At 37.0% G+C, this 144,179-nt stretch overlaps 5 protein-coding genes across 15 annotated transcripts; 3 read left to right on the top strand and 2 right to left on the bottom strand.

Annotated features, from left to right (window-relative positions):
* Window positions 1-6,054: 6,054 nt before the first annotated feature.
* LOC149820199 (phosphatidylinositol 4-kinase gamma 4-like) lies at window positions 6,055-8,777 on the top strand. The gene is made up of 2 exons (XM_089983068.1): window positions 6,055-7,570; window positions 7,989-8,777. The coding sequence occupies exons 1-2, from the start codon at window positions 6,200-6,202 to the stop codon at window positions 8,376-8,378; spliced, it is 1,761 nt and encodes a 586-aa protein (XP_089839194.1). The 5' UTR covers window positions 6,055-6,199; the 3' UTR covers window positions 8,379-8,777.
* Window positions 8,778-12,913: 4,136 nt separating this feature from the next.
* LOC149820198 (nucleoside diphosphate kinase 3-like) lies at window positions 12,914-28,070 on the bottom strand. Its single transcript, XM_089982388.1, has 7 exons — window positions 27,878-28,070; window positions 25,102-25,239; window positions 18,213-18,250; window positions 18,077-18,127; window positions 15,136-15,303; window positions 14,501-14,613; window positions 12,914-13,324 (listed from the first exon to the last, which is right to left on the bottom strand). The coding sequence occupies exons 1-7, from the start codon at window positions 27,957-27,959 to the stop codon at window positions 13,201-13,203; spliced, it is 714 nt and encodes a 237-aa protein (XP_089838514.1). The 5' UTR covers window positions 27,960-28,070; the 3' UTR covers window positions 12,914-13,200.
* An 18,462-nt stretch (window positions 28,071-46,532) lies between these two features.
* On the bottom strand, window positions 46,533-80,723 carry LOC149820197 (uncharacterized). Of its 7 annotated transcripts, XR_016426439.1 has the most exons (10): window positions 80,627-80,722; window positions 74,210-74,413; window positions 73,954-74,093; window positions 73,746-73,857; window positions 73,586-73,668; window positions 61,954-62,017; window positions 61,732-61,846; window positions 52,849-53,003; window positions 47,295-47,426; window positions 46,533-47,183 (listed from the first exon to the last, which is right to left on the bottom strand). XR_016426439.1 is itself a non-coding variant. In XM_089982386.1 (9 exons), exons 2-9 carry the CDS (start codon window positions 74,210-74,212, stop codon window positions 47,346-47,348), a joined length of 741 nt encoding a protein of 246 aa, XP_089838512.1. In that variant the 5' UTR covers window positions 74,213-74,413; window positions 80,627-80,723; the 3' UTR covers window positions 46,533-47,345. The 7 variants fall into 7 exon arrangements, 6 of the variants coding, with proteins under 6 accessions (XP_089838512.1, XP_089838511.1, XP_089838513.1 ...); XM_089982386.1 differs by having other exon boundaries at window positions 46,533-47,426; window positions 73,746-73,845; window positions 80,627-80,723; XM_089982385.1 differs by having other exon boundaries at window positions 46,533-47,426.
* A 23,712-nt stretch (window positions 80,724-104,435) lies between these two features.
* Window positions 104,436-123,913, top strand: LOC149820196 (histone-lysine N-methyltransferase ATX4-like). 3 transcript variants are annotated; one of them, XM_089982664.1, is made up of 23 exons: window positions 104,436-105,799; window positions 105,900-105,955; window positions 106,115-106,331; window positions 107,897-108,022; window positions 108,131-108,199; window positions 108,306-108,374; window positions 108,504-108,586; window positions 108,693-108,785; window positions 114,534-114,669; window positions 116,396-116,513; window positions 116,624-116,723; window positions 116,851-116,975; window positions 117,225-117,370; window positions 117,504-117,608; window positions 118,291-118,355; window positions 118,428-118,632; window positions 119,095-119,181; window positions 119,292-119,348; window positions 119,427-119,516; window positions 119,807-119,893; window positions 121,056-121,130; window positions 121,378-121,478; window positions 123,537-123,913. In XM_089982664.1, the coding sequence occupies exons 1-23, from the start codon at window positions 104,858-104,860 to the stop codon at window positions 123,622-123,624; spliced, it is 3,240 nt and encodes a 1,079-aa protein (XP_089838790.1). In that variant the 5' UTR covers window positions 104,436-104,857; the 3' UTR covers window positions 123,625-123,913. The 3 variants fall into 3 exon arrangements, with proteins under 3 accessions (XP_089838790.1, XP_089838791.1, XP_089838789.1); XM_089982665.1 differs by having other exon boundaries at window positions 108,495-108,586; window positions 116,396-116,501; XM_089982663.1 differs by having other exon boundaries at window positions 108,495-108,586.
* Window positions 123,914-131,034: 7,121 nt separating this feature from the next.
* On the top strand, window positions 131,035-138,422 carry LOC149820195 (putative plastid-lipid-associated protein 14, chloroplastic). 3 transcript variants are annotated; one of them, XM_089982661.1, is made up of 14 exons: window positions 131,035-131,185; window positions 132,784-133,144; window positions 133,293-133,336; window positions 133,410-133,488; window positions 133,583-133,699; window positions 133,834-134,016; window positions 134,313-134,399; window positions 135,109-135,215; window positions 135,356-135,443; window positions 135,517-135,597; window positions 135,721-135,797; window positions 136,608-136,743; window positions 137,458-137,520; window positions 137,606-138,422. In XM_089982661.1, exons 2-14 carry the CDS (start codon window positions 132,797-132,799, stop codon window positions 138,230-138,232), a joined length of 2,037 nt encoding a protein of 678 aa, XP_089838787.1. In that variant the 5' UTR covers window positions 131,035-131,185; window positions 132,784-132,796; the 3' UTR covers window positions 138,233-138,422. The 3 variants fall into 3 exon arrangements, with proteins under 3 accessions (XP_089838787.1, XP_089838788.1, XP_089838786.1); XM_089982662.1 differs by lacking the exon at window positions 131,035-131,185 and having other exon boundaries at window positions 132,555-133,144; window positions 137,628-137,968; XM_089982660.1 differs by lacking the exon at window positions 131,035-131,185 and having other exon boundaries at window positions 132,557-133,144.
* The last annotated feature ends 5,757 nt before the right edge of the window (window positions 138,423-144,179 follow it).

The following is a 144,179-nucleotide window of genomic DNA, read 5'->3' as shown; positions in this document are numbered from 1 at the left end:
ATCATTCATATTACATCTAATTATTCATGTTGTCTCATTTGACCTAGAAAAGTTTACAAGTTAATCCTACAACAAAAAAAAAATCTACAATCTTTATCAATTTTATCCAAATTGGGGTTTTCACAATGCACAAATCATTATCATAGCTTTTGTAGGAAGTGTCATTTTGAGTCGATCTTTTAAAAAAAATTGTCCTTGTATATTTTGTCTTGTTTTATTTTGTCTTGAGACTAATAGTTGGTCATCGGCAAGACCTTTCAATTTGTACGGTTATTCATTATGTTGGGGAGACCCTCATATGAAACAAGGTTCCTTCTTTGTCTTGAGACTGATGATTGGTTGTCGACAAGACCCTCCAACCTTAAATGGGTAATCATTAAGCCATTGAGTGAGTAACGTCTAGAAATGAATTTTATCAGCATAATCGCTTTTTGCCAAGAATAAAAATGTCAACTTCAAGCAAGCTAATGTCAAGTACCTTCTATATTATTTTCTCAAAAAGTTGATCTTTCATATGTCATAAAATTTGTTCTAAGGACTTTTTTTGTGATCGTCTTCACCCAAATTGGTCAAATCAAGGCATTTTGGTATGCATCTTATGCATCATCCTATTATGTCATATGTATTTTTCTGCATATTACTAACAAGTTTTCTTATATCTGACCCAGTTGTTGGGAACCCAATTGTCCCATGACCCATTAGAAAAAGCCTACCAAGACATATTTTAGGATTACCTTATAGATAGATAGACATTAGGTTCTTAGGTTGTCCCATGGATTGATGGAGCAATCAGAAACCCATTTGACGAGTGCGTAAACCATCTTAAACCCAATATTTTCTTAAAGACACATTTATGAAACTAGCACCATCCACTCCATTTTTAAAAGCTCAAAAAAATGTCTATCTTTTTATGCTTTTTGCCCTAAAAAACTTGTTTTTGTTTGTCTTTTTTAAAAAGAAGACTTCAACTTTGTCAAAATCATCAATCATATTTTTGTCTGATTTGTGACAAAAAAGTACTTGTTTCATCTTTATCTAACCTCGTTCAACAAGACTTTTCTCTCACAACACCGAGTTCAAAGAAAAACCCTCATGTGAAACAAGGTATTAGCTTAGCCAGTAGTCAAACATCGTTTGACCACACCTCTCTGCCTATATAGATAAGCATCAAAGAATCCCTTGTGTTAAACTATGTACATGCCTTTAGTCATCACCTTGTATTGATAAGTCGTTTATGTCTTTGTCTTTGTCTTTGTCTTTGTCTTTGTCAAAAATCTTTCTTTTCAAAATAATTTATGGGGGGCAACTTTTAGCTCTTTTTAAAGCTTAGGTGTCTATTTCATTGTTATCGACCAAGCTTTGCATGCTTGACCATAAAGATAGGCATTATGTAGATACCAAATTTTAAACCAAAATATTTTTATGTACCAAAATCTAGTGTTTTTGACCTATTTCAAGGTTATTCTAAATTTAACTCTAGTTTTGCATCTAAAACGGTATCCTCATGATTTTTATCCAAAAGACTAATTAAACTAGAGGATCTTAGCTTTTTAACAAGCTAAAAATCAATTCAATATGACATCAAAATAAAAATTATGACCAAAACAAGGTGACTTATTTAGTAAAAAACTTATTTTTCAAGTAAGATCCACTTTGAGAGATTTTTGACCTATAAAATGATTAAATTTAATTTTTTACTCAAAATACGAATTAAAGTTGAGAATGTTAGCTTTCAAACTCACAAAAAATCACCTCAAACCAACATTAGAGAAAGACGTTATTGCCGAAGCAAGTTAACCAGTCAAGCTTATTTTGGCCAATTCAATAACGACAATCATGATTGTCGTTATTGGACCATGGATTGTTGTTAAAGGAGCAATAATAACATAAAGAATTGTTGTTAAATCTCTTTGATTTCGGGATTGTTGTTATAACTTTTTATGTGTCGTTATTGGACCTTTAACGATACAAAGAAGTGTCGTTGGCTCTAAAAATATGTGTCATTAGCATTTTTTTGTCAACAATCTTTTCTGAGGGTCACCGATTACAAAAATAATGTGTTTTGGGTCTTAAATAAGCAATTTGGCCTTACAAAACCTATTTCTCACTTAAATTTACTTATTAAACATTATTAAATTGAGATTATATCCACTAATCTCCTTCCAAGATCAACTCTCAATCCTTAATTTAAATTTCAACCATAGATCTCTCTTTGGATCTCAGATACATGGAAAACGTATCCAGATCAACTGAAAAACCTATAAATAGGTGATCTCCCCTCATAGAAACGATCTAGATTTTTCTTCTTAGCATTGTCAATTTGCTGAAATCCCTACATGACCTAACTTAGCCGACCTAGCCTAGTCCTAGCCCATATTGGACCTAATCTAAGACCCAGATCTCAAACTTACACCAATATCGAGCTCACGCCAAGCTAAAGTGTTGCTCGTGCTTTCACGCTCATTGAACGTAGAAAGGGCTACCTAAGCTTGAGGTGAATTTGATTGTATTATATTTATTATTTCTTTATTGTATGAATTTTATTAAGTTTGAATTTTTTAACGAATATTATATTGTTTGTGTTTTGTATTTTTCTTGAGTTTTGGTGGTTTTTACCAGTAAACTTCCTTTTTCTACGAATTCGTGTTAGAAGTATGCCCATATTCGCAATGCAACTCCAACAACAACAGTCTCCAGTCCCTAATCTGGTTGATCCCTGCTCAATGGAGGAGGAAAGGCCTGAGGTCTTGAAGAATAGTTCTCATAATCTTCTCAAATTCAAATTGAGATCTCAGATCTATTTTTTATTACAATTTTCGATAGAAGACCTCTATTTTTAGTTTTTAAAAATTCAGGATCCATAGTTTGACATGGTGAATTTATTATAAATCAACTGTTGGGTCATTTCTGATGAAAAATAATATGTGTTTTTGATGCTTGAATATTTATGAAGATTATGAGCTGTCAATTTTAAAGCTTTAAGAAATCTTATTTATGCATCATAATTAGATGAGTCAAGAGTTGGTCCTTATAAAACCAAGCATGTAGATCACATGCATAAGTCTATAAAAGTCATGGTTCACATGTAGTTCTCATATTCTAGTGAATATATATATATATATAGAGAGAGAGAGAGAAAAATCACATTAGTAGAATAATAAAAATACCTAACATCTTAGGACATGTCAAAAAATTGTTATTTAATACTATTATTGACAATTCTATTAAAGTAACAACCTTTAAAAGCATTGTTGACAACTAATGAAACTAACATTATGTAAGATTCGAAATCTGACCCTAGTGGAACTCGCGACCAGGGAAAACAAAACTTGGAGACTTGGATATAAAAAAAAAGAATCATGTTATGTGATGTTGATATTAAATGCAGGTACTATTATATTGGCGTCAAAGAAGCCGAAAAAAAGAAGCATGCCAAAGAACCAAAAAAACTGTTTACAAGTCAGATTCCAACAATCTAAAAGCTGGTTCTTACTAAAGAAAGCCTATAGATCACATCTACGGTATTAGAGGTGAGAAAAAATACTTAAAAAACTATGATTTTTGAATGGGCCAAACGAGACCTAACAAAATAGAGGGTATAAGGAAAGCATATCACATCTACCGTGTTAGACATGAGACTAACTAAACCTAAAAAAAAGAGAGCCTAAGAAATGCATAATGAAGTTAATATCTATCAGCTCGCATATATATATATATATATATATATATATATATATATATATATATATATATATATATATATATATATATATATATATATATATATATTAGGGGTAAAATGGTCAAGCGTGTTTTAAGGCAAAAGCGTGTGGACCCGTTCCGTATTATTAATTAAAAGAAGAAATTAAAGAAAAAACAAAGATATCTATATTTTGAAAGTTCCGATATCTCTGGAAGTTTGAAAATTCAAACGTCTAGAAGTGGTTTTCCGGAGAAAGGAGACAGGTCGATTCTGACGTTAAGAATGACGTACTTCTTACGGGCAGTGCATTTAGTTTATCTGTAAATGGCGATAATACCCTACTTCCTTTTTGTAAATTACTGAAGTATATGTTAAGAATGACAGACAGGTCATTGGTGCTCGAATTGATAACACATTCATGCGAAAACAACATTATTATAAGAATTGAGGCATGGGATTGAAACGGCCGGAGTCAGGGCTCTAATGAATTTGACATAAATGATCTAGCTTAATTGGATCTGAAGTTGGATTGGAACATAGATGAAAAAATCCATTACTAAACTCATTGAATATGCCGTTCAATTGCTATTTGATCTTAAACCTAAACTAAGCCTGTTTAGGTATCAAAATAATATCATAAATACAAGATTATGCATCCTTTTTTTTTTTTGGGCATGACACTTAAGCACACTCCTCATATTGCCATATTAACGCACCAAAGAGGTAGTTCTATCGGATCAGATATCGATTTGTTTCATCCTCGAATTAGACTGATATATTAATAAGATAGTATATGTCTCAAGCCGATTTTTCAGAATAAGATATATGCAGTGTGGAGTTCTACTGAGTGAAAAATGCATCTAAGAATGCACGGTATGTGTTCGCTTGATCGGTGATGTACGATAGTAGCACGGTATGAGATAAGCATTGATATCATCGTTAGTGCATCATTGTTTGGCAGTACAAACATAGAGCATTGTTCGGTTAAACAATATTAGTGGATCAGAGGATGTTGTCTTTAGAGAATTGGTTAAGAACTTTTCAGTTTGCAAGATTGTCTCACACGTAGCGGTTGGATGCACGGGGTGCGTGTGGGTTATGGCTAATTCCTCTAAAGATCATATTAGATGATTCCAACTGAGTATGGTGACTCAGGACTAGGCGAGTGAATGCCTAAGCATCGATGAATGAGTCTGGGTGGTGCTTTTTGTTATGGTGTTCAATTATTAAACAGACTTCGAATTGAGAGCCGTAAGATTTTATTTTTTTTAATGATGAGGTTTTGCTATATCATGCTTATAAAACTGCAATATGTTTTATGACACGCAAGCCTATGGTAAAATTTGTGCTTTATTGAAAACAAGACAATTATATACTAAGTGACATGAACTACATAATATATATATTTGAATGTGCTTTTCTAAGCAGCATTTAGCATGTGAAACCATTAGTAAGTGGCTTTTGATCGTTAGGTTGGTGATATTGAGCAGCTTAGCGCATCACTAGTTTGCGAAATCATTTTATGCTAGTAACAAAACGATAAAAATAAGCGAGAAACTGTACATCATGGTAATTTAAAAAATGCCAGCAAGGCCAATTGGGTAATCTCGCCCAACATGCGATTTTCTCCCGTTAAGTTTAAGGGTCGTTAGTCATGTATGGGGTGTCTACAAGTAACCACCATTCTGGGACCGCGGCGTCCGTTCCACAGAATAACTCGGCGAAAAGTACGGCTTTGTGGATGATAATCTCGGAAGTTCCTGGAAATTCCTCGGTGGAGGATCCCTCCCCCTCTTTCTATATCTCCATCCCTCTCTTTCCACGGGCCCTCTTCTCCTTTTTGGGCTCCGCCCTCTAGTCCCTTTCCTCTTCGATTCTTGCATGCTGAGAATCCAATCGTTCGTCTTCATTTCTTCCCGTCTGTGCGTCTTTTCCCTTCCTTCTTCTGCGTCTGAAAAACTCCTTAAATTCGGGTTTTCTGGCGTTTTCTCCCTTGGGTTTGCTTGATTTGATCAAGAGTCGGGCGTCTAATTCGGAGTTTCTTTGTGGGTAGTGATTTTTTTCCGCCGCTTGTCATACGAGACGCATTGCATTTTGGGGCATTTCCCTAGTCTTTGGATTAGGGTTCTGTCCCATCGTCGTTCTAGGGCAAGATTTCTTCTTTATCCCTTTCTTTTAGAAGGATTGTGGGTCAATCATTTGATGGTTTGTGGTGTGGTTCATCCATCGAGGGTAAAGATCGCTTCTTTTCCTTCCAATTGAAGGGAAAAGGAGTCTCTTTAATCCTTGATGGGAAAATAGTGTTCCCATTTCGACTGTGTTTGTAAGTGTTGTAGGGAAATTTTTGAATCTTTCTGACTCTTCTTTTGAAGGAGGAGCTGGTTCTTGATACTTTGGATTCAATGGAGTCGTAGGGGCTTGTTCGTCGGGGCAGCTGCCTCGTTCGGGTTATGTAAATACAATTTAGGGGGTTTGATTGTTTTCTGTGTCGTGAAGATGTCGACTGCTGCTGCCGTTCTGAGCCGCGTCGGCGAGGATCTAATGTGTTTCACCGGCGGGAGGAGCCTACCGCGGCCGGACGAATCGATCCTCATCTACCTTACCATTGCGGGTTCTGTAATTCCGATGCGCGTGTTGGAGTCAGATTCAATCGCCTTGGTGAAGCTGAAGATCCAGACGTTCAAGGGATTTCTGAAGAACAAGCAGATGTTAGTTCATCGAGGAAGAGAGCTCGCGAGGAACGATTGCTTGATCAAGGATTACGGCGTGTCGGACGGCAATGTGCTTCATCTGATCATTCGCTTATCCGATCTTCAGGCAATCACGGTCAAGACCGCCTGCGGAAAGGAACTCGAATTCCAGGTCGAACGGTACAGAAACATAGGGTACCTCAAGCAGCAGATCGCCCGGAAGGGGAAGGGTTTTGTCGGTCTTAAAGATCAGCTGCTCGTCTGTAATGGAGAGAAGCTGGATGATCTTAGCCTTGTCTATGATATTTGTCAAGATGCGGAGGCTGTGATTCACTTGATTGTTCGGAAGAACGTCAAGATCAGTGGGAAACCGGTGGAGAAAGACTATGAATTGTCGATCATTGCGTCGATTTTGTGTGAGAAACCGTTAGATGAAGAGAGGGATGAGCAGGATTGGAGCTACAAGTCAGAGTTTCAGGCCATAACCAGGAAACCACTTGAGAGAGATTACTGTTTGGAACCTGTGATCGTGAGCCCCGCGGTAGGATTAGGCAGCGTGCTAAAGAATCTAATTGATTCCGCTGTCGCGGGAATGGCGAATGGTTTCTCGCCGATTAGGTCCTCTGAGGGTACAGGCGGTGCTTATTTCATGCGTGATTCCTCCGGGAGAAGGTACGCCGCGGTGTTCAAGCCCATCGATGAGGAACCTAAGGCTGTGAACAATCCGAGGGGGCTGCCAATATCTTTGGATGGAGAGGGGTTGAAGAGAGGGACCAGAGTTGGTGAAGGTGCTTACAGGGAAGTTGCAGCCTACATTCTGGATCATCCCAAGGGTGGGAGGCGGCAGTTTTTTGACAATGCAATAGGCTTTTCTGGTGTCCCTCCGACGATGATGGTCAGGTGCTTGCACGGCGGGTTTAACCACCCCGACGGGTACGATGGGTGTGCGAAGAACGTCAAGGTTGGGTCTCTGCAGATGTTTGTGAAGAACTATGGGAGCTGCGAAGACATGGGCCCTGGAGCTTTTCCAGTTCAAGAGGTTCATAAGATCTCTGTATTGGATATGAGGTTGGCGAATGCAGATAGGCATGCTGGAAACATTTTGATCAGCAAAGAAGGGGATGAAGGGAGAACCGTTCTGATTCCTATAGACCATGGTTACTGCCTGCCCGAAAATGTGCGTGTAATCTTTCTTTTACTCTCATTGTTTCGATTATATGGTTGTGAGTTTGCTGCATTTGTTTCTTTTCTATTTGGTTTTCTAAATAGAGTGCTATTGAATTCAATAGCTCAAGATTTTAATCTCTGAAACTGCAGAATTCTTGTTTTTTGCCATCATTTCTTTTGAATGCTATTGCTGGGTGGAAAACAAATAGAACATGTATTGAATTCATAGCTCAAGATTTTGATCTGTGAAACTGCAGAACTCTTATTTTTACCATCATTTCTTTTGAATGTTAATGTGGGATTTCTTTTGCATAGAACTGATTATAATTATCCCTGCAATTAGAAAATTGAATTGACGAATATATGTGACAATCTTTACTGCCCATACTAAATGTGGTTTTTCATTCAATTCATATTTGCTGCTGCAGTTTGAAGATTGCACATTTGACTGGCTTTACTGGCCGCAAGCTCGCCAACCATTCAGTGCTGAAACTGTTGAATACATTTTGTCGATGGATGCTGAGCTAGACATAGCGCTTCTGAAATTTCATGGCTGGGAATTGTCACTCGACTGCTCCCGTACCCTTCGAATCTCTACCATGCTTCTCAAGAAAGGCGCGCAGCGAGGCATGTCCCCATTCGCAATAGGAAGCCTCATGTGCCGGGAAACACTGAACAGGGAGTCGGTCATTGAGGAGATCATGCATGAAGCACAAGAAGGCATGCTCCCGGGCATGAGCGAGCCCGCATTCTTGGATGATGTTTCCCTGATCATCGATCGTCGCCTCGATGAGCTCATTGCAGAAAAAAGGATTTGATTTTCTCTCTCCTAATACCGGAGGAGAAGCTAAGTACCACGAAGCTTATTTTTGTATATGCATATACACGTGTATATATGTATGTACCTATAACATATATATGTATATAAGTATGCATACACATCCGTATTTGTATGCATAAGTGTGCATATATACTACTAGAACTGGCCCCCCTCTGTCGTGTTTATAAGTCTTTGCAACCATAAGGAGGTGAGAGGTTGTTTACAGACTTCAGACTGCAGCTTTGTTTTTGAGTTTCTGTTCTTTTGTATGCTCTGAAAATGTATTGAGATGTTCAACTGACTGTCACTAAAACATGTGACTTGCTTTTACCAATTCATTTTTAGCCTTCTGAGACAGTAAGGCTGCTAAAATAATATGTATGTTTTATTAGTACAAGCGTCTGACTATTTTGAGCTTGAAGCTTCATCTAGATATTAGTACTCGTTCTTTCAAAAAGATATTAGTACTCGTTCTGTTTGGTTTGGAGGAAAGGCATGTTGTGTGTATGGTTGGATGTGGCTATTCACCTCGGATGAGTGCCTACACGTGGAAATGGATTTTTGTGCTTATTCTATGTTAGGTTTCATGCTTATATCCATGTCTTGTGAGTTGCGAACAAGGTTGCCACGAAGAAAAATGGATACGAGAAATGAGACTCTAAACTTCACCTGAAACGAGCGGTGATATATATATATATATATATATATATATATATATATATATATATATATATAGAGAGAGAGAGAGAGAGAGAGAGAGAGAGAGACAGTAATGGGTCTGTGCTAAACTAATTTGGTGCTAAACAGCGTGCTAAATGGGTTTTTTTGGGCTTTTTCATTTTATTTTTAAATTCTGACCGTACAGATGTGATTTATGTCTATGTACTTGATTTTAGAGGGATCAGCTCTTGAAGCGTTTGATTCCAACACATTGGTGGGTTTTTATAAAAAATGAACGGTCCAATATCTTTGTAAATTTTTTAGGCTCCAAACATTTTTTTTCATCGAAAACACATGATCCAGGTGTGAATTTTTAGTAAATTGACCATGCCCAACACATTTATTGGGCCGGAACCCCATAAAAAGCACAGGAGATGCCCCAAAAACCCATTAGCATGCGGTTTAGCACGGACCCTTATGTGTGCAGCTACTAGTGCAACCCTTAGGTGTTCATCATGCAAGTGATGGATGCTCAGCATCTTTTCCCCGGAAAAATGTTGTTTCAGCATTAATCCACACAAAAAAAGACATTTACCGGTGATCGCCACAAAAGCCCTAGGGATGTGAGGGATATTTTTAAAAAGATGCTTTAGCAGCAGTCGAAAACTGTCGCATATATTTTTTGCACGATTACTTGTTGAAACAACATTTTTTTGTGTGGATTTCGCTGAGCGTGCATTGCACTCGAGGTTGTGCTCCTATTGATTGCACACCTCGAGGTTGTGCTCCTATTGATTGTGCACCTACGCATCACTATATATATGAGAACTAAAAATATGAGTATTTTTAACACTTTTTTGGCAAATCCAACCATGTGGATATGCTTGGTATGGTGAATTTGCTAGGAATCAACCATTGGATCATGTATTTTCGATGAAAAAATGTGATTTTTTAATGCTTGAATATTTATAAAGATAATGAGCCATTGATTTTAAAACCTTAAAAAAATCGTGTTTTTGCATTGAAATGTGATGATTCAAGAGCAAGCTCTTATAAATCCAAGCATGTAGATTACATCCCTAGAGTTGAAAAGGACAAAAAGTCCATGAAAATAATGATTCACAATTAGTTCTCATATTCTAGTGATTATATATATATCATGCTTAATCGTGCTGACTGTCCATTGCGTGCATCGATGGACGTTCAATGCACACAAAAAATTACATCAAAAAACGGTAAACAATGTCAAAACACGCAACCGCCACTAAAGGGTCACAAGGATGCACGTAGCATTAAAAATTTGTAATATTGCACTCATCCTTGGGACCTTTAGCAGCGCTTCAAAAGCTCTAGAAGTAATCATTAATCCAATCAACATTTGGGTCCATAAAGAAAACACAGACCCAGGCAACTTCAGTAGGGTATAACTTGGTCATCTCATATAGGAATTTGACGAGTTTTATGTTGTTGAAAGGCTTATTTTGAGGGCTAAGTGGCTAATTATCATAGATCAATTGATGCCATTTTTGGAGATATTCAAGTTCATTTAGTTGATTGAATAGACCAATCAAAGTTTTACATATGATGTATAGTAAAGTTTTATTGTAGTTGAGAAGAGTTTAAGGATAATTCAAAAAGAAAATTGATGTAGTCAACAAGTTCTGATATGGACTAATGCAATTTGAATATGAAACTGACCTAATTAGGTAAGAATTATTCATTGTAAATAGTGTAACACTTGTGATTTTTTTTTAATATTAAATGAATAAAGAGTTATTTTCATGTTGAATATATGTATATAATTTTTAATTAAATTATATTCGGATATCAAATAGTTTTTAATAATAGATTTTGGATATGTTAAATATGAATTTAAACCTTAGTATCTGGATCTAATATGGGCTTGAAATAAAATTATAATTTTAAATTGTTAATTTAATTAGTAAATTTGGATATAATTAATGACAATTGGATCCAATCACATTTGGGTTGAACCCTAGGTGAGCCCCAATTAAACTCATTTGCCTAGGTGACAATATAATTAATTTAGTTTAATAAGAAGAGTCTAGAGGGTGGGACGTCCCTACCTTTCTACCAAGTGAGACTCTCTCTTCCTATCCACACATTTTTGGGATATAGAGAGAGAAACTCATTTTCATTAAAATAAGAGAGGGAGAGGGCCCATAAAAAAATGACCCCCTCTCATCTCTTTACTATTCTCATCATAACTCTCATATCTCTCTCTTCTCTCTCCTGTTTTCTCCATAACCCTCTTCTCTCTCAAGCCTTCATCTTCTTCCCTATTCACACTTTATGCATCCATTAGATCATTCACATGAAAGTAGTGAAGCTTTGCATCGACTATATGACAATTTTTTGTTTTACACAATTTCAGATAAGAACCTTCAACTTGTGCATGTCTACGTAGTACAAAAAGTGCATCCACATACTGGAATAAAGGTGATATCAATCATAGTCATGAGATTAAATCGATATCTGGTGTTTTTGGAGGTTTATAGGACCTCAAATCGCTATTTTACCAAAAATGCTTTTTGAAAAACCTTATTTCTTGATCGTAGATTGTAAAAAATATGATTTATATTTATAAATTATGTTGATATATTTAATGTGATCAACATGTTTAAATCATATTAAAATTGATATTTATTGTGTTTAATCAAATAAAATCCAAAAAAAATAAAACCTTAAATTTGAAAAATCGGTTTTGAGAATTTTAGGTTTCTTTTTTAAAATTAGGTTAAACATTATTTGTTATTATGATTCATGTTGATATGCATGTATTGAATAATCTGACCTATATTTATATGTGATTTATGATGATTGAAATTAAATATCATAAATAAAATTATATTGGTTAGGGTTTATAGGAGTCTTTTTTGAAAAATATGATTTATATGATTCTATTTGTGATATGTTTGCTTAATTCATGTTTTGATTTTTATGGTCTCGAACATTTTTCAAAAACTTTATCGCACGCTCAAACGGCTTGACAAAAAATTCTTAAATTTTAGAGGGATGCATCACACTCATTGAAACAGTCCTAAAAATTTTTTTGGCTATATTTGAGTTTCAAATAAGAAGTTACAATCTCCAGAAGTCAAAATAAGATTTTTGTCCTCTCGAACATCTTGTATTTCAACAATACTGTTTTTCCAATTATATTTCTCTAAATATGTTTCAGATTAAAAATTTGTGTATTAAATTACATATTAAAAAATTTTAATAAAAAAAATAATACACAAATTCGTTAAAATCACAAAAGTTGACCCAGAAACATGAAATTTTTTTAGCCTTCTTGCACATCTAATAACCTGAATAAACTGTGGTCCATGAATTTTAATTCACAACTCTAAGAAGTGTGTACATGATCTCTATAAGAAATTGTTTCAACATATCTTTTAAAAATAATTTCTTGGTTATGTAAATATAGGTCTTCTTCAAAAGAACCAGATAGGACAGCTTCAGCTTAAGAGTAGAAAAATTAATCTCAGTAAAATAATTACTTATAAGTGATCCGAACTTAAATTGAGACATGATTTATAACTATGCTTATCTAATACATATGCACATCTACTTTTAAATTTTCATATGTTTCCTCACTGTAATTTGATCAAAACAAAATTTATACCGCCTAATAAAATTTGGTCTTTGTAATTCCGAGTTAAAACTCTTGTACTCATGTTGTCTAGGTTCAGAAAGTGGACCACTTGAAATATAGTTTAGTTATAAAACTAAACCAAATGAAAATATGCATGGTTGAATATTTCTCAGTTTGCCGCAACGGCTTTTACTCAAGACAACTTAAGACTAAGTTCAAACAAGTAAAAATATGAAGAAAAAAAGGTAGGTAAATTTTGATCATCATGCCTTAATGTTTTCGGCCATAAACCTCTTTGCTCAAATCTTATTGTGTTTTACATTATACTGAATAAGCAGAGTCAAAAATACTTTAAAATATCAAAAAGGCATGTTATTACATCAAAACCTTGATTTATTAGTGATGAAGGCTTCTTAACACTAGACCTTCCTTTCCTCAACGGTAACCAGCTTTGCTGGCCGGAGAACATGAACTCACCAAGGCTCTGGATAAATGGTGCTACTAATAACAATTATAATGATTTAAAGAGGAAATCTGCCACTCAGTTGCTGCCATAGACCCATTTATCTGCATTACTGGTATAACTAACAAGTTCCTCTGGCTTGAACCAAAGGTTGATCTCATCCTTTGCGGTCTCTGGGCCATCGCTTCCATGAATGATGTTCCTGTTGACCAAATTTGTAAAGAATCATAAACATTCAAAAGCAAAAAAACAGAGACGGAAAAACCAAGCAAAACTGTAGAATAGAATAGTTCTGAATGTTTGTACTTTGGGATCAAACTAATGGAACCTTCTCCCTGGAACACGTAGACCAGAATTAGTTGTCTAGCTTCTAAAATGTCAAATGCCATCTACGGATGAAGGTAACATTCAGATCACAAAAGTGGATTTCCAGATATTCCTGCCACTGCTTTCACACGCACAAAGCAATGCCAGCCAAGGGCACAGAACATGAAGCACTAGTGCTTAAATGCAAGCAGACCCATTTCATGCTGGGTCCCACCCTGTGATTTGGTCATTTAGGCCAGAAAAAGTACAAGCCTTACGGCCCAAGACTGTAGCCAAGTTAGCCCAGTAAGCCAAATTGACCTACTTCCTGGAAGCAAACAAATATCCAAAGTCTCCAACCCTAGCTACTGTCTAACGGAAGCACACATTGCTCACCAATGTTCCATCCATAATCACAAATCTCATTCTCGGGATTTAATATGCATGGGAAAATCTTGGAATATTTTAGAAACATTGGTTTTCTCAGAAAAAAAAATCCGTTATATAATTTTTTTAAAATTTATTAAACCACTAAACACAAAAAAGAGTGGGTGGCATTGACAAGCTGAGAATCACAGGAGGGAGAGAGAGAGAGAGAGACCCTTGTGTTATTATCTTATTATAAAAAAAGAACTCCTCACCACATCCATTGAAGTCATTGCCCTTTTTTCCTGAATATTATTGTTAAAAGTTCCTTGTGTTCTAAAATCTTTGCAATGAGAATGTGACAATATCATGATAAATTTAGTTTTGATGATATTTTAAAAAATACTGTGTTTAAAACACTTTTTCTTGTTTAGGTCATTTTAGCCAATATTTGTGACTATGGTTCTAAGTCTAACTCAAGACAAGGGAACTAAACCAAACATGGACCAGCTCTGAGTTGAAGTAGCAGGAACTAGGACACCCAGCTTGCACCTTAATCAGGGTTAAGGAAGAATTTAAGCAGTGCAACCCCTACAAACCGAAGACCCATCCATGTCCCACTTCACCCCAACAAATTCACGAGATAGAACAACTGGCCTCAAAGGTGTTTAAATAAACAGAGATTTTAATTTGTTCAGAAACATACCGTCCAACAACAACAGCAAGGTCACCTCTAATTGTTCCAGGCTCCGATTTCTGGGGATCAGTGGCTCCAATAAGCTTCCGGCCATACTTTATAACTCCTTCCCCTTCCCAAACCTACAGGAACAAATATAAGCCTATTGAAAAGATAAAATTGATGGAAAGTATGTCATCAGCATTTGAAGTAAAAATTCAGGCAGTGACATGACTACAATTTTCAACCTAGCTTAATAATAGCCCATCTGCTTGATGGAAAAACAAATTAAATCTTCCCTGAAAAAGCAAAATGAAAAAAAGTAGAAAAATAAAGAACTGGGGATCACATTAAATTTCCAAAAGTGGCAAAACAATATTTCCAAAAGGATGCAAGAATTGATTACAATGATATTTCACAGGGAAATCATGTGATTTAGAGTCCCCAGTCACCATGACAATTACATCCCATACAAAGGCTTGGATATCATATAAGAAAGTCGACCATATCCCACTTTTCTGGATAACCACATACATCCAAAGTCCGAAAGACACCCATGGAGCACCAAGAAAGGCCATACCCAGCTCAAAACAACACAGATTACTCCATTTGGAAATTTTAACCTAAAACACTAATAAAAAAAGAAAATTATGATTGTGACTAACCATGGCAAGCACTGGACCTGAGCTGAGGAAATTGCATAGCCCGTTGAAGAAAGGCCTCTCCTTGAGATCATGGTAATGTTTTTCAGCAAAATCCTTTGTTGGAATCACCAGTTTAATGGCCACAAGTTTGAACCCTTTGCGCTCAAAACGGTCAATGATTTCTGCAATCTAAACAAACGAATCTGAATTAAAGCTTGATTGGTTAAGACAAGAAGATCAATAGACCAAAATAGAAGCTTTCTTTTAATTTAGTTGTAAAAAGGCTGCTGCTAAAACCCATAGCCATTAACAGGTGGTAACAAGTTCACCAAATATTTTTGCCCCTCAAACACCATGGTGAATCTTTAAGCTAATCGCTACCTTCAATGCTATGTCACAGGGATTCGTCCAACAGGGTGCCGCACCCGTGTCGACGCGACACGACTCGGGTGCGGGTGCGGCATTCGGTGCAGTCAAGCCGACCCTGGGTGCGGTCAATGCACCCAAGGTCATAAATGTCCAAATCTGGACTCAAAAAAAAATACTGTTAAAAATTAGTGTTACTGCTGTTAACTGTTATATATATATATATATATATATATATATATATATATATATATATATATATATATATATATATATATACACCCTCCCACACCTCCGCACCCAAAGTTTTTTTAAAGTGCCGCACCGCCACACCCGCACCTATGTGACATAGCTTCAATGGCATTCAATAATTGATTGTCACCAGGGGCATTTTCATTATTCAAACTAGAATGTATTAAGCAGTGTTGGTACTGTAATTATTGCATCACTGTATTCATTATGTGGTTCGTCCCTTTTATGGTATGTTGTAATTTGGTGAAGTTTAAAAGATCATTTGTAATTACCCTGATTAAGGTCATTATAATCCAACTATAAAAATAACACTCACAGTCCTATTCCTCACTATTGAGTATACAAGGTAGAAAGGTTGAATCTCCTTTCTTTCCTTTCATTTTTAAGGCAATAGAAAAGAAGTATTAGAATAAACCGAAAAATATGTACACATAACAACATCCCAAGAACGTTAATATAGTCTGGTTTTCCAAAGAGAAAATAACCAACACAACAAGAAGTGAAATTTTCACATACAAACACAAGATTTATCTGATGTTAACATTAAGCATTTCAATCTCATTTTGTTTCTCATTGCTGTAAGAGGTCCTCCACAAGGATTTTCATTAAATAAACATTAGAATATTTCCTCCATTACCAAAGAACTTCTAAGAACCTCTTTATGTTTTATAGAACTATTTGTTACCTTAGTGGTAACTATTGATGAATTAAACCCTTATTGAATTTTAAAGTCATACTGTCATATTAACAACATCCCACTAAAATCCATGGACATTAACAACATCCATATGAAGAAAGAACTAGCAAAAATAATCCATTTTTACCTAAGAAAAAAATTTGAGTTAGACCAGGGACTTAGATCTATAACAAATTTCTCCATTTGCAATGAAACTTGAACGGCATGAGGGGGAGGATTTCTTAAGTTAAATCACAAAATAGCCTTCAAAAGATTAGGTAAAATTGCCTTTTGATGACCAAAGAACCTTGTCCCAACAATATATATAGTAACCCAATCGTCCATTGCTATCGGATAAATGTCCGCCCCTGATCACGCACGGATCAGTGGCAGGCATTTTTTTAAGTGAAAACAACAATTAGCAGCGGTCGCGACCGCCACTAATTCTCGTTTTTTTCGAATGAATGATGCACGTTCGACGCACGCCCAGCATTAAGGCTGTCCACTCTTACGGATTGACCTATATATATATATATATATATATATATATATATATATATATATATATATATATATATATATATAAGGTGGTAGCCGCTAACCACCATGTTAACCGGGCTTTCGAAGGGTTGCGACTACCACTAATTCTTGTTTTTCCGAATGCTTGATGCACGTTCGACGCACGTCCAGCATTAAGGCCGTCCACTCTTACGGGTTGACCTATATATATATATATATATATATATATATATATATATATATATATATATATATATATATATATATATATATATATATATATATATATATATATAAGGTGGTAACCGCTAACCACCATGTTAACCGGGTTTTCGAAGGTTTTTCCCCATGTATGACTTAATCTGACCATACAGGTGTTCAGCACAGTCGATTTACTAGGAAACAGCACTTGGATCATGTTTTTTCGATGAAAAACATGATTTTTTAAGACTTGAATATTTAGGAAAATCTTAGACAATCGATTTTTTAAACCCTATAAAAACCTACCTGAATATCGGAATCGGATGATCCAAGAGTCGATTCCTATATAATCAATCATGTAGAATGCATCTGTATGGTTAGATTTAAGGAAAACATGGAAAAAACATTTAAAAGCCTGGTTAGCACTGTGATTAGCTAGAAAAGTTACCACCTCTCTCTCTCTCTCTCTCTCTCTCTCTCTCTCTCTCTCTCTCTCTCTCTCTCTCTCTCTATATATATATATATATATATATATATATATATATATATATATATATATATATATATATAGTGTGTGTGTGTGTGTGTGTGATTACATAAGACATGGCAAATTAGAAAACCGTTATTGTGGATAATAACCAATCATACAAGTGCCAAACCCTACAGCCTTTGTGAACTTAAAAGAAAATCAATTAGCTTTCAATGGAGCTCCCACCAAATGTTTCGAGGCATAAACCAAAAAGGCAAAGATAGGCCAGTTCCTAATATCTGTCAAGAGTTATAACAGGAATGTGTGCAACCAAAGGCGAGGCCTAATTTGTGTGAACAGCCAAAGCCCAAATAGAATAAAAGATGTCAAAATGAAAAATAATATGAACTGATCAAAGTTTTCAAAAGGACTGATGCATAAAAGCAACCGATAGAAGTTAAAATGACTATTGACTTTACCAGGCCTCTTTGCACTCCATCTGGCTTGATGGCAATAAAAGTGTGCTCCATCTGCAATATAGTATATCATAAAAGTTATATAGGCAGAAGGAAGACATTTAGCAATAAGTACTCCAGAAACACAAGGATGAAGTACCTCTGCAGCTTGTGCAGGCCGATCTTGAAGCATGTATGCTGGAGAAGTAAAGAAATAAAAGAATAAATCAGGTTACAGTCATGAAATGGAGAGAGAAAACAAAATGGATCCTGAATGTTTAATAATTAATATATAAAGAGTGCAACAATGTGATATACTGGAAAATTTACCAGTTATATCAAATTGGATCCTGAAATGTTTCTCATATAAAGAGTGCAATAATATGATTACTGGAGAATTTACAAGCCACATCAATTGTTATGTTTTAACTTCTAAATGGATCCCAATTCCAAAACAATGACAATGTGCATCAATTGTTACCAAGGAGTAAAGCAAATAAGCTTGTGGTTGAATTTGATCCATGCGCCAAATCCAAATCAGATGCATCAGCATCAAGTCAACAAGCGCACGCACAAAAAAGTAAGCCATGTTGACAAGATGATGTCACAAAGGAAATGGAGAAGAAGAGGCACCCCAGGCGAAGCTGAATAAGTCAAAAACATAAGTGGATCTAGCCCTGGCTCATCCCCATAGAGGCACTCCTCCCAACTCATATAGTCAGCTAATACACTAACCACCTTAGCAATGCAATCAAGGAAAACATCTCTAATAAATAATCATATAATTCTTCTTTACTCAATATAGAGGACCCAAGAAAAGAAAAAATGTCGAGCACAATGACCACTTTGGAAAAGCTACTGACCTTCATAGTCATCATCAACACCAGCCAAACCTGCGTTACACTGTACACACAAATGCACTACATTGACATGAGATGGGAATGTGCCTTCTACAAACCTCTTTAAACTGTATCATAACCACTGATCTATATATGTTTTCACCGAAACATAACTCCTTTTCTAAATATTACTGACTGCATAGGGCCACTAATCATAAATGTGAGAACTAGAGGCAGTAAGCCCATAACCATATCAGCAAACTGGTACAGTTGCATACATCTGAAGAAAGAGCCTGCAGTGCCACTAAATGCTCAGTCTTTCAAGATCCCATATCAGAATCTCAGATCCTGCCATTACAGTGTCTTATCCATAATCACCATGCTTGTCTGTTGCCTATCTCAGCATGCTGGGATGAGTGATGGGTCCTAGGTAGGGGTGTCAATGGGTCGGGTTTACCCGGAGCCACCCGAACCAAACCCTATAGGGTCCGGGTATGGCGAAAAATAAGAAGACCCGATTAAGACCCGGGCTCGGACCCGAAGGTCCAATTAATACATGGACCCGGGTATAATATGTGAAATTTTATACCAGACCCGGACCCGACCTGAGTTCTGATTAAGACCCCCAAATTTTCAATGTAAAAATGATAAAAAAAATATTACTTTACCGGGTATGGTCCGGGTATGGTTCATGTATATGGTTTCTCTTATAGTAGACCCGGGTCTGGACCCGATACCATACAGGAAAATCTGGTCCAAGTTTAGTTCCACCTGGGTCCGAATCAAACCTGACCCGTTGACACCCCTAGTCATAGGTAGGGGTGTCAACGGGTCTGTTTTACCTGGACCCGACCCAGACCGAACCTTATAGGGTCCAAGTATGGTGACAAATAAGAAGACCCAATTAAGATCCAGGTCCGGACCCAAAGGTCCAATTAATACATGGACCCGGGTATAGTTTGTGAAATTTTACACCAGACCTGGGACAGATCCGAGTTTTGATTAAGACCCACAATTTTTCAATGTAAAAATGATAAAAAAATATTATTTTACCGGGTATGGTCCGAGTCTGGTTCATGTAGTTTTTATCGGGTCCGGGTATGGTTTCTTATAGTAAACCCAATTAGACCCGAGTTCGGACCTGATACCATACCCGAAAATCTGGTCAACGTCTGGTTCCACCTGGGTCTGAACCAAACCCGACCCATTGACATCGGTCACATCCCAAAGCAAAGCAGAGAGAACCCAGTTAATGTGGGCTTGACTATTCACTCAAAACTCTCATAAACCTTCACAACTACAAGAATTTATCCTTTCTCTAAGCACTTCTAGAATGGGAGATTCTAATCAGAGTTACCGAAAGTTTCTTAGATAGGTAGGAAGCTCACTTCGGAAGCACGATACTCCTCTCATCCGAAACTTGATGAAAACCTTGATTCCCCCACGCTTCTCCTATGCTTTTCATATGCTTCATCTATTCTTCTTATATGTTCTCTTAACTTTTCTTGTTTAGTATGTGTTTTCTATCACTCTTTTCACTCACTTCCATGTGTTTTCTCTAAATTGGTAGTCATCATTTTTAGATTTTGCTAAAAATTTAATTCTTACACTAAAAAACATGAAATTTAATATTTGTCACTTTTATTTTAGTTTTTATTTGTGTTTCATTTTGATTCCCATTCAATTCTTATATTCTTTTTTTATTCCCCGCTTCCCGTTTCCTATACATTTTAAAATGCATCACTTCTCACTTCCGCTTCCTGTATCGTTTTCTGCTTCTGTTTCCTAGTCTGGCAACCTCGATTCTGATACCGTTGAGAAATAGACAAAAATAATGCAATCAGCCCAATTCAAATGAGAAAAAGCACAAAAAGATACAAGCAAATGGGGGCTTCACCCATTTACCCAATCAAATTTCAACATCTACACAAAACAATCCTAAAATAGTCTTTAGCATGTTATAAGGTCTTGGAACCTCCAGCATAGACATTCCATACACCAGATCAATGCTCCAAATCAATCCGAAATTGCATCTAGTGACATGACCATTTACATTATATGTTTGTTGAAGGACCTATGTCACACGAACACTCCATATGGGGTGTCGTACCTGTGTCGACACGGCAAGACACGGGTACCGCACGGCATGTGGGTACACCGTGGGTTGCGTCCATGTAAGTGTTGGGTCGGGCAAAAAAAATGGATGATGTTTGACCTGTGGTCAAAGGGGTGAGACTATTTTGGTCCCCCATCACCACGATAACCCCCCCTCTCTCTCTCGTCTCCCTCCCCCCTCTCCCCGATGACCTGGTACTCTCTCTCTCTCTCTCTCTCTCTCTCTCTCTCTCTCTCTCTCTCTCTCTCTCTCTCTCTCTCTCTCTCTCCGGTTTACCCGCCTCTCTCATTTTTTGTTTTGGGCATTGACCTAGGTTGGGGGAATCGAAAGAGAGAGAGAGAGAGGGTACACCAAACGTACCGGGAGAGAGAGAGAGAGGTATGGGGTCCTCCACCTCCTTCGTGTGTGTGTGTGTGTAGAGAGAGAGAGAGAGGTGGTAAGCAATTTTACTTTACCCCTTCTTTTTCTTTTACACCCTTTTATGTTTTAAAAAATTTCATTTTACCCCTTTTTTTCTTTTACAATTAAAATACACACACATTATATATATATATATAGCCATGTCCCCGTACCCACATTTTTCGAACATGGCATATCATACCCTCCGTACTCACACACATGCGACATAGAAGCCACCTGTTCCTGTTTTCCTTATCCGAGGCATTAGATTTATGCTTGTTATCAGCTCACATTTTAGACCAGAATTTCCCATTTGACCCTTTTCCTTTTTATCATCAACATGCTCCATTGATATTAATGCAATAGATTCTTCTAAAGCTTCAATGAGCATAGACAACTATGTTGAATGAATGTGAGTATAGCTGTACGACACCACTTGGGCACAGTAGGTAGGAAAGGGCAGTTTTCACTATAAAAAAATAGTTCTTTTTTTGACAGGTGGGTATGCATGTGCATATGCATATACATTTGAAATATATACATATGAAGCATATATAAAAATATAAAAACATGTATATGTATGTATGTATGGCAGCACTCAGAAATACCCAGCATCAACACCTTGAAGTACTTGTATCCACACAGGTATGCTGGGCATTTTGAATTTACCTATTTTACATATAAATTTGGCAAAAGATCATCTTATAAATATTTAACAACTATTTTAAAAACTTATGGCAATAAAAAACTCGCATAGTCATTCAAAATGAGGGATCAAAAACAGTAACTTTTCTCTTATTCAAGAGAGATCAGCTTTTTTTCAATAAAGAAATCAAGTCTACCTATGAAATAAGAAATCAGTGCACACAAGACAGCAGATTTTATGAGCAAGATAAGAAATAGATTTCAATGAAACATCATTGTTTTTGCACAGTGGGAATGTTGGTGTTCACGAACTTGTGAGAACAAGAACAGCAGACTAGCGACATGGACATCAAACAAAATTGATATATGAATGAGACTCGGAACCATTTGCATAGCTAAATACAAGTTGAGAGTCCACATAAAATCCTCACAAAGTCACCTTGTCTAAATTTCTAACGAGAGAAGGACTCAAATAGATTAAAATTTAAGAAGTCCACAGTTTCAAGTCAAGATGCAGGTTATCCAGGTTTAGAACTGATTCAGTACAAGTCACAGAGAATTGACCAGCCTCTAGACACAGATGTTCTTTAAGTTCATCCGAGTCACATAAGCCTAGAGCATTCATTGTAAATAAACAACCAAGTGCAAATGTAATATCAAGAAAGGATCAGAAAGAAGGTATTATCAACGTGGAAAACTTGATGGCAGAAAGAAATGAAAATAGTGGGTGAAGGGATTGCTGTAGGGGAAAGTCTAGGCTAGCAGTCACAACTAAAACAGTAGCCCCCGCCTTTTCTTTCCAGCCCATACATATGCATTCATAGCTTGTGTGGAAGAGGTTGCGAGAGCCTCCATGCAATACTTGAGCAAGGGCAGGGGCCCTCTTCCACCCTCCTCCGCACTTAATTCAATCACTACCATCATAGTTTGCCAGCTCAAACCTTTTACTTTAAAGTCATCATGTCCTTTCATCCATTATAAAGATATAAAAGAATTAAAAATGAAAGGCTACAAAAAAAAAGATGTCAAAAAATTAACAGTTAAAACACCAAAATTCACATGCAAAAGATCAAGAAGAATTGCTTTTACACAAAGAATGCACCAGTTTCAAGATGCATCAAGCAGAACTCAAGTACCAACTGATGCCAATAAGATTAGCATGAATAAAGAACTTCAATCAGCAAGAGGATAACAACATGAAGAAGATGCTTAAGTGGCTTCAATTAGCCCATTATCTTTGAAAATCAAAACACATAAATAAGTCATATATCCCACATTCTATGTAGTCAAAAGCGCTAGTCGGTAGACCCCTTAAAAGACTAGTCGAGGACTAGGTGAGACTAGTCGGACTAGTCGATACCCCACTTAAAATATAAAAAAGTGTGCAAAATATACATAAAAATATGTTTAATTCTTTTACTAATAAGATGTTTTCATTACACAAGTACAAAATTACACATGCTTTCAGAAAATATATTAATATACATATATATAATTGTACACACACATAAATATATATATATATATATCAATTATTCGTAACATATTCAGTATAATCAACAAAATATGCTTTCAACCTTTCACAGAAGCACAATAACACATACATATATAAATAACATATTACACAATTCATAATACTAAACATACTTTCAGGCTTTTATAAAAAAATCATCAGAAACAAAGTAACATGCACATATATAAAAAATATAATCAATTAAAATTAATTGTACATGCTTTCAATGTTTTACAGAAAAAAACCCAAAAGAAAAGTAGCACACACATAATTGCACATGCTTTCAATGTTTCACAGAAAAAATCCCAAAAGCAAAGTAGCACACACAAACACACATATATATATAATAACTAAGCATGTTTTCATGATTTCACAAAACAAATCACACAAACACATGCACATATATATAATTATATAAATACAAAAAATAACCAAATATATATAGGAATAATAAATGACTAAACTGCCCTCATGCCTAGGCAGAGGCAGCTTAGTCACCATCTAGGTGCCTAGTCCGCAAAATTGGTATCTTTTAAGGTACCCACCTAGGAATTGCAAAGCCTAGGTGTTTTACTTGCGCCTACACCGACTAGGCAGACTAGTCGGGGCTTTTGACTACATAGCCCACATTTCATGCAGAAATTAAGAGCATAAAATGGCCAATAAAAGATGATCCTTTGATTCTCAAGATCAGATTATCCAATTCACTGGCTCACCCAACATGGTAAGCATTACTCTTGAAATAATTTTCAACTGAAGACAAAAATAATTCCTGAAAATGCAGGAATAAAGGCCAAAATAAGCCAGCATTATTTATGGTACACCAAAAATATGCAGACCAATGATACTCAACATGACCTTTATGGCTTCACCCCATAAACTGGACATAGAAGACAAAGACGATTCTTTGATTTTGAAGATCAGATTATCCAATTCACTGGCTCACCCAACATGGTCAAGCATTACTCTTGAACTAATTTGTAACTGAAGACATAAAAATAATGCCTGAAAATGCAGGATAAAGGCCAAACTAAGGCAGAATCATTGTACATCAAAAATGTGCAGGCCAATGATACACGACATGACCTTCACGGCTTCACCCCATAAACTCAACATAGAAGACAAAGATGATCACTCGGGCAGTCAGGATGAGTTAACCACAATAAACTAAATCTTTAAAATGGGAACGCTAACTGTCCTGGGCATGCCAGAGCATCAACTAGTCACACAACTCGATCCAAGTTCCTTACAACAAACATTCTCAACATTGTCAATGTCCTGAATCTTGAATCAATACTAAAAAACTAAAATATACAATTACTGCTCCAGGATTTTCAATGAGGATATAAATTTGACATGCATTCTTCTTTAAATTTTATTAATGTCAAAGATTTAGAAGAAAAGTTCATGTAACTCCCAGTGATTCAGATAAAGCACCTCAGAGGAAAAGGGGACAGAAATAAATAAATAAAGACAAAATTAGTTTTTCTTTTCTTTGGTTTCTGTTAGCACATGATACAGGAAATTTATACAAAACCTGTTATAGGAAGAAGTAGGGCTCCAGAAACCCATCCCCTTGAGGTACTCCTGGCTTCTGATTGCTGATAACTCGAAGCCAGAGTAGATATCCTTCCTCTAAAACAAGTAGCAGTTGCTACTGCTACTGCCCGCCCTTCTGCAAGCCAGAAACAACAGAAAATAACTAATCAGCACAGGCACAACTCTCATAACTTTACCTGTACATTAACAGCAGAAAGTGCAACAGTCAATGCAACGATGCATGGCCAGGAAGTCACATGTTCACTAGGGACAACAATGGAAGCAGCAGAAACATACGGGGAGGAGCGAGGGAGACCAATATGAACACTTAGGTAAACAAGACATTCTATTGTTTGGGAGGTCACAGGATTACCATAGTACATACCAAAAACAAGAAGATGAATATTGTAAAAGAACGTATACAAGAAAATAGGTTTTCAAAATTGATCTGGTTCAAAGCAGTTGAAAGCAATACTCAGAAAAGGGAAGTTCCAAACAGGTCAAAAACAAGGATCAAAAACATAGCAAATCATTCAACAGCAGAGGCAAGAAAGATGACTATAGAACCCAGTCAGCATACTACAACCATAAAGAAGCCCTGAAAAAGAACTAAATAACTAGCAGAATATATAATGGATGAAATGGTTGAAGAATCATGTGACGTTACATTAAACCAACCACGCTCTGCCTGCGTGCCCCCCACCAATGATCCTCAACTTCACAAACCCGAAGCCCGCACCCCCAACCCCGCTACTGCCAACAGACAAAGAGTCTTCCAAGAGGGATTGAACAAGATTCACATCTAAAAAAAGATGAAGCAGAAGAAATAAGCAAAACCCTAGGAGCATGTGATGAAGGACAAACCGCATCATAACCTGACTACAAAATCACGATTTGGGTCTCATAGAACTTCCCTGGAAATGGGTAAGATCTATGCCTGATCCAGCTAGTTACGTGCTCTAACCAAGTCCTAAAGTTACATCCATGTGGTCCGATGAAGGTCCATATCCAGATCCACCGCTACAGGGATCTACTACAAACAAGGCACGTAATACCATCTTTTATCTAATTGACTCTCTTTTAACTGAATATATGGATAAGGGGTATAAAGGTGAAAAGCCCCATCCGTTTTCCAACGGCAATTCAAGGGATTCATTCTATTCTGACATTGATCAGAAGAGGTGGCAAATCCCCAAGTTTTCTACTCCAAGAAATTGGTTTTGTAGGAGAAAACATACGGTTCTTCCCCTCATTGTTTTTGTTTTTTTGATAGGCAAGCTGGGGTTAGGCAGACCCCACCAGTTATATAACTGCACCATTGGGTTTTGAACTTGAAACGTCCCAATACAAGGTGACGTGCACTAACAACGCCTACCAAACAAGCGGAGCCCCCCGTTGGTTGCTTCCCCTCGTTGTTGCATCACATTGTTACTTGAAATTCGTCTACTCTGAAGATCCTCTTCAACTTAGAAGTAGTTGTTGATTACTTATTTTGCAACGACAATGTTAGACTCCTTGCTTCTATTCTATGAAGCACTCTTGATTTCCTTAACTTCTTAAGCTCCCTTTCTTCTTTTCTTCTCTTTTCTTTTCTAAATCTTCCCCTCACCGTCTCAAGGCAACACTTCGGAACAGCTAAATTTGAGCACAGAATATGCAAACAATAGTTGCAGGGCAACACAAATAGGCATAAAAATGGTCCACAATAAGGGAACCGAGAAACAATAACATTTAACGGAAAATGAAGCATCATCTGCATAATTCATAATTTTAACAATCTTGCTGCGTTGACAAAAGCAAAATGGCCAAGCTATCACAATATGTAAAGGTCCACACACCCAAATGAACAGTGTTCCCCTTGAAACACCAAAAAAAAGCATATGAGAACAATAGAAACAATGACAAAACAAAAGCAGGTACTGCAACGATGCAATAAGGACAATATAAACAAAGGAAGAAACAAACAACGAAGCAACGTTGCACTTAGGCTACAATTGAATCCATGTAGGAAATAGTTCACTAGGAACATCAAGAAAAGGGCAAACGACCGAAGATTTCCACATATCAACAATAGTAAGCCTTTGAAACACCTTTGCATAGGAAAAAGATATAAACTAGCGGAACACGCATTTATGTCACTCGAAGAGCAAAAGGGGAGCACGATCTCGGTTCTCGTTTGCCGTAGTGGAAAAGCAAAACTTTATGAAATAAAGCAATGCTTCAATACTTTCAAGAACCAAAAGAAATCTTATAAAATGGGAAACTGCAGAGAGCATTGATTCGATTTATAAAGATAAAAAGAACCGTTGGATTTATGCCGTAAGTCCAATACGATTATAATAACCTAAGAAACAAATATTTTAATCTATCAGGCATTTTTTTAAGAAAAACACGAGATACGGTCCAACGGGTCCAGGCAACACATGAGGCTATGAAAAAAAAACGCAAAGTACAAGCAAAACTCCAACAAAACACCAAAACGAATACTACGTGATTTCGAAAACAAAGACATCGAGCACAAAATCCAAAGAGGCGTTCAAAATTCAGCGAAAAGCCAAAAACTTAAACGCGATATCCTTTTGATCCCGTACCGGCCATCCTATTTACAGAAAAAGGCAATAACTAAAGAAGAAAAAGCGAAAGAATAGAACAGTTTCAGTAAGAAAAGAATACGTCTATTTGAACCCCCATCCTGTTCGCTCAAACATCAATAGCAAAGATAAATAAGGCGATTTCTAGGTCGAAATTTTGCAAAAACAAAGGTTCAAACTCACCGGAGGAGAGGATCGAGCTCCGGGAGGCAGAAAGAAGCGTCCTCACTCTCCTTGAAGCGGCTCTGTAGATCTGCGAACTCATTCTCCTCCTCCGATCCCGAGACGAAACTAAGCTTAACCAAAAATAGAGCCAAAGCAGAGAGCGAGAAGGGGAGCTGCACTCTACCGTCTCTCAGAAATACGATTCCAGAGGATTGAGAGAGGTCGGAAAAGGTATTTATAGTAACAGTGAGGGAGCCAGAGAAGATGTGGTGGTTAGGGCTCCAGCGTACTCAGAGATTTCCAGCAGGTGAATTTTAAAAAGCTACCCTTCGAATGTGTAAAATTTTTCAATAACACCCCCATCGCATGCAAACGGTTCGGATCAGTTTTCTTAAACCGATCTGATCGGAAGTCACGTCAACGATGGGAGAAGAATATTTCAATTCGGACAAGGACTTGGATGAACGGATCCCTTATAGGGTCTGGATCTGATTCGGATCGTGAATTCAGGTTTGCAGAACTTGTCCGTTCAAATCTGGTGCAGGACTCGCTTGTTCATGCAATTGGATCTGCAAGCGGGTTGCAAACAAATGGTAATATGCTGTTTGGATATCCAAAGTCCAAACTGAACCCCCGAGAGACTGCTTCTCTCTTTCCTTTACCTCTGGCTCTCCTTTAAGGGAAGGGTTAGAGCGGACCCACTAGGCTTTACATCCTTCTTTTCGTGCTCTGCAGAGCTTTTCCCCATAATTTTTTTATAATTAGTTAAATAAATAATTAAAGATATATCATAATTTTCAAGCATTGTATTTATTTAATCTATTGAAAAGCTAATAAAAATCATCAGCTCGAGCGAACGAGAGGTATCAAAGAATTTAAAACTTGAAATTTAAGTTTGCAACTTGGAATTAATTTAGACTTTGATTTTGGATCTGGATTAAAAAAGATTTGAAATCCATTATCTAGGGTAAGTGGATCCAGTATCTAGATCTTGATCAAAATCCATTAGAGAAAAAAGATTGGATTTTGGTATTTGGATATGGATCTTAAGAGAATCCAAAATCCACATTAGATATGCATATGGTTTGGGTCTGATTTGATCCAACGTGGATCCAAGATCCCATAAGAGATATAAATTAAGGTTTTTAAGAGTAGATAGTATAGTTATTTGATAGATTACTTAAGAAATAATAAACTGTATTAATAGATTTATTTCTAAAACTAATCTAAGATATTAGTGAGACAAAACTTAGCCAAATGATAAAGCATTAAAGAAACAACCCAATAATGAAAATAGTGGGTGGCCCCTCCTTAGTGAGCCTCACCTAAATTAAAAGGAGGTACACGTTTTGGGGAGTTTTGATTAGAGGAAGAGAAAAGGGTGACTCAACCCTCTCAAATCTCTAAAAACATTAAAAGAAAATAAATAATAATAATGATAATGATAATAAAATATAATATAATATACGACTTAAATAGAGTAACTTGAAAAGAGAAGAGACGACATGTGATGGCCTCCTTCCATCCCCCACTCCTCTCCCTTTGGTGAGAGCCCCCATTCATGAAGAAGTTACAAGTGAGAGGGTGGGACCTGCAGTGTTAAAAGGAAAAAAAATTTGTGATTTTGTCTTGCAATCAAGGTAGCTTTTCTTTGATTTGTCATACGTGCATATAGGGGTGGCAATCGGTGCGGGTTGGCGGGTCGGCATACCTCAACACGAATCCGACCCGTTTATTAAACGGGTCGGTTGTGGCAAACATGAACCCGACCCATTTATTAAACGGGCGGTTAACCAGTTTAATAAACGGGTCGGGTCGGGTAAACGGGTTGGCGGGTCGGGTTTGGGTAAACGGGTTGACCCACTTGCCTAACCCATTTATTAAACGGGTTAGCCGGGTTGACGGGTTGGCATACCCCTAACACAAACCCGACCCGTTTAATAAACGGGTTAGGCGGGTCAACCCGTTTATGACATGAACCTGTTTAAGCCAAACCCGAACCCGGCTAAGAAGCGGGTTGGCGGGTCGTGTCAGATTTTGCCACCCCTAGGTGCATAGATATAGGATGCATGTACGATAATCTATTTCATGCTAGAGATGTGTTGATTGTACATGTGAGATTAGAAAAAACATAGAAGAAGAAAAATAGATTTTTATGTTTTTAAAAGTGTACATTTTTTTTTTCAATGCCTGGCTATGCTGCATTTTTGTATATTCATTAACATGCAATGGGTCTGTGGGGTATGCATTTTGTAATGGTTTTGTATATAAAATTTGACTTTTGTATTCTGTGATTTATATTTTGTTCTGTTAAATATGAGTCGTGCTCTCGGTTAAAGTGTGATCTGCATGTATGTTAAATCTGATGCTCTGTCATGTATGTTAAATTTAATATGCACTGTCATAGTTTGGTAAATATTGGAGTTCAAATTTTTGTTTCTGCATTTAAAAAAAAAAAATTAACATGGGTTCTGAGTTTTAAGGACTGTCCCTGTTTGACCAGTGCTTGCCGACCCCGATCAGCAAGCAACAAGGCATGACAGGGCATCCTGCACCCTGCCGAGCATTGTGACTGCATCCAGTATTCCCAGTTGGGGTCTGCTCGACCCCCAGCCCGATTGTTTCCTTGGGGTGCATTGCAGGGCTCTGCATCCTATTGTATGTGGTGGTGCCCAGCAGCCAACACACCCATGTAGGTGCAGCAGGCTGGGGTCAACCCGACCCCAGCTTGATTTGTTTTCAGATCGGGCAATCAGCTGGGTGCATCACCCTGTTGGTGCACCACGGCCATCTCAAGTAAATGGTTGCGGACTGCCAGAGGTATGCCACATTTCATCTGCAATTCAATATATATATATATATATATATATATATATATATATATATATATATATATATATATATATATATATATATATACAAATGTGAAAAAAAAAATAAGGGAAAGGAATAGGTGTAACCGGTAGTGTATTATTGAAAAAAATGTTACAAGTTGGACGGGTGCGCGATAGGATTGAAAGTGGGCTATCACAGTACAGTCAATATATATGTGCAAAATACACACACATATATATCATTTATTTAAGTTGTAAGATTCTTGTGGAAAAATCATAATTGGTTTTATAAATGATAAAGTTATTGTATATGGCTAATAATTAGACCATGTGATTCCACCGTGATTTTTAAAGTTCTTGCAATAGTTGTACGCAAGTACACGAGTTTTAAATACGGTCTATAAGCATGAATATCTAACCTTTTATGATGTTGGGGTGTACATTCGATCACCTAAGTACATTGTGTTAATTATGAGCGTGTAATTGGATTTACACACATTCTGACAAAATCTGAAGTGGTAAAGTATACTAGCATGATGATGGCACATGTGACATGATGTAATGACTGATGTATGTAGGGGTTGCAAAATGATTTACCGGCATTACTATAGAAATGGAACAGGTAATAGTTTTCCTGATATATGAACAAATGAATGTGGAAACACCAGATGTGTGCATTGTAGGGGCGGGTGATCGAAAATCTTATGATATTTTAAATTAAAATCATAGATGCTTGTGCATTGTAGGGGCCTTTGAATTTGTAATTGATTAAGTAATGTTTAAGTTGTATGTCAAGATAATTAACTAATTAAGAAATAATAAAATAATGTAAATATTAGTTCTCTTGTGGCTTACAAGAAAGAGTAAGTAGTACATTAAGCTCCGTAAGATATTGTTAAGCACGAACAGAAATTGGGAATAACTATCATTGATGCCGCAGGATGACTGAAATGAAATTCTGATATATCAAGTTGAGGGTATTGAGATTTCTCTCTCGATAAATTATCATCTCTCACCCAGAATCGAAAAATAAGTGCAAGGCCAGGGTAATAAGATACAATTTGATTGAATATACTCCTTGGTCGTGCCTTTAATCTGAATATTGTCGATGTTGTACCCACAAAGTATTGTGAAAGAGAAACAAAAATATATTGTGCATATAATGAAATTTCCCATGCATCATCTAAAAACGAAAATGTAAACAAAGAAATTGTAAGTTACTCATACCTAAGGTGGATGTTTCTTTTGCACTGGTAAGTCATGTATAAATTGAATGATCAAGCACGAGTGAACTTGTTGCATATGATATTGAAGTGTTGTATGACAATTATTTATATGTGCACAGATAATCATTTATTTACTTTATATACATGAAAACATTGTTGCTTTATGTATGTATGTCTCTATGCATGTATGATTTATCATTGTATTCCTACTAGGATTGTGGATATTAACCCCCTACAATATGAAAAATCTTCCCATGAACACTTATTGAGTGAAAGAAGTGTGGAGATTTTCATTAGTGTATAAAGGTAAGCCCAAGTCGCATCATATGCCGCTTGAGTGGCCAAACTATTTGCCTTGAATAGATGTCTTAAATGATATTGATATTTAGCATTGAAAGTTAGGCATGAATACTTTGCCTTGTAAATGATCTCATCGCATCTCCACTACCCACAACTACCAAATCTTATCGGTTAAGGGGATGTTCTTCTCCTTCTTCTTCACATTTTGCAGCAATTACTTCCTCTTTATTCTTAGTATCTGGGACAATTAATTCATTTTGGTTCTCACTATCCAAAATAATTAATTTTTCTTTGTATTTAGAGTCTGGTATGTGTATGTCATTTTTCAACAATTGTGGTTATTGTGCTGCTTGTACCGGTGGACCATCATTATTTCCTTATTCTTCTTATTCTGAATATAAAATAATTAGTGTCTCTAAGCCCCTCATTAGCATCTATTTCTAATATATGCTGGAAGGTGAGGTGAGGGACACTTCATTGCCATGTGGTGTTTAAAAGAAATGATGCCATCTATAAAGCAGACACCACAATAGTCGTACTTTAAAAAATTTACTTCTATATATTTGCAATATTTTCTCAATGGATCTTCATGTCCCCACATCTTTATATCTATTAACAAAATCAAGAAATAGTTAATAATAAAATTACAATTCTCATAAATGCAAAATCACGTTTGTCCATGTGTTTGTAAGTTGAAATTGTAAAGGCAGAAAGAAAAAGAAAAAGATTTACCTCTATGTGTTTGTAAGCATATCATAAATGATAAATGTAAAATCATGTTTATCCAAAAGTAAATCATTCACCATCACAAAAATAACTACGTGTAAGCATACAGGCAAGTAACTCTAGTGGGTTCTAGGTTATATAGATATTTTGTTGAATAATAAGCACAAAATGAAGTTTCACTCTAGTGGGTTCAAATCCCGCCCTCTACAACCTTATTTTACTTATTTTTTTAAATAAATAAATTCAGCGCGAGCCTGAACTCAAGTAGAGTTTATACACAAAGCATTCAAGCTTGGCATCACCTACCCAATTGGTAACTGCTGGTCTTGATGATAAACAAAATTTACATCAATATGACCCTTTATAAAACTACAATTTACATGCAAAATGACCCTTTATAAATCTATAATCATGTTGAATATTAAATTGTTGTCATATGACTTTAATTTTTTGCTTGTATTGATCTCTTTAGCTAGCTGAGGGTCGAAGTCTCATTGGATTGATGCTCATGTAATGACTTCACTTAATTAATAAATTGATTTTACCTTCTATCATGAAACTTGATGTTTTATATTGATGGATTTTTTTTTAATTGACGAAGAACCCTCATAAAACAAGAACAACCCTGGGTTATTATAATTGATGAAGAATCCACAACTCACAACTCACAACTACAACTAGGTTCAATGAGTTATTTGGCAGAGTTATGCACTTCCCTTTGGTAATCATAACAAGTATGCTTTATTTTCTATTGAACTTGTGTATTTTGATGTTTTAGAGTCTTCCAATTATGTCAATGTTGAAATATAGATATAAGTTGCCTTTATAGATAACTAAAATAGATACACTTGTTCTTTTTCTTAAAAATAAAAGATCAAGTTTTACCTACATAATTTTAAACAGTTTAAAACTTATGTTGAGACTCAGTTTCTCACAAAATTCTTGCTCTTCATAATGATAGTGGTATAGAGTACAACTTTAATGACTTAATTGAATACTTGCATGAACATGGTAATATATCGATAGTTGACTTGTCTTAGTACACGAATTCAAAATAATGTGTCTAAAAGGAAACATACAAATAATGTAAAAACAAGCTTGACCATAATATTTGAGACTAATTTGTATACGTTATTAATAGAATATTTTGTTAGTCTTAGAGGGAGATTAGTCTTAGAAGGAGAAACCCCCTACTTGTTCCGCTTTCAATCCCCAAAGTTAGTACTACCATTTCTAGATGTGTTTTGTTTCATGAAGATAATTATAAGGATTGCATCCATAACCATACTCCAGAAGAAGATTTAAAAAAAAGATAAGAATGTTAGAGGTTTTCAATTCTCCTTGAGTTATAAACATTGTGGAACTTAATATGCAAGAAAGTAGCTCTACATCATCTAAAGTATCATTGTCCATAAAGACACAATAGCCAAGCAACTCCATCGTAGAGACTTCCAAGGCGTTCCTCCATAATTCACTGTCCACCTAATAGATGGGTTTTGTATAAGCCTTTTTTATATCATTCCAAACTTATGTGGCAGAGTTGGAGTGTCACCGAAAACCAATGCCATTTAATGAAGCTTGTCAAAATTAAAAACTATTGTCAAGAGAATGACAACTCTTTATAGATGTGATATTATTAGTTTGTCACAAGAAAAAAATATAGTGGGTAGGGGTGGACATTGAGCGGGGTGCCATTGGGTTCTTGGGTACCTGACCCACCAAAAGTCAGTTGAGGGTTGGCATTTGATGACCCTACTCAAAAAGAATCGAGATGAGCCTGGCATGATATATTTATTATCAAGTCAGGCTGGGACACCAATGCAAGCCCGAGTTCGGTTTTATAGTTAGATAAAATATTAAAAATATATTTTGTCATATGTCACATCAAACCCAACCATTTTTTTTTTTGGAATGAGTGTAAATTCATTAATCAGAAAAGACGATGAGAAATCATCTTAGGATGGAAGAGATACATCATAAAACATAAGACAATTTTTTATGGATGACCTGCAATACAAGAACCCATCCGTGAGATATCTTGGCTCCTGTAAAGCCCCAAAAATCATGAGACTTTTTTAATATTTTTAAAATTAACATCAAAAATCATTTGCTAAAAAGATCGATTAAAAAGATTGGGTGGGTTATAGATCTATTAAACCTGAATTAAATTGAATCTATTAACTTAGTTCAGTCTCATAAATTTAAATTAGCATTAAAGTCTATAAAATATCCAAAATAATAAATTAATATTTATTTCAAAAATGTAAGGAAAGAAAAAGGTTTGGCTCTTGACCCACCGTAACATCCCGCCATCGCAAGACATCCTCAATCTGTATCTGCATGTAATTTTCCGAGTTCAATAGAAGATACTAAACCAACATAAGTAAACTTGAACCAATATGCATGATATATGCCCTATTTAGTTATAAATAGTTAATTAAGCAAATAATTAATTTGAATATGCTTTAAATCACAACTACACCACACGAATAGATTCAATCATGAAATAGTTCTATGCATAATCATAATTGCATAACATGAATGACTTTAGAAACAATTACTTTCATGACATGCATAATTCAATGTCAATATTACTTTCATGCCATGCATGCTAATTGTACATATTTATACTCATTTGTGCATTCAATTATAGGCATTGAACATTATTTGCATCATGTATCCATACATCTCTACATGCCACACACACTTTGATGCACATGCATTGAAAATTCACCACACACATTTATTCAGTTGATGTCATACTTAGTAAGCTTTAAAACAGGCGTGCTTGTTTACGCAACACTACATATTACAAATGCATGTTAACTTATCACTCAAAACTAAGCATTAACATTGGAAGTTCATACTTTGCATAACTTAACCAGATCTTCTTTGATTCAAAACCTGGTTAAGCAAGATTCGCCCCACTGTTACAGCAATCACCATGTTGTACACAGGTTGAGATATGATCTTGCCTTACTATCATAAATGCACAGGTTTATCAACTTTCATATGTCGCAAACCATTTGTAAAAACTCCTCATAACAAAAGAGTTACGAATGTTTTACCCGATAGAAGTCAGTTGCCAACTTGCATAGGGCATAACCAACAAGATGCATACAACCAACCATGTAATATATATATTTCCAGTTCATATGCAACCACCCTAGCAATCACTGTAGGGTCATGGTTCATAGCTGGGCTGCATCCCCACATTCAGCAAGACTGCAGCCCACTGCAATCCAACCAAGGTGCAGGGGTGCACCTTGCTGTCACCAGGTCCAGTTGGCAGACTGGGGAAGACTTACCCCAGTCTGCTATAGGACATAGGCCACACAACAATTCTAATTGTTGTGTTTCTAGGGCTGGCACGGTCTGTGCCACCAAAGTGTGGCAGGGCTGGGCACTAGCATGCCCAACCGGCATACTCAATTTTTTTTTGTTGAAATAATATCATATATTGGCCAACTGGAGCTTTCGAAATGATATTTACCCATAAATTGCATCATATGAAGAAAAATCCACAAGCTGCTCAGATGAAAGCAGTTTATCCAAGGGCATGAGCATTCATCAATAATTGCTAACAAGACCTTTACATAACCTTCCACACAGCAATAGGTTGTCTCCTTCATCATGAGTGTATCAATCAAGAACAACTTGTCTAAGAAAACATTTGGACAAATAGCCAGATCAACTTAAGGAAGCCCTCAATAACTCTAAAAACTAATACTTGCAGTCAGGCAAAGGATGCTATGATTGCATAAATGGAACTATCATCTATTTGCCACCTTTGAAGGAGAGAAAACATGGAAAAGGATAAAAGAAAAGGCATCACAATCAGATAACGGTAGAACTCCTCAACATCCCAATGAGAACTTCCCTTAATGTTTTCACATTTCAAGTTTCAAGTAATAAAAAGGACTACACTTTTCTGCTTGAAACCAAATGTGGATTTTCCACAAGGTTACTGAATCAACATCCCATGCATCCTTGTGTTATAGCTGATAGCTTCTCAGTAACATCTTGCCGCCAAATTTGATACACCTCTAACCTTTTCATAAAAGTGTCTAATCAAAAGAGAGCAATCAGAAAATTTGAATAAAATAAACCTAACCCATGTTTACCAAATTGTCATGGACCATGTTTTTTTTGTCCGGACACAGAATCTGGATCGCAACCCAAAGGCCTATTTGCCAAGTCAAAAAAAAATCTGGTACCTAGCTACACTAAACTGTCAATATGACATACAAACTCACTAAAGAGAAAATTTACAAATAGCATACAACTGCCAATATTGAGGTTTGAGAAAAATGGAAATTTCTTCTGGTCTGTAAGAACCTATGAAACAAACATCATCCTTTCTTTTCTTATTAATATGAAATGCATGGAGAAAGAAAAATTCATCTAGAAAGCGCTTGATTCTAAATGCTATCTACAAATAAGTATACAAAAATTTTGTACAAGCAAGACAGGATTTTGCATTATCATTTCATCACATACAAAAAATGTTTACTAAAACCATGAACAGAAGCCATCTGATCTCCGACACTTTTGCATCATCAGTTAAAACAAGAGAAACCGGAAGCAAAATGGCGTTAGATCCAGGAAAAAACTGTCACACTTTCAGGTCAAGGGGATCTATGAACATCAGTTTTGAGCAAATCACTATGACAAACACTCAACTCTAGTTAGTCATAGCAGATTTGTGATCATTAAAATGGAAATGAAAATCAGAAAGAAGCAAATAAATCACGAAGCAAAAATCCAGAGGCCAACTAGAACTGTACATGGGGAAAACACATTTTTTCACTGAAATCAATGTTTTTTTTTTCAATCTGATTTCGATGCTCATCAGATCTAAGTTCCAGTTATATTAGGATTGATATACGGGTTCCAAAAACATTTCATACTTGAAGTATGCTTGTGCTTTCAGTTCCTAGTCTACAAGTATCAGGTTAGAACCCCTACCTCGATCATCAAAACTGTGGACACTGAATGCATCGTAGGTATGAGCTGAACGTCACCTCATCCAAACCATGGTTGTTTTTTTCCTCATCAAGACATAACCTCTCATGTCTCAGCCCTCCAAAAGAAAGAATTGAAAGAGTAAACAAATGGCAAGGGAAATAGAAGAAGGGAGTCAAATAGGGCAGGGGGGGAATCTTAAGAGGGGCTTAATTGGCCTTCCAACCATTTTGGTAAGTTCATTTCTAAGTTTCCTTTATTTTTTCTGTTTCTACTTTGATTTTTCCTTTTTTTTGTTAAAGTGATCCACTCCCAAAATTGTATGGGAGGGGTTTGGGAAAGCCAATAGTTTCTCATTTAATTTCCTCTCAAGATGAGTCTCTTAAATTATGCCATCCCCTTAGGATCCCTAATTAGGTATTTAATTATGACCCTAGCTCAAATTAATTAATTAAATAAATTTCTCAAATGTGTCAAGTGGGTGGGGCATCCCACCTTATGGTCTAAACTTTTTAAAATAAACAATATTTGACACTAATTAGCTTGCATCATAATTTTGAAAGCTGACTAAATATCTTGATTTTTAATTAGGGTGGAATCCTAAGTGGTTTAGAAACTTAGAAGGTAGGAAAATTTTCAAATCCAAATTACTTAAATTCAAATTCAATTTAAATTTGAATGCAATTGGAACTTCATTCTAAATTAAATTCCAAAGTCCATTAACAAATATTTGAAATCCAATATTAGAATGCTCGAGCTCTATTATTAAAATATCTATGATTCATTATCAGTGATCCATTATCAGACTGTTTATGAACTTAGAAATGTCAATTGGATCAGATATCATCTAACATCTAACCCGGATCTTACCTATCCAAAATAAAGGATTTCTTATTTTCTCAATTTAAATCCCTAATCTAGGTTTCCTATTTGATCTTGTATCAAGATTGGATCCAATTCAATTTGAATTAGACATATATTTGTATCCAATTCTCAAGTTGATTTTAAACCTATTTGAGATCCAAATCTAATTCTAATATAAAAATTCAATTACTAATAAGAATTTAGACCATATTTATGATATAATTTCATTTTATTTGATTTAATAATTGTCAAAAATCTGCCAGTATTATAACTCTAGCATAATGGAAGACATTGGAGCGGATCGCATAAAGCACATTGTTAGGATCCGATTTCATGCCCTTAAAAACTCGGACTATTCCTTTCTTTCCAGATTCACCACCAAGTATTTAATAACCAGCTCCATAACCAACTCCATTTCTTGGAATGTTTTATAAAAGTTGGACCCAAAATCTGCTCCATGATACATGTGAATTGGTTTTAACTATAAGACAGGATGTTGTCATGTTGCATGGAACAAGAATTGAAAAAATGGGTAGATATAGATGTTCAACGGTTTCAAAATCACATTCACATAGGCAACATCTATTTACAATATGGATGCCCCATTTCTAGAGAATTGACATGGCTTGTAACGCCCCAAAATTTTTAACTCTTAAAAAAATACATGAAAATTACAATTTTTCTTTAATCTTTCAAATCATCAACGGAAACCTTGTTAACTTGGGTTCAAAACCTTATGTAGGTTACTGATTGATCAATCACAACTATTGAACTCAAAATGGATAACATTTCTCAAAAAAAAAACATTACATAAGTTAGAGTAATGACAATAATGTTTTTTTTTCAAAATTCAATGTCAGAAAAAAGAAAATGATCGGCTCTCGACATCGCCTCAACATCCCGCATCCACTCCGATCAACTACTCAGTACCTAAAATGTTTTTAGTAGGAGGTCAAAACAACCCCCAAGCCCCCAACAGTAATACAATAACTTAACATTCATACATAAAAATAGGTAGGTATGAACAACATATTTTTCAATAATCAGTGCAAGTATTTTAATAAATCAAACTTACTTATTAACATTCAATCTATGCATGACTTACCAATGCAAACGAAACATTTATAAGTAACTTAAAATTCTTTTTTTTTATTATTCTTCTTTAGATGATGCATATTATGTTTCACTATATATGCACAATACATTTTCGTTCATCTTTTACAATACTCTATGAGTACGACAGAGATACATCCCAGATTAGAGGCACGACTCAGGAGTATATTCAATCAATTTGTATCTTATTACTCAGGCCTTACATATCCTCTCTAATCCTTGGTGAGGGTGAGACTATCGAGAAAGAAACCCCAACACCCTTGAACCTGATATATCAGTTTTTTCGATAAATTTCACTACCGCTCCACGACATTAGTGGTAGTTATCTTCTCTCTACGTGACTAAAGAAGCAATCTTTTGTGCTTTACAATATCCCATGGAGCCAATTGTACTATTTACTCTTTAGTTTGTGACCAGTTTTATAGTTATCTATCACTTATTTGAGGCACTTGACATATATGAATTTGATCGACCTTAGGCGGGGCCATGAGCCACATGTCTATGTTCGAACATTCAATTAATTTTAGAATATGCATCATTTTATCATTCAACATGCATGCATTATACATTACATCAGGTCATCCACCGGCGGTAGTGGGCCCATAAACCGCTGTTAAGTGCAAAAGAGCTTTAAACGAAGGGCCTGATAATGGAATTGAGATTGAGAAGTCCCCCACATGTTGCACACAACCCCACCAATCCCAACGCCACAGAACCACAATACCACCGGCGGTACCCATCGATGGTTTATATATACTCAAAGTTACGGTCCCTCCAAATGGAATTAGTCCAAGAAGAATCGATATATTGAAGCTTTGATTCCACAATAGCCAATAAATCAACGCCTGTGTCAAATCCCAAGTTGGCAAGGAATCGTTTCTTATCAGTGGAGTTGAGCCCCCTCGATTTCCAATGTGGTTGTAAAAGCTGGGTGAGTGCGTTTAACAGGATAGGCTCTCGAGGGCAGACCCAACTTGGCATTGGATGTAATTGAGAGGGACCAAAGGGTAGAGAGGGGTCGAATGGGGGAGACGTGGGATGAAGATTATAAAATCGAGGAGAAAAAATATGAGGAAGACGTCAAGAGAAGGGGAGGGCAAGGAAGTTGAGGGGGGAGTGAGAAGGTTGGAAAGACGATAAGGGAGGTGGGAAAAGAGAGGGAAAACATGGGAAAAGGGGATGAGAATATGAGAGGTAAAAGTCAAAGTGAATTTAGAATGATCCCCAAAAAATAAGGATACAGGAGGGGGAGGTTTCAAGTTGGGGGGTCAACCTTGTTAAATCCATCGAGTCCACCATACGAGATAGCATTAAAGCACTCTCATAAGGACGTGACCAACCCAAATTTCGGGGAAAAAAAAAAAAGAGGCTGAAAGACATTGCAACATACAGCTGCTCTCTCTCTCTCTCTCTTCAATGGTCCCTCAATTGGAGAAGCTTGGGAACACCAGATGAGAAGTCGAAGGAGGTGGTGGGCTTGGTGGCATTGGTCTGCGGTTTGCATAGGGTCGAAGATGCCGATGGTGGTGTGCAGAATGAATACCCTTTCGCTCTCTTGTGTTGGCAGGATAAGGGGTCAGCGGCCCCTTCCTGGCAGCGATCTATCTCTGAAAAGGGGTGAGCACCTTCTTTTCAGCAACACACATCTCTCTCTTGTGTGGAATGATCAAAGTTATATTCTTCTTTAATAGTTCATATAATGGTTGACTTATATTTTAATTGGATATTAAGAATGCTTTCTTGCATGAGGACTTGAAAAAAAAGCTGTATACATGAAGCATCTGTCCAAACACTCTGAGATAAAAAAATAAACTATAAGGTTTAAGAAAGCATTATATATAGTAGCAAACAAGCTTTGAGGACATGGTGCCTCTAATAAAGTTATCGGTTCACTTGACTTCATTAAAAGCCAATGTAACTTTTATTTGTGCATGCAAACTCCACACAGATTACAATCATACTTGTGTATGCTAATTATCACAAAAAGTAATATGACATGAATCAAATGGTTAAAGAACACCTTGCATAAAAAAAATTATATGATGAATTTGGGCTTTCTAATATGTTTCTTGAGAATTCAAGTTGATCAACATGATAATGCTTGGTTTTGTGACAAGGTAAACATGCAATAGATATCCTAAGTAGATATTGTAAACCCCTCAATTATAAATATAAATCATTCAGAAGATTTTGGAGTTTTGTTGAGGCACTTTATATCTAACCGTTATCAAACCAGACCTAGTCTATTTAGTTAATCAAATATTTCAATACATGCATAACCCAAAATTGAGTCACATGGAAGCTGCCAAAAGAATAATAAGTTATATTAAAAGTAGCTTCAGCCGGCCTAAATGGCATGAAATGCATCCTTTAATGGTTGGAATTATTGAAGTGTTGTGAATACACACTTTGTATCCTCGTTGCATTGTAAAATACAAGAACTATTTTTTACTACAAATATTGAAATGTTGTGGCCACAACCCACAGCTACTGATTTCATTCATCATGGAAAGATAAAAACACTTTGTTATATAGAAAATTAAGCATCAAGAGATACTACTCAGATTCATTTGAGAAGACCAAGTGGTAGATATATTTGTAAAATCCTTGTCAATATTTAGACATTGGTTATCGAATAACAAACTGTCCATGGTTCTAACCGGGGGGGGGGGGGGGGGGGGGGGTAGAGCGAGAAATTTAAGTTAGGGTGGGCACAAATGCATATTAACTTGGGAATCGGCTTGTCTACTAGTAACTTGTGACTCAGACGGATCAACTCGGTGATTCGTCCGACTGCATTTAGTCATTTATTAACAAAAAATCAAATTACCAAATAGCTAAACTAGTGTCTTTAAATATAGATTAGATACCGTCTAAATCTATTTTAACTTGGATTTTGCTTTCAACATTCATAAATTCATTCACATATTTTAGCATGCCCATCAAATATTCAAACATGTAACTTTATAATTTGTCCATTAATTCATTTAAAGTTAAAACATAAACTTATATCATTCAAATACAAACATAAATTTATTCAAACACATTTTAACCTGCCCATCAAACATTCAAACATGTAACTTTAATTTGCCTATCAATTTATTAAAAAATATAAATCTATTCTTTACTCATAAATTTCTTTAAACATTCAAAGTTCAAACACAAATATAAATTCCTTTTAATATTTAAATACAAATGTAAATCCATTGAAATACATTTTAACCTACCCATCAAATATTCAAACATGTAATTTTATTATCTGCCTATCAATTCATTCAAAATTATAAATTTATTTCATACTCATAAATTCTTTCAAACATTCAAAATTCAAACACAAACTTATATCATTCAAACACAAAGTCATTTATTCAAATACAGTACCTTCCATGAATAATGCAGTGTGACTAAGCTCAAGTTTCAATCTTGAAATACGTTCACCCTGATCCATACAACCCAGGTCGCAGGGAGGGCAGAGCCGAAGAGAGAGAGAGAGATTAGGAAAACTTGGAAAGTGAAAGGGAAGGGGCGCTAGGCTTACATTTATGTGGGTAGTGCCCACCCTGATCCATACATCCTTAGAGGGTTTCAGCCCTTCGCTGAACGTGCCTCCACCTCTGGTTCTAGCCCATATACAATTTAAAGAAGAGTATTAAGAATATGGTTGAATTCATATAAATGTATTCTTGATTGATTGTATGATGTTCATTGTAATATTGGGTTGTAATGTTTCTCTACTTATTTAGTCCAGCATTATTAGATATAAGGGCATGGTGGTATTTTAAGTTAGAATGAACACTTTGTACATTATGAAGTATTCTGAGTAATTAATTTTATGCCAAAATTGCTTAAAAATAAAAAATTTAGAAAAGTTTTTATGGAAAAGTGAGCCCCACGCTACAAGTTGAACGTCTTTCCTCTCTAATTATCGATGGATCGACTTTAACTGAACTTTATTTTTTTTTATTGGCTTTCTTTGTGTACTCTACTCATGTCCTCTTACATCTTTTTGCACTCAACTGAAAAGAGAGAGCTATTGAGAAAATAGAGAAAATGCACAAAATATGAAATATGTTCGTTAAATCCACTTTAAATGACAGAAAATAAAATAAATGAGAAAGGAAAAGATGTTCACCTTGAGTTTAGGTTACCTGGCTAGCTCAGTGAGTTTGGTATAGTCCTTTCAGGGCTGGGGCTTTAGAGGGCTTGGTCTGAAAAAATGAACACAATAATTTTAAGCTATACTTAAAATAAGGAGTTGGTCTGGCATGTTGAGGGTACCTAGTTTAAGTCTAATTCACTCTTTAGCAACACTCACACTCATGTCCTAGATGGCTAATCTAAGTTTTTAAAATGGGTCATGGGTTTAATGGTTCTAGATCTAATGGGAGTTTAGGTCAAAATATTCAGATCCAAAGGTTATGCAGCAGCCTGAATCTAATTGTCCAATGGATTAAGATGACAAAATGTGATCAGTTGTTCAAATTGCTCAAGGGCTAAGATTTCTTGTAAGGCAAACCAAGAAGACTAAAGAAAGAGCTTTTGGGAAGGTCAGTGGCATAAAATTTGAGGTTTTGAAAGGTGTGATTTCATCCTTCCCTTTGTGGTTCCAAACTAAATAACAAGTTCAAGACAACTTACTTTGTTTTCACCATATCTCACAATTTATAAGTGCAATTTATGTGATTTTGTTTTATTTAAAAAGATAACAAATTTCTCTTTTATGCTTGAAAAAAATGCTCAAAATGAACCCCACCTAAAAATCAAAGTATTTCTTATATAGGCCTGCTTGTTTAAGTTCTCTCTTTTCCAAATCAACTGATTTTGATTTTATTTGAAAGTTAAGACTTTCCAAACTTCAAAACTGATGCCTTGAGGATCAATCACAATCCAAGACAACTTTTTTCTTTTTTGGACTCAAAACATCCTATTTGAGGAATTCGATTTGAGATCCAATTTATCCAAAATCCAATGAGTTGAAATTGAAGTATCTACAGGTATGCAAAGGTATTTCTTGCTTGTAATATAAAATGTTAAGGGACATCCATCCCAATCCCTTTTTTAGGGCTGTTCTAAAATAATTCTTCTCTATGTTTTCTTGCTGTTTTTTGCTAAAGTATTCAAGTGAAGCAGAACATCCATGGATTCACACATAGGATTTTGTACTTATATAGAATTGGCCCCTGATACTATAGAAGGCTGAACTAGCTACCTTGTTTGTATAAGATTCACAAATAGCAGCAAAGGCTATGTGAGAGTTGCAGAGGCTTCAAATCTGGTGTTGTACCAAGGTCATGAACATCAATTGTTTGCTGCTATTGTTGTTATTGTCACATGTGAGTTTCACATGACCAAGTTCATGGATTGCAATGTTTCTGCGGATGCTATACATTTGGGCTTTGAATTAGAAGGTGAAATAACTATAACTAGACAAAACAGCCGGTCCTCGCGATCAGGGGCGGTTCAAGAGAAGTTGACGTCCTAGGCATATTTCATTTGAGAACCATATTTCTCCATATTTTTTTTCATTGGAGGCCCTCAGCATGTGAAATGTAAGCTTTATATATATAATTTATTTATTTATTTATTTGAGGCCCTAGGTGGTGGCCTCAAATCTCAAAGAGGCCAGCCGGCCCTGATCACAATCAGGGTTACTGAAAGAAAAGCCAACATGATTGACATACTCTAAAAGGGTAAATTTAAAAGTGTGACCTTCACCAGATATTTGTGGGTTCAAACCTGTATTCAAACTGTTATTGCTGCTGGATCTGAACCTATCTAACATGTTGACACCCAAATATGTTTGTTAACTGTCTAAGCCCAAATATACTGGTTAACTATCTGACCCAGAATGGGTTAGATTCAGTTTTATATATTGGTTTGAGTTTAAATCTATATCCAGTTCTCATTGAATTTAGTTAGAAAATGAGACCTTGTGATATGGGTCTACCAAGAAAAGGTTATACCTATTGATATTTGTATAAAAAAAGGTCAAGTTACCCTAAAATACTTATCTTGGATCTAACCCACATTTGCCCAAAGCTTGTGCAAAAAAATTTAATATGGGTAGAAACAAGAGATCTATTGCAAATCTGTTTCAATCAGTTCTAAGTTCTTAAAATACAAGGGCAAGACCAACAGACTCTGAGTAGTTGGTAGGAGCTTTCAGTGTACATCTCCTTGTGGTGGGACGTTACAGGTTCAAAGCCCGGTGGTATGTTGAATAGTAACTGGTGGGGGTCAGACCAACCCCAGCTTGCCTTTCTAAAAAACATACAAAGGCAAGAGTACCTAAATTCATAACATTTAAGAAGAACGATACATTTTTAGAAGGGTAAACACATCTTTTTAATGAATAAAGGTAAAACATGTGTATTAGAATAGTTTAAATTGTTTCCAAACATATAGAGGTTAACTTAAGGTCTTTTTCGTCCATTGTCAGGAAAAGGTAGGTCATGTCAAGAATTCAAGGATAGGTGGTACCTAACATGAAATTTCAGGTAAAAGGTGGGACTGCATCAAAAAATTTCCCAAAGAGGTGCTTCTTTAGTTACAGAGAAGGAGAACCCCGTTTTTTGTCTTTCTAAAAGTTAAAAAAAAAAGAGTAAAAGACATTGAAACCATCAAAATTAATAAAAGACAAGAAAACGGAAAAACTACTCCAGCCATTCTGCATAAACTGTGTGACGAGGATAGTTTTTACAAAAATAAAAAGTGGCAAACAATAGAAGAAATTACACTCAACCCCTAACAATGACCTTTGTCTTTTTCAAAATGTTACAACTAAACAAATTTTTTGCTCCACCATTGCCCTTGATTCTTTGTAAGTACAGATTTTCCACTGGTATAGCAAGCTTTACCCAAATTTGCTCCTGTACTGCAATTTCTGAGTTTGATGCAAGATGTGGCTCAAAGTTGTTGCTGCCACATCTATAACTGGATGCCAAGCAAGATATTACCAAGTCCCTCGACTTGAAATGTTCAAGTACAAATGCATCATGGTGCAAGGAAAATGCTCTGCAACCTGTCAGCTACCAGTAGTAATCTTGTGCTTAACACGGCTAAAGCACATTCTTATTTTTAGCTCCATGTGTCCCATTTATTACAGAAATAAGAATTGCAACAGGCTGTATTATCATCCATCTCAACTGTTGATGGAGTTGGATCGTTTATTGCCACTATCGGTAAACTTGGGCCCAAGACTCGCAGGATAAAGCTGGTAGTGGGGAACACGATCCTGACCCTGCCTTTGTGTTTCTACCACCAATCTTGTTTTCAGATGCATCATCAATTCCCACCCTGTAGTTCTCCATCATAGTGAAGCAAATAAGAAGCTAAAGTCTATTGATATCCAGAGGAAGCAGAATTTTAAGGCATATGTGTTGCAAAAGAATGAGATGTTAATCATACATGATAAATAATGTACACTATTCGGTTATGTACAAAGAGTTAAGAGTTTGACTATGATTTGCTCGAGTCTTGTAGGGTATCATTGGGATCAATTTCACACTCAAGCCTCATGGCAGTCAACCATGCATCCACCTGAAAAAAAATAAAAAAAGAACAATAGAATGTATCTTAGTCATGTTTATAGTTCAACATTCAAATTAGACCTGAGCAAGGGTCAATAATTTTTTCTTATGGAAGAAGCAAAGAGAGCAAAATATAAAGTGAACCCCAGCGGTTTCTCTATGTACTATAAAAAAAAAAGATTTTGTTCATAAGGAATCTATATTATAATGTTGGATTTTGCCATTAATTAATGAAATAACAAAAATTGACTCATTACTCCTATACACGACATACTTGGTACGTTGTTCCAAAGCAGTTCAGCTGATTCACGCACCAAAGCCAACAGGGACTTTTATCTCTTCATTGGGATAAGCATAATTAAAAGAACACTAAAAATTACTAAGGAATAGTCTTGCAAAGCACTTATTAGGGCACAGAGTATATTGGTGAGTTACAATACATAATTATTTTCCTTTTTATGATTCTTGCAATTATATTAAAATTTGTTAATGATGGATATATTGTTTTTACCTTGTGAGTTGTTTGTGTGTTTTCCCATGGTCCATAAGTGATCACTATCGTATTGATATCTCATTGTAGCTTTTGTGATATTTCTTTGAGATATTGTTGGTTTCATTAGTTAGTTTTCTAAGCATGTGTTTTTGAAAGATTTTCATTGTTATCTCTTAAAATTGGTTCATAAGTGACTTTTTTAGTTGTATGGTTAATATTGCTTCTAAAATAAAGTTGATCAATGTGTATTTGACTTTTCTTAAATCTTTATTGAGTGATTGAAATCATTTCTCATCTTTCGTTGTGTAAAAAATGATTTGTGATTTATACTTCTTTGTGAGTTATTCCTTCATAGTATTGATAATGTTGATAATTTATGCTTGTTATATATTAATATGACTTTTGAGATAGATACATGTGAACATTATTTTCATAAATGATTAAAGTGATTAATGATTATCGTATTTGAAATTAATGATTTTTCAAAAATAATTCTTACTTTAAATGATTTTGAAAATTGTTAAATTGACTTACTAAATATTTTGTATACATTGTATGTTTGTGTGATTGGCCATCCTCTCTTCATCATATATAACTAATATAATTATCCTTTGAAATCTTTTTATGATATATATATAGATAGATATATATAGTAGGATGTTTTGTTAGCTCTATTTATAGGGGTTTTTCAAGAATTGATGATATTAAAGATCTCCTATATAATGGAGCATATAATTAAACACTCTTTAAAGAATCACCAAATGAAAGAACTTGATGAAGTTTATGGAGACATTTTATGTAACGAGTTTCTTCTTTTGTAATTTCAAACTTATAGTGAGTCAATGTAAGTTTGAAGGGGGTGTTAAGATGGATGTATTCTTTTGTGTATATATATATCAAGGTTGTAAGTATTGTATCATTACCCATATCAGTCAAGCCCAAAGTAACACCATCGTATCATAATTTTTTAATAAAAAAAAATAAATTCCAAAAGAATCTAATAAAATAGCATAAATTCTAAAAAATTATATCACATAAAACAATGATGAATTATACAAAATACAACCATAAAACCACCTATGAAGTCAACTACATAATTTAAATTAATAACAAACCATGCAACTGATAACTGACAATGTAAATAAAAGACAACTACATAATTTAAATTTTAAACACAATTAAAGTCTTAAATTTAACCAACTAACTAACAATATTAAATTCACATCCAAGTCATACTAAAATGTCATAAATCATAACTAAACTAGTAAGAGTTCATGATAATTAAAAACATTACATTTAACCAACGTCTTACATGTCAATCTTCATTTCTAAAGTTCTAAACTATAAAGATCCTAAAACTAAACCATCTTCTAGAGCCTATTTGCCAATCACTAGGACAATATTTCCTCAGTTCTACATCCAACTGCCGCTCGATGATCTCTTTATGTTGAGCCATTTTTTTGGCAAGTGGGTCATCACTATCTTCAGAATCTGGAACAATGGTTGAAAGTCCTTCATCTTTGCATTTTTGCAAAATTCTTCTTTAAATTTCTTTTAGTTTAGAAATAACATCAGCACAAAAAGTTGCAGGAATAAATGGAGAATCACATAAATGTATATTTTGATCTTGACATGCAATATGTTGCTTAAATATGTGAAGTCCACCTATAATAATAGCATCACAAAATAAACATCTCAAATTCAATGGTAATCCTTGTCATGGTAAATCATCAATATTTTTGTAGTATTGCCATGCAGGATGACGACATCGAAGGATCTAAAATAAAACATAACCAATTAAAAAATTCAATAAGAAGCAATGAATAAGAAGCATCAGACACACCTTTCCCCCAAAACACTCAATAAGAAGCAAAGAATAGGGATTTTGTACCTTAACCCATTTCCTTGAGTGAAAAAATAGTGAAAATTCACTTTTACTTGATAAAATTACAAAATCCCTCTCCTTTGCCCACGAATCGGCCCCCAAATAAATCTCACAGAACCTCGAGTTTGTGGGTTCCCTTCTAACGGACTCAAGTGTGCATTGTATCGCAAAACACAAAAGTAACGATACGCATCGTACGATACTTACAACTACGATATATATATATATATATATATATATATATATATATATATATATATATATATATATATATATATATATATATATGTTGTATATAATATATATATTATAGTCAACTTAAGTTGACTTTTTATAGCTGTTAGAGAGAGTCCAACGGCCAGATTTCTAGCCGTTAGACCCTCTCCAACAGCTAGAAAGGGATCTCTCATTTTCTCTCTTCTCTACTCTCTTCTCTATAAATATGTGGTGTGTATATGCGTAAGAGTTGAGAGAGTGATAAGTAGTTTTAGGGTTGAGTGTGTATGTAGTAAGGCTCTTTGTAATTATATATATATTTTTTATTATTTGAATTCATTCTTAATAAAATTATTCATTTTATAATTCTTTTATTCCATTGTTACTTCTACGGTGAGTGTATATTCAAATACATTGTATTTTTTGGTTCTTGATATCCATTTCTGAGTGCATTGAGATTCATGCCATTTTCATGACACTTGATAGTGGTGTTCAAGACATGGCATTTTGAGACCTGTTAGGGGCAGGACCTCCATTGCCAGGAAAATTTTTAATATCTAGAATGCAAACGTTAGATAAGGAATAGTCTTTCCAAACCCTGCACCAAGTTTTGGCTCAAATCATCACTGGAAACATATCAAGATGCAATCAAATTTGTTATGCATATAATTTACATGTTGGTTTGGATTCATCACAATCAGTAATGGATCAGGTATTTGAGGACATTGCAAGATGCTTGGGGTTGCAGATGTTTGAGACATTTTCAAAAATATAATTTCCAAAATTTTAGATGCTAAAGGCAATTTTACGAAATTCAAAGTTTGTTATGGGGTGAAACTCCATTGTTAAGCAAATTTCTCTACTAAGAAAGGCAACCATTAAATAGGAAACAACCTATACGTGCCTTCTATGAAGTTTTCTCAAATCAACACCAAAAACCATTGAGATATGGCCATCATATTTTATACCCAAAAATGATGGATTATATCATCTGCATGTACATTTGAATCCAATCACCTATGTCACATGGGTGCGGGTGCGGCGATGTGGCACTTTAAAAAAATTGGGTGCGGGAGGGCAAATATATATATATATATATATATATATATATATATATATATATATATATATATATATATATAAAATTAAGTTTTAACAGTTAGCAACAGTAACACTAATGAAATAAAAAACTATGCTTTCTTTTTTAATTGGTGTGTGTGTGTGTGTCACAAATATTACCCACATTTTGAAAATATTGCGATAAATTAGTGATATTTTCAAATGACAATATTATAACAAAAAATACTATTTATTATTTTTAAAATATTATCTATTTCTTGTTAAATTAATTCAGTCCAAAGCATGTTGCTTTGTGAGTAAGCAATTATAAACATATCTACAGGTTTGGATTAAGCTTTAAAACACATGTAAATAAGAGTTTTAAAGGAATCCGATATATATATATATATATATATATATATATATATATATATATATATATATATATATATATACATGAGAACTGAACATATTAGGCCTCATTTCTTGTTTTGCCCCATTCGGACCCATAGTTTTAAAGTGTCTTATGATAGATCTAAACCATTAGATGTGTTTAGCATGCTCTATTTAGTGAGAATCGATTCTTGGATCATGATTTTTTGATGAAAAAATATGTTTTTATGAGCAAAAAAAACTGATACCTTCGTACTTCATAGCCATTGTTTTTTATTCTTGAATCACCGGAAAAACCTGTATACAAGTCAGATTCCGGTGATCCAAAAGCCAGTTCCCACTAAACAAAAACTATATATCACATCTATGGTGTTGAATGTGAGAAAAAATACCAAAAAAATGTGATTTTGAGCTGAGAACAAGAAAGCGGGCAGAACCAGCGTATTACGGGGAGAGAGAGATTGAGAGAGAGAAAGATTGAAGGAGAGAATGCATACCGGACTTCGGTGGTAGCTCGAGGTCATCACTGGCGTCGGGGTCGGGAGGATTAGGGCAAAAAAAAATTGCCCTAATCCTCCTCTCAGCCCATTTCATCAGGCTTTTTTTTAAAGTCCAAAATTTGGACATTTATGATCCTGGGTGCATTGACCACACCCAGGGTCGGGTTGACCGCACCTGCGTCACATCGACGTGGGTGCGGCACCTGGTTGGCCGAATCCCTGTGACATAGCCAATCACATTTCAATGAGGATGGATCACATGTTTGCTCTAAGGATGTCAACACATGCTGGGGGTTGCAGGTGCTTGAGACACTTTCCAAAAAAGATGGTCATCAAAATATAATTTTAAATGCCAAGTGCTTCCAAAAGTGACAAACACCTGGATACTTGAAAGACTTTGTAAATTGCTTTGGGAAGAAACCTGCCTCTATTTTGTGATCATCTCACAGTGGACACTTGTATTATTAGCGTTGGATCACATAGTGAACACTTTTATTATTAGCATTGCAAACATGGAGTTTTAAGGTCCACAGTGTTTAGTAGATTACCAGTATCACATCAGGATTTTAGTTTATTCTTAGGAGGCATCAAACTAGTTTATGATATTCTGCTTACTTGGCTTTAAGCAAATATGTCATTAAGCAAAATGAGACATTGCTGAAACAACTCACTATTTCATCTCATTCTATGGCATATCAATGATACAACATGATAATAGGGCCCTTAATGAGGGCATGGTAAAAGATGCTCAGTCAATTACTTTTGAGCACACTTTGATCTGATAAACTTACATGTCAACATCACACGTTTAGTTTAGAGAAGAAACATGCCAAGAGTTAAATTTAAAAAAAAGGTCATCCTGTATACGCCATAAAGAATGCCATACCTGTACTTTGGAAGGACTGGAGCACTCATACCGAAGCCCATGACGAGTCAGGATAGAAAATGAGTATCTGGTTTCATTATCTTCATGTACAAAACTTGGTAGAGAACCAACTTCAACAATTTCTGTCAAAAGAATGGAGTCTTGAGGACTCAAGTCTGCATTTAGACAAATATCTTATAATTAGGGAGATAAAAGCAGTGTATATTAAAGTGACATGTAACGAGGAAGTACAAACACAACATCAGCTTAAACCTAACTGATTGAAGAGACTATTATTTTTTGTTCTTCACTTTGAAACACCATATATTGCATTTGTAAGAAATATCAAAAGCGTAGGAAAATGGGCATATTAATGGGAATAAACAAATACAGTAAATACATCTTTATATGTACTGGAAAATCAAAATATCAACTCAACAAATCAGACCCCATTACAGGTAAGTACATCATCAAGGGTACTAGGAATTAAAACATTAAACATCAATTCAACAGATCAGACCCTAAGCATACAAATTCACCAGGGAGATGGGTTAACAGGTAAAACAGACAGCCTTAGCCTAGGGATACATGTTTTTTTGGGAAAAGAGCCTAAGGACATAATGAGTGAAACTATGATGTTAGTTTTCAAACTGTCATGATAGACTAGGTTTTGTGTGCCACAATTAGAAAATAAAGCCCGTAGAAAAAAATTACATCTGCATGATCCATACGAGTTGAGAAGACTTCCTGATATTGTCCATGTAGAATAATCTTGATTTAGGCAAGCCATTACAATAAAGGAAAGGTAATCGCCCTTATGGGTGAAAGAAAAACAATGCTAAAAAGATGAGTCTCGAAATATCATATGCAGGTCATTAGGAACCCAAGCTTTATTGATCTACAACAATGAAGAAACTGGATGTATTGGAAATGGGAACATATTGATCCCATCAATATTAAGTATAACACAGAAAGCAAGTGATTGAAAATTATTCTACAATGTAATCAAAATGTACTCAAACCAAGTTAAAGTTAAAACAAGCATATAAAACTCTAGAATTCCTAAGACTGCCATTGAAACTGACTTGAGAGCCTCTTTTTTTCTTTTTTCCAACTTAGCATGTTACCATCAAATAGGTATAAAACCTATGTCACAGGGACTCGGCAAAGCAGGTGCCGCACCCGCGTCGACGCGACGCGATGCGGGTGCACGTGCGTGTGCAGCACCGGGTGTGGTCAACACGACCCTGGGTGCGGTCAATGCACCCAGGGTTGTTTTCGTCCACATTTTGGGCGTTAAAAAAATGATGAAAAGGAGTGATTAGGGCAAATTTTTTTTTGCCCAAATCACTCCTCTCCTCTCCTCTCCTCTCCTCTCCTCTCCTCTCCCGTGCAGCCCTCTCCACCCGACGCCACCTCCGAAGCTCCTCCTCTCCCTCGTCGCAGGTACGTCCCTCTCGCTCTCTGCTTGTGTCGGCAGGGGAGGGGCCAAGCCCCCCCCTGCGCTCTCTCTTGCTCTCATTGGGTCGGTAGGGGAGGGGTCGGGCCCCCCCTGCGCCCTCTCTTTCTCTCGTTGGGTCGGCAGGGGAGGGGTTGAGCCCCCCCTGTGCCCTCTCTTGCTCTTGTTGGGTCGGCAGGGGAGGGGTCGAGCCCCCCCCCCCCCCCCTGCGCCCTCTCTTGCTCTTGTTGGGTCAGCAGGGGAGGGGTTGAGCCCCCCTTGCTCCCTTTGTTTTCAGCAGGGGAGGGGTCGAGCCCCCCCTGCTCCCTTTGTTTTCAGCAGGGGAGGGGCCCAGCCCCCCCTCTCGCTCTCTTGTTGGGTCGGCAAGGGAGGGGCTGAGCCCCCCTTGCTCCCTCTGTTTTCAGCAGGGGACGGGCCGAGCCCCTCCTGCTCCCTATAATTGATTTAAAATTTTGAATGCGTTTTTTTGTGTTTTCAGGATAAAAATGACATATAAAGGGAAAGGACTTGCGTCATCCTCATCCCAACATGTGAGTTATGCTGCTAGTTTTGTTGATAGTTGCAGTGAGATTGATGATGTGGGGCCACTATGGGTACATGTAGATAAACTTGTAAAAACTGAAGAAGAAGGTGGTGGAAACAAGAGATTTCGATGCAAGCTCTACGAAAGAGATTTTGTTGGGTCTTACACAAGAGTGAAGGCTCATTTGTTGAAGATACCAGGACATGGCATTTCAGCTTGCAGAAAAGTTGATGAGGCAATGCGAAGACAATACAAGAAAATACAAGAAGAATATGAGAAGAGAAAGGCAATGGCTGATTCTTGTGCAGTTAGTGTGCCATTTGCAAGCCACCAAGAAGATGCTGAAAAAAAAAAGAAAAGTCAATGTAGGAGGTAGAGGAACGATACAAGCATCATTCAATACATATGGAAGAGAAGAATTGGATAGAAAAGTTGGGAGATATTTTTATTCAGGTTCACTCTCATTTAATGCGGCTAGAAATCCTTATTGGAAGGATTTAGTAACATCCTTGGCAAATTGTAATTTCAGTAGTTATGTGCCTCCAAGTTCAGAAAAAATACGAACCACACTTCTTGCAGAAGAGAGGGCAAATGTGGAGAGGTTGCTGGAGATTAAAAAATATTCATGGGAGCAAAATGGAGTTTCTATTGTGTCTGATGGATGGACAGGTATTCAAAGGCGTCCATTAATCAATTTCATTGTTTGTTCGCTTAGTGACCCAATATTCTTGAAAGCAGTTGATGCATCTGGGGAATATAAAAATGCAGAGTATTTGAAGAGATTGTTTATAGAAGTGATAAAAGAAGTGAGTGATCAGAAAGTGGTACAAATCATTACAGACAACGCTACAGTTTGTAAAAGTGCAGCGTTGAGTTTGGAGAGTGAGTACCCTCATATTTTTTGGACTCCATGTGTAGCACACAGCCTAAATCTAGCTCTAAAGAGAATCTGCAACCCCAAAGAAGAAGAAAATTCACAAGAATATGCTTTATGTTTATGGATTGAAGATTTAGAAAGAAATGTCAAAAGCATTAGGAATTTTGTTGTTAACCACCATCGTGCTAATGCTATATATTTAATAGGCATTCTAACTTGAAATTGTTGAAGGTCGCTGAAACACGTTTTGCGCCCATCATTGTGACGATGAAGAGGATTAAAAGAGTGAAGAATGCTTTGATTAACATGGTGACTGGTGAAAATTGGACATTCTATCGTGTTGATGATGATATCAAGGCTCAAGAAATTAAAAAATTCATTATTGATAATGAGTTTTGGGACAGAGTGGTATACTTCCTTTAATTTACGCAACCTATTTGGGAAATGTTAAGAGAAGTTGATAAGGATGAGCCCATGCTTCACAGAGTTTATGAAATGTGGGATAATATGAATGAAAAAATACAAGTTATAGTTTTCAAGCATGAAGAAAAAAAAATCCTGCATTAGATGATTCTGATTTTTTTAATCATATTCATTCAATTTTAGTCAGAAGATAGGATAAGAGCAACACTCATTTGCATTGCATGACACATTCTCTTAATCCAAAATATTATGCAAATAAGTGGCGGGCTGGTGGTATTGGTCGTGTCCCTCCAAATTCAGACTCAGAGCTATCAAGACATAGAAATATGTGTATGACAAGACTTTTTCCAGAAGCATATCTTCTAGATCAAGTCACACAAGAGTTTGAAAAATTTTCATCTTCGAGATTATATGGACCGGCATTATTCACGAGAGAAGAAGATAATATAGATCCTATCACATGGTGGTCAACATTTAGATCAGAAGCACCTCTTCTCCAACGTCTTGCATTAAGATTGCTATCGCAGCCTGCTAGTTCATCTTATTGTGAAAGAAATTGGAGCACATATTCTCAAATCCACAACATGAAAAAAAACAAACTCACCAGAAAGCGTGCAGAGGATTTAGTATATGTTCATTCAAATCTTTGATTACTTTCGCGAAGCAATGACGAATACAGGTACTAATTTGTTTTCTTAGTTATTTGATTATTTCTTAGTTTTCATTTAAATATACTTGTATTGTATTTAACATTTTCAAATTGGGTTTGTAACGCAGACAAGAAACATCCAAATTTTGAGATGTAAACCCAGAAGAGTGTGACTTCGAGGGAGAGCATGATTTCAACATAACAAACATGGATTTAGCTGAGCCCAGTATTCCTTCTAATGATGCATTTGATGATGAAGAAGAAAATTATTAACATCCATTACTTCATCAGGGTATACTTTGGTATGTAATTTAGTTCTTTTATGCTTTACTTATTTGATTGATATTTAGGTTGATTTATGTAATTGCTTTACTTATTTGATTGATAATTTGATATTTAGGTTGATATACTGCATGCATGATGAATGATATTATGACAATGTTAATTGTTAAATGTTAAACTGTTAAAACTTCAAAATTATATATATATATATTTACATTTTTGCCCCTACCGCACCCCCCGCACCCAGATTTTTTGGAAGTGTCGCATCCCCGCACCCGCACCCGCACCCATGTGACAGTATAAAACCCATATAATATTCCAGAAACACCACCAGTACTATGAAATATACCCAAATATAAAAAAAACACGAAATGAAAGTAACCTTGTGGGTTCCAATCATGATCTTGGGAGCAGAATCTGGCTAATGAGTAAAAAGTTATGAATAGCAGAGAAAATGCACACGCGCACACACATAAAGGGACCAATATTGAAGCATATTCTAAGAACTTAAGAATATTTTTTCTTAGTCAAAGATTTGAAGATCTTGAAGATTTTTGAAATGATATACAACATATAAAATTTTTAAAAAGAAGAAAAAAATGAATTAAAAAGAATTTATTTAAGTCTTTAATTTTTATGATAATAATTATATATGGTAAAATCTATGGATAGTTTCTAAGAGCATGATACAATAACTTTAGTATCATTTATGACTATGATATATACGTACATATATTCCTACATACATATGTGCATGTATGTATGTATGTACGTCTATGTCACACGGACTCGGCTAGGGAAGTGCCGCACCCGACACGGGTGCGGCTTCGGACTCGGCCCGGACTTGGTCAACGCCGAGTCGGACTCGGTCAACGAGTCAAGGCCGAGTCCGTCCACATTTTGGACTCGGTCAACTTTGACCGAGTCCAAAAATGTCCATTTTTAAGACAAAAAACAAAAAAAAATCATTTTTTATATATCTTTTTTTTATAACCAGACTGTGCAACTGCAACTGCACAGTCTGTGTGACTGTGCACAGTCTGCACAGTCACAGACTGCATTGCACAGACTGTGTGCACAGTCTGTGTGACTGTTTCACAACTTATGTAAAAATATGTATAAAACAATATAAAAGGTAACCCAACCATTTGAGGTAGCTAAATAAATGTTTTTCCAGTTTAAAAAAATACTAGTTTCACAAGTATTAGAAAAGCTAGCTTAAGAACTACCATAAAGAAATGGGAGTGCCAAATTGAAACTTTCGAAAAAATTAAGGTCATAGTTTTGGCTACTTAATTTACTGCAGACTTGAAGTTTACTATTACAAGTCAATTTAAATTATATCTGAAAAATGATAATATCCTTTTATCTTATATAGTTCTGGCTACTTAATTTTAATTGTTTACTAGAATTATATATATATATATAGCCAAGTCCCCGTGTCCAAAATTTTTGAAATTGCGCCGCACCCGTGTCGCACCCGCACCCGCACCCATGTGACATAGATGTACATATACATAAGCATCATAGTTGGTCTCAGCTATATCGTGACAAGGCAATTTCTTGAGAGATTGTAGGATTTTCAAGAAATATCTGAAAATCTTGGCAATAAAAAAATGTTAATGTTTTGCAAAAACATAATGAAAAGGTCAACTTTTCCAAAATCGAAAACAAAAAATTTAAAAGCATACATAGAATATCCAAAATACAAGAATATTGACTATGTAGTAATAACATCATGATATTTTTTTAAAAAAAATTATGTGTGTGTAGGTACAAATGCAAATATATAATTTATGAAAAAAACCCAACTTTTCATCTATAGATTCTTGTATTTTCCTAATGTTGTTCAAATACCTGCCTAAGCTACAAAAAAAATTATTGCCTTTCATAAGGAAAAAAAAGTCACGTTCTTTCATTAATTAAATAAATGTGAAGGACCTTTCTCTCAATTTATTTGACTAAATCATGTTCAGCATGACCAGGCATGTGTTTGTGACAAAAAAATGAAAAACCCAGGAGGTTAAATGCAATACTAAAATTTTGGGGAATTTTCGGTATAGGTGATAAGCTGGGTGTTTTTTTGTAATTCACCCGACCCACCTGAAACCCCCCCAACACACACATCTATGAGATTATATATATATATATAGGGAAACTGGAATATGTTTACCAACCAAATATGTTTGCTGGTATGAATTGAGTTTTTCATAGGTTTTTCTGCAAATCTAACCCTGCAGATGCATTCGGCGTGGTACATTTGCAAGGAATTGATTGTTGGATCATCATAATGGGATCAAAAAATGCAATCTTTTATGCTTAAATATTTATGAAAATTCTAAGCCATTGATTTTCAACCCTTAAAAGATCCTTCTTATACATCGTAATTGGATGATCCAAGAATCTGTTTCTATAAAACAAGCATCTAGATCACATCCGTACGGTGAAATTTTTGGAAAAAAGTAAAAAAAACTATGAAAATCTTGGTTCATACCATTAAACATATTTGGTTGGTAAACATATTTTAGTTACCCTATATATAGCCACTAGAATATGAGAACTACCGTGTGAATTGGGGATTTCCAACACTTTTTTTGCAAATCCAACCATGTAGATGTGTTTGGCATGGTGAATTTGCTAGGAATGAACTAATGGATCGTGTATTTTCGATGAAAAAATATGATTTTTGGATGCTTGAGCATTTATGAAGATTATGAGCCATTGATTTTTAAACTTTAAAAAACCTTGTTTATTCATCATAATTGGATGATTCAAGAGATGATCCTTATAAAACCAAGCATGTAGATCACATCCATATGGTTAGATTTAAGAGAAAAGAAAAGAAAAATCCATGAAAATCGTGGATCACATGATAGTTCTCATATTCTAGTGACTCTCTCTCTCTCTCTCTCTCTCTCTCTCTCTCTCTCTCTCTCTCTCTCTCTCTCTCTCTCTCTCTCTCTCTCTCTCTCTCTATATATATATATATATATATATATATATATACACACACATAGCATGATATTTGCATCATATTAAAGGAATGGCATCCTTCTTCTAAAAAAATAACAATTTTTGTTGCAACTGTTATTGTGAATATTTTTAATTTATATATGTTCTATTAAGTACACTATAGATCATATATATATATATATATATATATATACTTCACAAACTTCAATTTTTTTTTGTTTTTTTGTTGGAACTGACTTCATGGATGTGATCTACATCCCCTTTGGCGATACAAAAATCAACGAGTATAAAAGCTCTGATTTTTTTCAACTCAAGAAAACATGTTTTTCATCAAGAAACATGATCCAAGGGTTGATTCCCACTAAATAGGCCATGCTGGACACATCTACGTGGTTAGGTTGAGTCAAAACAACTTGGATCACACTATTCCAACTAGATTGTAGGTACAATCGACTGTATTAAATATATATCCTACATACATATGCATTCCTGACAATTTTTGGAAGTGTGGTGTTGCTTATATGAATTGTCACCAAGAATGGTATTTTCAGCATATTTATCAAAATCACATCAAAGACTCATTAGATTGCTAAACTGAAGTAATAAACTCACCATGTACTTGACATGCAACTGCATAATTACCTTTCATGCTGGCCATTAGTATAAGAAAAAACCGTGGTATCTCAAAACTTGTTTAGAGGGAAGAAGTTTAAACATGTCGGCTTGATGTTATACTATCATTAACCAAGGGGTTTTGGTTTCAAATCTAATCTAGAGCTTATCTTAATCATATAAAAAGGGGACAATGAAAAAATTTTCAAATTTTAACTTCAATGAGGTGCACATCAATAAAGTTAACATAAAGAAAGTATACTTTCTGGGGTAATCCAAAGTAGGGAAGACAAGAGCTTGCACTCAAATCCCCCAGTTTAAGGGTGTTAAAGCCAAACCTGTTCTAGGAGCCCAACTTTGCTGGCTACAATTTGTCTAACGTGACAAATAGCAAACTATTTTGTAATAAAGAAGAAAAAATACCAATAAAATGAATAGAGGTGCACACTCATCTAGACTTGAAAGCTTGTTCCTGTCCACTCAGGAAGTTGAAATGCTCTATGTTAGGAACAATCTTGGACCCCACATTCATGGGAGCAGGGGAAATGTATACATTAGATCCAGCTTGGTGTTGTATGAAAACATAGAGGTTTATTCATTGGTTAACAGATTTGTTATATAAAAGGCCACATAATTTTGGAAAAAATGTTCATTGACTTTGATTCTAGCTATGATTATGAAATGTATACTTTAAAGAAATGAAAACTAAGAAAGCGGCTTCAAATAAAAGGACTACAAGAGAAATTCTTCAAGAAATCTCTCCTTAACTGCCAAGATGGAAAGATCAAAGAACAGTATGTAAAGAAGGATGAGGGAAGACGAGTTTCAGTCTAGCTAGAAACTATTTATAATAAAATTTTGGTACTTATTGCTAGTTTTTTTTGTAAAAATTCTGATTGACCATTACTATGTATTGTAATATCACATCAAAAAAGGAACTCCCTAACATAGTACTCCTAAACATTGGATGTATTCATCAATTCTTGGTCAGAAACATAAGAAACCATTTCCATTTGTTTCTCTGAATCAGTGGCTTACATATCCTTGGTTTCATCAACATCCTCTACTCAAACATATGGAAGCGAGGATCGCATTAAGATCCTTACCTGCTGAATGTAAGTATAAAAAGATGCATGACCCATGAAGGACAACAAAGCGTTGAAGCCAGTCATCTACATCAGCATCATCTACAGGTGGCTCCCAAGGCAGAGCCGTCCATCTCTGTAAATATATATTCAAAAGTAAGAGTTATTTTCATGGCCAGTATCCACTTCTATGAAACAAAAAATAACCAACTTCATATGTGCAAGGTTGACAACAGAACTTACAGTTCTGATATACAAATAGCCGGCAAGCTGTGCAGATTTTAGTATCTCATCAACATGTTCCAACCTGTCACATAAAAAGAAAAAAAAATCAGATACCAATATCCATCTCGATGCTTGCATTTATTGACTAAACACCAGAACTCTAATTTCTTATATTTAGCAAGATTATCTCATCCTCGTTTGACTGTTACAAGTGTGATGCATACTGGGTTATGAAAGTGGCATTGAAGCGACAAGAAAATTTGCAAGACAAATAGCCATTGGAAACTCTCACCAAGCAAATAGCATCATGGATGAGGATGATGGTAAAATACTGATAATAATAATAAAAGTTAGGTTCAGTAAGAAGGAAAACAAACAGAAGATATCAGGTGTCAAAGTACTAAAACCATTGGATGATTTCAATTGAAGATCAAGTTATTCTAAGGCAGAATGAGAAAAGAAAACGTGCAACTTCGCAACTCACATGAGTTAAGAGTTAACAGCAAAGCATGTGTATGATAAAATAAAGAGATAAAAAAGGCAAACATAACTGATAACCCTAAAGAACATGGCAAAAACAAGCAGGCAGTATAGGCGGCTACAAGCATGGGTAAGAGCATACTTGGATTTAGTCCCCAAATTTTGTAAATGCTCACCAAGATACACGGTTGTTTCCATTACATAATATGGCAATTCAAGGGGAGAACTACGGTGCAAAAACTGACTTCATTAAATGATATGGAAAAAGAGAATTCTTTTGGGGAAGATATAAAAAAGTGAATCTAGGAAACCAAAAATAATTTGGTAATTTGAAGTCATTGACTTCTGTTCTATTTTTTAGGGTTGAAAAAGGCCTTTTTAAGAGTTTTTGGTTATTTTCAACCAAAAGCTTTAAGTTCTAACATCATGTGACTTCTCTTAGGCTCTGTTTGAGAGCGGAAATGTGAGGGGAGATGGATATTAGCAAATCCCACCTGCCCAAGCTGCTAGAGTTAGAATCATGGATTTGGGAGATAGGGATGGTGCAATGAAACAAGCGGAAATACAATAAACCCAATAAGGTTCAACAAGAATACAAAAGTTCACAAGCACTAATCCACCAATGGATAATACAATCAAAAAATGAGAATGAACTCAATAGCACAATGTTAAAAAGTGTACACATAAATGTAATTATATATAATATAATGTAATATAATATAATATATTTTATTTTATTTTTTTCCTTTTTCTTTTTCTTCATTTTTTGTATTTTTTTTGTCTAGTTCAATTTGCACTAGACTCAAAACTAGTCAAGACTTAACTAGTTATTGACTAGTTTTGATAGCCCTTGGAGCTAGTCCAACGGCTACAATTAGAGCCATTGGACTAGCTCCAATGACTCCCAAGAGTTCTCCAAAAGCTCCTCTCTCTCTCTCATTGTGTATAAATAAGGGTGACTCTCCTCTCCTTGTAACTATGCTTTTTAAGCATTTTATGAGAATGAAACAAATATTATTATTCTCTTTTGAGTTCTTTCATTTATACCCTTTTGTGGGTTATGGTTGAAGTGTCTTTAATAGACATCTATTACAAGCTTTTGTGCTTTCGTGAAAGATCCTCATTTCCTTATATGGTATCAGAGCTTGGAAACTTCTGATCTTGGAGATTTGCCACCTCATTTTCTGTGTCACTCTAGAAAAAGTTGTTTTATCTCCTTATTCGTGATTTAAGTGTTTTTTTTGCCAGCATAGTTGAAGAAAGAAGTCGTTTGGGGAATCGTTGACTATATAAAGATTATAATTGTGCTCTTGCTCTTTCCTCCTCTTCTCATATTTTTTTTCTTTTTCTTTTTTTCTCTCATCATCTCTCTTTTTTCTTCGCCCTTGTAAGAATGGATGACAATGATAAAGTCACCATCATGCCCGTAAAACTAAATGATATCAATTATGTGATGTGGGCTTCAATTATAAAGCATCACGTTTAGGGAAAAGGGTTGTGGGAAATAGTAGATGGTTATAATTTGGAACCAAATTTAATTATCACAAAAATTGAAAATGAGAAAGAGGTACCCCTCACGGTCTCATGAAAAGAGAGAAAAATAAGGCATTAGCCACCTATGAGAAAAAATGGAAAGAATGGAGGATGCGGCATACCAAGATCATGTCTTAGCTAATTAATAGCGTAGACATCAAGAAATGCTCTAGTCTTGCCAAATTCGAGCATGCTGTTGAGAATAGGTGGTTTTTAGGTTAAGTTGTTCCTTATTAGAGGTTTTCTGAAATACTTTTTTCATAAGGTCTTAGTTGTAATTTCTTTGTTTTGCCTCTCTCTATTTAATATAGAGAGAAGCCCTAATGAGGATTAAGTTTTCTGTTTTCTTTGCACAGCCGTCTCTCTCTCTCTCTCTCTCTCTCTCTCTCTCTCTCTCTCTCTCTCTCTCTCAGGTTCATCTTCTACATGGTATCAGAGCCACAGCCGATCGTGGGAACGTGATCGACTGTGAAGTGGGAGCGTGATCGAGATATCGACTGTGACGTGGGTGTGATCGTGCTCTACCAGATCTCAGTCGATTCATGGAGGCTTTCATGATCATGATCAAACTTCGATCACGCTGAGTAATGATCTAATCAGGTCAGCACTTTAAATATTTTTTTTGGCATTCTGCTGGTCGTGGATGCCTACTGTGGGTGTCGTATCATCTGCTGTGGGTGTCGTATCATCTGCTGGGTGTGGATGCCTGCTGTGGGGGTCGTATCTCCTCGTGCTCGTCGTGGATGCCTGTTGTGGGTGTCGTATCTCCTTGTTTTCTTTTGTTTTCTCTCCTCGTGACTACCTACGCTGTTGGGAGTTTGCTGCGACCTGGTGGTGCCGAGTCTTCCTGCTGCTATGACGAGTTGTGTGTTGGTTCATAAGGTGTCGAAGGATATTCCTGATGGGTGGAAATAACAGAATTTTTTTTCTGTTGTCGTGAGTGCTGAATTCTCGTCGAGGTGTGTTCCTGCTGTTTGGGAGCAACAGAATTTATTTTTTTTTTGTGGCCGTAAGTGTTGAGTTCTTGCAGAAGCTGATTTTGTGTGATATTTACTGGATGTCATGTCGTATATGTTGGAGAACAGCAAGTTTTGGTTAACAGTGTGTCTTGCGACTGCATTTTATCATGTGTGGTGATGTGTTTGGGTGCAGCAAGGATCGGAATTTCTGTGGTAACTACAGCAACTGAATTTTTTTTTAACTCCCTGTTGTGTCGAGTGTTGAAGTTACTCTTCTGTCATGGAAAATAGCAAATGTGATTTCATGCTGGATTGATCTTTATGTTGTGGAACAGCAGGAGTGGTTTCCTGCTGAGTTGAAGAAATTTTTTTTAAACACTTGTTGTTCAAGTGAGTTTTTTTTTGGTATGGCTGAAACGTCGAAAGGTGATTCCAAAATGGAACATATTGGGGAGTATAAGGCGTTTGCCAACCCCTTCTCGTATGGCTCTTCTGTTAGGTTGAATGAAACCAACTATGCCAGGTGGTCCAGAACTTTTATGATGTCGGTATCTGGACATCGTCGAAAACATATTTTGTTGGAAGGCGAACCCATTGAGAAATTGGGAAAATATGTTACTTGGGATGAAGATAATGACATAGTTATGTCATGGATCATGAACAGTGTCGAACCCCATATTGCAGATGGATTGATCTACTATAATACAGCCAAACTAATGTGGGACAATCTTCGTGATACATACTCACAAGAAACGAATGTGAGTCGTGTCCTACAAGTCGAACAGGAAATATATAACTTGCAACAGGGAGATCAGACCTTGGCCCAGTACTATGCCTCTGTCAAAGCTGCGTTTGAAAGACTTAATGCTCACCGGCCTTTGTGTTGCTCGAAACAAAAGGATCATCAAGAACAAACCATGGTTGCTCGTTTTCTTACAGGTCTCTCTTCAGATTTTTCGGTTGCAAAAGTTCAAATGTTGACTGGTTCAGATGTTCCCACTCTTGCTGACGCTTACAATCGTTTGAGTAGACTTGCGATATCTCTGCCACAATCTCAGCCTATGACTCAGACATCTGCTCTTGTTGCCCCATCTAGTTATGGCCGTGGAAATATTCAGAATATCAGAGGACGAGGACGTGGACGTGGTATGGGAGGCAGAGGAAAGCTTCAATGTACATTCTGTGGAAAATCTGGTCATTTAGAAGATCGTTGTTGGGATAAGCATGGTCGGCCACTCTCTTCTGCATCAAAGTCATATAATCCTAAAGCTCATGTTACTACTATTGAGGCAACTAATGCACAAGATAATATCACTGCAAATGAAAATAATATCACTCTTAGTCGTGCGGAATATGATGAGTTGATTGCTCTCCGACCTTTGAGTTCCAGTTCTCCTGTAGCTGGTATTGCCTATTCAACCGGGAATCATCTCCATCCGAATGATAGTAAGTGGGTTATTGACTCTGGTGCATCCAGACATTTGTGTGGAAATTCTCGTGTTTTTTCAGATCTAAAGGTCATTAAGGCTCAACTTGGAGTCTCATTAGCCGATGGGAGCTCCTCCCCGGTTGTTGGTCAGGGAAATATTTCTATATCCTCCTCATTACAATTGAAAAATGCACTTCATGCTCCAAACTTTCCTCAAAGTTTACTTTCTGTTAGTTGCCTTATAAAAGAACAAAATTGTAGAGTAATATTTGATCCAATGGGTTGTCATTTTCAGGATTTGCTGACGGGGAAGAAGATTGGTGGAGGCTATGAAGAAAATGGAATTTACTACCTACATCATCCAATGGGTTCTGTTCATGCTGCATTGGACCATTCATTCAGCCCTGTTCAGTGGCATCGTCGTCTTGGTCATCCTTCACTGTCAAAGCTTCGGTCGGTCTTTCCTCAGATTCCTTCCACCATATCATTTCAGTGTGAAGCATGTCAGTTGGGCAAGCATCATCGAAGTTCGTTCCCTTTGAGTCAGAGTCAGTCGAGTAATAAAGTTTTTGAATTTCTTCATGCAGATGTATGGGGTCCTAGTAAGATTCCTACTAGGACTCAGTGTCGGTATTATCTTGTTATTGTTAATGATTTCTCTAAGTTATCATGGGTATTTTTAATAAAAGAACGATCTGATGTTCCAAGTCTTATCAAATCCCTAATTCTTGAAATAAAAACTCAGTTTGAATCTAGTGTCAAGATTGTTCACACTGATAATGCTCTTGAGTTTAAATCAAAAGATCTGTTACAATTTTACCAAGATCATGGCATCCAACCCCAAACTTCTTGTGCCTATACATCTCAACAAAATGGGGTGGCTGAGCGAAAACATCGGCACCTCCTTGATGTTGCAAGGACCATTATGATTCAATCCAATGTTCCTGCGTCATACTGGGGTGATGCGATTAGCACTGCTTGCTATCTGATCAACCGCATGCCTTCGTCTTCTGTGGGTGATCAAATTCCATTACATATCCTAAAACCTAATGCCCCACTTTTTTCTTTCTCACCAAAAATATTTGGATGTGTCTGTTTTGTTCATAAACTTGGCCCTGACCGTGATAAATTAGCAGCTCAAGCTACAAAATGCATATTTATTGGTTATCCGAAAAATCAGAAGGGCTATCGATGTTATGATCCTATTTCTCGCCGAGAGTATGTCAGTGCAGACGTATCTTTCCTGGAATCCTCTCCATATTACTCTAGTTCCGGTTCTCCGCTACAGGTTGATCCAGCTGAGTCTTTTTCATTACCTATACCTCCTTTTCCTTTGGAATCTGTGCCCTCCTTACCGAACCAAACTTCATCCTCTTCCAGATTTAATAATCCTCCATTGGTATATGTGCGTAGAGCTCCACTTCCGCAAGAGCCTTCATCTTCTTCTTCTCCTGAGGTAAGTTCTACTGACAATAGTGTTCTTCAGGATGATGATAACAGGCCTATTGCTCTACGAAAAGGGACAAGACAATGCACCTTATATCCCATAGCTCATTTTGTCTCCCATGCCAGAATTGGACATAAGATGAAGTCTTTTATTTCAGCCTTGTCTGCTGAAACCATTCCTCTGAACTATCAGCAGGCAGCACTTGATAATCGCTGGAAGATGGCTATGCAAGAAGAAATGAAGGCTTTGGTATCTCAGCATACTTGGGATCTAGTTGATTCCCCAGCAGATGCTGACATTGTTGGTTGTAAATGGGTATATACAATAAAGTACAAATCCGATGGTTCTATTGAAAGGTACAAGGCCAGATTAGTCGCGAAAGGATATACCCAGACATATGGAATTGACTTCTTTGAAACGTTTTCTCCTGTTGCACGGATGGGTACCATCCGTCTTGTTCTCTCAGTAGCTGTTCAGCATGGCTGGAACTTGTGTCAATTAGATGTGAAAAATGCATTTCTTTATGGGGATCTCTCCGAGACCGTTTACATGCAACAACCTCCAGGTTTTGAGGTTGAGGGGGAGTGTCATAAGGTGTGCAAATTGAGAAAGGCGATTTATGGCTTGAAACAAAGTCCTCGTGCATGGTTTCAAAAGTTGTTTGAAGTGATGTCAAGCTTTGGTTTTAACAGATCAGCAGCAAATCATACTCTTTTTATAAAGAAAACTAGCTCTGGCATCGTTGTTATGGTAGTATATGTGGATGACATCATTCTTACAGGAGATGATGTGAAAGCTATTGAAGCCACAAAAGCTCATCTTCACAAACACTTTGTTACAAAAGACCTTGGTTCACTCAGGTATTTTCTGGGCATAGAAGTTGCTAGAAGCCGTGAAGGGATGGTTCTGTCTCAACGGAAGTATGTTCTTGACTTATTAAAGGAAACAGGCATGTTGGAAGCTAAACCAGCAAATATTCCCATGGACCATAAAGTTCAGTTGGTTGAAGAAGGGTCAAAACCTGTTGATAGCAAACGCTATCGCTCCCTAGTAGGGAAGTTACTATATGTAACTGTGACCAGACCAGATATTGCTTTAGCAGTAAGCAAAGTTAGCCAGTTCATGGACAAACCAACTGAGGTACACTGGAATGCAGCCATAATGATTCTCAGATATCTAAAATCCTCTCTTGGAAAGGGGTTATTGTTCAAGAAAGGTGGAACTCTGGAGATAGTAGCTTATTCTGATGCTGACTATGCTGGATCTGTAGTAGATAGAAAGTCTACCACAGGATTCTGTGTGTTTCTGGGAGACAACTTGATTTCATGGAGAAGTAAGAAACAAAATGTGGTTTCCAGGTCGAGTGCAGAATCAGAATATCGGGCTATGGCCCAAACAACTGCTGAATTGATATGGGTTCGCACTGTTCTTAATGATCTCCAGGTGAAGGTTTCCTCTCCAATGACCATGATGTGTGATAACAAAGCGGCAACATATATAGCAAACAATCCTGTCTTTCATGAGAGAACAAAGCACATTGAGGTTGATTGTCACTATGTAAGAGATATGATTCAAGCTGGTCATATCACTACAAAATACCTAAAGTCTGAAGACCAAGTTGCAGATATGTTTACAAAGCCTCTTGCTAGGCCTAATTTTTCCAGATGCTGTGACAAGCTGAGCATGATAGATATCTATGCTCCAGCTTGAGGGGGAGTGTTGAGAATAGGTGGTTTTTAGGTTAAGTTGTTCCTTATTAGAGGTTTTCTGAAATACTTTTTTCATAAGGTCTTAGTTGTAATTTCTTTGTTTTGCCTCTCTCTATTTAATATAGAGAGAAGCCCTAATGAGGATTAAGTTTTCTGTTTTCTTTGCACAGCCGTCTCTCTCTCTCTCTCTCTCTCTCTCTCTCTCTCAGGTTCGGTTCATCTTCTACACATGCCAATAAGGCTTGGGAGTATCTTAGAAATATGTATTTCCTTAAAGTCATTGCACGTGTGCAATTTGCAAGATAAGGTTCGAACTTTGACTCAAAAGGACAAAAGTTCAAACTTCGCCAGTCAGGGAAACTGATTGGGGAAGGTCATAGAGAAGAATGACTCTACTATATGGATTTTTTGGAATTACCCAAGAATGCCTTTTGATATAATGTTCAGAAATTGGATTTGGATCTATGGCACAAAAGACTTGGCTATCCTCATATATCCAAAATCAAACACTTTTTAAATTTAAGAAAATTTTGCTTGTAAAGATTGTATTCTTGGTCAAATGAAGAGATTATCATTTCATGATAGAACTTTTGTTTCATCCAAACCACTTAAGTTAATACATTTGGATGTTTGGGGTCCCGCACCGATCATATCAAAAGGCGAATATGCACATTATGTATTTTTTGTTGATGACTTCTCTAGGCATATTTGGATCTACTTCCTTAAACATAAATCCGAGGTCTTTTTGCATTTTCAAACATTTCACAAAATGGTTAAAAATAAATTTCAGAATGATATTTTCATTTTTCGCACCGATTCAGGGAGAAAATTTTTGTCAAAAGAATGTAAATATTATCTCAATTTACATGGCATTACACATCAAAGATCTTGTCCACACACACCACAACAAAATGGTTTGGCTGAACGAAAACACCGACACATTATGGAAACCACTAGGACTTTATTGATAGCAAACCAAATACCAAAAAAGTTTTGGGCTGAAACAATCCTAACAACTACCTATCTCATTAAATGAATGTCATCTTCTTCTTTGAAAAATAACTCAAATTGAAAAACTTGTCAAATTATTTCTTGATTACTCCAGATTAAGATTTTTTTATGCAAATGTTTTATCTTCACCAACAAAAATGATAAACTCTTCTCTTGTGCCTTCTTAGGTTATGCAGATAATCAAAAAGGCTATAGGTGTTTTGATTTTAAAAATAAAAAATTATATGTATCAAGAAATGTATCATTCTTGGAAAAAGAAAGTTTCTTTTATTTTGAAAAGACCAAGAAAGTAACCAAATATTCTTTTTTGATAGATTTGACTTCAAAATCTGATGGATGTAACTATGAACATGACCTAGACGATAGTCAAGGTATTATTGATTCTAAACATAATGTTATTAATGAAGAGTAAACTCATAGGGACACTAGTTTGCAATACTCAAGATATAGAGAATCCAATTTTTCATGTGCATTGAAAAAATATTCAGAAGCACAAACCAGAAGGTCATCCAGAGTCTCTAAACCTCCCAGTAAATTTGTGTCATACGAATCTTTTTTCACCCATATATAAAGCATTTATTGCATTAATACACTCGTATATAGAACCTTTGTCCTATACTCAAGTCAAAGATCATATAGAATGGGTAGAAGCCATGATGGCAGAATTAGAAGCATTAGAAAGGGCTAACACTTGGACTATTCAAGATATTCCATAAGGAAAGAAACATATAGGTTGTAGGTGGGCTTATAAGATTAAAACCAAGAGTAATGGAACTCTTTAAAAATATAAAGTCAGATTAATGTCCAAGGGGTATTCCCAAGAGTATGGCATCGACTACGAAGAAACTTTTTTTCCAATCGACAGGAATGACAACAGTTAGGACCCTGATAGCCTTAGCCTCTATTAGAAAATTGCTCATATTTCAAATGGATGTTAAAAATATTTTTCTCAATGGAAATCTAGTTGAAGAAGTTTATATGGAAGCACCACTTGGTATAAGTATTTCTAAGGGTAAGGCTCTTCATTTAGAAAAGGCTCTTTATGGTCTTAAACAGGCACCAAAAGCCTGGTATGATAGGTTTAGTCATGTTATGCTTGATATTGGATTCAGAACTTGTCTGACTGACACTTTTTTGTTTGTTAAGATTTTTTATGAAGGGATTATTATTCTTTTTCTTTATGTGGATGACATGATCATTACCGGAGGAGACAAACAGGGAGTTGAAAACATTAAAAAGCTTCTTAAAAATCATTTTGAAATGATTGATTTAGGTTTATTGAGATATTTTTAAGAATTAAAGTTGTTTATTCCCCTCGAGGTTATTTATTATTTCAATCTAAGTTTGCTTTTGATATTGTTTTTAAGTTGAGAATTACAAATGATAAGAGAGTGGATACTCCAGAAGTTGTCAATATCAAAATGAGAATCGATGATGGAGAATCTCTTGACGATCTCACTCCTTATAGACAACTTATTGGAGCACTTAACTATATCTCCATTATTATACCTGATATAGCACACATACATTCATCCAGTCAATTTCAGCACGATCCCACTTTTGTTCACATGGGGGCAGTTTTGTGTATTATTAGATACATTAAGTCTTCCCTTTCTCGAGGCCTCTTCTTATTTGTTTCATCTTTATTAGATTTAATTGCATATATTTATGCTAACTGGGGAGGTGATCCTAATAATAGGTACTCAACCACTGGTTTTTGTGTTTTCTTACGTGAATCCTTGATTTCGTGGCGGTGCAAAAAGCAGCAGAAGATTTCTATTTCGTCAACCGAAGCTAAATACTGAGTCATGACCACCACAATAATGGAGGTAGTCTGGCTCAGAAGACTGTTGGCTGACATGGGAGTTGAAGTGACAAAAGCTTCATGCATATGCTGTGACAAAAAGAGTGCGATCTATATGGACAGCAACCGAACATTTCATGAACACACCAAACATATTGAGATAGATTGTCACTATGTCAGAGAGGAGTATCTACATGGAACTATTGATTTGTCTTACGTTACATCAGAGTATCAATTAGCAGATTTCTTCCCCAAACCTCTCGTTGCTTCTATATATCATTTTCTCTTAAACAAACTTGTGCCATTATACTGTAAGTTTGAGGGGGAGTGTTAAAAAGTGTAGACATAAATGTAATTATATATAATATAATATAATATTTTATATTTATTTATTTTTTCCTTTTTATTTTTTGTATTTTTATTTTTATCTAGTTCAATTTGAACTAGACTCAAAACTAGTCAAGACTTAACTAGTTCTTGACTAGTTTTGATAGCCGTTGGAGCTAGTCCAACGGCTACAATTAGAGTCGTTGGACTAGCTCTAACAACTCTCTAGAGCTCTCCAAAAGCTCATCTCTCTCCCTCTCTCATTGTGTATAAATAGGGGTGACTCCCCTCTCCTTGTAACAATGCTTTTTAAGAATTTCATGTGAATGAAATAAATATTATTATTTTTTATTTTGAGTTCTCTCATTTATACCCTTTTGTGGGTTATGGTTGAAGTGTCTTTAATAGACACCTATTACAAGCATTTGTGCTTTCATGAAAGATTTTCATTTCCTTACACACAACACATGCACACAATAGCCACAAAGGGCCAATACAAAAGATAAAAAATATAAACTTTGATTATAACATGCTTAAGAAAGCATTGAAGAATACAAGAGAGGGAGAGCCTTTAAATAGGCACTCCAAGACACAAGGGGGCTCGCCCAACTAGCCATTGGACCAGCCCCTAAAGCTACATTTATAGCCATTGGGACTGGTTCAACGGTTAATTGGACCAGATCCAACAACTATATCTTACAAAAAGAAAAGAAAAATAAAGAAGAAAAAGATGAGTCAGTCCCCAGTGGACTGACACCTATTACATAGATTAAATGACTGAAATACCCTGATGGATATTTCAGTTTACATACACACAATACAATTATATATATATATATGTGTGTGTGTGTGTGTGTGTGTGTGTATAATTTAACATATGGTGCTGACTTAAACAACTAGATTTAGACCTAGACTGCACAAGATGTTAAAAAGTAATGCAATTGATCTTACTGTGCTTTAAGATGAGTTTCCTTCTCCTCTGCAGTGGCAATCTCCAAACGAAGTGATTCAACTTCTGCCTTTGTTAATTCAACCTAAAAATTTTACCATGTCAATATGTGGAATCAATATCTTTTGGACCGAGGATAGGAAAATATAGCTTAGACCAAACCTTTTCATCATTATCTGCGCTAGATATCCAAGGTATCCTGGGTAAACTAAACATCCTCCGGAAAGATGATGGCCTCAGCAGCCTGTTTGTAGACCAGAAACTGCCACGAGACCTAAATTAGAGAATCAGAATTTGTAGGATCTAACATATAGTGCTGAACAACAATAACTGTCAAAGCAAGCAAATTCCAATAGAAACTCTTTGAAACCTCAAAGAATTTTGCACCCTTGGTTGAAAAGGTCCACTCTTTTCTGCCTGTAGGATGTTCGTGGATGATTGTGAAGTTTCAAAATAGTCTTGGATAACACGACTTCCTCCAAGGCTGTTGTCAGAATCATTTTCTGCTTCCTGCAAAGAATAGAATATTTATAGGCATTCTAATTTAGAATCCATAGAAATTCAACTTATTAGGCATGCAGTAGCAGTTCAATATCATTTGCATATATATTCAACAGAGGATATACCATACAAGGATTCTGCTTGGTAGATAACTCAACCCAATAGGTCAGATGACCAGATAACTGTTTCCATACACCACCTAAAGAGCACTCTTATAGTTTATGTGTGTTATACAAAACCAGTGGAAGCATCAACATTCCAAAGTACTGATCAGAGCTCAACTCCAAGAATAATGGTAGCATGTTGCAAATGTCACCCAACAGTTGTCTCTGCAATTAAATCTCTAAATCAATTCTCAATCAGGACCATCTTTCTTGTGACTATACTAGCAGTTGAAGGTTAAAACTGGAAAGTGTCTCTTACAGACACAAGTTTCACATGAATTTCAAGAATTTGAGAGGACTGATAAAAATAAAATAAAAACACATGTGACCACGTCAGGCATAACCGAATACATGAGCAGAGAGAACATAAATAAGCAAAGCCATGAAATATGAAAGCCAGAACAGAACAAAAATAAGAACTTCCATACCTGATCAACATGACATAACAAATATAATAATGAATAAACGAGTCTGCTAAAGGAAGCAGTACCAAATGCTTAAATAAAGAATGCAAACCTCCAAAGGGAAAAGCATAAAAGAGGGGGGGGGGGGGGGGGTGTAAAACCAGCTAAAAAAAAAAATTTGGACCCTGGCCGGGGGCCCCTCTTCATTAGGGTTTCATAACCCGACACAGAGGGAGGATTTGTTAAAACAAATCCTCTCCCCTGTGCGCCGCGCCCTGCCCTGCCCTGCCCACGCCGCTCCACCCTCCTCGACAAAATAAGGAAACCCCTTGAGGGTTTCCCCGATTGTTGCCTCTCCCGAGTCTTTAAGAGAAGGGCATGAGGGGAGGGGAGGCACACCTCCCTTCTCTCCTCCTCCTCCTCTCCTCCCGACGATGCTGCCTCTTCCCTATCGCCGCCACCGACGACCTCGCAAGGGAGCCGACACCGACGGCGGCGCCCCCCCTTCCAGGTACGCCCTCTATCTCAGTCTCCTCCTCCCTCTTCTCCTCCTTCCCTCCCCCTTCTCTGTCAACTCGCCGAGACGCCGGTAGGCGGCGCACGGCCCCTGCCGCGCCCTCCCATCTCCCTCCGTGCCCATCGGAGATCCTACAGGGGGCCTATAGGGCCCCTGTCGTCCCCTTCCCTCTTTTGGGGTGCGTTGGAGTGCCGGCAGGGGCCAATGGCCCCTGCAGACCCCCTTCTCTTCCCCGTGGGAGATCGGGGCGACCGACAGGAGGTCGGTGGCCCCCCTGTCACCCTCCTCTCTTACCTTCCGGCAGGGGCCATCGGCCCTTGCCCCTCTTCTTTTAAAACCCAGCAGGGGTCGATGGCCCCTGCCATTTTTTTTTTTAAGACCGACAGGAGCCTTTGGCCCCTGCCCTCCTCCTCTTTTAAAGACCAGCAGGGGCCGATGGCCCCTGCCCTTTCTCTCCATGAACGACAGGGGCCATTGGCCCCTGCCTCCTCTTTTGAAGCCGTAGGGGGCCTTTGCCCCTGCACTCCCCTCTCTCTGCTCATTTTTTGGCAGGGCCCATCGGCCCCTGCCATTCCTCTTTTTGGTAGGGGCCTATGGCCCCTGCCCTTCCTTTCAGGCCAGCAAGAGCCTTCGGCTCTTGCCTCCCTTTTCGGAAACCCAGCAGGGGCCGATGGCCCCTGCCCCTCTTTAAATATCCGGCAGGGGCCGATGGCCCCTGCACCTGTTTCCTTTGCCGGCATGGGTCATTGGACCCTACCCCGCTCTGTTTCGAATCGGCAGGAGCCGTTGATCCCTGCCTTGTTTTGCAGAGAAGCTGAAACCCCAGTCCTTTATTGTCGTTTTCCCTATTCATTTAAATGAATGCTAATAACATACCTTGCAGCTTACGCAACAGGCTCCTTTCGTGCTCCGTGGCCCGACCCTCGTATTATCCTCTCGCGTAGGCGTACACAGCTGCACGACATCCCAAGGTAGGGTAAAGTCGCACAAAGGGCAATTGAGGAACGTATTTAAGTTGAAATAATTAAGATGCCCATGCTAGATATGCTTAGATTTATATTGTTTTTGCGTTGCATATTTTCTTGTCTGCATATTTATGAGTCGATGTATGATTTTACTCTTTGAGTATTAATTTGCGTATTTGCTTATGTGGTTGAAGGTGGTTTCGTATTTCTTGAAATACATATGCCCTTGTTTGCTTGCATCCATTTTTGCCTGCATGTTTCCTTTGAGTGAGGTACGACTTTGTGTCTCGTGTATTACTCATGACCTTATGTGTTTGCCTATCTAAGTGGTCAAGGTATGGTTTTGGTACCTCGTGTGTTACTTATGTGTTTTCGCTCGATGTGTGGCATTGCAAGTCGAGAGTCGCTTGTTGTCATGTTATAATCTGTATATGCTCACACCTATGGTAAATATGTACTTACATAAATGTAGTCTTGCGTCTATCCTGATTTCACTTGTTTTCAAAACACTAGAAGTTGTGCTTGTGCATTTCAGTTCTCTAAAAATGAGTTTCCTTCTGCGAACTTGGTGCTCTTCAAAATGCACAACTTTTGCAAAGTATGATTAAGTCTTGTAGGATTGCGAAGTCACATTTGGCCCCTTCCAAGTCCACACACTTGGGAGAAATGTTTTATAACCTTGATTCAAGTTGCGGCTCAATTCGAATAACCCCGATCAGGGGCATGAGCATATGAATGAGTGAGGTTCTGTTGAAGGACCCATTCTTTATTTATCAATCTAGTGTCACATGTCGATACTAAGATAAATTTTGGATATAAGATTGATAGTGTTGTGTCTTGTGTGAATGACTTAATGTGGCATTATAGCTTTTAAGGATGAATCGTGCCAAATGAGCACTCCTATATTCTTTGAATTGTTATGAAGTTGTGTGTTGGGTATTCCTTTTAAGAAGCCCACAGACCTCCCTTGTTCAATATAGCGTACTTTTAGACATGCACAACATGTTAAGTACTTTGTTGATCGAACGAGAGATCCGAGATGACCTTGCATCATGAAATATGAAAAATGTTGGTTAAGTGAATTCAAGACTTATCTTGCCAGGCTCTGTTGTATTAATTCTTTTGCAGATAATATCTATTGGGGTTTCTTTTGTGGAACCATTTCCCTTTCATCGTAGTCGTACTTTTGACAAGTACGATCGTACTTTTTGACAAGTATGTCTTCTTACGTTGCGATGATTGGATGAGTAGGTTGTGGCAACCTCGATGGGTGCAAATAACAAAATGTTGTGATCACCTAAATAAGTGATGTTTTCGCCTTCACCGGCAAGATACTCGAGTTGGTCGAAAGACCAGAGTATGTAGAATGAGTCTTCAGTTAACTACCCCTGATGTACTCATTCGAACCGCTGACTCCTGTCAGGAGAGAGGACAGGAAGGTACAAAACTTCGATGGACAGGCCATTAATGGCAGTTACGAGCAAAAGACTCGGCTTCCCCAGTCATCGGAGTTAGGGGAATGGGACTACCATAATTATCCTAGGTGGTAGCTCTCCATGTTTGGGATGCATCTATTGTTTATGCTGCTTTGGGGATCTCTCTCTTGGTCACCGACCGTCCCCTTAGGTGCGGACTCAGTCAGCTATCCGGGTTATCATAATACATAGCATAATAAACCCTCGGATCAGTCTAGGCTGTTTCTAGAGTCGTGCCTTGTGCGTACCCGCTTGGCCAGTTAATATCGAAACATAATTTAAATTCGATCACACAATGTGTTCAGTTATGCACGTATGAAAGTTATAGGGTACAACAGGTTCAATACTTATGGAATTGTGTGTGTGGTTGATGAAATATTGTATTTTGCTAGTTAAATTTCTTATGCAGTTCTTTGCTTGTAGTAGTTAGCCTACTTGTGTCAGTAAAATGCTTGTAATAATTTTAGCATTATGCTCATGATAGTTTGCTCTATGACTCTGCTGAAAGCAAATTGCTATTTAATTGTCTGTCTACTTGACATATTAAATTATTTTGCTTAATTATGTTCAATATTGTCCTGTTTGTGCACCTACCAGTTTTTAGTGAAACTGACCCATTTTATGGGCAGGTTTTGGATAGGTAATACAGTCTGCGATGGCACGATGGCGTGATGGGGTCAAGATAGAGCTCTTTCCCTGACGTTTCGCTCCTGAGGACATGTTGGTAAATTTGGTATAAAGTGTGTTTCAAAATTTCTCTTTTCTTAAACCGTGAGTTAATAAAACTGTTTTAGTAAGCTTCTTCTTGTTTTCAACAAACGAATTCTCAATTATTGAAACTCTGTTTCTAAACCATTTGATTTCAATGGTTGTGCGGGATTTGACAAAAGGAAAGTTTACGCTGTAATGCGCTCAAGGTCCATTGACTTGTGGTTTTAAAAATATCATTTTCCGCTGAAGTATTATTTAAACTCTGATTATTGTATGATTTCAAAGCTTTCTAAACTATTCTAAAAAGTTACAAGTCCTGGATTTTTGGGGCGTTACAGGGGGCGTGCACCTCCAGGAAATCCCATTTTCAAATTAATGTGACACAAAAATAGATTTCATTGTCAAATATATTGTATGAGCCACCCTAAGTTAGTATGAGCCGTCCTTAACAATCATCAGCTTTCTGAACATTCTAAAAGCATAGTTTTAGCTAGTAACATGGTGGTGAATGATAATATAAATGGAGTATTATGAGAGATACAAAATGAGAAAGATAAACTAGTAGATGGTTTTCGCATATTAAAACTCAATAAGTATCTTAACTAAAAATTCAGTTGTTTTACAAATTGTCCTATAATATTGTTAGTTGATGTTTATAAACATTTTAGTGATTTTTTTATGATCTTGTTGAATCATAACTATTATGAAGAGAATATTTGATTAATCCTGACATATTTCAGGTGATATTGCAATTTGCAAGGCCATTTTATTTTTCATTTTCATACCCATATTCTGCACAAAGCACAGAAATTTGGCTGCATCCCAATCCCACAGCCTTATCCTTGTGACCATAACTTTAGAAATGCCTATATTCAACTTTTCACTTTGAAACAATCATCAGTTTAGAAGTTATAGACATCTACAATCTGGTATGATCAATGCAGGATAACCAAGTAGAGAGAGTATGTTAGTGAAATAAAAGTTTGACATCCAAGCTAACAGAATGGAACAGCTGAAGTATCTCCAGCACTTCCATGTCCATCCAAATGCATTAGAAAGGCCATGGCAAGGTTGTGTAACCAAGTTTGCCTTCTCAAACCCGAAAGAAGGTTCCAGTGTGGACCGATCAGTGAATTCCACAAATGGGGCGTCACAAGATCAATTTCACTATAATACCTCATCTTAGTCCCATTTAAACATGTACATGAATGAGGTCAAAAGGAAAGAAAGTTTGGATCCCTTCAAATGTTCAAATCATATTTTACCTATGGAAGACACAAATCATCCATGTTTTGTTTCCTGCTAAGTGTTCATCATGACAAAATCTGACAGAAAAAAAAATATGTATAAGGAACAAACATAACATGATTTTTTTTGTATTTCTTGTGTTTTTATTGGAATAATATTGGCTGAAATAAATAATCTAAGTAACTAGAAAAAAATATGTATAAGGAACAAGCACAACATGGTACATAAATATGTAAAAAGATCATTGCAATATTTTGACTATTTAGAACGGCTCAAGTTCTTACTCCTACCACTATACAGACCCCTTCCACCAACCACCAACTCTATAATCTCATCGTCTAATGATTCTACCCCTCCATATATGATATACATCGCAACCCAAAATTGCTTGCACATCTCAGAGATCTCAATCAATCATTCGATACTCTTGACTGGAAAAATCAAAAGTATTAAAAGCTTTCGTAGCAATGTTCAGATCATGGCAGTTTGCAAATTCAGATCCACCGTCATCTAGAAATGCAAGAACAAGCAGCATTCACTGCTGCCGGCAGTTAACAAGCAGTGTTAGAATTCACTGAAAAAAAATGGTTGACAGCAATTCGCAAGTTCGGATCTGCTGTCAGCCGGAATCGCAAGAAACAGAAAACCGCATACTAAGATCAAACAAGATCAAGCAAAAAAAAACTCAAAATCCCGCATCCACGAATGCACGATTTCAAGAATCAAGCACCTAACACAGAATTCAACTAAAAGGGAGGCGTTTGAAACAAACCAACCCCCGAACCAAAGTCGCAATTATCAGCAACTACAAGGAACAAAAGAGGAAAAGGGAGAACTTAATGGCTTCTTAAACACAAAAAAAATTACCTAACTTCCTCATTGATTACACGAAACCGATAAGAAAAAAATTTGCAGAGCAATCAATTGTTGGTGATAAACACTCAAAGAGCCAAAAGAGATAAGAAACAACTAAGCGAACCAAAAAGGAAAGACCCTACAGTTCTCAAGAGGCAAAAGGAAAATAGAAAGGAAAGAAGGGTGAGTTGGAAGAAGCTTACTTTTGAGGTTTGCAGGATGAGGGCTGGATGAAGGCACTGGTTGGAATTCCTTCTTTCCTTCTTATTTGTTTACATCTACCTTTTTTTTTATTGTGCAGAATCAGGGATGGATGAAGTGACCATTTGGAAATCCTCCTTTTTTCTTTTTCTTTTTAATTTCACATGAAGGTACCTACCTACGTGTGAAAGTCCGGGAACCAAAGGGATTCGAGAAAAAAACGCAATAATACAATTGGTTCCCAATTTGACCAATTAGATACTGCCACGTCTCGCGGATATGTAGGGGATCCCGTGTGCTGCTGGATCATTGGTTGGTCAACTCCATCTGCTGTCCCCGTATGACAAAAAAAAACGAGTCTCAGCGTGAATCGGCTGTTGAGGAACGAAGACACTCGAATACCGTTCTCGTTCACTGGACGTCTCGGGATTCAGTTCGTTGGGGTGATTGATTTGCTGACTAGGGAGCTATTCCGAGCCTTCGAGCGTTTGAATCACCGTCAGCAGGACACCCAGCGCGTGGGGCCCACGCACATCTGTGCACCATGCAAACGCAGGACAGGCGGATGCAAAATCACAGTTCTTCGCTGTTTCATGCCTCCAAAGGCCGCAGCATGGAGTTTATGTGCGCCCACGCAAACACCAGACGTGCAGACAGTGCTCGTGGGGCTAGGGATGCACAACAAGCCGAGCTAGCTTGGGTTTGATTCGTTTAAGCTTGGCTAGAACTCGTTAAAAATATTAAATGAGCTGAGTTTGAACAAGGGCTCGGTCTTGGTATACATAAATGAGCCGAGCTTGAACAGGCAGTCTAGCTCGGACAGCGGGATTAAGTTCTGCTCACATAGTTATATAAAGAACTTAGATTTTATATGTGTATCATTTTTTTATATGGTCACAAACTTTGATTTCTTCAGTAGGAGGGCACCGCCCCTCCTACCTGTTTTTGTTCTTCCGGTAGGAGGGTGCAACACTCTTGCCTATTTAGATCTCACGGACAGGAGGGTGCAGCCCTCCTGCCCGTCTCATTTTTTCTGGCAAGAGGGCTTCGCCCTCCTGCCTAATCCCTTTTTTTTGGCAGGAGGGTTCCTACCGAGCTGAGCTCGGTTTGAACCGATCCTAGGCTCGATCCTGTTTCGTTTGGGGGCCAGACCTGTCTCGGCGTAATGGCCAAGCCCTCTGTTCCTCCGTCCCCTTTTCTCTGCACTTTTGGCTAGAAGGCAGGTGCCACCATGCTTGTCCCCTTGTTTTTCACTCTTTCTGTTAGTCAGTCGCGGCAGCCACTGCCTTCAGCAGTGGCCTGGCTGCCGGCCTCTCGATGCTGACCGCTGGCTGTCGTGGCCACTACCTTTGATAGTAGCCTGGCGGGCTGATGCTGACTGCTGGCCACCTGATGCTGGCTGTCGACTTCTCTCCATCCCCTTTTTTAGCTGCGCTCAAACAGCAGCAACTCGTAGTACTGCTGCTATCTCAAGCCTGGTTGAGTCGAGCAAAACTCAGTTATCCCCGAGCACAGTCAGGGTTGGTCCAGTATTCTGGGCCGATTCATGCGCACCAAACATCAATTTCAAGCTCGACTTGGTCTGGTCGGCTCAAATTGGATTCGAATTCAATCTGTGTGACACAAACGTCGTTTATTCTGTTAAATTAAGTTTGTTACGTTATTCAATTCACAACACAATACAAACTATTTTCAGCGCACTATTCGACACAATGAACCTGGCACACTTATCAAGGCATGAGCCTTTAAGAACCTACACTCAGAATCGTCAAAGATTCAGACCATCTCTAAGGTAGGGAAAAGTTGCATACGAGACCAAATGACAAAATTCTTCTAACTTATGCGTATTATATATATATATATGTTCTTAACTCACTTATACAGTTTTGCATATTTTTGTCCATTTTAAATTATGTCATTTACGTTGTCGTTGCGTTGTAATGTACACAGGTTTCTGCTTATCTAATTTATTTAGCCTGATGTACGGTTCTGTACACTATGCATCGCTTATATAATTTATTTAGCCCGATGTACAGTTTTGTATACCGCACAACGCTTACATAATTTATTTAGCTCGATATGTGGTTTTACGCATCTAGCTTTGCTTTATGTCATTTATTTTGCCGTCATGCTATAATATGCACAGGCTTATGATTTACTATATATATTCTATATACATATATAACTTCATAAAATATGCAATTTTGTGTACTTTTGTCTACTTTAGATTTTATATATATATATATATATATATATATATATATATATATATATGTGGTTTTACGCATCTAGCTTTGCTTTATGTCATTTATTTTGCCGTCGTGCTATAATATGCACATGCTTATGATTTACTATATAAATTCTATATACATATATAACTTCATAAAATATGCAATTTTTTGTACTTCTGTCTACTTTAGATTATATATATATATATATATATATATATATGTGTGTGTGTGTGTGTGTGTGTGTGTATTTAAAAGCGCAAATTTATGCATTCTCATCGAGTAACTATTTTTAAAAAGATTTCATATACGAGATTTCAATCTTGCATTGTTCGTTGTCTCGAAAAGCAAAATAAGTATTTGGCATTTGTGTATTCACAACTGAGTTTTTTTTCTCGAACCAGCATAACGGAAAGGCTTCAACTGTAACACCCCAATTTTTATAACCTGAAAAATAATGAATTTTTTTTTAAATACTTTCAACTATTTAACAAATAACAGCAGAAAAACACATTAGGTCTAAAATTTGGTGTGCTACTTCATATGAACATTTATAATCAAACAATTATAAAATTTGAAATTTACCAAATAATTACCCATGCATAAAATAAAATCAAACATCCATAATTAATTACAATTGTCCTTGAATTGAATTTAATTAAAATAAAATCAGAGTCCAAAATTCTTGTGAAGGCAAATAAAAGGTAGGCTTGGTCTTCATCGCAACCTCTCAGCTTCACATGCAAGTATCTACTCATTTCTTGAAAAATATTAAACTATCTAAAGTCAAACATAACATGTCTCGATAGAATAAAATATATTAAACTTGTAAAATAGAACGCGAAGTAGGAATTTCATCAAATTTTTCATATATATAAATTAAAATTTACTGAATTACTAGTGCAACTAACATACGTATACAATTTGCTAAATTAAACAAGTATGCACCAATTCTTTCATCCAAAGCAAATTAAATGCATGAGCAGTTAATATGCATAACTCATTGAATGCATGTGTAAATTTGTATATTTAAATTAAATATTCTTTCTTAAATGATGCATGCAATGCTTGATTAATGTACATACATCTTAAGTTATCACTTCTTAACTCCGTGGGTATAACACAGGAAAAAAACTAGTTCAAGGTCATGGCTCAGGCAGTGTTTTACATGCAGAGGTAGCTTTGGCCTAGCCAGACACCTTTCACTAGACCGGGTGCAGGACAATAAGAGGGAGAGAGACTTCTGACACCACCAACCTGATGTATCAGACTTTTACTCATGAGTTTCTTACCCTCCACACTGCAGTCTACTACAGAGGTTTCCCCTATCTTCGTGGGTGGGGAAGAGCAACCTTTCGTGCTCATAATAGAGTTCTACGAAGCCAGATCTATCGCTTGCCTTCTCTTTGCAGGCTCTTACTTTAATGTCATATGTTTTACTTAATTATTTTAATAGCTTACATGCAACATCATGATTGAATATGTTATAAGGACAATGGACGTGTTCTTTGATGCATTGCATTCAATTACACATTTGTTCTTATGCTTTGGCTAACACATGTGGATGTACATGAGCAATGCGATAAAGAAGCATAATTTACATGCATCCACATAACTACAACATCACATCATCACATAACAAGATCAAACATGCAGACAAAAGACCACATTCAAGATTTACATTGTGCTTTATATGTTGGACCCTTCGATCCCTTAATTACGCTTAGCCCCTTTCATACAATATTTTTAGCTTTTTCAACATTCATTCATGCCTTAGAGTAGGCATCTCACTCCCTGCATAAAATCAGGCCAAAAAATTTACACACATTCTGCATGCTAATTATAATGGAAAGATTACATGAAACGCATGCAAATGACACAAATGTGAGGATTCGGTCCTTAGACCGTCTCCAATTTGTGAACTCTCAACTTTGTCTGACTGTTACAGAGTTAAAAAAAAATTTTAGTCAGTCAATAGAGCTAAAATTTTCATAGATTGAAGGGAATTTTGCAACTTTCCGCAGCCACAAACCGTTTATAAAAAATCTTCCTTATGAGGAAGTTATGAACATTTTACTACAAACATATCTTTTTCTATTTTGGCTGTCATAGAGTCGTGCTCATTCCATGAACAAAGCTCAAAATTTCACAAAAAGTAGAAAATCTTGTTAGCTTTTCAACATAATAAATTGTTTGTCAAAACTTCTCTGAACGAGAGAGTTACGAGCATTTTAATGGTCAGATGTCTAGCCAGAAAGCAGTAATACCGGGGGTATGCATTTGGGTTGGACCAAACCGGGTCACCCGAATCCATACACCCATATTTTTTTGACATGATTTTAATTAAAAACTAAAATAAAACTACAGAGTTAAGTCTGATCTACTCTAAATGAGACAAATCATATTTTTCCTTAGTCATTTGGCCAAAAAATTTGACCCGTCTCTCACATGCATTATTTTCTTAAAAAATAATTTAGAGAAATACATAATTAATGAAATAAATTATGGAATTTATATGCAAATAAATTTTTAAAAAAATCTACAAAAATCACAGAGTATCTATATAAACATAATCTACCAACTACAATTAAAAAGTGTATGGATCTAACTACGAAATTCATGATTTTCTAAATTTACTGATTTATTTTCTGAAAACCCGATATGACTAAAATTGAAATATCTCAAAATTTTGATCATAGAAATTCATCAAATTTTTACATAATGTCTACAATGACCTACTCTACTAATCTAAATCAATATTTGCAGGAAAATTTTAGCATAATTTATGTATTTTTAAAATTTATAGATTTCTTTTTTGAGAAACCAATTTTTTGGGAAAAGCATGTTTTTAAGATAGTTTTTGGAAAACCACTCCTTCTCCATAGTTTGATAGCCATAAGCCAAACCCATGTGTGTGAGGGTTTGTTTAGGGTCTATGCTTATGAAAAACCCATAGAATTCATACCACGAATTCTGTTTCGCAAGTGAAGTATAGATCACCTACCTTTTTGTCAAAAAAATTGCAAGATCCAACCGTTCTATGCATACCACGACTTCGATGTGATGCTCTTTATGCTCTCCTAGATCACGTGGAGGCCTTCCTAAGGGTAGAAGTCCCATGGTTGGGTATAGAGAAAGGAGAGAGAAAAGAGGTTTGAGACTTAAGAGGGGGTGAGAGAGAGAAGGTTTTAGAAAAAATAAAAGGCCAAAATGAGAGGGGGCATGAGCCCCTCCTCTCCTTATATAGAGAGTGGGATTGGGTCAAGGGTTGGGGCCAATCTCAGCCCTTGATCTAAATCAAAATCTATTTTTATATCCTAAGCCACTCCCTTTCCTATTCTCTGTTTTTTTTAACTCCCCTTATACGTAATCATGTACATATTTTTTTTTCTAATTTAGCCTAAGCATATAATGTAATATATATCTTATACCTAGTCTAATGTATATATATATATATATATATTAAAAAGGGAGAAGGGTGGTCGACCCCCATGAATTGACCCCCTTTCCGAAAAATGAATTTGTCAAGTGACTTGCCAAGTCATTTCAAGTAGTTTTTTTTCTTTTTTCTTTTTTTTTCCTCCTCTTCATTTCCTTCTTTCTTTTCTAATTCTCTACATGAGTCCATTCTTTGCGGGACCCTTCTAGGGTCTTCCAAAAGTGATGCCCCCCCTATGGGGCTCTTTATAAAAAAAACAGTAAGTATTGACTTTTTCAACCTAGCTTTATTTTTTTTCTTTCTTTTTGTTGGTAACTTTGATTTTAACATTTTTTTCAAGTTAATTTTTTTTTGCTTTTAACATTTTAAACTTTAAATAGGATGCCACATAGGATGAGAGGGCCCAACTATGGACTCCTACCATTTTTATAAACTTTAGTTAATTTTTAAAATCCATTCCATAAAATTCAAGTCAAATTCATTATAAATTAAATTAAAATACTTTATAAATTAATTCAAAATTCCCATAAAATACTAATGCAATTAGTTTAAGTAAATTATTGCCTAATTAAATTTTATTAATATATTTTCAGAGATAAAATATTTAATCTGTTTATTTTAATTAATTCTACTAAGGTGAAAATCCAAATTTTATCGAAATATGACTCAAATTTTCAAAAGCTCTAGGTGTGTAGGGTTTTATTCATTTTTTTTATTTCTCAACTAACCTCACAAACCCCTTTAGTGCATTTCTAGCTAAAATTTAGAATTTAAAATTTTGCACATAATACAAAAATTAAACAATTTAAGAAAATGTCTCGGAAAAATCCTGGATATTACATCGACTATGTAGCCCTAGGTAGTACATACATCCGATTTTTCTTTTTGATATTCCTCGGCATGAAGCACCAAAACTTTTAAATTTCTAAATAAATGTTGGGGTTTCTTTTTGAGAAACTGATATCTTTCTCATCATAGTTGTACTATCAGACATGCATGGCATGCTAGTACTACGATGATTGGACTGTAGGTTTATGGTAACCTCGTAGTATGACAATGCATAATGACTAAAAGAAAACCACATAAATGGTGATGATCACGTTCATATGCAAGATGCTCGATTTGGTTTAAAAGACTAGAGCATATTGAATGTGTTGTCAGATAAAACAAAACATGTTATACTCATTTATTCTTTGATTTTGTCTAAGGAGAGGATAGGATTGTACAAAAACTTTGATGGACAAGTTATTAACAACCACGCTCCTCGAGTAGCAATAACTCGGTATCCCTGGTCATCGAAGTTAGGGGACTAGGCTACCAAATATTATCCTAGGTGATAGATCTCAATGACTTCTGTAAAAGTTTGAATGCATCTCATTGTAATAAGTGGCTTTTCAGAAATTCTCTCTCGATCATAGGTCGTTCCCTTAGGAGCAGACTTAGCTAGTTGTTTGGGGCATCAAAATACATAAAATAACAAACCCCTGAATAGTTTTAGTTGTTTTTATGTTTCTCTTGTGTGTACCCTTAGGACAGTTAATTAGCGAAACAAGATTATCATGCTCATTTTACTTATTCTAAAATCATATATCATGAAAGGAACAATACATGTGTTAGTCTTGTTTTGAATTTTGATATCTATGCACCTACCAGGTTTTCATAAATCTGACCCATTTTATGGGATACATGTGATGATTAGGTTTATACGGCAGACGATGGTACGATGATGTGATGATATCAAGATCTCACTATTTCTCTATTGTTTTGCTCCTGAGCACATTTTGTAATTCTGTATAAGGTTTTTTTTTTAAATTTCCCTTTTTGTGTAAACTTTAATTTTCAAAAACCTTGTTTTCAATCTATGTGTTTTCAATGCTTGTATGGAGATACAAATGCATTGAGTAAAGGAAAGTTCGTCTGTAATGCGCTCAAAGTCTGTTGACTTGTTTTTTCAAACACTATTTTTCGTTGAACTACCATTTTAAACTCTAAAAAAGGATTTATTGCAAAGCTTTAAATTTTTTCTAAAAAGTTTACAAGTTCAAAATTTTGGGGCGTTACATTACCTTAGTGGGTAAGTTGTTGAACTTCTTTAGAAGTGGTTTGAGTTCAAATTCCACCACTTTTCTTTCTTTCAAAAAAGCTTTTATTAACACACAATTCAAAAAGCTTTGAAAACTTTTTTTATAAAAGTGTTTAGCTCAAAGCAAAAGGTTGCTTAAGCTTGGACTGGAATCGAGCATGAACAACTAAATCTTCTTCTCGAGCTGAGTCGAGCCAGCCTAAGATCGGCTTGAACTTGGCTCATGTGCATCTCACAAACAACGAAAGGTGGCACATGTCAAGGTTATCGATCTCACTTGGTGCAAGGCATGGTTTAATCTTTGCGAGAAGGCAAAAGTTTAGTTGTATCACGGGAGCATAGTTGCACTAGTACCCATTGTATCAAGGACATGATCCTAAGTAAGAAACTAACGCATGAAAGACAACATGTGCCTCCGAGCACACCTGGTTCAAACTTTGTTGCCTAACCCACTGAGTAAGGTATATTTTCTAACATCCCTATGGCAAAAAATACATATACTTAACAAACAAAATCATAGTTGACATAATTGATCATGCGTTATTAGTTGAGTATGACTACAAAATACAGTGTTGTTGTTGCTCGAGGGTCGTACCCTTTGAACCAATCAAATGATGAACTGGGGAAGCTATTCAATGGCCCTTGATCAATTGCCAAACTTCTCTAGCTGAGAATTGTTTTGAAGCCTTCCACTAAATACACATACTTACCAAACAAAACCACAGTTGACATAATTGATCATGCATTATTAGTTGATGTATGACTACAAAATACAACACAATTGCTACTCGGGGGCAGTACTGTTTGCACCAACCAAATGATGAACTGGAGAAGCTATACCACGAGCCTTGATCAATTGCCAAACTTCTCTAGAATTGTTTTGAAGCCTTCCACTAAAACTCATCTTCCTTGTTGGGGTGCGAACTCTGATCTTGTAAGACCCTTGAAATGTTCTCATTCGTCTCAATTTGAGTGTCTACAAAGCTACAAGTGGGTTGCACCTCAAGGTCAAGTAGATTATCAACCTTAACTTTCATCAAGCTATCATACTGGCCTTGAGAATGAGTCTTGCTTTATTTTTAAATTCCCTAATAAGTTTGATAAAATTGGTAATTGATTTTTTCTTGTCACATATGAAAAACAAGGCATCATCTATAAGAAAGGTATTGCTTCATCCAAAGGATTATGCTTGCCAAGGAATGATTTACCCACTTGCTTCCTTATGCATTAGATGTCTACTCGGCCTTTCCATGATAAATAAGTAAAGGAAAATAAAATTCCTTTGTTTCAATCCTCTCTCATTGAAAAATTAGCTACCCGACTCATCATTGACCACCATCGCAAATTTAGGAGGTGAGACAACATAATAAGATGGATACATCCCAAGAATCCTCGAAGAGCTCTCATGGTTTATGGCTTAGGCCACACTTGCATCACCTAAATCTTGTCTAGATTAGCTTAAGACATGTCTGAAAACAAATGGACCCGTGAATTTTTACTAACAACTAGGCCTTTATTACTCGACTTACAAGACACTACTCTACGAATATCATAAAACCCACTAAGGGATAGGGGTGCTTGAGGTATATGTGGGTTCCCCCTCATCCTTAGAATTTGAACGAACCCTCACAGGTGATGGTGTTGCAGTGTTTCGAAAGACACAGACATATAAGTGCCTATTCATATGCCCTCTACCTCTTATAGGTAGAGAGATGCCCCGAAGAGGCTGTATCAGTCCTCTTGCCTATTCTTTTTTTGGGATGTCAGTGCTCCTGTATTATTGCACTATTATCCTCCTAACATCCTCGTGACTAGATGTTTTGTGCTGCTCCTGACTCCTTCCATCGCTACTGACAAGTGTAGCATTGCTCAACCTTGCTCTGCAGTGGTCATAACAAGGTCTACTACAACCTGCACCCCTAGCCATTGTGCCCCTACCTCCATGATTCCTCATTGATCCGCTCCTAACATGTCATAGAGAAGACATCCCCGTGATGTTGGCGATCCCCCAACGAGTGGTTGGGGTGGTGCTACCACTTTTATTTCATATCCTTGCCTCCGATCGTTGATTGTCACGATGACTGGGGCTAGGAGAGGAGTGAAACATGTTATACTCTTGATTGCCTTGGACACATCCATTAGGGCTCTGACGAAAAGTGATAGGACTGCGACCATTTGGTCTGTATGAATGACCACTAGATGCCTCCGCTTTCCTGCATCCCTATAATTCCTATGGTCGCTTTCATTGCTATTGTTAGCATCCATACACGCTACCATGAAACACTCAATAAGTTTGGGATCTAATCAATTACGTGGACTTTCATACAACTCGTTGCTACCGATTTATTTAGATGGTTCAAATTATCCTTCTCATAGGACCTTATAATCTTGATTATCCTTAATCCATGATATTCTTTTTCCATTTTTTTTAAACCTAGATTTGATACTAATTGTAATGACCCAAATCGGGGACTCTCGAGCTTGGGTTTGTGGACATTAGTTTCTAAAAAAAAATACCAAAATAACCTCAATAATCATGCTAGATTTTTTTTTTCCAAAAAAGGTCCATACATTCACCAACATAAATAATTATCATCCATCAAAAACAACTATTACCATCCAAATAAAATTATCCACATTACATAAGCAAAAAAAAAATGTGAAATGAATAATACTCCAAATGATAAGAAGTCTGGTAGTTACCGAGTGTAGTACATAGTCAATTCCTTTGGTTGATAGCACTCCCTAAACCTATAGTTGTAACCAAGAGAAGGGTGAGTCTACAACTTAGTAAGTTTCCATTTATAAATTAGACAAGATCGTTATAGCTATAGTGAGCACTAAGTACCTAACCTTAGTTTTGTTTGCTAACTAAGCACACATGTTGTTTATGAAATTTTACCCCTTTTATTGTTTCTCTATCATTATCCTCAAAGTAGACATTCACATTCTACTCTAATCAGCTATTCTGGAAATAGCCTCATAGGGCATATCAGGCCATGTAGACAACTCAAAGTCTACGGTATTGACCAGACATATAAACCACTCATAATAACATAGTCCAAACTGGCCCAGACTATGGACTCACAAGTGCTTTAGCTGCACGCCGGTTGCAAGTTGAGAGCCACAAAATGTTAATCGGTAGCTAGTCGAAGAGTTTGAGAATCTATACATGTCCCCACGATACTCAAAGAGCTATACTTTCCCCCAATATGTCGAGGAGCTATATCTGCCCCCAAGGTTTGTTATTTATGCTACATCCTACATGTGTCTAGTGGGCAATTGTCTTTAACCCCTAAAGGTCACATAGGAATTCTTTAGTAAATTCTGAGGTATGAATGAGGTACACCTACCCCAACAATGTTCAGATCATGTCTCTCCTAGTAGAGCTTCTTATCATACTCTGTGTTGTTATCCTATGCACATTATTTTTTCAATTTTCATTTCTTAGAGTTAGTGCATTATACAATAATCAATGTATGTTCATTAACTACTTTTAATATGTAGAAACATGTCGTATATCTAAGGATAACATCTCATCATAGAATCAACTCATTACATCATGACACTTACAATGCCTCTTCTAAGGCATAAGCATGACATTCTTAGGACAAGTCCTATCTTGAAACTCTACTCCCATTTCTCAAAGTCATACATAAACATTTAACAAAATATTACATGCATCAATGTTATGAGTATCTCCACACAATATATATTCATTGTCTAAATCATGTCATAAATCAAGAAACATGTAACATGTATCATCATATTTAAGCATCATACTGAACAACAAGGTTATAGATTCTTAAGCATGCTAAACAATTGTTCTATTAAAAATAAGATAAAACTAGCATACCTAGAATACATGGAATCACATTGAAGGCTGCATAAACTAACCATGATGTATTTTATTTAACTAAGGAGGAATTTGCAAATGTTCATTTACCTGGAATGCTTAAATTTCAAATTTAAGGAATAACCTTAGCCTTCTCATAAGTTCTGATCTGAAATAGACAAAAATCTCGTATTGTCATTTAAAGTCTTGTCTTTATGAAAATTATGAAAATACTCTTAGACTTTAATGCCAAACTCTGATTATATTTTTTGAGAGTTTGTCATCATATATTCTGTTAATGGATCCTATTTGAAAAGAAGAATCCAAGGATCTAAAAATTACTTGAATCCGATATCGGGATGAACAATTATGCCTAATTTACTAATTAGGCATACAAAATAGTCTTTTTTTTGCTTTTTGACAGTATAATTTTTTCTTCGAATTCATTTTGTCTTCACACCACACCTAATTCACTGTAGTTCAAATTTAGTTTAACTGGATCTGTTGATTAAATTTTATATCCTAATCCACTTTGATTCTAATGCGGATCCTTTAATTTTTTCAACCATAGTCCTGATTGGATCATGGCTCTGGTACATCTGATCCAAACCTTTTCGAAATAGTTTGATATAAGTGTGGTGTCAATGATGGAAAGGGCTTGCATTTTGAACTAAACCCAATTAGATCCAATTTGTTTTAGATCTACTTTACACACACAAGATCCGATCTGAGTTTGGATCCAATTCAGATGCAAACCAAGATCCGACTCATATTGGAAAATCAATGTCTTCACCGTCTCAATTTTTGCCCTGCTCTAGATACGCATCCATATTCGCTTACTTATATATATATGAATATTTTATATTATTATTATTTTTGTTTTCTAAAACATGGCCGACCTGGTTTAGACTGAGTCGGTCTGTCAGACTTGACTGGGTTTGTCCAAAAGCTAATCTGACTCAAACTGGAGCGGGTCGGTCTGCCAAACATTGTCCTGACTTGGTCTACTCAGACCGAGTTAGTCTGCCGAACAAATTAGACCCGACTCAGTCTGCCAAAAAAATAGACCCAACACAGTCTGTCCAGACAAAGTCGAACTGTCAAAAAATAGGCCTGACTTGGTTTTTCGAAAAACAGGCCTGCCTCAGTTTGTCATTTTACAGGCCCGAGTCAGTCTATCATTTTTTTTGCCTGACTCAGTCTAGACCACTGCCAGACCGAGTCAGCTAGTTTGTCTATTCTGACTCAGCCTGGGCAAGCCGAGATCAAGTCAATCTTTTATTGTGGGCCTGACTCCATAATAATGCATGAAATGCGCATCAATCTAACACATTATTCATGCATTTAGGCATCATTTGTAGGCTAAGAACCCATATGTAGGTGCATTTGAGTATAAATGAACTACAGTTTGAATTTCAATCAAATCAGAGTTAAATTGAGTGAGATATTGCATTTTTAGTGCATGGATTCGGATTTCGAGGCCAATCGGATCAAGATCCAACCCAAATAGCCATTTTGGGTCTTGGATCAGTGCATAAACACCAAAATTCAACCCATATGTGATCCAAACCCACTTTGGAAAATATTTGCAAAGAGCCCTCTTTAAAAAAGGCGCTCAACAAAAAGGAATTTTTAATCTCCTCTGTGGAATTTTTGAAAATATGGGTTTTGAGTATATAAGCTGGCACAAAACCCTAGAAAACCATTTTTGCCTTGGGATTTGCGCCCAACTGAACTCCTCTACTCCACTCCACGCAGCCCTCTCCTCCACCTTCTTCTCCATTGCCCTAACCATTAGCTTCCTCTCTTCTCTTCTCTCTTTCTTTCCCATTTCATCTCCTTCTTTCATTTCCATCTTCTCCCTCTTCATTGTGTTCCATTTTTAACATGTGTTTTGCAGACCAAGGAAGGCGCCATTCCCAGCTGGCGTGCCGTCTACACCACTAGGAACGACCGACCCTTTCTTTCCGGTCCTCTTTTCCACCGGAGCGTGGCTCGGTTCTCCTTCCATCAATCGGCTCCTTCATTGGATGCAACACTTGCAGTCCACACAGCCACGTTGAAGTGATGCATATCAACCATAATGAGCTTGGCAGCGTGAATTCAAGGCTTCAACCGCTTCCCACTATCTCTCCATTCGAGGTACATTTTCTTTTTCCTTTTTCTTCTAGTTAAAACCTATTAGCGGGAGTGTTTTTTTTAGTATATTAGTGATTTTTTATTCAGCCTTAGCATAGTAGATTGTGCTTAGACAAACATGCTAAAATCGAGTCTAAGTCGTGTCTTGTAGTCATTATTGTGTTTTTGTGCTAGGAATACATATTTCCCTCTCTTACGCCAAAATCAGTTAGAGTTTTTCTAGCCAATTTTGTCATTTTTTAAGGGAAACAAGTTGTGTTAAGTTGCATAGTTTACTATTTTTTTAGCATGCATACGTAGTTTTAGTTACTATTCAGCTTAATGATGATTTTTATACACTTGTTCTTTTTTGTTTTAGCTCTATTGACAAAAATTGACTAGATTCATTCTAGCCGATTTTAGTGTCTTGTAATAGGGTAAAGTGTGTTAGTTTGCTATAGTTTTCATTCTAGCAACGTGTTGTGATTCCATTTAGTTAGTATATATTCTGAGTCTTAGTTTAGTTACGTTAAATTAATTTCATTTTGCACATCTTTGCTTTGTTGCATTCATTTTAACCCTCACACGCCAAAACTGGCTAGAGTCCTTCTAGTCGGTTTTGTTGGATTTTAAGAAGGAAAATAACCTTTTCTATTTGCCTGTTTGTAGAGTATAAAATGGTGTTACTTAGTGTAGCTTAGCTTGTTTAAGTTCGAGTAATAGTGTAGAGTGATTTTTGGCTTCCAAAGCAGTTGGTTAGTTCAAGAAACTTTTGTGTCAAAATCGGCTAGAAGCATTCTAGCCGAGTGTGCCAATTTTGAATGAGGGAATAAGATGTGCTTTCTTTGCCAATTTTAATGTTTTAGCAGATTATTTAGTTAGCATGCAGTAGGGTATGCATTTTGGTTTGCGTAATTTGAAATTTAGCTTAGAGAGTCATTAGTTTTTACTCTTTGCAAAGCAATTTTTATGACAGGCCTTTCGCAAATTTTTTGCTGAGATTGTTTCGCTCATATATGGAGCATCCAGAGTAATTTTTATATTCCGTAAAATCGGGCAAATTCTCTGACATGTCAAGAATCCAACGCCACAAAAATCACTCCATTCGGACTTTGTTTGAGCCCTCAGTCATTCTGTTTTCGGCAATCTATCATAAACTATATTTGCCATTTGTGTAAGGGTAAAAGAGTCAATTTCTTACATAATTAGTTACTGTAATTTTTCTATAGTTTAGCAAAAAATGAGCGTAGTTACAATAGTGTTTTACTTAGTTTATTGTGCTTAATTAATGTAATTAGTTGGAGTCATTAGGTGTTCATTCTAGCGTAGTTATTGTCTTAGCGTAATAGTTAGTTTTTAGTATTAGCGTAAGTTTAACTTTCATATTTGTTATCATAATCCGTACTCATTTTGGTTTTTGTTTTGTAGGTGATAAGAAGTTGAAGGTTGTTAGTGCACTTCGTCATTTCAGCTTCGTAGATTTTAATTTTGCTACATGTTCAACTTGTTTCACATTGTGTAATTGATTATATTTGAGCAAGTGTAAGCATCTATTATATCAATAAAGTGCAAATTTTAGATTTACTTAGAATATATCCCGTTCCCTGTGGATTCGACTCGTACTCACCACGAAAGTGGAAAGTCGGTCTTTATTATTTGGTTGTTGATTTTTCAAAGTGTTTTAATGAAAAATATGTTTTAAAAATACCAATTACAAAAGAGCAACCACTCAGTCTGGGTTGTTCCCAGACCGAGCAGCATGGCCGACTCGGTCTGCCATTATGTGCAGATCAAGTATGCCCAATTACACGGGGTCGAGATAGAGAGTCAAAAGTTTTTGTCTCTCCCCCCCCCCTTCTCTGCTACGGCTGTCTCCGACAACCTCATGGTTGTCGGTTGTTGCTGTAGGGCAAACCCCTCCCTTGTCATCCACCATGAACGTGGCGGCACTACTGGCAATCACCAATTGCTGACGGCTGTCCGCCTAGCATTCTTATATTTTTTTCCTGAAATTGGGGGCTGCCGACAATCTAGTTGTCGACGGTGAGGGCAGAGAGGACGATCCCCTCTATGCCTCTCCATTAAGAGCGGCAGACAGTGGTGCCTCATCATTTTGAGTGGTAGGGACAGGGTCACCTCCCTGTCCCTGCACTTCTGCAATCACTGGCAATCACACGGTTGCTGGCTTATTTATTTTTTTTAAGAGAACAGGAGAGGTGACTTACCTGGTTCACTGTCGGTGGAGCAATCCTCGCTGTCCCCTGCTTCTTCTTCTCTCCTCCTCTTCTCTCTTTCTCTCAACCTTTCCCCCCCTCTCTCTTTATGTCCCCTATCTTCCCCTCCTTGCCAAAATCGACAAGGGAAGAGAGGGGATCCATGGCTTTTATAGCTATGGGTGAGGAGCGTTACTCCTCACCCCTCCTTGCCTCTTTGAGAGGCGTTTCCCCCCTCTCTCTCTCTCTCCACTTTTCATACGTGAAAGAGAGAGACTGTAACGCCCCGGATTTCCAAAACAAAGCTAAGTTAAAATTTTCATGAATTTCTTTTTTTTTTCTTTGCAGCGGAACTTAGAAAAGCTTTTAGCAGTGGAATCAGACGATAATGAGTCGTCAGTTTTAGAAAACTCCGAGTACGTTGCAGGTATGTGGCCAAGCAACTCATTGACCACCAAAGTGTTCCATTTTATCGAAAACCACATGTTTATTACAACACTACTGCTTAGAAAAGCAGTGTAGGTTCAATAAAAAGGAAGCAGTACAACTCTGTCTAGAGAAACCCTGGAACTCGATGCCGCCTTGCTTCGCATATCGCCACGCAGGTTCAACACCTGAAATCCCCATTAAACGGGGTCAGAACCACTGATGGTCTGGTAAGTAGGCAAATACCTATCTATTTAACTCAAGTAAATGCATAGACCACTCAGGGTCGCAGTTCGTCATACGACGCTCAAGCCTCCATGACCTAGCGTATATCGCAAAAGCCTCATCAGGGCTATGAGTTTAACATCCACGCAAGTCTTCATGACTTCGCATAAGCCTCTTCTGGGCTGTGAGTTAGAATAACCTCTTAAGTCTCTACGACTTAGCCTTAACTTCCTCAGAGTCACGAATGAATGTCTAGCTCAAGTCTTTATGCTTGGCACATCCGTATCCTACGAATCTAAGGACAGCTCTCCGAGCTTCACTTAGTCGTGCGGATATCAATGAGGTTCTTTCCCAATCGGTCTAGTAGTATACCGACCATGACACCTTCACAAAGGTTATGCAGGACTGACTCAACAACGTCATCCACTCATACATTCAAAGTAGCGCTGTACCTAAGCTAATGCTTTGTTTCGATAATTGCACCTCCCCCTAGGCTTAGGGGACTCATATCTGGGCGACAACGCGACGATCTGGGGGTTGATTATTCTATGTATTTTAGATACCCCAGAGGCCTGTTGACCCCATCCCCCTAGTAGGACGGTACATCATACCGGAAGAGATCCTTACTAGGTATCCGAATGCATTCTGCTACTGCAGTAGTTGGGTTCAATCCTTAGATATTTAAGGATAACCACGACCTCCATACCTCTGAGTGACGAAGGCCATCAATGAACTCTATCAGGTTCGGGTGAAATATATGTCACTCAAGGTTGCGCCATCACCGTCTTCCTCGGTGAGAAATTCTGAAAGGGGCCTGCCGGTCTTACAATTACTTGACGAACATTGCATGCCTATAGGGCAGCCTTTGAGAAGTATGTACCCGACCCCAATCAACCACACGGCTTTCACCGTTGAACAAAGGTTTTATTCATATGCATGCTTAACTCTGCTCTCGGCACTTCGGCCTTGACGAGCACTTCACCTCTTTCGGTGGAAACAACACACTCCGGCTCAGCGGCCCTTACGAGTCTGGTTGTCTGATAATTCTTAATGAGCATGCACATGACTCGATCTCTACGGATCAGCTACTCGGCGTATTTTTACGCAACGAGCTCAGGACCTTGTCAAGGCGCTACCACTACTTTGGCACAACGGCTCTTACAAGTATGATGCCCTTGCAGGTGTTAGGGAGATGAGTCATTCTGACATCGTTCCAACAAAGGACATCATTGTGCCACTTAACTGGTTTTGGCAGCTCTTCTGCCAACCATTCTGTCAACACCTTCTCTGCTCTACCGGCAGTGGTGCGACGAACCTTTCTACATCGTAGAAGGCGTTTCATAACTGGGTAGCACTTCTGCTACGTTCTTTCTGAGTCATTCTTAGCTCCTTCAGGAATTTCAGCAGCACTTCCTCTCTTTTACGGAGAAAGCGTGCGTTTCTTTTATCCATTTCAGCGGCATCTCCCCTCTTTGGTGGGAAATCGCTACGCTTAACTCGGGAAATGGATGCGCACCGTTGTGCGTACTTTGCATCCATCAAGGTTGCAGGAACCTTGGGCCATAGCCAGGCCATACGTAATTGATTTAGTCTTTACGTAAAGAGCATTTTGCCAAAAGGCGAAGCCTTTCCAATAGGGGCTTCATTCGTCAAGCAGAATCTTGTACGAGGAGCGGTAAGGGAATCGCATGGGCGATTTTGGAGTTGATCTCCATTTGAACGCTCACTTACGCGCCATATATGTAATATAAGCAGAAGCCTGTGCTTTATACAACGGCGGCGTAAAGGAAATGCATATACTATTGTTCAGGGTGTGTAACTGAACGAAATATTCTACATATATAACAAAACAGGAGCCTTGGCATCGTTCGACGCGACGGCGTAAGTAAATACATTGCAGAAAGCAGGAGCCTTGGCATCGTTCGACGCGACGGCGTAAGTAAATGCATAATCGGAAGTGCTTTAATCGGAAGTACAGAAAGCAGGGAGCCTTGGCATCATACGACGCGACGACAAAGGTAAATTACATAGCCTGTGTGATATAAGACGCGTCGGCAGAATCAGCAGATATACGCCTAGATCTGTATCCAACGATAGTTACGAGGCGAGCGAGTGAACACCGAAGTGTCCTAGAGGGCTCAACCAAGAACTAGGGTGAGATACTATTTTGAAGAACACATATACTGCGTATTCGAACATATATATCCGACGATAGTTACGAGGCGAGCGCGTGAACACCGAAGTGTCCTAGAGGGCTCAACCAAGAACTAAAGCAAGATACTACTTCAGAAAGTATATGCTATATACAAACAATCAAATACTTGAGAGAGATGGTTTAATGAAGCGAACTTACTTCAATTTGCGGAAGAAACGTCTCCCGAATGATCCAACGCTTTGAACAAGCTTCGATCCTTCCGTCAAGAGGTCACACTAGGTCAGATGAAGTCGACCTAGTTGAGAAAGAGGTAAAGCAGGTCAAGCTGCTTAACCTAAGTGGTTTGAACCAAACTGGGTTCGGTCCAAGTCAACTGGGTTCAACAGGTTCGAACTCAACTCAAGTAGGCTAAGTCTGGGTTCAGAAATCCAAACCAAAAGTTGGACCAAAAGGGACTTTGACTTTGACTTCCAACCCAACTAGGTTCAAGTCAAGTCAACTGGGTTTGAGCTAGGTCAGGTGTGTTCAGACCTAGGTCAGGTGGGTTAGGACCAGGTCAGGCAGGCTCAGACCAAGCCAAGTAGGCTCAGACCTACTGGGGGAGGTTTCAGGAGAGAGAAAAGGCAAAGGAGAGGAGGGGTTGACGATTTTTTCAAAGGGGGGTCTCCTCCTTTTATAGGTGAGGTTGCTTAGCCCCTAAGCAACCCCAATGACCAAAATACCCTTGGCCTTTTTCAGAAATCCAGCTTGATCTTATCCATCTGACTGTTTGATCTTATCCATCTGACCGTTTGATCTTATCCAGAAGGAATATTCCATGGAATATTCCCTGGAAGGTTCTGGAATATTCTAGAATATTCTAGAATATTTTTTGAGGAATATTTCTGTGGGTCCCACCAATATTTTTGCGGGTCCCGCAAAAAGTTGAGTTTTCGGCATTTTTTTCCGAAAAATTCTGAGTAGGCCATTATCTTCGTATTGATGCCACTAAGAAAGTTGGCTCGCAGGAATCCTTTGATTTTGTTCAGATAGGAAGTTATGGCTTCCAGAGTGTTTGAGCATATATTCGCGATTCGACGAATATCCTAAGTGTAACTGGCTCGCAGGAATTGATTCGTTTCGCATTCTGAGAAAAATGTCATTTTTAGCGGTAAATGCCTCATGAATTTTATTCAGATATTTTCTGAAAAATTGCGGGTCTTACAGAGACGGTAACTGCCCTCTCCTCTCTGGGTTACGCCCACCTGGGCGGCATTACAGATTTGATCTTATTGAATGAGTTTTACATGTAAATGACTTTGGATCCGTTCACATGTAAATCTTTCTATTTACTTAAAATCTGATTACTAGTCTACCATCTTCACTTAACATGACTAAATGGATTCAAATTTTGTCATAAATAGCTGACTCAAATCTGATGTGTTGACATCCCTAACAATCTAAACTCTTAAGTAGGACTGGCAAAAGAACCAAACGAGTTTAAAATATTCAACTTGGTTCATTGTTGCATAGAGCTGGGCAGAGTTGGTGCTCATGAGCGTGAGCTAAACGAGCTAAGCTCGAGCTGGCATATTTAAAAAAAATAAATTATTGCTTTACATCTGAAAGTAATACGATTAAAAATTTAATTGTTTCATAGCTGAAATCAATACATTTTTATCTGTAAAGTTATTACTTGCAAACCAGATGCTTAAATTATTTGTCCTACATTCGTGTGCCCAGCCTGATGGTTACGAGCAGAGCCGGACCTGTAAAGAGGCCAATGAGGCTTAGGCCTCAGGGCCCCTGGGCCCAAAAAAAATTTTAGGGGCCCATTTTTAAGGCCCGAGCTCCCCCCATTTGTTTAGAAAAGGAACAATCAATTCTTTTAGGAATCAATTCTTTTTCCAATTTACTAGTCCCTATAATGGATCCGAGCTAAATGTCCAGATATTAAAAGAACCTACTTTTTTTTGGCGATAGTGTACGACACACTGTGTTGTATGATATGTATAGATGCAATGCAATGATCTATATGTTACGGTATCATAAGATATGATCATAAATCTTGTCATTTTTATGACAATTTTTACCACATTGCTTCAAAGTAATTTGTTCTTCATTTTCTTTTTCACCTACAATCTCTAGCATCACGTCTCCTTGATATTTTATTGGACCAAATTTTTATCTTTCTTCTCTTGATGGTTTCTGGCTCCTGTGTGTTGGGCATATTGTTTCTCAAATTAGACCTTCCTTACATGCTGTGTTTCTTTTCTAATGTTCTCTTGTTTTAGAACTTCCTTTGTCCTTTGAGGAGTTTGCACCACTGACCACTCTCATTTCTCCATTTATTTTTTCCCTACCCTCACCATCTTTCTTGATTTCTCGTGTTCTTTTAGTCAATTTTCCACCATTAGGTTCTATTGGTCTGTGCCCATTTGCGTGCTTACATGGCTTTTTACTTGCTACTGGTCTTTTTTTTTATTCTTTTTTTCTTGAAAAGGCAATTCTTCTGGTTAATTTTGCCACCACCATGCACTTTTTCTTCATGTCTTACAGTTCTTATAAATTTAAGGGAAATTGTCAATAAAAATTTACCATTTTACTCTTTGGAATGTGCTGTGTATGATCATGGTGCTACCGTGTTGCCATAAGGGTGGTTCCCATCTGTGGTGGAATTGAAAAGAGTCTCCATTTGATCTTCTGAGAAACCAAATGGGTTGGTGCTGAAACCAAATATTAGTTTGTTTTTTCCATATTCAGAGGATTTGTGCATGAAATCTCCCTCTTTGACCATTGTGGGGAGTTTCGCATTCGCTCCCGGAGTTTCCCATTTTCCAGTGTCATGGATGAAGCTAAGAAACTAGCAAGTTACATGAGGTTTGAACCTAAATTTCGAGAAAAATGCATAACCCGAAGAAAGAAACAATTTGATGAAAGTGACAGTGACGATGTAATACTATCAAGTGAAGAATCTTTTAGAGTATAATATTTTCTGTTTATAATTGATCAAGCTCGATCTTTCCTTCAACTCCGGTTTGAACAATTTAAACAATATGAAGAGACTTGGATTTTTGTTAAACTTAGAGAAGTTGAAGACTGAAGCCGATCCCTTAAATAGCTTAAAGAAGTATTGTGAGAAGCTTGATAAATTTTTAAGTCATGATGGACGTTCAAATATTGATGGTTATGATTTATCTACAGAGTTGATGACCCTGATGTGTTATTTAACCACTGAAAGAACGACAATTGATGTACTACATTATTTGGCGAAACTGAATGGTTTATTCTCAAATGCTTATATTGCTTATAAGATTTCGCTAACAATACTAGTTACCGTTGCATCATCGGAAAGAAGTTTCTCAAAATTGAAGTTAATCAAGAATTATATTGGATCAATTATGTCTCAGGACAGATTGAATGGATTGGCTATATTGTCAATTGAGAAAGAAATGGTTGAACAACTTGATTATACTGATTTGATAAATATTTTTGCATATAAAACAGCTAGACGAGTAGTGTTTAAGTAGTTGATATAAATATTTTAGACATTGTTATTTGATATAATATAAATATTTAGAATATCATATTTGTTTAGTAAAAGTATAAATCTTATCATTATTTGAACTCAGGTTGTGTCTTATTCTCTTGACTTTCTTGTTTCACTGTAATTTCTAATTTCTAATTTTTTTTAGCAGTTAATTTTTGTTAATTAATTACTATTAATTATTGTTAGTTAATTTCTGTTAATTGATGTTATTGCTAGTTAAATATAAAAATAATATAAATATTTGTATTAGTTAATCTCTGTTAATTAATGTTGAACAACTTTATTAAACTGATTTGATAACTATTTTTGCCTCTAAAACAATCAGACGAGTATTGTTTAGGTAGTTTATATAAATATTTTATACATTTTTATTTAATATAATATAAATATTTGAAATATTATATTTGTTTAATGTGAATGCAAATTTTATTGTTATTTTGATTCTTTAAAAAAAATTTGAAGGCGCTGCCCCCGAACTCCTACTATTAATAGGGGGCCCATTTTTTCCCTCCGCCTCAGGCCCCATAAAACACAGGTACGGCTCTGGTTACGAGGGTGCTAAGATGAAAGCACTGGATCAATCCCCACTGCCACACAGGTGTATCCGCACCTTTCAAAGGTGAGCCACTTAAGCCGGGTGGTTGTGGGGACTCCACTTGGGTTTTTCCTTACTTTGGCAAGGGTTTCTCTTCATAAAAAAAAAATCATTAGTTCTATGCTAATATACGAGTGAAACAACACATATATGGGTTTGTAGGGTTCATTAGATCACTTGAGACCCACTTTTTTAGTTTGAGTTTTTTTTTTTTTATATTTGGTCATTTGTAATGGATATTGAATCTAAATAATGGATCCCTATCTCATTTTAACAATTTAGTAGGATTAAGATTTACTTTCCCAGTTAGGTGCTTATTCAAATAGATGACTTTAAGTCATCTAAGATTGTAATATTATCCTCTATTTACAAATGAGAGTGGTAAGAGCCATAGATAGTTGAGTTGGGATTTGAGAATGGTTTCTTTTTTTTTTCATTAATATAGTTAATTTATTGCAAATTCTAGTTGTTTCCTGCGGAATAGTAGTTGGGTAGAAGTCGATTTTCTTGTAAGCTCGGATAGGGGTCGCATCATATATCTCAAATATATTTATATTATCATTACCACCAGTACCATTTCTTCACTCCTAAACAAAATTTGATGCTATGGATTCAGGAGCTCGGCGACCAAGAAAAGAAAAAGGCTAAGTAGAGCCAAGACCGGAGCGATTGTTGTCTGATCCGGAGTTAGAAACCGACCGGCAGACCCAGCTCCGATTATGGCCGGAAGGGATCTTCCAAAACCGGCAGCGAGCGGTGGCTCGCCCGTCGTCACGCGACAAATTTCGTGAAACGCCAATCTGGTCATATGGCGACGGAAAGAGGGGTTGTCCCGTAATTTTCTTTTCTCGGGGGAAAAATTGAGAGTCCCACTCGAGCGGGAGGGTTGGAGCCAAAAAGAAGGGAGAAAAATATTCTTTCTTTTATAAAAATACCCACAACAGAGGCAGTTGGAGGAAAACTCTATCAGATCGCCAACTCTCTCTCTCTCTCTCTTCAAACGCCTGAATTACCAATCCGAACGCGTCGGAATTCGCTCCTCCGGGAGGGTTTCCGGGAGAATTCAGGCCGCAGGGTTTTGCTTCCCGGAAACTTCTGGTCTCGGCGTTCTCCGGCGGGTTTTTCCGGGGAATTGCGGATCCCCATTGGTTTTCCTGCCAACCGAATGCTGCTTGCGTGTCGGATTCCTCTGAGGGTTAGTTTTCCGGTGGCCGGACGGTTTCCCCGCGAGGGATTTCCTATTGCGAGGAGCGAGGAGGGGAAGGTAAGGAAAGACGAGGGGATCCGGAGGAGGATGAGATCAAGATTCGCGTCCGGTGTTTGGGCTTCGGTTGAGGGGTTTTAGGGTTAGCGCTTCTTGGTTCTTGTTTCCGGTGATTGGCTGTTGATGCAGGGGGGGATCAGCCCTAGAATGGGCGGTCTGAAGCGTTGCAACAGCAACGAGGATTTCTACAGTGAATTCTCCGCGAGCATGAAGAAACGGAAGGGGAATTTCCCTCGCCTCGATCTCCTGGGAGGCGTCGCTGCGGCTGGCTTGATTTTGGAGAATGGCGATGCCTATTCTCCTGCGCACGCTGGGACTCGGCGAGGCGAGGATCCGGAGGATATCTCTTCTCTTTGCACCGAGGTCTCGTGTTGTTCTGGCGAGCCGGAGTCCGTGAGGAATCCACGGGGGATGGGTAATGGGGATCTCTCTGGAGAGGCAGGGCAGGTTCCGGTAACAAAGAGGTCGAGCAGCCGGGTTCCAGTCTTACCTTCTCGGTTTAGGGATTCGATACTTGACCCTTGGAAGAAAACCACTGTGAAAGACACAAAATTTAACGTTCAGAGTGTGATGAAGGAGAAGAAAAACGGGTATAATTTCCAGGAATCGTTCGACTTGACAGAAGAACGCGTTCCCGAAGTTCCAAAACTCACGTATGAGAAGAACTCTAGCTCTGTTAGCTCTTTTACATCTGAAAAGGATGGGATGGCTTCCAAGCAGAAGAAGAGCAGCAGCAAGAGCAAAATTGAGAAACTTACTAGGATATACGAGCCCCTTTCACAAAGCGGGATGGGCTTTTTCAATAGATTGGCGGAGGAGAGGTCAATGGAGACGGCCGAGGTCGGGAACTTCTCCCTTGCTAAGGTAAAGAACGGGCAGTGTGTTTACAGGTTGGAGGATTTTGCTCTCGGGGATGTTGTTTGGGCGAAATCGTCAAAGTTTCCGGCTTGGCCTGCAATCGTGATCGACCCGATGTTACAGGCCCCGCAGAGTGTTCTGAATTCGTGCGTCCCCGGAGCTCTGTGTGTAATGTTCTTTGGGTACTCGGGGAAAGACAGAGAGCGGGTACAAACCAACTGTCTTTCAGTACCTCGGTTTTGTTATTTGAGTCTTTATGGACGCGTTTTATATAGGTTTTAAATTTTCCTGGTTTTCTTATTGGCAGGATTATGCATGGGTTAAACAAGGGATGGTTTTTCCTTTTATGGACTGTTTAGACAGGTAATTTTATTTTAATCTCTGTGGTTAAAATTCTGTGGGCGCCAATTCATTTTCCACTAAAAGTGTTGGTGGGTGGTGAGCTATCTATTCGGACTCTCATGTATCGATCTATTATGTGTTCCGAGAGATGTTGTTTAATTCTACTTATTTTTCTTGTAGATTTCAAGGCCAGACGCAGTTATTCAAGTGCAAGCCTTGTGATTTTAGGTTGTCCATAGAGGAGGCATCCTTGGCAGAGTATGGTTTTTTCGACCCACAGAGTAACGGCGTGAGTGAGGACGGGCAGCAGGAATACCGTTCTGCCAATTCTGTACCTAGAGGAATCCAGGAAGCTACTGACTCGAACCAAGATCAGGAAAGCAACTCGCATGATCAGGCAAGTTCTCTACACTGTTCCTCCTTTCTGTTTGTTTATTTGGTCTGATTGATGGTGGTGGGGCCCACGACATCGACATGGAGTATGATGAACTATGAGGTGTGGTAGGGACCGAATTTTGTGAATAGTTTTGGTTTCAAACATCTTTCTTTAGATGCTCAGATTGTCGTTCCCCTTTATGGGTTTAATAATAAGCATGATTTCTACCAATTGAATGAACATAGCCGGTTTTGGGGTGTTTAATGCATTAGTGGTGTATGGATGCTGATGGGCATGTCCAATTCGGTATCTTATCTCATTTTTCTGTTTGAAGATGCTAGTCTTCACTGATTGCTCCTCACAGATGTGAAACGTTTTTGGTAGTCTTTTGTCAATTGTGTGTTATTTCTCCAAAGACCAACCTACACTCATGTACCCGTATGTTGGTCTCCTCATTTCTGTTAGGGCACCTTTGGAAGAGAGAAAAACTCTCATAGGAAAGAAAGTTTTGCCTATGAGAGTTTTTGATATGAGAAGTTTTTTCAAAGGGAAGTTTTTCGCTTGTTTGTGTAGCATGAGAAAAACAGTGTGGGAAAATGTAATCAAATGAGAGAGAGGAGGAGGAGGGTGATGGTGATGGGTGGTGGTGGTGGTGATGGTGAGATAGTGGGTGGTGGTGAGATGGGTGGTTAGGAGTGTAAAAATAAATTTTCTTTTGGTATGAGACATTCCTCCACCCCTCACATGGAGGAATGTTTCCTATCAAAAAATGTACTTTTTAGAAAAACTCTCTCAGTGAAAAAGTCTCTCGTTTGGAAGGGTCAGAAAATCCGTACAGATTTTCCATTTTGCATTACGTTTCCTACATCTTTCTCGCTTCCAAACATGTCCTAAGCTTTCCCAACCTTTTGCCACCCAAGCTGTTTTCTTGTCTCAATGTCGGCACCACTTTTCACTTGTTCCAGGCTTCTTTCTCAGGGTTCACCAAACTTTTTCCACATATCCATTCTAGTACTTGCTTCTGCAATGCTTTATGCAGTGGAGATGCAACATCCCCTTTCTGACTACTATTACTGCCTTCCATCGGTTGTTCAGTATTTCACTTTATTGCTAAACTCATGCTATGGATCGGCGGCCACCCATGAAGACTGCTTCACAAGCTGCTTAATACTTTTTCTTATTTTTGTGTTCTTGCCTTTCCCTTCTAACATTAATATTGTCTCTTTCATATAGTGCATCATTGTTTCCCTTTGTACTATCACCCTTTGCCAACTGTTCTTCCTTGGAAATTGATTGGTCATCTTCTTTCAGCCACAATTCATTGAACCTTCTGGCCATAAAATAAACCGTCAACTCATCATTGTTGGCCATAGTTTCATGCACCATCAATTACAACTTGCAAATTGCAACATGTTCTTGCTTTCCATTCCAGCTAATCTCTCTCTCTCTCTCTCATGTGTGTGTATATTCTCAAACAACGATGTTATGATATGCCTTGGTTTTTTTGGTTGCACATCCCTCTTAATCTGAGGCTACTTTTTGAATGTACCCAAGTTTTAGAATTGCAAGTTTTGCTTTCCATGAAGGATTTGTTGCCAGTTGAAGAACCGGGATCATTTTGTAATAGCTGTGGTGTGAGCCTTCCATATAAAAACACAAAGAAGACGAAAAGCAACTCTTCTGGCCAGCTGTTATGTAAACATTGTGACAAGGTAGAAATTTCAAGCATTGAGGATTTCTCTTGGGAATGCATTGGTTACTTATAAACTGTATGCATGCTACTGGTTAATGTCTAATTTCTCTTTGTCATTGTTGTACAGTTGCTAAAGTCTAAACAATACTGTGGCATCTGCAAAAAGATTTGGCATCATTCAGATGGTGGGAGTTGGGTAAGATAAAAAGTTAGCGTTTTAAATGGAATTCAGACATAAATTCGTTGTTCTTGATTTTATGTAAGAGCTGTTACGTGGCTGCTGATGTCCCTTCTATTGATAGGTACAATGTGACGGGTGTAAGGTTTGGGTACATGCTGAGTGTGAAAAACTTAGCAGCAATTGTTTCAAGGTCTAATCTTTGATTGCTTTTTTCTGTTTATGCTTGTCGATGCATTTCCTATACTCCTAGCTGTTTCAAAAGTAGAGAAGCTCTTGCTGATGATGGTGTGATTTTTTTTTTCTGTTGAAGGACTTAAAGAATGCTGATTATTTCTGCCCAGAGTGCAAGGAAAAATTGAATCCTATTCCTAAAATATCAAAACAATGGGAGCAAGAATTGAGGTCTTCTTTTTTCTTTTAACTACTGGAGTTCATCATGACTGTATTGTTGGCAGGCAACATTTTTTCAAATAATCTTATTATGATCGTCATATGAATCTTGGGACAGGTCACATAATACGTCACAGCATTATTTGGTTCCTGATCAGCTCAACGTTGTGTGCTCAGGGGTGGAAGGGATATACTTTACGAGGCTTCATCTGTATGTTTTCTTGTCTGAAAAATTGCTAGATGCATCTGGTCTCTGGTGTTTCTATGGTTTCTCATTTGGTTGGATTTCTTTCTAGTTTCTATATCCAGTGCTGCTACAATTATTATTATATTCATTGCCATGTCTGCAATCTTAATTGCTTTTGAAGAAGATTGCATCAAATTGCATTCAATCTCGTCTTCTAGTTTGTATGCTTTTGGTTACTATTACGTCCTGTTTGAAGAAGATATGATTTGAGATATCCAACCTTTTTAGTGGTATCAGTGCAAATATATTACGTGCTTTGCACTAGCAAAAAAAACTTTGATGAACCTATTATAGTACTGTAATGGCTTAAAAGATCCGAGTAGAGGCAAGAGCTCATATTATCTGCCTGTTATCCCATTTTATTATGTATAAACTCATAAACTTTACTCATTGTCATTACTAAAGCCCTAAGCAGACAAATAATAGATATTCCAGTCAAGGTAAATCCCAATGTGGCTATGGAGGACAGGATACCTTTGCTTCTTGGTGAATACTATTCACATGATCAATATGTATGCCAGACAAAGAGGATCAGGGTATGTTTCAAAGTTCTTTTATTCCAATTTACAAAATTGTCCAAGATATGCATAAAGCTGATCTTCTAAATTGGTAAGGGAGCTAGATTTGTGATGTTGATTGTTTGGGTTTAACCCATATTGTTCTCAGCAATTTCTTGATGAGGGTTTTCTCAAGAGTTTTTTCTAAGTGGATTTTCTTGGGAAATCTCATAAAAATCTTTGTTGTGTTAAAACAAACAAACAAGAGACATAAGTTTTAATGGTATTTTTAATGAAACATAAAGAAACGGTTAAACTTTTTTAATAAGATAAACAAAAAATAAAAATATGCGTGAAATATATAAAATAATATTTATTAATGTTATGATATTATCGTGGTATAAAACTCATGAGTCATACTATTAAACTTTGGGAGAGGGTGATTGAGTATAGGTTGAGGAAGGTTGCCATGATATTAGAGAATCAATTTGGTTTTATGCCTGAAAGATCAACTATGGAAGCTATATATCTTCTTAGACAACTTATTGAGAGATATAGAGAGGGGAACAAAGATTTGCATATGGTTTTTATTGATTTGGAGAAGGCATACGATAGAGTACCTAGGGATGTTCTCTGGTGGACAATGATGAAGAAAGGTATCTCTCTCAAGTACATTAGTATAATTAAAGATATGTACGAAGGAGTAGTAACCAATGTCCGCACTTGTGGAGGGGTGATAAACAATTTTCCTATAATGGTTGGGTTACATCAAGGATCTGCTTTAAGCCCTTTCCTTTTTGCTATAGTGTTAGATGAACCTACGAGATCAATTCAAAAAAATGTGCTGTGGTGTATGTTGTTTGCTGATGATATTGTTTTAATTGATGAGTCTAGAGCTGGGGTTAATGCTAAGTTATAATTATGGAGACAGACTTTGGAAGCAAGAGGTTTTACATTGAGTAAGAGTAAGACAGAATATATGGAATGTCGGTTTAGTAAGCAATGAAGTAGTGATGAGAGTGTAGTGAAGCTTGGTGAGCAAGAAATAGCGGTGGATGACTGTTTCAAATATTTGGGATCTATCGTTCAAAAGAATGGAGAAATTGATGGAGATGTAAATCATAGGATTAAGGTTGGGTGGATGAAATGGAAAAGTGCAACGGGAGTGTTGTGCGATCGTAGAATGCCATTGCGGTTGAAGGGAAAGTTTTATAGGACGACAATTAGACCCACATTACTATATGGTACGGAATGTTGGGCTGCCAAGAGACATCATTTTCAAAAAATGAGTGTAACTGAGATGCGTATGCTTCGATGGATGTGTGGAAAGACACTAAAATATAAGATTCGGAACGAGGAAATACGTAAGAAGATAGGCGTTGCACCTATTGAAAATAAGATGAGTGAGAATCGTTTACGATGGTTTGGGCATATTCGACGAAGGCCTAATGATGTTCCGGTTAGAAGGATGGAGAAATGGGAAAATATATTAGCTAAAAGAGGTCGGGGTAGGCCTAAGAAGACTTGGATGGAGATGATAAGAAAGGATATGAAGGTTTTGAACCTCACCGAGGACATGACATTGGATAGAAATGATTGGAGAAGAAGGATTCATGTGGAGGACCCAAAATGATTTTCTTTTTGGTTCATATTGCCGACCCCAATTAGTTTGGGATGAAGGCGTTGTTGTTGTTGTTGTTGTTGTTGTGTTGTATGATATTATCGTGATATTTATGCTTTTGTTATAACCGATAATTTTGAAAATATCATGATATTTTTATTTAATATCAGCTCATGCCATTTTCTCACAAATATCACAGTATTTTGAAATTATCAGCAATATTCCATGACAACAATTAAATATTGTTGTTACATTGGGGTTCCAAGCTATGTCACATAGACACGGCTACTAGGCAGCCATACCTGTGTTGACATGGCCCGACAAGGGTACTGGTACCGGATGTAGCACGGGTAAGTGCTGGTCTGGATTGGGTCCAACCTCGACCCAACCATTTTTTTTTGACCTCGGTGAAAGGCAGGGAGGAAGAAGAAAAAGGAGGAGGAGGAAGAAAAAAAGAAAGAGGAAGAGGAGGAGGAAGAAAAAAAAAGAAACACGAGGAGAAGGAAGAAGAATATGCAAGAGGAAGAGGAAGAGCACGAGAGAGAGAGAGAGAGAGAGAGAGAGAGAGAGAGAGAGAGAGAGAGAGAGAGAGAGAGAGAGAGAGAGAGAGAGAGAGAGATTTCATGCCCTATGTTTTTATTAAAATTAGAATTTCATTCCTCCTCCCCCTTATTTTTAAAAGTTAGTCACCCCCTTCCCTTACAAAATTTTTCTTTAATTTCTGATATGGACCTTCCCCTGCTCCTTTTTTTCAAAAAATTACAGTCACCTCCCTTACAGACCTTTTTTTAAATTTTTTTATATAGACCTTATTATAGATGCAAACCCAAACTCTCTTTCTCTCTCTCTCTCTCTCTCTCACACACACACACACACACACACACACACACACACACACACACACACATATATATATATATATATACATATACATACATACAGCTGTGTCCCGTTATCCTCATATGTTTGAAATTGCTGTCGTACCCATACCTGTACCCATGTGACAGGTTTCAAGTTTTACATTTACATTTAAAAAGGACAGATCACGCTCATCTTTTTTTCCTTTAAAAAGAATTAACTATTTTATCTTGTTGATATCCAAGCTGTGGAATAGTTCACAGTGGGTTGGAACTTGATAACCCTCGTTTATCTTCATCAAATTCTTAAAAGAAGTTTGTATCCGATTAAGTTTGAGAACCACTTATGGTAAATCTTCATCAAATTCTTAAAAAAAGTTTGTATCGGATTAAGTTTGAGAACCACTTATGGTAAAACTAAATTACTGATGTAATTGGATCTGGAAGGAGCTTACCATATCCATACCACCTAAAAATCCTTTGGACAGTAATAGAAATGTTTCCTTCATGGTTCTTGCATCTAGTAGTACTCTAGTTTGCACATTTTCCTGGTTGCTTCTTGATACCTCCGGGTTAAAAATTATAGAAAGCTTGTTTACTATCTTAATATTTGGCAAGATTTATTGCTACCTTTTATTCAACACATCCCAATAACAATGGCTGCATGGCATATCATGATCCATATTCACTTGCCATTGTGTTGGATAATTAGCATAAAGCGTATGTGTTTCACTTGTCTCTTCCATATGGCCACTTCTTGACTACAATGTTTATGGGTGGATGAAGCCTGGAAATTAACTTGTTCCATCCATTTTATGGATCTCTAAACTGTTCATGTTTGTGCTAAAGTTTCATAGCTCAGTCTCAAAGTGCCGAAAGTCAAACTAAATGATCCCAAAAACTGAAGGAACAGTAAAAAAAGAATGGTTAATACCCAAGTACTTTAAGTAGGGAACCCCGAATCCTCAAAAGCTACGTCACATAGGTGCGGGTACCGGTGTGGATGCGGCACTTTAAAAAAACTTGTGTGTGGGGGGTGCGGGGAGGGTATATATATATATATATATATATATATATATATATATATATATAAAATTTTTAACAGGTTTAAGTTAACACTACGTGTATGTGTGTGCATTTATGTATTTATATTTATGATATAGATAAAAATGGACTTGATTAGGGTTAACTGAATCCACTTTTGGATAGAAATGGACCTCAGTTGACTTCACCTAACACAAAGGAAGCTGTGTACAAGTGTCACACCCACCTGGGTGCGGTGCCCTGTTAAAAGAATCCGTGTGACATAGCTCAAAAGTAGCCTGCTGTGAGATTCAAGATGCCATAAGTAGATCTTATAAATGTTTTTGCCTCTCAAAAAGGTCATATAAACATTTTTGGAATTACTGCCATCAATAATAGGGCTTAATACTTCCTAAGCTCAAATAATTCCTTTCAAGCTTGTTCATGCCACTTCTTCATTAAAAATAACACGTAAGCAAGTGTATAGTAGTCTTTATATGCTTAAATGCTTAGGGAGGCAAAACAATGGAAACAGGTTTTAAACAAAAAATTTATATCTGCCAGAGGTCGCCTGAGAAGTCCAAAAATCTCAGCATTAAATTGCTCACCTAAGTTGGGTAACTAAAAAGAAAATATTGAATTATTAAATTTTTTGCTTATAATGTTTAAAAAGTATAATCATTATTTAGGATGCTTCTAAAAATTTCAGATTTTTCATAATTTTAGGTTTTTGTTTATAAAATCGTAAATTTATTTAGGTTTTTAGGTGATGCCTAATGCTTTTTATCACATAGCCCTTCTCCTATCCCTAGGACCGATACTATATGGACTTATGTTCATTGTTGTGAAGATGAGAATCTATTCTAGTTTATATGACAAACGGACATATCACTTGCATAAAAATGTTTGGAACTTTATGAAAAAAAAAAGATTAAAATAACTCCAAAGAATAAACAAGAAATCCTAATCTAAAAACTGCAGGGCAACATAAGAATGACATTTATATGATTAGCACGCAGCAATTGTAATGAAAGAAGGCGAAAGAAGGTAAACTGTACACTTTTTAGATAGTGATAACCATAAGGCAACTATTCTTGCATACTTTATAGTGTGTGGGCACTTACAAATTAATCCGACCTGAAAATGAGATGTGTAGGTTTGCATAATAACATTATGCAGATATGGATCAAGGTTTTGGTTCAATGGTGACACTGCTTCAGTCCTAGTTGCATCATTGTTAGTTGCTTTCAAACGTTTGTTGGTCAAATCTATAATACATCTATTAATTCTTTTTGGTGAAGTTTCACTGATTTGATGTAAAAAAAAGATATCCCACTTAAGTGTAGGGGCTAAGATCGAGTGCGGGAGAGAGAATGTCAATCGATTGAACTTAAAATATCTTCATGCACAAAAATAGCTGAAACACACACCTGTGTTCACTACAAAACTCATCCCACTGTATACCGGCATAACTATTCCACATGGTCAATGGGTTGCATGATTGGCTTTGAATAAAGTATGTGAACGTTTGATAGTAGCAAGCATATAAACATATGGATAAAGTTCTTGATAGATTATAGTAGTATTTGTGCTGATGCTGAAACTTGAACCATTTGCAGTAGGTACTTCCATATAAATTTTGTCTAATTTCTCATTTGAGCTTTCTGGAAGATTTTATTATGCATTTTTTTAAAAATTTTGGTGTCTGTGACAGAGTTGTGTGTGGATGTGGTTTGTGCGGGAACAAGAAGCGGACATTGAGTGATTGGGAACGACATGCAGGTTCAAAAAAGAAAAATTGGAAGGCTAGTGTTAAAGTCAAAGGTTCAATGGTGCCACTCTGCTTCTGGGTTCGTAGTAAAAGTAGCTATTTCTAATTTGTATTATTTATGCACTTATTATGTAAAGATTCTTTTGCAGTGATTGCTTGAAAAGATTTAACTTGAAATCTCTTATTTGTATATAAGCATTATTTCATTGCTTGGCAGATGCTTGATGAAAAATGATTATTGTATGCTCTCAGCATTTTATGGCATGCTAGTTGGAATCTCATCATTCTGGTTTTTTATCATCACCGTTACAGTAAATACATGATACATTTTTCGTGCTAGTTGTTTCTACTGTCCTCTTTTGTCCTACCTAGAATTGCTATTGCCAAAATCACCACTGATTTCTTTAAGCAGTTGGCGGTATAAATAGGAAAACCAATATGTGTGAATGGATGCTATTATTTGTTTGGAATATTAACTTCTTCCGTGGTGTACTAAGGCCTAATTTAACTGGCTGTCTAGGTCTCTTATGTCTTGTTTGACCTAGCATGCATGTTCTGAGTCCAATCATACTTGAATTTTTATTTGTGGATAACTGATTTGTACACCATTGAATTCTTTTGGATGGGAACATTTTAACCTTGAGGATGATGTGGGCACTGTTTCTTTCAAGCATTACCTGTTAGTCTAGCTGAGTAACGTGTCTTTAGAAACCAACCATTACTCTAAGGTGAGTTGTTAGGCATTAACACTGTTTCAAGATACAACAGCTTCCTTCACTAAAAAAACTTAGGATGTGAAAGCTTAATGCTCGGCTGGCTAATGGAACTTATGCATAGTGCATTCTTGAGTGCTTTGCCTCAGGTTGAGTCTAGGTGCCTATGGTCTGTAGCCTTTAGCTCCTATCTTGGGTCTTTGTCCCTACTCCCTAGACACAGAATTGTGTTTTAGGTACTAAGGATGAGGATCCCAGATCTTAGCATTTTATGTGCATTGTTCATGCTGTTTTTATTTATGGTTGGAAGAAATGGTTTAAAAATTATGGAGATAATTAATAACATAGTATTTGCATGATTTTCTTTTTGATGGCAAAAAATGTTTTTACTGCAGTAAACTGTCAAATTTCATTGCAAAATGTCTTCTTTGGAGTTGCTCTTTGATGCTATCTGCCATTATTTAAGCTTCTTTATTGTGGCATTTTGGAGATTGTTGGTCCGATTGCTTCTGCTGTTAGTAACCCTCCTTCTGCTGCTGGTATAGTTTGCTAGTGATGCCAAGTGGCTGGAGAAGTCACTGCCACTGTTACCAAGTGTTTGCTCATGCACGGGCAACCTCTTTTTCATGGACTCCACTTCATTTGCAATTTTGCCTGAGATGTCAAGTGCTTACCCAACATTATTGTATTCCGACTAGAAATAATCCACTTACCTTTCCATTAACCACGATCCACACTTCATACAGAAATTTAAAGCTTCTCTAGACACTGCTTGTTCAAAATTTGTTAATTTGCAAATAAGAAATGCATATTGTTTATTTTCAGCTAGCTATTCTCTTCTTTGTGTTCTTTTCTTTTGTTCCTTTGCCAATACCAGTTGGAATGGGAGATCTAGAGCTTGTATCCTGGAAGCTTAGGATTTTCTTCTTTTTCTCATGTTTGTATAAATACAAGGCTTGTCCGCACCTTAAAATTAGCAGCATTGTAAGATATGTCAATCAAACTTTTGTAAATTGATCTGAATATGTTTGTCAAACTTTTGTAGATTTGTCTGTATCTTACAATTAGGATATGTTCGTCAAACTTTTGCAGATTGATCAGATTTCAGCTTATGATCCCCGTGGTCTTTTTTATTTAAATCCAGAAAGTGGCAGTTCTATACGTCTACGGAAGAAAGATCTAATGACGTACTTGGAAAGTAATTTATATGGTGCCTTCTTCAAACTGTTCAATTCAATAAATGTCTCAATTAGTGTATCTCCTTGTAGATGTTTTTGTAGACTTTATGAATTGCTCAATATTATGTTTTTGTTATCACAGACAAATATGATCCAGTTTATGTTAATTGGACAACTGAACGGTGTGCAATATGTCGGTGGATTGAAGATTGGGATTACAATAAAATTATTATTTGCATCAGGTACTTATTTGTTTTTTCAGGATCTGTAGTCATAAATGTTACTTGATTGCACAGATAGAATGCTGCTGTCTTTTTCATCTTGCCAAATAAGTTTATGTTACAAATTCTGCATTTTCTTTCATTTCAGATGCCAAATAGCTGTTCATCAAGAATGTTATGGAGCAAGAAATGTACAGGATTTTACTGCTTGGGTTTGTAGGGCATGTGAAACTCCTGATATCAAGCGGGAGTGTTGCCTCTGTCCTGTCAAAGGCATGGTTTTATCTTTATGTGATGATCATTTGTTAATTTTGTTACTTGCAAGATTTGAAAGCTTCTTTGCAGCTTTGTTTCAATAAAAAGATAACTACTACAGATTACCCCAAAATTATGTGCAATTCAAATATGTTATTCCTGAATCTAGTACAGATTTGTCTGTTGAAAAAATCTTCAGAAGGCAGCTAAGGCTACCATGGAGAATGTTCGATGTATGATGATCTAGTTCTTCTCCTGTCTGTATAGGTGGTGCCCTGAAACCTTCAGATATCAAGCCACTGTGGGTCCATGTTACATGTGCTTGGTTTGCTCCTGAAGTTTCCTTCTCGAGTGATGAGGCGATGGAGCCTGCAGTTGGAATATTGAAAATCCCAATGAAGTCCTTTCTTCAGGTTGAATATTTGTATCTGCTTGGATGTTCTTATTAATTAACCACTTCACTGTTGAAGCTTCATTGAGAAAGTAAAGGATGCACAGTCATCTTTTTTGAGTAAAATAATGATTTTCTTTTGTTTGTTTTGCTAGGTTTGTGTGATCTGTAAGCAGATGCATGGTTCTTGCACACACTGTTGTAAGTGCTTAACACCATATCATGCAATGTGTGCATCAAGAGCAGGGTACCGGATGGAGGTTAGTTTATCTTAAAAATATCTTCTAGCTGTAAAATGGAATGATATTAAACACACATGGTGCAGCTTTATTAGACTTAGCTTTCTGCCTGCCTTTGATGAATACTATTGGTTAGAATGTATGCTAATCCTTGCTTAATTGCCTTTATGAGGACATCCTGCCTATCAATTCTGTAAATTTGAAAAACAAGTGAATGCTGTCTTATGTATTTCATGTTTGTTTGATGTCTATTTCTTCCAAGACAATCCTAGTGATAAATATGTGTGCTTTTATGACATTTTAATTAAATATATTTATTTATTGAAAATATCACAACATTTTCATAAAATATTGACCAATGATTATAGGATAAAATATAGTGATGTTTAAAATATTTCTATTCTGAAAAAAACGTATAGTGTTGTACAAGGTTAGTATTCTTTTTCTTGACTTGATAAATAATCTGTTTAAGGAGATTTTAAATTGTGCATCTAACCATTATTCAAAAATATTTTTTCTCTCATAAGTATTTAAACCCACTTAGAGTAGTTTATCTATATACTTGGATTACAAGGACAAGGAATTAATTGGTTTTTGAATACTAAGAGGCCTTTGAATCTAGGTGTTGCTCTTTCATGACTCATTTTTAGCATTGTTATCAGAAGCTCACTAACTCATAATTGACCATCCTTTGGAACTGCAGTTACATTGCTTGGTGAGGAATGGCAGGCAGACTACGAAAATGATTTCATACTGTGCTTCACATAGGTAATATTTATTTGACAGTTAGTGTATTATTTGCATTTTCCGAAGAACCTTCTCTTATGATCACTTATGCAGGGATCCAAACCCAGATACTGCTTTGGTAATAAAGACACCCCAAGGACTGTTCACAATGAAAGGGACCCAGGGGAAGGAGAAACGTACTGTTTCAAGGGCAGAATCCTTAGACATGGAAGTTTCTCCAATACCAGATTCACAAACTCAACAATCTGTTTCATCATCTACTGCAAAATGCCAGGAATTTGAAAAACCTATAAATTGGGTATGTTTACAACAATATTTCTGTTAAACATTTAATTTCATGAACACTTATTTGAGGGGTTGTTTAGCGTGACAACTTACACTAAATTACTCTTAAACATTAACTTTTAATTGATGTCTGATAGCTGCATTTTTATCTTTGGCTTCTAAATGATTGAACTGGTATTCTTGTCAAGTTTTAGAGAAGATTTAGTTGTCTGAATTCTGAAAAGTTCTCTAAGTGTTGATGAAATGATAATCCATTTAAATTATTTGAACCAAGGTACTTTTGCTAATGATGAGTCATATTGTTGAAAAATGGGAAGCCCTTTACAGAATTTGATAGTCGATACATAGAAAAATCCCAGAATTAGCACTTTTCTTATAGTCCATGGTATCTTTATTATGGGAAAGAATTTTATCTCATTTTGCTTTTAACGTTACTTCCGAACTCACACTCTTTAATCATTTATATGTTCTGAAGGGACTAGTCAGGCATCCTATAGCTCACCGGGTAATGGGTTCTCATCGTCACTCAATTGATGTAATTCAAGGCCTCAATGCATTTACGGTAAATTTTTTTGTTTTAGTTATTGCTATTTGTGCTAAAATTTTATTTTTAAAAAATTTGTTTTTTATTCCAACCACACATAAAGATATTATGTCAACCTTCTTGGACAGGAAGAAAAGGACCCTATATATTTTGCAACTTTCGAAGAGCGCCTTTCCTATTTACAGGTGAATCACTGCCTCCCTAATTGATTGGTTTGCTGTTTTATCCTATTCTAAACCTTTTTGTTTGCTTTTTATGTCTAGTTAACTGAGAAAAAGAGGGTATGCTTTGGAAGGTCTGGAATACATGGTTGGGGCCTGTTTGCACGAAGAAATATTAAAGAAGGAGAGATGGTACTTTGTTCTTATTTTTCAGAGTTTATTTTGTTATTAACTCCTTGTACTAAATAATATTGAGGAAGATTCTTTTCTGCAATACTTTCTTTTGCCACTTGCTTGGAATTGGGCAGTTTGTATCTTTTCTACTTTCAGTATTTGCTAAAGAAAATAAGCTGTGCCATATTTGTTTCTTATTGTCCTGGAAGTGTGCTATAAATATCTTCTGGAGTACTAAAGTTTTTCTTTTGGTTGTGATGATTAAGATGTCCGTGATTTCTTGATAATGAGTTACATGGTATCGCCAGGTCCTAGAATATCGAGGTGAGCAGGTTAGACGCAGTGTTGCTGACCTGCGTGAGGCACGCTATCAAGCAGAAGGAAAGGGCTGCTATGTAAGTAATTCTTATCTGCCATTGCTTTGCTCAAGTTTTAGATTTTGAATTGCCATCTCTCTCTCTCTCTCTTTCTTCCATATTTCACCCATTGCTTTCTAGAAACCTTCTTCAGTTGTCTTATTTTTTCTTATTTAGGGAGACATACTTGGTCCCTCATGAAATATAAGTGCTGCTACTGCAAGAGACGTGGTAGATTTTTCTGAAGAAATGCTAATTTTTTAAACAGCATAAATAATTTGAGTGTATCCAATAGAAATCTAGATGTGTACTTGTGTAGTTGATGCAGCTTTTATTCTGATGTAGCTTAAAGTGTTACGACCTTGTGTATCTTGGCCTAAGACATGTTTGGAAGCAAGAAAATGAGAGGAAAAATGCAAGTGGGAAAGAAAAATTGTCCACTTTTTCCATTTGTTCCAAACATTAGAAAATTTTTTAAAAGAATTTTTTTCTATTTTGCCCTGCTTTCGATGGGAAAAATTTCTCCATCTCAGGAGATGGAGAAAATTTTCTCCTATAAAAAAATTTCAGTTTTGATGGCAGCCTCTCACCCTAATCTAAAACAATCTTTTAACATTTGTCCAACATAATTTTCTCATGTCACGCAAGAAGGAGAATATTTTTCATAAAGAAAAGTTCTCTTATGAGAGTTTCTCATAGGAAAAATTTTCTTTTCCTATGAGATTTCTTCTCACTTCCAAACGTGCCCTTAGTGTCATTCAGATAGGAGAAACTTGAAAAGAATGGGTTAATCCTGGTCATGATGGTTCTTTATTGATTTGTTGGGTCCTTAAAGTCTATCATTGATTTCTTAAATGATGAGCAAATAAATGGAAACTGTAGATCACCAAGATAGTCTGCTTTCTGTAGATACAAGCAAAAAGGCAGCATGATATATTTTCCTGAGATAAACAGGGAAATTAGAAGATCTCTGAGAGTTTTTTTCTGTAGGCAAAGGGAGAAGACTATCCTTTTGTTAGATCAGAAACTTTCTTGTGTCCAAAAGTTACGTCATTATCATCATCATCATTTTAACAGATGGATGTGTATATGTGGAATTGTCTTTATCTTTTGAGTCATTCATAGACTAATCTCCACTGAAATAATCCATTTTGCTCTTTTCTGTTCTCTTCTTTATTAATCTATTTTTACACTTGTACAGCTGTTTAAAATTAGCGAGGAGGTAGTGATTGATGCCACAGAGAAAGGGAACATAGCTCGGCTAATCAATCATTCTGTAAGTAACAAGTCTTTTTTGTTATTTTTTTTCATTTGTAGCGTTAGTACTTTGCATTGCTAACACAAATTTGTGTATTTTCTTACTGGCTGCAATCTTTACTGAACATGAATTCATGATCCCAAGATTAACACTATGCAAATCTGGGTGTTCCTCATGACACTTTGTATTATTGTGTGTGCTGCATCTCCTTCAAATGACTAATGGATGTGGAGACTTATGGACACTCCTTTGCCTCCTTTGACAGTGCATGCCAAACTGTTATGCAAGAATCATGACTGTTCGTGGCGTGGAGTGCCGAATCGTTCTTATTGCTAAGACTGATGTTCCTGCTGGAGATGAATTAACGTACTCTCTCTCTCTCTCTCTCTCTCTTTCTGTGTGTGTGTGTGTGTTGATTCAAACTTCAAAGAGTTACAGCCTAAAACCAAACTAATGCCATTTTCAATTTCGTGATGAATGCTGCAAAAGGATTGGTCCTTATCTGTACCAGTCTCATTTTCTATATGGAATGGATCACTTCTGGTGCAAGTGTTGGTTGGACCTGGGGATGTCATCAGATATCCAACCAAATCCAAATCCGATTAGTCAGATTCTGTAAAGCAAACAGGATCCGTTTGATAATCGGATTTAGATTAAGTATGCAGATTTGCATCTGAATCAGATTCCGAGTCTGGACTGAATTTAAGTCAGAGACATTATCTGACCTGATTGCATATAAGACATCGATTAACTAACCGGACTTGGAGTTGATATTACCTTTTCCTCATCTGACTTTTAATTTGAATCCGATCAGGCTAGATCTGATAAGGCTGGATTCAGTAATGTCTAGATTCAACCCAGTTGGACCTGTTTACATCCATAGTTGGTCCTGGTTGGATGTGTACCTTAACCTAACACACCCACATGTGCACCTGCAAAAAAGACATGCAGCAGAGCTGCAGATAGACGTTGTTTGGTAGAGACCTAGAGCTTACGAGTATTTTTGATAGATACTGGTGATTTTGCCATTCAAATCAGAATTGTAGTATGCAATGGTTGCTGCACGTGGTTCACACTAAAAATGGACACCTTCACAGGTGTATCCCATGTTGACATGACGACACTGAGACACGCCAAGAGACTTCATGGATATGTGAAACTAGAATTGCGCCAGTAATCATTGCGTCGCTAAGTTTATCTATTTCTTTTTATGGTCTTGATTACTGATTCTTTTAACTAGTGTTTTTTTATTTGAAAGTTTGTTGGCAATTACATTACATCTCAATTTCAAGTTAGGTTTATTATTTGATGTTTTAAATTATAATGATTTGAAATTGTTCAAGAGTTTGCACTTGAAATGATATTCATGTTTTATTATTTTAGGTTAAGAAATTTATTTTATACACAAATCTGTGCGGCCGTGTCTCTTACATCTATAGATCTACATTTTTGACAATAGATGGAAAGAAAGGTTAATGGTGGTGTGGGTGTATGCAAATAAGGTGTGTGGTGGGGGATATATGTGAGATGAGAAAGGAGATGGAATGGTGGCAAGCACGAAAGTGTATTAGGGTTTCTTTTTTATACACCTTATTGGGTCTCCTATGACCTTATAAGGATACAGTTGCCCATGACGAAAATACCCCTAACTAGCAATAGTTATTTGCAATCTTATACAATGGGTAAAAGACAAAAATGCCTATGTACATATTAAAGAAAGTAAGAAATCTCCTCTAATAGGTCTCTTTAACAGTGTCCCCATGTGTAATTTTGAGAACTGCCATGTTGTAAACAACCATATCTGGATTGTGTCCCATTCTTGCATGTGTCCATGTGACATAGGATTGATAGCAATACTAGGAGTATGCAATATGTTTTGATGCAGGCATACTGCTTCTGTAGCCAAAAGGCATATTTTATCATTTTTGACTAGGATTTGATAATGGCTTTAGAGGCTACTTGACTCTGCAATCTTAATTTGGGAACCAATTTCTTGCAGTGCAGATCTCTGTGCATACGTGCATCTACATGTTTGTGTTACTGAGGAGAAAATGATTCTCTTCTGCTTTTAAGCCAACGACTTGGCAAGGTGGTCAGAGATACACACAAGTGAACATGCACGTGCAGCACACATGAAAACACACAATTCTTTGTTTTTCCTTTTCCCATGGATGCTCAAAGCCTCAAACTCTAATTGGCAAGCGTCTTTCCTAAGTGACCTCCACTCCCCTTTGAAACATCTCATTTGTTGATTATTTCAGTTTACTGGACCTTTTAAATTTGACATGAATTTCTCTTTGCTTTTGTTGAGCCTTCTTAACTTTTGGATTTTGTTGTCCTAGCAGTGATTGCCATTTCTGTGATGTTTGACAGTTTTCTTCTCATTGATCTCATTCTTATTTCTATGTTTGCTCTGATGAACAGGTATGATTACCAATTTGATATAGATAGTGATGAGTGTAAAGTCCCTTGTCTCTGTAGATCGCCCAACTGCCGGAAGTTCATGAATTAGATACCTGCTAATTGCCATGTATATGCCTCCCTGCACGTTTGGTAAGCATCAAACTGCTGGAAATTGGGCAATTAGACACTATTCACCACTGATTTATTATTAAGCCCACTTTGAGCTGATCCTTCTGCTCCCTTTTGAAAGTATTCTGATCCCTTGATCCATTTGTTTTCGATAATTCTTTTAAATTGTAATAAGCTTGCTGATGTCATTGTAAATTTGTAAATGTTGGTACAAAAGTACCAATGACAGACATACACAGTTCAATATTCAAAGATTTGATTCATTGTAACCTCTCTCTCTCTCTCTCTCCTGTGTGTGACAATGGAAATGCTTTTACTCATGAATATTCCTATTTCGCCATATTTATCCCTGTGCAACCAAAATACTTTTAGACCTGTTAACGGGCAAGCTGACTATCAATTGGTAGGATAAATGTTAACTGGGAATCAAAGACGTCCTCCAAAAGCTATTCGATTTTTCTAGAGGTTCAACGTGTAACCAAAATACCACTAGGTCAGTAAACTAAATAAAACAAATAAAAGAACATAAAGTACGTTCACTTTTGGAAAATTGAATTCGTTTTTCAGTTTTTTAAGGTAGATAAGGGGATGAAAGGTTAGGTGTCAAGTTGAAGTTGGGGAAACACATGATTGAGTCATTGCTTGCCTAAACAATGGGTTAACCCGCAATGGGTTAATTAACTACTATCTAAGCTTTGTTTTGGCATGATTTAGTGCGTGCTACTACCAAAGATAATCTAGATAACTGCATTTGAAAGTGGGTTTGGACTTTGGAGGTTAGGGCTGTTAAACATGCTGAACGAGCCGACTAGAGGGTGTTGAAGCTTGGCTTGTTTCTTGTGTTGAGTATAGCCGAGCTTGAGTTAAACGAGCCAATCTTGAGCAAGCTCATTTACCAAACTTTCTTTTTCAGTTAAAAACAATAGAATTTGGACACTAAATCTACTGACCAAGCTCATTTATGCACACACAAACATTAAAAAGAAAAAGGAGGCACCAATAAATCATTGTTTCAAAGTTATATTTAATATAGGCTTTGAACTCTAAAATCTATCAGAAAATGACTGTACTGTATGCCCAAAATGATGTGCTTTTAAAAATGCCTAACAAAATTTGAAATCTGCCCGATGTCCAAATTTGCAAATTTGTTATTGTAAAAAGACATTTTTACCTTTAGCACAAACGAATTTTATCCAAATATGCAAACTTCTCAAATATCCAAATATACGAACTTCCTCCGAAACATGAGAATGTGTAAATTTTCTCTCAAATATGTGATTCTTCTTACAAGTATGCAACATTTCTCTTAAATAAAAAACTACGGGATTTCATGAAACACATGATTTTATCATACAATATGGCCATTTTCCAAAAAGGTATTACTTGCAAGCCAAATACTTCAACCATTTACACTATATGATATAAAATATACGAAAAAATGACTGTATTGTACAATGAAAGTTATGTGTTCTCCGAAAAACCCTATATTTTTTAAAAATCTGCCTAATATCCATAATCACAAATGTTTGGCTTTAAAAATACTATTTTAACCTTCACATAGCAGACCTTTGGAGGTTCGCACAATATATCTGTATGCTCTCTGGGTATTGCACCCGCTCACTTAAAGGTAGATTCACAAGATTTTTGTGGATCTCATGAAGTTTGCATAACTAAATTTGTAAACCTTCGGTAACTCAAACCTCGAAGCGTCACAAATATCATAGTAAATTGGCATATATAATATGAAATTCGCGAGATATAGTGCAAACCTCATGTTAATATATTGTAACTTCATAAATATTTCACTAAATTCACATATCCATATCTACGAGCTTCATGATCGAAACATTGCAAATTAACTTTGCATATATACTACGAAGTTCACATAAAAATATATGAATTTCAATTAACTCAAGTAGATCCGCAAATAAGGGGTGGTTTACATAAATTTTTGGCATGCGAATTTTCTTACATTCGCATGCTTGTTGAATCATATCTAAAGTCATTTTTCTTTATTTTATTTCTTTTTCTCATTTGTTTATAGAAGAACCCTAACCCTTTTTCCTCTAGAACCCTCAGCATTCTTTTTCTTTCCTTGTGGCGATTTTCGTGAAATTATGGTGATTCTTGTGAAATTTTTTTGTTGCATTCAAACGAGGTTTTGATATCCTTTGCATCAACAATACAAGTTAGGTCAAAAGATGAACATTTTATAGCCCCATGTGTATTTATATTTATTTTCTTGTCCTTTCGTTAATATTCAGTGTTTTTGTATTGGTGTAATGACGCCAGGGTTCACTATACACAAACATTGAATAAGAGTTTTTAGAATGGTTATTGTAGGTAGTTATGTTAATTGAATGTATAAAGTGTATATCAATGGTCTTTTCTCACATGTTATTTTCATTAGATGAATGATATGTTTTTGTAGTTAGTGTAAGTAGTTAATGATGACCTCTAAAAGGTTAAAATATGTTATCTTAACACTCATTACCCTACTTGAAGATCTATAGTGGTCTCCAAAAATAATAGCTATAAGAAATTTATGGCTTTGATATCTTATAAAATTGGATATGCAAAAAAAATCACTGATCCTCCTATATAGTTGCTTTCCGAATGTAGATAGCCAACATATATGGATTTCTATGTTGGACGATAATAATGTAAAATCGATGTTATTTAATAGCAACATTTACTTAGTTGCTCATAAAGCAAAAGAAGTTGTTGCTTGCGAATGAAATAATGAGAATTTTATAGAAATTATCTATCTATCTCAAGCACCATTGATCAAGCTCGATCCTTTGGTGAACATCCAATTATCCCAAGCAGTGAACAATATCGATGTCCCAAACATTGAGCTCAGGCACGTGGATAGCATGCTGTTGGCTGAACCGATTAGGGATATAGATTTTTGACATGCAGGTAATGAATTTTTTTTACAAATAACTGATGTTGAACCACATGAGCAAATCAGTGCCAGTGATATTGGTCGTAGTAATGTGAAAACAAACCTTTTAGACTTTATAATTTATGCTTGAGATATAGGTGTCATGATGAATGTTATATTTTTATGGTTAATCATAAAAGTTGAAAATACAAGAATGTTGCATGCATGAAAGCAAATAAAGCGATAGATATAATGAATTTTGATTTAGTTTGTGCAACAAAATAATCAATTAGTTATAGCATCGATAACGTAGATAGTGAAAAATCATATGATATCAATGGTGAAATGATAGGAGATGACCAAGACACTGATTGCATTGAACAAATAATGGTGGTTAAAAATATTGCAAAATGACAATTGGTAAGTCAAACCCTTGGTATAATTGTATAAGCTACATAAGCATTTATTGGATAAAAGAATTGTTTTATGTTTTTATATTAACGAGACTTGATTGAAAAAGTTCTTGTTGAATGGATTCTCATAAAATAAAGAGTAATTAAAAATCATCGAAGTGGAGACATCTCAGTTGTAAGATGATGCAAGCCTATTATTTTAAGAATCAGGTTAGGTTGATCTGGATTCAAACTCCATTCAATCTGGAGCTTGTGGCTCATGGGACCCATACATGAGACCCAACAAAGAGGACATCCTCCCCTATTTATGGAGCAAGCTAAGAACACATAATCTCTTAATGGTCTAGGATATTTGTGGAGAGCCTAAATTTGGCTCAGGCCTAATTATGAATGATACAGACCTAATTGATGAAGACCCATATCTATTGTCTCGAGTACATGATTCAAATCCAATCATTGAAGACCCAAATCCAAATCCATTCGGTCCAAGCAAGAGGTACCACCTGCAACACTAATGAACAGGTGGGTTCCATGCTTGGGATTCCCCCCTTAAAGAAGGCATGGAAACTCAAGTGGAACCCACCTGTGGGATTTGCCTCCAGAAATATCCAAGGTAAGCTTAATAAAACCCACCTATTTGGCATCCCAGCCACATTTAGAGCTCAAGGAAGGATGTGTAGAGTGTCTTAAGTGGCTCTCTAAAGAAGGCAATTGGAAGGCAAAAAGGAACTCGAAATTTGGAGTGGAAGACCTTATTTTAGGGTTGGTCTAAATAGGCTTACCCAAGTAAAGCTCAAGCATCTCAAGGCTTAACTAAAATTAAGTTTTTTCTATTAATTTGATATTGTAATTTGTGTAGGCTTTAAGAGTCCTCTCTAGGCCTATATATAGGTGCTTGTTTTTAGCTTAGTATGTCGAATGAAATTGAAATTGCCTCTCTCTCTCTCTTACTCTCTCTAGCTCGAGTCTCTCTCTCTAGCGAGTCCTTACCTCCTTGAGTCATCTCTCTCTCTAAGGGCTAGTCCCTTCTCCCGTTTGAGTGTGTTGGGTAGTTAAACCCACTTTATTGGACCAAGCTGCAACCTAGTCTCTACTTAGTTTGGTGCAATCAAGTTCAATGCTATGACGGTCATGACCTCTCAATCCCAACTCGTGGAACCCAAGTCTTCCCTAGCTGAACCAACACTGTAGTAGACCCTCACCCACTTAGCCAAACCTCTATAAGTCGTTAAAACTTGTCTCTTAGCCAATTCCAAATTGTAACCTCACCAAAATCCAATTCTGCCTAAAACTAGATTTTTGATGGAATCAGTTTTTCGCCAGACTTCGCATCATCGCCCAACCTAGGTCGTAGAGCCTTTGGGTCTAAAATTTTGACCCAGCCCACTTTAGGATCTCTAGTTTCAGGCCACTGAATTTCAAAATTTATAGATTTCTCTGAAAAGATATCTCTATTTTACAATTCGGGTATACTGGAACCAAATCACAGCATGCCTGTAGAAAATCCTAAAAAACTCACCACTTGTCCAAGTTGTACCTCCCTCTCCCTATGTTGCCTAACCCTCAAATTTTACCCAAACCTTAGCCAAGTCAACCTAACTCCTATAAGTCATCCAAAGTCCCCTTATCCTAAACCTAGCTTAGAAGCTCCTAACCCAATTTAGACCCAGCCACATATCAACTAGTATTGGAGAAAATGATCCTTCATTCTACTATTTTTTTAAAAAATGAATTCTGCATTTGTTACCAAAATTGCCAACCGGCTCGCCAAAAAGACCATCATCAAACATAGTGTTGTTGAAAACTGCATGGCCAACCTCTGATTCATTGCAAGATTGGTGCAACAAGGCCAGTATAAGCCAACCTGCTGTCCAAGGTGGTTGTGGTCTCAAGAAGTGTGTTGATTCCCTGACATGCAAACCAACCCTGTTGTTGCAACACATTGACCAAATCGATGAGAGCAATCTTGTTGTTGTCTCTAAGGTTGACACAGTTTTTGAACAACTGTTGGAGGAGGTGCAATCAAACCTAAGAGCTTAAAGACTTAGTGTTCCATATCAATAAGCGGTAAAAGCTCCTTCTCGCATTTTCATGAGAAAGAAATCGCACTATGAGATATGTCATGCAAAAAGGTGATGTATAAGCCAATCCCAAAAAATAGACTAGGGTGCGCCATAGAATGCCTCAATGGCTAGAATCTAGAGTGAAATCGATGGCGCGGGCAATGTCATGGGACACCCATTGGGGTCCCATACAAAAATGAGCCCTTACGGAGCCTTGATTTGCAAAGACCCATGTACCATGCATGAGAATTGACCCGAACCCACCTTGGTAAATGCATTTAGGAAAGAATATGGAAAAGAAAGTCGGGATGAGCTCATGGATTGAAACCCCAATGACTAAAAAACTTAGCCTTTGTAAAGAGGTCTAGTCGACTCCCGATTGGCCGAAGGTCCAAACCAAGCAAGGAGGAGAAATCCAAATTAAGGACCGGCTCCAAAGTGATACTCAAATTCGCTTAGGGTACCCAAATGGTGGAAGGAGAAGAAGTGGGGTCGGATAAGGCTCTCACACCCTATATAGTATCCTATCATGGCCATGTTTAGTATGGACATAAGATAAATGTGGAATCCGAGATGATCAAGGCCATGTTCTCTTGACCAAAGCCTGCACCCACCGAAACCTTGGGATGGCTAGGTGGAATCAATGAAATTTTAGTAAGAGGATGCAGAAATATGGCTGCCCCTCGATGGCAATGTTGGAAGGATCCAAACTCATCTTTGTGAAATTCGAGAAAGTCGTGTGTGAAATTCGAGAAATTTTTAATAGATATGTAAATGCTACGGTTTCATTTTGGACCCAAACTTGGACTTGGACTCAGGTTCGGATTCAGATTTATAGCTCCCCATTCCTACTAGGCATAAATTTGTCACATAGCCTGGTCTACATGGATTCTGGAAAACTATATAATCCCCGTTGTCTCCGGGTTGATAACAACCCAACAAATCAGAGAAGTAGATCCGGAATAGCTTGTTAAACGGCCCAGAGCTGACTGAACGGATACGGATCCAGACCCAAACCAGCTTGGATAACCAGTTGACGTGGCAAATTAAGTAATTTATCTCAAAGTGGAGACTCTAAACCGACTACAGTCCCAACCTGGAGTCATTGTATTGTATGCTGTACTTTGTCTCAGAGTTGTTGTTACATGAGTTTGATGCCCACAGAGCTTGGATGAGACTCTCATGGTCATGGGAACCGTTCGCTAAGGAATGCAGACAACCCAGAGATTTGCATCGTCCAGCTGGTGGGACCCGCATGAAGGGTGCAAAATGGATCCGATGTGGTTGGATCTCCGATCTGAATCTGATAGATTATTCTCGAACAGCGACCTTAAAAATAAGATCGGAATGTGTGTTTAGATTGGATTCAGACTTGCATGAATGGGTGTTTGTTTTGCTGGATCTATATCTGGACCCGAATCAATCTGACCTTTTTCACTTTTTTCAGATACGACTCTTTCCTTTTTCTGCTAGATCCGGCTTTATCATCCAAAATTGAAATCTGAATTCAACTCCGCTGCCTCAGATCAAGTTAGAATCCAGATCAGTCTCACGGCTTGTTTGCTAGGCTGCTAGCATTTGGATTAGGACTGGATCTATTGCAATCCGGACTGTACTCAGCCCGTTCCCACACGCGACCTAGAAATGCAAATAGTACGGTTTGGGCTTTAGATATATGACTAAAACACGAGTCCATTTTTGTTGGATTTAGTTAGGAGAATCCGATCCAACTAGTTCATCATGCAGAGTCTGTTTTGTGACCTAACATTTGAATCTGAATCTAAAACAGGATTTGATAAGATCCTATTCTGATTACATGCAGTTGTATATGAATTTAGATCCAATTACGATAAATTGTTAATCGGATCTAGGTCAAATAAAGGCTGCATATCCGACCCGTTTAGCCAGTGGGGGAATTTTCTCGCTCTGGTATGTGAGGGCCGTCCTCATGCTACGGCAGCCCTTTGGAAGAAGAAATGGTGGGAAAGGAAGCTCTTTGGGGCTCCGGGCGGGGGCGCGGTGTGCCCGTGGAGCAACGCATCCGGCGTCCTCCACCACGTTGCTGCCACGCCTCCCTCTCTTCCGCCCCTTCCTATAAATACCTATCCCCCGCCTCCTCCCCTCTTCCGCCCTTTCCTTCGCCGGTCGACGGAGCGGAAGAAAAGTTCATGCTTCTACGTGAGCATTTTTTTTTCCTTTCGTTTTTTTTGCTCTTCAGTTCTTCTCTTGCTCCTCCTCCAAATCTTAGTTATTCTGAAAATTCGGGGCCTTTTGACTTCGTATGATCCGTTTGTTTGGTGGAAGTCCGAAGCCTATTCCGACGGAATAGCAAGCCTGGTTTGATCCCTCTGCAATCGTTTCTCCGGTGTGTTTGGGTTCATTCAATTGGGTGGAATTGGGAATCCATCTTTAGTCCAGAAAAACAAGTTTTCTGATGGATCTGGAATCCAATTTCTTCCAATTTGATGAATCCAAATATACGCTTTAAAAAAGGAAAGAAAAATGAGAGGAGCGTGTTCTTAACCATGCTACAGCTTAGAATTGTAGACTTTCCTCATCTTTTTCCCCTGGAACATAGATTCCTGAATCATGCAAGTTACAAAATCTCAAATTCCAGATTAAGTGTGGGATAGGAATGGGGTTTCATTTATTTTGAGTCCAACCCGCTAATAGTGTCATTTGAATCCCTCCTATGGTTTTGGAATCCGATGGTTTTACGAACCCTTTATTAGAGTAATACGTAGGTCCTAACCATCCTAAACGGTTCTAAAAAGCATAGATGCATCATCCAGGCATTTACTTGATCAGAATTTACAGATATATTCTATATAACCTAGCGAAAAGCATGTGTTAAAGGATGTTTGTCATGTTTTAGTTGTGCTTGTATAGTGATCAAGTATCATGATCTCATATTGCACTAAAACTTAATAAAATAATCAAGTTTCTTGATCAAATGAGTTTCATCCAAAGCATGCTTTAGTAACAGCTTGTCTGTAACTATGCGCGCCTGCGTGCGTGTTATGATATCATTCAGATCGACAGATTAGATTAAGTCCAATGGTTCCAATTTAATTTTAAAATTCAGTGAGGTACCATTTATGAAGGTTTGAATTTTAAAATTAAATCCGAACCAACGATTTGGATGTTGTCATAGATGGTTGCCTCCTTCCCGTCCGTTCCTCTCCCCCCCCGCCCTGCAGACACACAATTTTGTCACTAAGAATCATGTCACAAATTGTTATACAATGTTGAAAAACATGTTATTGTTTATAACAAATTGTGACTTTGGCTGTAGTTCTCTGTGAAAAAACTTCTGTTAGAGGTGCTATTTTTTGTGATATCTTGGATAAAATGCATTAACTCTATAACTATTATTAACTCAAGTTGAACCACGAAAACTGAATTGTATATAATTAAATTATAAAAATAAATTCATGATTGAATGATCACTCACTGGTTATAATAGTTAATAACTGCAGCTTGCACTTGAGAATCCAAAGATATTGAATACAGGAAAGGATGAAACCTTATTTTATTAGTTAGTTTCTGGGAATTCCTAGCACCATTGAGTTTGGAATGGTGAGGCCTATCCATTTGAACGAGCCCGTTGTGTTTCAAGAACCCTACTTGTGGTGCATATTAAACAATGCACACGTAAGCAAATGTGCAGAAACTATGACATATTGTCTTTCACAGAGATTTTTTTTGGTTGTTCATGACATGATGTATCTCATGTTTCTTAATTTTGGTTTTGTTACTGTTTCCTGGTTCTGCAGGTCATACACACTAATGGCTTTTTGTGGATCTCATTCAAGGAACTCAGTTCAAGGCAATGATTTGGTAAATGCAAATAGAGTTCAATTGAAGAAACCAAATAAATCATTAATAAGTCTAGGCACTGGAAGCATCTTGCTTAGACCAAGTTGGCAAGGATCCTTCCACTTGTCCTTAAACAGAAAACAAGCAAGATCTTCGAGTAGTAGACTTCCAGAAATTAAATGTTCTGCGGAACCCCATGGAGGTGCAACTTGCATGGATACTGTTCTCAATGAGGAAGAAAGGGTACCTGCCATCACCAAATTCAAGATGTCTGACTTTTCCTTATGCGATCATGTCAGCATAGGCCTTGCAGGCAGGGTATGCTCCCGGTCTTAAGTCTGTGATCTGAATGTTGAGAAGCAAAGTTTCTTCAGTAGGTTATGGTGCATATAGTATATTATCTCTTTTTAAGTGATTGATGCAGTGGTTTATTTTAAAATTAAAATTCTAATCAATGTTTGTTCAGGGGGATGAAGTGATTTTTGAAGCCATTGTTAGAGACCCTGGCAGGTAAGTTCTATTCATTTCTGAGATAAAAGGATTAATTAAAACTCAAAAACTTACACCTTTTTCTTTAAAATAGTCCTCTATACAAATCAAAAGTTGTACTCCGTCAACTTACTAGCTCTCAAGCACAACGAAGAGGAAGGCGTGCGTTAGAGGTGGATATTTTTATTTCTATCTTGTTTTTCTTGTTGTCTAATAATTTTCTTTATCTTGGATCTGCTCAGTGGTTTGCTGCTTTATGATGTGCAGGTGTTGAAGAAGCTTGCCCGTCGCCAGCTTATGTATCATTCATATGCAATGCAGGTCCATGGCTATGTCTCACCATCAAACAGTGCAGATCATGGTTCTTTTGTTCTAGTGCATGGAGTAAGTGGCCAAATCTGAAAGGATCATGTGTTTGGAGTTTAAAATGTTTCTGGCATATGACATTTCCTTGTTGACAATATTAGTGATCTTTTGACCATTGACTGGCTTGATGCGGTTGTTTTCTTTTTATATAGTATCATGGGAGCTACTCTCTGCAGCATTGGCTTCAGCTTGCAAACTGGCTTCCTACCTTAGAGGCTACTCTAGCATTGGATGAAGAGTGTGCTAGGAGAGTGGGTGATGATAGAATTGGAGGACCTGCTGTTACTCGACAGCTGAGATTAATTAGAATTCTAATGAGAGATCTTTTGATTGGGGTAAGCATTTTGTCTGCCTTTTTTTTGTTTTTTCCAATAAGCCATGAAGTTACATCTTTTCTCTTTTTATGCTTCCAATGAACAGAAAACTTTTTCATGGTTTGGAGTCTTTGGACTACTTATTGAATTGGACTAGTTTGTTAAATGATTGATCTGAGTGCAATTCGTCTGTCCTTGGTTCAGCTGATACTTAAGTTTTCTGCTTTGTTCATTAACTTTTCATGATCTGTTTTGTTCAGAGATCTTTGCTACCAACCTAACATCAATAACAGAATTTCCTATGTCTACTAATTTAGGTCAACTACTTGCATAGCCATGGACTTGCACATACAGAGTTGAGGCTAGAAAATGTGCACGTCAGCCCAGTGGATAGACATGTCAAAGTAAGTTGTTGATGTCATTTATTACTTGTCACTATGACCAATAGCTTTTTATCTTTTTGTTGTTTTTTCATCTGGATAATTATCGATTGCAACCACTAGAGAAATTATGTTATTTTCTTGTTGTTAGGCTTGTCATAGTCCATTGCTTGTATTGCTTTACATACTGCAAGTTGTTCCATTCCTACTGATGGCTTGATGAGAAGCCAACTTGTACAGAAATATGCAAATTAGCTGCAGCTAAATTTTCTGAGTGTTATTCATCAGACACTTTTCTAACTGATGTATATGAAATGTGGCCATGAACAGAAGTAGCAACCGTAGATGATCCAGAGATCACTTTCATTTTTTTCCAAAATAACTAACCGAGCTTCAACCATGGGTTTGAAAAATTGTAAACTACTCATTGTAACCTTCCTGCATCTACAGCGATCCTTTTCTTTTTTCAAAGGCAGTTAATTTATAACTTAGGAAAAAAGAAATAGATGTTGTGCACGTTTTGGAAGGGTTTATTTTTATCTCAAACCATGGCAATTTGGTGATGTGCCTCAAATGCATCATGAATTTTATCAACATCATGTTCCATCAGATATCTAACACAGCGTATTGACCCATGCTAGTTATATATTATCATGGTACTTTTATTATAATCTTGAGTTTGTGTATTCTAGCAATGATGTGATTTTGTCTTTGGCGAACTTCTATCTTGCAGGTAGGCATTCTTGGAAATGCAGCTGATTTCTGTGATGGAAATCCAAGTGAGATTACACCTGAGGGAAATGCTGACAGGCGGAAAATGATGATTGCGTTTGACATGAGGTGGGAGAAGTTCGGGATCTAATTTTATTCTTGAGCTGCTCACTTATCTAAACACTTGTTTACTTTGAACTTTGAACTGATTCCTGTTTTCCATACCAAATGAAATATGATATATTAGTTGCTTGTTTTCCATGGGGCAGGTGTGTGGGATTCATGATGGCAAAAATGATTTTACGGGAGCTCATGGATCCTTCCATCTTCATGAAGTTCAAGTCTTTCCTGACAAAAGTAAATGCTCTCTCTCTCTCTCTCTCCAAAAGAGCGGTAGCGGTAGATATAATCGTTCTATCTGTTAATGCAGGGAAATGATCCATCATGTTTGCGTGAGTTTCTCTTGCCAATATTAAGCAGAAATTCTCCTTCAGGAAATTCTGGGCTTCAAGTTCGTATCTGATTCTCTAACTTCAGTTTACTACCTGCTCATATAAGTCCCTATGGATGATTACTTATTTATTTGGAGTAAGATGCAATTCTGGGTAACTGTCTGAAAGTGATTGTCTTTTAGATACTTGATAGGAATTGGGGTGCTGGATGGAACCTTCTCTCGTTAATGCTTGCCACAAAACCTTCCGAGAGAATAAGGTAATATTCTTTTAGTTGAACTCTCTGGTATATCATGATGTAACGTAAACTTATTAGTAGATTTTTTCCCTTTTGATAATTGAAGTTTCAGTATCAAAAGATATTGCTTCTAGTTATCAAAATGTGTGCAACTTCCTCTCTTTTTTTCCAGGAAATATCAGCTCAATTCCATGTAACTTGATTTTCTGTAAATATTCATCAGAAGCAATGGATTTCCAATCACAACATTTGTTAATGTTAAAGTTTTTTTTTTTTTCATCTAAGGGGGCATGCCATTCTTTTTTGGGTTAGATGAAGATTGTTAATCAGTAGATGTGTCAGAACTAAGCATCAATTGAAAACAAATATCTTGTATCTTCCTTACTGTTTTCCCTAGTCTAAGCATTGCAATCCTCCTTTCTTTTTCCTTTTTCTTAAAAAAGAATCAGGTGTGAGTTTTTTTCCTCTTCATAGAGAATATCACATGTAGCCTTTTCAAAACCTGATTTGAGCTTACTACTAAACTTCATTCGAGGAGCCCCAGGTCCGTGACATGCACAATGCTGTCTATACTGACTAGGTTGACCTGGCTATGCTTTTATTTGGGAATTGTATTCAACCTGACTCCTGGTTAACGCTCAACAGAATGCTTGTGTTAGCTGTGACCAACTTTGTCAGAGTAACTTGACTTTATTATGGTTAGAGCATTGGCTCTAAGTTCATCTTAAATACTTCCCACATCTGCTGGTTGTTCAAATGCAATTATGCAAAATGTTGAGAAAATTGTTGTCTTGTGGCTTTAGTAACTTGAGGCGTTGCCTGTGCTTGCAGTTGTTTAGATGCACTTAGGCACCCCTTCCTATGTGGTCCAAAGTGGCGGGTGGATCCATCAATTGATATCATTAAGTGGGGTTTGGGTTCAACTGCTGTTCGGATCACAGAAGAATACATATATGGTCGTCATCAGGTAAGGATGAGACATGAAAATCTTCATCATCATTTTTGCATGTTCACTTCATGTTTCACCACCTTGGATCACTCCACATGATATGCATACCTACAGTTTTTAGTATTCTGTCAACCACTAGCTTGTTAGTATGACTTAATTAATAATCTTTTTATGCTTGATATGAATGGCCTTTGGCTTTCTTTCATAGATCTATATAGAGAAGAATGATAGGTTACATCATGCATTGGTAGATACACTGCAATAGTATCTATGCCAGGGATGTCGGAAATGTTTTTTTAATCCGATACCTATTAAGTGTCCTTGTAATGACATGGAAACTGATCCTTGCTTTTTCCAGGTACTCACTAGTACCAGTTGTAGACTTTTATTTCCATTGATAACTGTATAGATAAAGGCAGACAACTGAGACAGTAGGGTTAATATGTATACTTGTATACACAGTTGGAAAAATGAAGGGTGATCTTTTAAGAGAACCTCTTTAAACTCGAGGGTGGAGTGATTAGGCGCTATCCATCTGATGATAATCTGATAAGGTAGTTGTGTGGGCTGATATTTACACACTACAACAACTGCCAATGCCAAATGTGGTGAATATTTCAGATGGATGGCACACATTGCTCTTTAAAAATTGATCTTACAACGACCTCTATTTGAATCTGGTCGCGTGAAAATTATTGAGAAATGGTATTGGCATTCTTTTTTCTGTAACAGCGGAGCAGGTTGGCATACTTCATTGAGCTCATGGAGATGCTTAATCCTTACCCACAGTTGAAGGTAAAACTCTTTGTACTATTTTAGTCATTTGTTAATCTGCATTCTTCATGGCAGCTCTTAGGCTCGACATTCTTGTTAACTGCAGAACTGGACCGAGTTCCTGCCAGGAAAATGGCGCCTTTTATACTGCACTGGTAGGCACATCGGCCTCACACTGCGCCAGCCTTCCCCAAGCATCCTTATTGGCAGTGCACATCTCACCTTTTCTCCTTTGCCGGATAACGTCTTCTCAGTCACATCCACTATATACTTCACTGTCATATCTAGCCCTCAATGGCCACACAACAAAGTTGGTGCTGCTGGAAAACTACAGATAACTTGTCAATCTAAGGTTGTGGAAGGGAATCGAATATACTGGAGTGAGGAAATGGATAACAGGCCCAGCTTAATCCAGTCCAGTTCGCAGGAATTGACAGCTAGAAAACCTACTGCCAAAAGAGTGTGGAGGCGAGCAAGCCTGGTTGATGATATCCCACAGACGATTCCTGTTGCCAGCCTCTTACCAGGAGAAATAGAGGTGACGATGAATCTGGATGAAGTTCCAGGAAATGTAGAGCAAATGAGGAAGGTCTTGCACGAAGTCCGAATGCAGATTCCGCTTGAGATGTTTGATATCTCGAAATTAGTTTGTGCAACATATTCTGACTCAAGATTGCTGGTTTTGCGGAGTGTTGCGGGATCTGCACTCTTATTTACCCGTACACCTGCATAATCTTCAGGAGTGTTGCCTAGTCATGTTGGCCAAGTTAATCTTAATCCTCTTAGCCAAGTTGTAAAATCTTCATTTCCCAATTCTTTCCATGGCCTTTGAGAGAAAAAAGGGCCATTATCCCTTTCCATTGTTTTGTATATTAACCAAATGTTTGGTCAATCTTTGCCAAGAAATATTGCATATTTTTAGTTACATCAAGGAATGGCAAAGTCATTTAAAAGTTTGTCTTGAAGTTACGGATGACAAACTGTCATGGAATTTGGTACTTGCACGTATACACTTGTTTTCCAACCACTCACACTAAGTGGAACTTTCACGAGGAGTTTGATTGCGGGGATGACGATATTTCCTGTCCTCGCAAGACGTGGGCCAACGCACCCGCGCAGACATGTGATGCACAGGACTTGCGAACTCCACATTCTGCTGCGTCCCGTGTGGGAGCATCCCAAGCTGTTCCAGCCCCCCCCCCCCCCCCCCCCCCCCCCCTGGAACGGTGCTGGATGCCCCTTAATGAAAACACACACACAACCTCCCCCTTGGCGCACAACCTCTCCCTCCTCTCCTGCACTGTGCTCTCTTCCCCTTTGTGCTCCTCTTTATCTACGTAGCCAATCTGAAATTTTCAGCAACTCCTCTCTCTCTCTCAACCGGACCCAGTTTTATGGTTAGGGTTTGTTAAATCCATTTTTTTTAGATATGCCTAGATTTTAAGGGGTTTTGCATTTTTATCTTTATTTTTACAATTGATTCAGTCAATGCATACAAAATCAGATATTTTTTTTCCAAGTATGCTGAGATTTTAAGGGTTTTGCATTTTAATCTCTAATTTTGCAATTTATTAAGTAAATAAGGCTAAATTTGAGTTTTTTTTTTTGAATGCTTAGATTTTGGGGGTTTTTGTCCATTAAGCCATATTTTTGAAAATTATAAGTAAATGCATGCAAAATCAATTTTTTTTTGGGTATGCTTAGAATTTAAACGTTTTTCATTTTAATCTTGTTGCAATTTATTGAGTGAATGATGCTAAATTCATTTTTTTTTGGTATGCTTAGGTTCCAGGTCTTTGTGTATTTTAATCCCTATTTTTACAATTTGAGTGAATGTATGCAAAATCTTACTTTTTTTAAGTTTTCTTAAATTTTAGGGATTTTATATTTTAATTATTATTTTTGTAATTTATTAAGTGAATAATGCTACGTCTGAGAATTTTTTAAGTATACTTTAGATTTTAAAGATTTTGCATTTTAATTCTTATTTTTACAATTTATTGAGTAAATGATGTTAAATTTGATTTTTTTAGGTATAATTTAGATTTTACGAGTTTTGTATTTTAATCTGTATTTTTATAATTTATTGAGTCAATGTATGCTAAATCCAATTTTTCTTATACTTAAAATATGAAAATTTTAAAATCAAAATACACAAAATTTAAAGATTTGTGTCCGAGTTGTCCATAATGAGAATGAAACACCAGATACATAGACAATAGTATTCTAATATGGTCGATGCAAACATTAGACAAAGACACCATGTAACTGTCCTAAATAGGGTTAGAATAAATCGGGACAGAACATGGTTTCCTTGTCCAGCGCTGTCCCAAATCAAACACCCCCTTAGTTAAACTAGTGGCTATTCTCACAAATTACAACTAGAGGTGGACACTGAATGGAGCAGAGATAAGTTCAAATTATAGACCTGCGAGAGCAATCAGTCCTAGGGAATGACCAGTTCAACATGTGCGCTTAGGGTTCCTTTTCTAGGTCAAATAAAATAGCCATACTGGCAAGAGAATCATTATTATAACTGTGGATCTTGGGTCCAAATACTAGTGGGAGCTATCCTTGGCTATTAAAAAGAAGGGACCAAGAGGGGGGAGAAAAAAAAAAAACTTTTGCAGATCTAAATCCAACGAAACTGATGATTGCACAAGACAAGCGTAGCTTGACAGAGACATCCTGGTATTCTAATCATAAATAGGAATGTAACAATTCAGCTTCGGGTCAGAAATCCGACCAAATCCTATTGTGTTCAGTCGGATTCGATAAGCAAAACCAGACCCGAATGCTCAGAGGACATGGATTCGGTTGAAACGTTCTTGTATTTGTGTGCGACTTAAACTCTGACAAGATCCAACCCAATTACGTGGATATGTTAGATCTATTAAAATATAAACCTGACGGGATTAGGGTTTGGTATAGGCTTTATGCATCAGAATCCGACCCGTTTATATCCCTACTTGTAAATGCCCTCTTCAAGTGTCAACCTTTGATGAAAGAACAAGTGATGGCAATACATCATGCAAGTAGATGGAAAGCTTACCCAGTCAAAAGACTAAACCTGGAGCCAAAATAAAACATTAGAGCATGACTGGGAGAGTTGTAAATTCACTGACAAAAAGATAAAAAAGGGAGTTTTTTTTTTAAAATTATCGTGCGTGTTCATCTCACATCTCCTACTTGCCCAGTGGAAAAGAGGTAGATCTTTCGAAAAATATAACTAGCTTGGGACCACCTCGCTAGGTGACAGACAACTCTTGTGACATATTTCAATCTATGGGTTAGGGGCACTTGTGGGTAGGGGTGGCAAAACCTGACATGACCCGCCAACCCGACCTGTCGGCGGGTTCGGGTTGGGCTTAAGCCAACCCGTTTAATAAACGGGTTGACCTGTGTAACCCGTTTATTAAACAGGTCGGGTTCGGGTTGGGGGTATGCCAACCCGCCAACCCGACCCGTCAACCCGTCGACCCGCAAACCCGACCCGACAACCCATCAACCCGACCCGCCAACCTGAGAACCCGTTTACCCGACCCAACCCATTTATTAAATGGGTTGGCGGGTCGTGTCGGGTTACCCGTTTATTAAACGGGTCGGGTTCGTGTTTGCCACAGCCGACCCGTTTAATAAACGGGTCGGGTTCGGGTTGAGGTATGCTGACCCGCCAACCCGTCGGGTCGACCCACCAACCCGACACAATTGCCACCCCTACTTGTGGGGTCTCCATTTTTCCAAGATGGTTGTGTGCTGAAGGATGAAGAAAAATTAGACTAATATCGCCGAGAAATTCAATTTCTCGCGAAAAATTAACTTGCCGAATATTTACTGTATTAAAAACGATATATTCAAAATATCGCTTCAACTTAATATCTCGCCATTATATCGCGCGTTTTGTCTGAAAAATGCGATATAAATGCATGACATTTTTTCTGGTTTCGCCTTCCCTAGGAGGGGATAATACCCACCTTTTAAATTTGCCTAGAGCCGTTTTTGGCTTTGCCTTCCGTAGTAGGCATTAAATAATACCTTTTTCATTTCCGAAAAAGGAGGCATTAAATGTTCTCTTCCCACGTTAAGTGGGCTGACAATTGATTTGGGGAATGGAGATATCTTTAATATAAGAAATCTCTCTCTATATTAGTTATGATAGGGTGCTCCAAGAGTACCTACTCCCACCTAATTATAACTTTAGATTATCAAATTTCTTATACTTTTTAGTTGATCAGACCCTATGTAGACATTACCCGATAGAGAACAAGTTTTGGATAATGTGATTATAGCAAATATATATTTTTTAAAACTTTTAAAAATTAATGGCTCACAATGTATCAAAATTTTAAAACTTAAAAATCCTACTTTTATGTTCAAAAAACATGATCCAAAGTATGATTCCTATCAAATAAACTATGTTGAGTATATCTCTAAGGTTTAATTGAGAATATACAACCTAAAACCATAATTTCTAATATGTGGGAGTAGGTACTCTCCGTGCACCATATATATATATATGAGAAGCCCATAACAATGGACAAGTAAATCATCTCCTATTACCATATTAATGGGCACCGCTGATCCTGCAATGACTTTTTTTGCATTATAAAGGGAAATAGTGATGGTCATGATTGTTGCTAACTCCCTTTTTTTGCCAAGGTCATTAGCTCTAACGCTTCAGATTTTCAAAATAACACTTTATCCAAATTTTATAGATTTTTTTTTCTTTGTAACAGAATTTAGAAAATACTTTAACAACGAAAATAGATGATAGTTAGTCATTGATTTTAGAAGATGCCGAGCGGGTCACAGATATCTAGCCCATCACTCTTTGTTCTCCAAAATATTTTATTTAAGAAAACCAAAATGAGTAATTTATTACAAACAACACTGCTTGGTAAAGCAGTACTAGATAAACTGGGTTTGTAAACGAAATGTCTAACGAAGCCTGGAGATACCATAGGTTTTGATGCCGCCCTACTCTGCTTTGCACACCGCAGGTTCAATACATGTATCTCCCATAAAACAAGGTCAGAACCATTCCTGCTATGATAGAAAAACATTACAATTCTAACAAGTATAATATGTTGAAAACATAAAAGTCCACTCTAGGTCTGTAATTGAAAATATCTTAGCTAAAGTCTCCACGACTTAGCATATAGGTATCCTATGGACTGAATCTGGAGCTCCTCGAGCCTAGGTTAGCCATGCATATACAATTTGGGTCATTCATTCGATCGGTTCAACAATGTACCGAGATCAACACCATACATAAGGTGACACATGAGGTGTACTAACGTACATTCATTCATTCATTTATTCGTTAGTGTACCTATGACTAATACACTACTCTAATAATTATAGGTTCACCTCTTGGTAGGCAGGCAAACCTAACTTCGGTGTCAAACAAAGGCATATGGGTGTTTCTTATGCTATGTATTTTTGTATCCAAATGCCTGAGTGACCCTGTCCGTAGCAGGGTGATAATTTTTGTTGGGAGACCCCGCCAGGCCAGTTTGGATGTATCCTACTACTGCAATAGTGAGGTCAATCCCTAGGTCTTAAGGATAACCCGACCTCCTAACCTCTGAGTGACCAAAAGACCACATGAACTCTTTGGTTTATAAGATAAAGTATGTCGCCCAAGGTGATACCATCACCGTCTTCCTCAATGAGTGTAAGTTCTGAAGGGGTTTGATAGTATATTCTTTATTATTAGAACATCGAGTGCCATATAGGCAACCAATGCATTATTCACAAAGAAAATATGAACCCAACCCCAACCAATTTTTTGAAGCATGGGTCGATTCCTATGTAGACAAAGACTTGTGAGTATTACAATGTCAACCACTTGGGTTTGACGTTACAAAGAATAAATGTTAAAGTTGAAGAGCCGATCTTCACTCGTCTTCATTCACACTCCCTCTCAATATCACTCACTTACTCAACTTCACAATTGCCCTTACTAGGTTCGAGTCGTAGTTTCCTTTCTCATCTTTCAGTTTCAGAAAGTTTCAAAGATTAGCAAAAACACTCCATTCATATATTTGGGTTGACTTATAAAGGGAGAAGAAAAAGTACTAACATCTCATTGGTCTTTATGGGATGCCACCTCGATTGAGGGTCAATGAGAAAGAAGCCTGATCAGTTTGTATTATTCTTTTCCATCTTAAGCCAATGAGAAAATTCTAAAAACATGGATAGTGGTCCTCTCAAGAGGCAACCTCTCTTTTTGGCCAATGAAAAGCCAATGAGTTGGCCTCTCATGGGTTGGCTACTCCAAGAGGCCACCTCTATGTTGGCCAATGAGAAATATTTATTCTTGGGTGAATTGGATATTTTTGAACTCGTGAATAAAGATCCAAGGTCTAGATACATTATTGGACCACAAAAAAAAATCTATATAAAATACCCCTACACCCTCTAGTACCCTAAGTGTATCCTAACAGGTATTAGAACCGTCTAAATCTGTAGAACTCGGTACCTAATTAAAAAATATAAAAAACTATTTTTGTAGTTTTAAATTTTTTTAAAATTAGAGCTAAGTTAGATAAAGAGATTTCTGAGATATTAATGACATAAAATCTTAGAAATGAAAAAATTTTAAATGGTAAAAATACCTGTATACCCTATTTTGTCTCGAATGAGTCATTTTTTACTTGGGTATGCATGGGTATGCT

Source organism: Nuphar pumila, chromosome 12, assembly GCF_984573655.1.
Source record: "Nuphar pumila chromosome 12, dmNupPumi1.hap1.1, whole genome shotgun sequence".
Taxonomy (NCBI): Eukaryota; Viridiplantae; Streptophyta; class Magnoliopsida; order Nymphaeales; family Nymphaeaceae; genus Nuphar; species Nuphar pumila.
This window is presented reverse-complemented; position numbering and strand designations above follow the sequence as displayed.

Excerpts from the sequence above, each read along its gene's own strand:
- LOC149820199 (XM_089983068.1), top strand. The coding sequence starts at position 6,200 with ATGTCGACTGCTGCTGCCGTTCTGAGCCGCGTCGGCGAGGATCTAATG. Across the intron at positions 7,571-7,988 it reads GTTACTGCCTGCCCGAAAAT|TTTGAAGATTGCACATTTGA; the intron begins GTGCGTGTAATC and ends TTGCTGCTGCAG.
- LOC149820197 (XM_089982382.1), bottom strand. Across the intron at positions 62,018-73,585 it reads GAAACTCATCTTAAAGCACA|GTTGGAACATGTTGATGAGA; the intron begins GTAAGATCAATT and ends TTTATGTGACAG. Across the intron at positions 53,004-61,731 it reads TTTATACTTACATTCAGCAG|ACTTGAGTCCTCAAGACTCC; the intron begins GTAAGGATCTTA and ends GTCTAAATGCAG.
- LOC149820198 (XM_089982388.1), bottom strand. The coding sequence starts at position 27,959 with ATGAGTTCGCAGATCTACAGAGCCGCTTCAAGGAGAGTGAGGACGCTT. Across the intron at positions 15,304-18,076 it reads ATGGAGTGCAAAGAGGCCTG|ATTGCAGAAATCATTGACCG; the intron begins GTAAAGTCAATA and ends TCGTTTGTTTAG. Across the intron at positions 13,325-14,500 it reads CTTGCTGTTGTTGTTGGACG|GAACATCATTCATGGAAGCG; the intron begins GTATGTTTCTGA and ends TTTGGTCAACAG.
- LOC149820195 (XM_089982660.1), top strand. The coding sequence starts at position 132,584 with ATGGTGAGGCCTATCCATTTGAACGAGCCCGTTGTGTTTCAAGAACCC. Across the intron at positions 135,216-135,355 it reads ATGATTGCGTTTGACATGAG|GTGTGTGGGATTCATGATGG; the intron begins GTGGGAGAAGTT and ends TCCATGGGGCAG. Across the intron at positions 135,444-135,516 it reads TCAAGTCTTTCCTGACAAAA|GGAAATGATCCATCATGTTT; the intron begins GTAAATGCTCTC and ends CTGTTAATGCAG.
- LOC149820196 (XM_089982663.1), top strand. The coding sequence starts at position 104,858 with ATGCAGGGGGGGATCAGCCCTAGAATGGGCGGTCTGAAGCGTTGCAAC. Across the intron at positions 114,670-116,395 it reads TGGTGCCACTCTGCTTCTGG|ATTGATCAGATTTCAGCTTA; the intron begins GTTCGTAGTAAA and ends AAACTTTTGCAG. Across the intron at positions 118,356-118,427 it reads TCATACTGTGCTTCACATAG|GGATCCAAACCCAGATACTG; the intron begins GTAATATTTATT and ends TCACTTATGCAG.